The 113997-nt window shown below is 49.0% G+C and overlaps 2 protein-coding genes, 2 pseudogenes and 1 gene segment (V, D, J or C); 1 reads left to right on the top strand and 4 right to left on the bottom strand.

Annotated features, from left to right (window-relative positions):
* The first annotated feature begins 12787 nt into the window (after nucleotides 1–12787).
* Nucleotides 12788–42334, top strand: LOC149857697 (carbonic anhydrase 15-like). The gene is made up of 8 exons (XM_090062729.1): nucleotides 12788–13066; nucleotides 24515–24550; nucleotides 28532–28702; nucleotides 29221–29381; nucleotides 34948–35040; nucleotides 38353–38419; nucleotides 39204–39370; nucleotides 41282–42334. Exons 1-8 carry the CDS (start codon nucleotides 13000–13002, stop codon nucleotides 41498–41500), a joined length of 981 nt encoding a protein of 326 aa, XP_089918855.1. The 5' UTR covers nucleotides 12788–12999; the 3' UTR covers nucleotides 41501–42334.
* Nucleotides 42335–53004: 10670 nt separating this feature from the next.
* LOC149857696 (uncharacterized) lies at nucleotides 53005–54099 on the bottom strand. Its single transcript, XM_090063124.1, has one exon. It carries the CDS (start codon nucleotides 54097–54099, stop codon nucleotides 53005–53007), a length of 1095 nt encoding a protein of 364 aa, XP_089919250.1.
* Nucleotides 54100–98618: 44519 nt separating this feature from the next.
* On the bottom strand, nucleotides 98619–102347 carry LOC149857695 (immunoglobulin lambda constant 1 pseudogene; annotated as a pseudogene). The gene is made up of 3 exons (XR_016444344.1): nucleotides 102312–102347; nucleotides 101447–101546; nucleotides 98619–99179 (listed from the first exon to the last, which is right to left on the bottom strand). The product of XR_016444344.1 is annotated as an immunoglobulin lambda constant 1 pseudogene (transcript).
* Nucleotides 102348–105396: 3049 nt separating this feature from the next.
* Nucleotides 105397–112265, bottom strand: LOC149857694 (immunoglobulin lambda constant 1 pseudogene; annotated as a pseudogene). Its single transcript, XR_016444343.1, has 3 exons — nucleotides 112192–112265; nucleotides 108627–108727; nucleotides 105397–105882 (listed from the first exon to the last, which is right to left on the bottom strand). The product of XR_016444343.1 is annotated as an immunoglobulin lambda constant 1 pseudogene (transcript).
* Nucleotides 112266–112517: 252 nt separating this feature from the next.
* Nucleotides 112518–113108, bottom strand: LOC149857693 (immunoglobulin lambda constant 1-like; the record flags this gene model as incomplete). The annotated part of the segment is given in 1 exon segment: nucleotides 112518–113108. A coding segment is annotated over 1 exon segment (336 nt), but the record flags the coding sequence as incomplete, so codon positions are not given.
* Between the last annotated feature and the right edge of the window lie 889 nt (nucleotides 113109–113997).

The raw sequence follows: 113997 nt of genomic DNA, 5'->3' as shown, positions 1-113997 counted from the left end.
TCAAGGACTGGGAATACAGCCTTGGAAACGGCTTGGATACGTGGTGACAGGAATGAATTCCCCTGCACAGAAATTACAACAGAACGGATGGCCCCGATCTCCGTCAGCAGAGTCCGCAGAAACGAGATGTCTGTCTGGGAGGAGTTGAGGGGGGCCAGAAAGGAAGGACTGGGGGGGGCAGGGGTCCTCCCAACTGGTTAATTGGTTAAGGGAAGAACTCCAAGGAGGTTTGGATGGTGGGACGGCTGTGTGAAATGTCCTGACAAAGACATTGTAAGCTTGTCAGCAGTTAGGCCTACATTATTTGACTTAAGTTGCATGAGTCCTTCCATCGGGGATGGGCTGTTCAGACTAGTGCCATTTTAGGTGCTCTTTGGCCGGTGGCTTGAACCACACGAAAAAGGGTTTGATATAACAACTGCCTTGCAGGAAGCTTAAACAAGGGAGTGGGTAAGTGCTCCTCAGCTTGGTAAAACCAACATGCTAGAGATCACTGCTGAAAACTCATGGACCCCTGTGATAAGTAGGGATCTGGGTGTTCTGTTTGCCATGGAAAGACACAGATTTTTCTCCTTTTTAAAGGAGAAAAATGCAGGAAACTGCAGGCTTTTCCCTTGAAGGCTGGCAGACTTCCAGATTTCTGCACTGGCACAGTGGGCGTGGGGCTGCCACTGGGCTGGACCAGCTCCGGGCAGGCATGGGAGGGAGCATTGCACCACCGTGGCTGCCATGGCCGCTCTCCACTGCTGCCTGGTGCACGTGGCGCCCCCTGCAACCTGTTCCCCCAGCCCCAAGCAGTAGCAGGGGCACAACTGCTCGCCACCACTGCACGTCACCTTGGCGGTCCTGGCAGAGCAGCCGTCCCTCTTGCACTGGGTCCTGCCTGCTGGGCTGTAGGGGCAGCTCCTGCCTGGAGCTGGTCAGGCCCTGATACAGCCCCACGCCCCACTGCATGGGTGCAGAAAACTGCCTCCCCTGCCCCTCTGAAATGTTGCCTATGGCAGCCCCCCTTTCCCCACACACCCACCCCCTTCCTCATGCTGGGGGACTGGGGATAGGGGACTGGGTTAGGAGTGAGGGGCACCAGCAGTGGGGGGGGTGGGGGGGCTAGCCACAGCTGGTCTTGCATCCTGGTGAGTGAAGGGGGCAGGGGGAGCTCTGATTTCTTCATGATAAAAGACTAAAGTGAATGCCAAAATATATAGGTATTTAGAGTTTATTTCATTATAATGATTGAGATAGTGGTAGGTTTCCAAATTGCCTTAACATTGTAAATATATCAATAAAGCATTGTGTTCAACTGATACTTTATATATAGTGGCGTTTCATATTAATCATGGAAAAATGCCATTTTTCAGGTTTTTAATCGGAGACTTCGGGATTTTTAAACAGAGAAAACTATGATGAGGCTGAGCAGAAGCTGTACAAGGGGATTTCCCAGAAATGGATATGGCAGACCTACAGGCTAAAATAGTGACAAGGGGAGGCTGCGTTTGAAGGTGAGGAAAAACAGGGAAACATGCCGAAGAAGCGGGGCAGAAGCCAAGGAAGGACGTGGTCATGAAATAGCAGTGGGAACAGGGCCTGGAAAAAGTTGAGACGCTGCTCTGGGCTCAGGGGTAACTAGAAACGGATTTCGAACCTGCGAGCACAACGCCTGGTTCCTTCGGCATTCGGCGCAGTCGGACTTTGTGTGTTCTCTGTCAAAGAATGGGTTTTCCCAGAGGAAATGCGTGACTGTCACCAATTTCTTCTTCTAAAGGGGCTGATGCAAGGCTTCAAAGGGATGAGCCCTGGGAAGTGCCTCTGCACTTCATCTTGCTCCGTGCTCGCTCAGAGAGATATAGAGGCTCACTTCGACTCCCTGCTTCTTCCTGTTTGCTGCCGATATAGTGCGAGAGATGGAAGAGGCCTGTGTGTGCCCTAATGAATGAGTACAGCAGGACACATTAGTGAAGGCACTAATAATAGCCAGGCAGAAAACCCCAGCTTCCCAATCAATAGCAGCGGGATTTCAGAGCGGTGCTAAGAGGGAATTGTTCTCATCTCCTTTATCCTGCCTCACCCCTGTGCCCTGGAAACCTTATAGAAGGGGCTGAGATCTGAATATCCCGCCCATGCATCAAGATAAAGCATCACCCACCTCAGGTTGGGAAACTGAAAGAGCAAATGCTTCCAGTCTAAGAAGGGGCATCCCTTTTGGCTTCTATAAATGGCCTCTTCCCCTTGCCCAGGGGCTGCTCGGACCCCTCCTGCCCTGGGCCGATTGATTGCTGCATGCTGCTTGGGGGATGGTGGCGCCCGTCTGACCCTATCCCTTGTGTGCCCCTGCCACTGCAGGGCCTTTCCTCATATGATTCATGTCGTCTGAATGCACAGAAAGGAAGCTGCTGTCACCATAGAAAGCTTTGTCTGCCTAGGGAGCGAAACCCTCAATTAGCAGCAGGTGGGGGTAGGAGCGCTCACAGGCAGGCTGGCTTTGGCTCCTCTTTGTTGCTTGTGGGCTCTTTGCCAGGGGGAATGCCTTGCTTATTTAAGACGTTATTTAAAGCCCTAGCTAGACTGGTGCATCCCTGTCGGAGGATGGTTGGGGAGCGATGAATGCCAGAGCAGGGTGTGTGGGGCCAGTGGCTGAGGAAGTGCAGAGGAGGTGGCTCATGACTGAAAACACACCTGGGTCTCCTGTAAGCAGAGTTGCATTTGCAGGATGGGCTGAAGCTGCCAGTCCCTAGGCCGTGCGTGTCGCCGACTTGGGCGATGTCTGCGAGTGTCAATAGCGACTGTGGCCAGAAGGTAACAGGCTGACAAGCCTCTGGCCAGCTTGTGCTGTTTTATAGGAAGAGCAAAAGGCATGCACGCACCTGGGAGGGACCTGCTGTGCCGCCCGGATTGCTCCACCTGCCAGTGGGGAGGGGACTGCGAGCTGGCCCCAGGCAGTGTCTGATGGCCAGCCTGTTTCTGCCTGGTCTCTGGGAGCCCCCAGACGCCAGCAGTTTAATCAAGTAGCAGCAGCTCAACTGAGAGGTCCCCATCCCAGGAAGGCGGGAGACCTGAGCTGGGCGCTGTTGGTGTCACAGGGCCAAGTCCTGTTGAGGCAGTGTCTGCTATGGGGCACTGCACACATCCTCTGAACGGCAGCCTGTGCTGCTGGAGGCCCAAAGAACCAGGACAGCTGTTCAGATGCTGAATACCCCTCTGCTGGGGGGGAAAGCTGTCCTGTTAACCCCTTCCCTGCTGTTGCTGGTCTCTACATGTGTCCCGTCAGCGGAGTGAAACCAAATAGCTGATGAACCAGGCCACAGGACAATTCATATACCCAGTGCAGTCCCAGCTGTGTTTATTCAGCTGCAGGAGTGGGCTCCGCAACCCCGAAGCGGGCCACTTCTTAAATTGCCAGATTTTCCCTCTTTGCAGGGGACTCAATCGCTGGTGGGTGGTGAGTGGCATGTGGGGATCGGCTTCAGCTCAGAGCAGAAGAGACGGTTGTGCTAGCTGTACTGCTGAGACAATTAAACCTTCCTTCCTTTCTTTCTCCCTTTGACAGCCAGAGGCAAAAACAAAAGCAAGCAAGAGACAGCAGCCCTGGGTGAGCTGTCTCAATCCTGGCCTATAAAGGGAACCGCAGTGCTTGCCTTTCCCAGGCTGTTCCATGCTGGCATCGTACCATCGCTTTTCATCCTCTCCACAGCGAGCTGCCGCTGGCTTAAACTGCAGAGATGCTTCCTGAATTGATAAAGGAAGCACGAGGCTTTGACACGGGCAAGGTGAGCTGCTTAGAGATGGCAGTCATGGCATGGACTCTCTCGCTGGGGATTTCTGAATGGAAGCAGTGTAGCCCAGGTGCCAGGAGACGGGGAAGGGTCAGCACTTGGGTCAAGGGCAGATTGGCTGCTGAATTTTGATGTATGCATGCGAGAGAGAGCAGGGGCTGTCTTCTGAAGAGCAGCCTGTTGCTGTGGCTCAAAGCAAATAAACCTGCTCTATTTGAAGGAAATAATAATAATACCCTGCCTGCTTTCCCTTTTAAGCTGGGAGGAAAGCACAGAGGGGAGCAGTCCTGTTTTAACTTTCTTGCCTACCGGATCATGCACTTTTGGCCATCGTGCCACCTGCGCTGTGCTAACTGTTGAATTGTAGGCCTGTGCAAAGTGGCTAGTATTAGCTTCAGATTTGGATTTGGGGACAGTGATTCAATTCAGTGATTCGAATCGCTGTCCTGAATTGATTCAGAGATTTGGCTGCTGCCAAATCAGCCAGGCCAGGCCCACCCCCCGCCTGCTTTCCCAACCCGGCAGTGGCTGCCCTGCCTGCCCCAGCTTGTTTAAAAAAACAAAAACAAAAAAAAGCCCCGACTCAGTGGGTGGTGCTGGGCAGGGGGGTGATCCCCACCGCTCCCCCACACTGTCCCAGCCCCAACATCATGGCTGCCCCACCAGCCCCAGCTCTTTAAGGAAAAAAACCCAAGAAACCCCCCACACTTGCTGTCGATCCCCGCTACCCCCTGCTGCCCAGCCCCACATGGGGAGCTCTGCATGAGCTCCCCAAAGCCCCAAGGCCACTGCAGGAGCTGGTGTCTTGGGGTTTTTTTCTTAAAGGGCCGGAGCTGGGGTGGGTGCATGGGACAGCCATGGCAGGGGGTGGGGGGGGCTTGTGCAGAGCCCCCCACACAGCATGGGGCAGTGGGGAGCAGCAGGGGTCACCCCACTACCAGGCAGCACCTGGTGAATGTCTTTTTTTTTTAAAGCACTGGCAGCTGGGGTAGGCAGAGCAGCCATGGTGGGGCTGGGGGGCAGGCAGGAGTTGGAGCTGGTAAGTAGGGGGCTGGGGGAGGGGACCATGAGGGGACCCCTGCCAGCCCCTCCAAGTCCAGCTCCCTGCTGCAGCAGGTGGGGACTGTCTGAATCATCGAAGGTTTCCAAATCTTTTTCCAAAGATTCGGAGAGCTACGAATCAATTCGGACTCTTTTTGATTGATCCCGATTCAATTCGGATTCAGAGATTCAGCTACCAAATCGGGTCAAATCTCCTCTGAATCAAATAAGCACCCAAAGCTTTGCAAAGTCCTACTGAATTGCCCTCTGCTCTTAGGCTCGATTATATGCACCCTTCAGCCCCAGTAGAGCTTGCCTTTTTATAAATACTTCTTTTTTTCATAAATGGTTTGGGCAAAGCTTTTGGCAAGGCAGTTCAGGTATGGAGGGAGAGAAAGAACAGCACGATTCAGCCTTGCCCCTACCTCCTCTCTCCCAAGCCCAGTGGTCAGGGCCCTCACTTGGCTCAGGGGAGACTAGGGCCTGCCTAAGGGCAGGGAGGGATAGGTCTCTACCGATGTCTACACCACTCTATGGGATTGTTGGGGGAGGGACACTCATGAGCACATGCGGTCCCCCACATGCTTCTGCTCATGTGCACCAGACACCGAAACATGGCGGAGAAGCTGCTCAAGAGGCAGCTATAGGGGAATGTGCCCGGAGCAGATCTGCTGCATCACTGGGTCTAGTGTGCATGTGCCGGAGAAGGTCGGGCAGGGCCTGCTCCGGGACATCTCTTCTTTATAGTAGCTCCACTCTGGGTTGTGTTCTTGTTCCTACTCGTATAGGAAACCAATGGCAGAACCTGGGATTTCTCCTGAAGCAGCATGCTATTCTCCAGCGGAGCCCCAGCCTGAGGCACCGAGTTTCTGGCAGGGCAGAAACAGCAACATGGAAACGCATGTGGGTTTGGGTCCTAGAGACCTGAGGCTGTTCAGCTAGGCAGGTAAGTCATTTGTGTGCAATTGGGTGGGACCTATTTCTGGGGGCAGTGGGGCAGTCATGGAAGATGTCCCACTCTCGCTGACTCCTGGTGAGAGGCAGGAGGCTTTGGGACAGTTGTATGGTTGGAGTCTGTCCTTGGTGCCCAGCAGCATGCCTAGCCTGGAGCTGCAGGCTGGGCGCTCGCTTTTGTATGAGAGCAATTCAATAAGGCTGATGACGCTGCTGGAACAGCTCCGGTCATGAAGCTCAGAGCTGAGGTGAGACTGACTCCTCCAGCTCAGTAGTGCCAAGAGGTTGGCGGCAGCAGCAATAGTGGGCATGCAGAGGCTTTGGCACTCAGGTTAACCCCCACTAGGGCTGGGGAGGTAATGCTTTAGGCTTTCATGCTTTCCTGCCCTCAAAGGGTTTTGTAGCCACAGGCTTCTCCCCAGGGGCTCTCGGGAGTTAAGTCCAGGACTGAAGTAGCTGGAACTGGCTTGTTTCCTTCTGCCCCAGAGACCCTCCTCCCCTCTGGAAGTTAGCTCCGGTTTGCCCCATAGGATTTTCAACCTGTGTCCTGCAGACCCCTGAGGGTCCTCAGACTTCGTCCAAGGGGTCGGCAAAAGATGACTATGATCAAGCAAAAGGTATGTGAATACCCACACTCTCACGTTTTAAAGGGATCTGCACCTTCACTGACATTTCTCAGGGGTCTGCAAAGCACTGTTGAAAGCCACTGCCACAGGGAACCAACTGAGAGCACTTCACCTGGTTTGGCTTGACTGAAGTGTGGAGAAACCACAGAGACCATGCCCTGGGAGCAATGCAGCCTGTGGTATTTTGAGTGTTTCCTGCATTCCCCAAAGTGGAGGCCTTCCCATGCGGTGCATGGCTTGGCCACTGCAGTAAAGAACACCTCGGTTTCTGAGAGCACTCAGGCTGTGGGGAATGGCGGGATCTTTAATTATCAGGAGCAACTGGGAAAAGTGGAGGATAAAAAAAAAAATCCCATTTTCTTGTCACCAAACATCTATTTTTAGCCACTAGCAGCAGACCTCTTCTGCTCTCCCAGCCTGACAGGATGTGCCAAGCCCTCCATCGTGGCTACGCCAAGGAAGATGTTCTGAGCCATCTCCGCGCAGCAGCATGAGTCAGCTCCATCCTTGACTCAGTGCTCAAGGCTCTTACAGCCTTTCTTTGCTGCAGTCCCTGCTGTGCCTGCAACTCTCACAGCTTTACAGGAGCTGGCTCTGGTCGTGCCAGCACTGTCTCTGCTGCAGCACCAGGCTGCAGAACCCACTTAAGGAGCTGGGTGAAGAGTCAGGTTGTTCTTCTGCTACCTTGGGGTCATCTTCTCGCATCTCTACACATTTAACAGTGCATATTTCCTGCGTGGAAATGCCTTTACTATAGATGGACAGATGCTCATGTGCTGAGGGTTAAACAAGCCAGGCATGTCTGACAGGCTAGAAAGAAACCCCCCTCAGCTCCCCATCACTCAGCGAGCTCACTGGGAGTATTTGCTGGCCTCACTGTGTAGTGAGCCTTCCCCATGGTAGTTGTGCCTTGTCACATTGAAGTCATACACAGGAATTGGCAAACAAGTGGTTTTCAAAAGAAATGGGTCCCTATGTCTGCTAAGCAGACCTGTCTCTGTTCAGTGCAAGCATCTCTTCCTGGCTGAGCTTCTCCAAGATAGTCCTGGTAAGGCTTCCTCACCCCCATTCTCAGTGGATTTGAGTGGCATGTGCTGTGCATGTGTGCACAGCCACAGCTACCTGCATGTACATGGGCCCATCCACCTCTGCACACATGTGCAATGACAACACAACAATAAATGGGCCACAGTGTTATATTACCAGGTGTTCACACAGGTTGCACAACTGGACACTTCAGCTGTGGTTGTAGTAGAGAAAAATGGCTACAGCTGGGCAGAGAAAAATGCCCTGCTTCTCAGAGGCCACTGCTCTTTCAAAATTTGGATCCATTCCAATCTGGAACAAAATGGAGGGGAGATAAAGGAAAATTAACAATTTTCTGTGAGCAGGGTTGGGGCCCTGGCCTAGATCTCCCTGCTCTGGGGCTGTGTCCCTGATGGTCTCCAGTAGAGCCTGGGAGCCCAGCAGGTGAGCTGCTGGGGAGCTGGGCATGTGAACTGGAGGGTTTTTGCTGTCCTGTCCACACCCAACAGGAGCACCATAAAATCCAAAAGGGAAAATGGCTTCTTTGCAGTTTTTCTGACTAGCTCTGTCTGTGACCCAGGTTCCACTCTCTGTGCCTTGAATAGTCCCTCTGGACTCATCCCTCACCTAAAGTAGGTGGTGGTGGTTTTGGAGGGGGCAGAGGGGTTTGAATTTGGCTTGTGATTGTTGGAGTTAACGGTCAAATGCAGGCAAGCGACACAAAGTTATGGTGCAGAGGCAAATGCGTACATGGGGAGCACAGCGCTTTGCACATATACCCGTGCGTGCAGAAGCATGCAGCCCAAGAGATGCATATACCTACAATGCACACAGCATTGATCGAAAGAACAAGATTTGCCTGGAAATTGTTTAGGAAACAGCATACTGTACACAGAGCATTTCTTACTGCTGTGCGCAGGGTTATCTTCCTCAGCTGCAGTGCTACTGAATCAATATACACATGCAGTGTAAAACCCTGTGGCCTTCGCCAAGCCAGTCATTGGCTTCTTTGCATAGGCCTGTAGAACAGGGGCTGAGGGAGAGTTTCTAGGGCACAGGTTAGAAATGCACTTCACGTTTTAGCTGTGGATGAGTGTGGCTGCTCACTCTTGAGTCTAGCTGCAGGTTGGATTTTGGCAAGGGTGGACTGACCAGTTTCCAGCGTAGCTCATTAAGCGGAAATGGCAGATGCCAGCTGCTTCGTCCCTGTTAAGCCGGGTGATCACTTTGCACATTCCTTAGACACAGGCAGATTTTCAGACAGGACAATTGTTTTACTTACCAGGTTTCTCCTATGCCAGGCTGAAATCAGGCTGTCCAGATTTGTGTGGGAGTCTTTGGTACAGCTGAAGAAGCCTCTATCTACCCCAGCCCACAATTGTTGTGAAGCTTGATTTGGGGAGTCCTCCACCCCACCTGATTTTGGTATGATCTACCCAAGACTCCTGATGGGCTTCTGTGGGAGCAGGCCTTTATTATCATGCAGTGGAGAGAGGATCAATAAAGTTAATAGCTCCTCTTCCTCCATCCAGTCTTGGGTTAGTACCATTGCAGCAAATGAAGCTCCAAGGATTTGCCCCAGGAGAGGATCTGACCCTGAGCCCTGTAATTTAAGATGATCTTGGGATGGCTGCCTGCACTTATGCCAGCTGCAGCTTGGCATCAGAGCTCAAGAGCTTCTGAGAGGAGCTCTTTCCCAGGCTCCCTTGGTACGAGCATCATATCAAAACTACCTTAGATGGGCTGCTATCAGTGATCTTACAGCACACAGCAGGGCAGTGGGGAGCTACAGCAACCCCAGTAATCTCCTTCACTGATGAGGGTACCCCACTCTAACCTGACATTATGGCCTCTGCCATTGTGGAAGTTCATGACCAGGAGACTGGAACAGATGAAGAGTTGCACCTGATCTCACCACCATCCTCCAGCGCAGCATGTAGAGAGACAGCTTTTCCAAGGGAAGACCACGACCTGCCCCATATGCTTGCGTTCCCTCCCCACAAGTGTGATGAAGGGCAGGCAGGGGAAGCAGCCCTTTGCCTTCTGCTGCCAAGGTGAAGGTTGCTGTTCTGCTGGCTGTGACGCCCTGTGCTGCCAACAGCCTCCCAGCACCGCTCAGCAGCGCTCTCCGTACAGTGACCCCAGAGCTTTGTGCACATGTGGCTTCATTCTCAAGCACATCCAGCCCCATCTTGCAGAGGGGGAAACTGAGGATGCAGGGACTTGTCCCTGGCCAAGCGGTGGCAGGGCTAGAACCAGCATTTATTGCCTGCTTCCCAGGTTCATGGTCTGACTGCTGGTTTGCATTGCCTCCTGGGTGTTGTGGGGCTGCCTCCTGGACTCAAACTTGCCACTGGTTCCAGTCTGGGCCCTTGGCCTGCAAGTGCTGGAGTGAGCTGGGCTTGTTTGCATCTCTCCCAGCTCAGTTCTAGTCAGTCAGTGGCTTGGCATCGTGGGCCAGGGTGTCCCTAAGGACTCCGCTTTCTGGTGTGTACCGATTCTCTGCCTTTTATTTTTGGCTTTTTTTGTGCCTTGGAACATTAAAAATATCATCTGCTAAAGGTTCTGTGAATGAGCAGAAACCGGCTGTTTCTTTAGCAGTGAAGTAAACACAAAAGCTTGAAGAAAACCTAATTTATGGATTGTGTTTTGTGTTCCCACAGAGCTCAGCCCCCAGCTTCCCTGCCCTCCCCCCCGCACCCAAGAAGCTAAATCCCACACTGCTGCTATGTCTGACCAAGAAATGACCTGCAGACTGTGAATGGGGAGCCACAAGAATGGCGGTGAGGCTGTAATTGACACGGCCGTGCCAGCGGGTGATCTCCATTCAGACTCCACAAGGGGCTGGCTAGCCTCTGGGGTTGGAAAGAGCTATAGATCCTTTGTTGGTGGTATAGGGCGGGCTCCCTTCGGGAATGAGCTAGGCAAACTCTTACTCCCTGGGCAGATTTGTTGTGCTCTAATCCTCCCGTCAAAGGGACAGAGAGGAGCTGGTGCCACAGACCAATTAGCACAGGGGTTTTCAACCTTTTTAAATAAGTGTACCCATTCTGACTCAATTTCAGCTCCTGTACCCCCTTATATTTTTGTTCATGTTTTTAAGGGGGGAAGGCAGATTGAGGCCCCTGCAGTGAGGGAGGGAGTGGGGTTGAGGCAGGTGCTGCACAGCTGGGGTGCGGATCTGGACGGAGCCACGAGCAGCTGGGGTGGGGGGCAGCTCCTGCTGCTGTGCAGGGCATGGGGGGGCATGTGCCCCAAGGTCTGTGGGTGGGCTGGGTTGCTCCAGGAGTGGGGCTGCAGCAGGGGCCAGGGCAGGGGCTGCCCAGCCAGGGCAGGATGTGGGACTGAGCCATTTGTGGGGAGTGGCTCCTGCTGCTACATGCATCCCTGGGAGGGCATGGGGGGTGACCCTGGATCTGTGCATGGGGCAGGGTGGGCTGTGGCCAGAGTGGCATTGGGCTCTTCCTGACGGGGTCTGGTCTGGACTGTGCTCGGGGCAGGCAGTGGTGGCACTAGGATGGGGGTTGAGGGGGCTATGGCAAATTCTGGAGTGGCTGCACCCCCTTCATAGTCTGCATGTGGGGCCATGGGAGGGGTGGGGGGTGGATCCTGCTGCTGTGTGCAGCCAGAGAGGGTATGGAGGGCAGCATGTGCCCCTGGATCTGCGTGTGGGGTTGACTAAGGCCGGAGAAGCTCTGGGCTCTTCCTGGTGGACGTGTGGGAAGAACAGGGGCTGGGCTGAGCTGTGCTCAGGGTGGGCAGTGGAGGCTACAGGAGGGGCTGCAGTCACTCCAGAATTTGTCATAGTCCCCCCCAACCCCGCTTCTTTTTGATGCTAGACCCCATGTCCAGGTCCTGGTACAGCCGCACACCCCCAGAGCCAGCCCCCACCCCACACATGTCCTTACCCACTTATTAACCCAACTCCACTCTGCAGCCAGCCTGTCTTCCCCCTTGTACATGGCCCCATAGCTCCCCTCCTAGGGATGCCTGACCTGACATCCCACAGCATGCAGGCATGGTCCTACAGCCTCCCTCCAAGCCCACGTGCAACCCCACGGTGCACCTCCCTCATGGGCCTTTTTCCTGGTACACTAAAGAACTAGCTCTGAACATGCTGGCTCCAGGATGGCAGCAACATAGCTGCATCCATATAGCACTGCTTCAAGGGTAATTAGCCTGCCTGCACTGCTGCACTATGGTGACTCTGCTCTCTGAGGTCTGAGGCAGCATGTGCAGAACGACCCAGTGTCCCATCATGGAGTTGCCTGGTGAGGTGGGAAGGGAATGGGCTCACCATAGCCCACTTGTGGGGAGGCCCTGCTCTGGCATACTCGGCACATCTTGCTGAGAAAGGAGCCATTCCTTGGCATGCCAGTTGGTAATTAATGTGAGGGACTCTGCCAAAGGCAGCTGTAGATACTGCTGCAACCTCAAACATGCTCAAACTAATGATGCTGCTGCTTGGCATGTCCAAGGGGCGTTTCATCCCAGGGCTGGAAAGTACTTCAGAAGCAGCTTTTTAATTAAACCTCACACACCCCTGTGAGAGAGGTGAATGAAGCTGGCACTTGCTGAGAGATGACGCAGCTTCCCTGAAGCCCCTGAGCAGAGCTGGGGGAGGCAGAGCTGAGAGTGGGAACCCAAGTGTCCTGCCTGTGGGAAGGAGACCGACATGGAGTAGAAAAGCAGGGAGATGGGCTGCGTGACCCTTGTTCCTCCATGTCCCTTGCCTGACATGGAAGTGCCTCTGTACCCAGGGTGTGCTGAGTATATGACAGAGGTGGCTCCAGCCTCAGAACGGGGCTGTGGGTCTAGATTTCAAGCAGCCCAGGTCCAGGCGCTTTGGTTCAGGCCTGTCTCTGTGCTAGTCACTCAGGGGGGCAGAGGCTGGCTGGGCAGGCGGGTGGGCCTGCGGGCTTCTTCCCCAGCTGGAGCTGCTAGCCACTCCTGGTGGTGTTCACTGCTGGATAGAAATGTTCCCTTCTGTGCTAATCCTGCCGGCTTGTGGCTGGTGCTTCTTCAAAATGCATCGTCTCCTGCGTGGAGGACCGAGCTGTGCAGTGTCCCTGGGGCTTCACGAGCCGTTCCAGCCCCTTCTGCCAGCTGCCTTAGACTCTGTGGTCCTTGGGGGCTGAGAACAGCCGGTCTTACCCGTGCCCTCTCAACCTCTCCTGCCATGTAGCTCTGTGCAAGAGCTGGGCAGGTGGCCTGGCATGTGGCAGCATGGGCCGTGCTGTCTGAGGGCTGGCACTTGCGCTCCTGTCTAGGAGGCAAGGAGTTAAAATTCAGCCCCAGTCTCCTTGTGATGAATATTTAACAGCAGTGCACAGGCAGGAGCTCAGGCTTTCTTTTGCTGTCTTGACGGCTGTGGCTGGTAAAAAGCCTCCTCGTGTTGGAGCAGAGCAGCACAGCCCTGGGGCTCGCTGCAGAGGAGGAGGAGGAGGAAGGTCGGCTTTGGAGAAGCAGAGCGGTGCTCCCTGGGGGAAGTGGTGGCAGAGGGAAGCTGAAGACACGCGTGCCTGGGGCCATCTGTCCAGCCCCGCTCTTCTCCCTGGCACTGGCCGTCCTGTCTGGCCAGCATGAGAACGCAAGGACTCGGGCTAACTTTTATTACTTTGCCTCTTGTCATCCGCGCAGCCACGGGAGGTGAGCTGGCAAACGTGCCATTTCTCTTCTCTCCCCCTTGGGTGTGGGCTTTGCCCTGCACACAGCCTGCCTGAGACGCAGGCGAGGTTGGGACCCCCGCACCCCGGGCCGTCCCCACTGGTGTTGGGGGGGTGGCTGTTTCTGCGGCAGAGCGGAGATGACACGGGGATTTCCTTCTCGGGGCTGCACTGGAAACCTGTTATCTGGTCCATGCCAAGTCTCAGACTCCTCCAACCCTCCTCTTCTCGCTCCTCCAGGCTGGGGCAGGCAGTTCTTCACCTTGCTCTCGCGGCCTGTCTGCCACCTCCCTCTCCTTTGACCCATCTCTGTGCATCTGTTGTGAGCCCACTCCTTATGTGGGGCCAGACCCGGCTGTGGTGCGCTGTGCTGGGCGTCCAGGCAGACTTGGGAAAACTCTCCCTGTTTAACACCCGCATAACTGGTCAGGGGATCTACCCATCAGATCTCACCCTGGCAAAACTCTCCCTGAAGTCCCACGCAGGTCAGTCAGCAGGATGGGCTATGGGCCAGCAGTCAGTGGGAGCCTTGCCAGGGTAAGAACTGAACAAGGAGTTGCAGAGCTGGCTCTCCTTCCTCCCAGGTGCTTGTGATCGAGTCCCTCGGGGAGATCTCCTTAACCCACAGCAGGTCTGGGAGTGATCCAGAGGCCTGGCTGGGTGCTGCCTCGTGGGAACTTTCCTTCTGCCTGACAGGCAGCTCCTCGCAGGCTCTGCACTTTCCGTATCCCTGGCCCCGTGTGCTGCTGTTTCCCCTCCTCTTCTTTTGGCTTCCGACTTGGAGGGCTCTAAAGCTGAGGGGCGAGGGGCTGCAACATGGCTCTTCTCCATTGCAGTGTGTGTGGTGTGGGGCAATGGGAGCAGGGAGAGATTTGAAATCTGCAGGACTGGCTGTCCTCTTCTCTGTCATTGTGGCAAGCTGCCACCCGTGTCCCCTGTGAGGGGGCCTGGCTGTGAGGTTCGGGAGCCTTCCTCTTGAAGGTGTCGGCTCCTAGCTCCTCCTCCTGCTCATTGCAAGAGCTCAGGACAGTGGTCCCCCTTCATGGGGCATCCTTGCCTCAACATGTCCTGCCTTTCCTGAACCTCCCTGACCAAGGGGAGGACACGGCTCACATCCCAAGCACCCACCACCCCGGAGACCCGCTGAGGGTGCCTGGAAGTGCTGTGCTGGCAGATGGTGGCTGGCACTAGATAATGTGAATGAGATGCGGGGAGCAAGAGCATGTTCCTGCAAAGTTGCCTCTGGTTTATGGCACAGGCTGTTTTCTGCCAAACATGGGGAAAGGCTGGAACTGTGTCTAGAGCTTTATTCTAAGTCTGTTGAAAGTGGCCAAATTCTGCTCTTGTGGCCAGCGGCATAAATGCAGAGGCACTGTGTTGCAGTTGGTGAGGATTCACCTGCAATGAGGCATTCAGGGGTTTGGCTCATTCTCACAGTGGGTAGTGCTGGCTGGGTTTCCTCTGGAGTTGCACGTCAAGGGGAAACGGGATGGATTTGCAGGAGGCTCTCTGCTGTTCTACCTTCTTCAGCGAGGTCTGTTCTTGGCAGTCACAAGCCCTAGCACCCTCCTGGCCATTTGCTCTGGGGAAAGATGCTCCTCTAGCCAAGGCAGAGACCTCGCTTTTGCTCTAGGTCTGCTGCCAACTACTTATCTGGGGTTAATCACTGAGGACCCAGATGCTGCGTAGAGCTCTGATCCCATCTCTCCTCCCTCTTCCCGAGCTCCTGGAGAGCAGGATCCCCTTGCCTCTAGGGCTGCTCCTGCCAGTTTGGGCCCAAGGCTTTGTGAACTGTGTGCAAGGTGATGGCTTCACAGGACACTGGGCCCAAGTCCAGCGCAGGCAGCACTGTTGTGAGCTCCTCCCAGTGTCCCCCCAGTGTGCTGCTGGCTGGGGGGTGGGGGAAGGTAGGGTAGCTCTGTCACTGGAGCCCACCCATGGCTTATCTACTGGTACTGCCAATGGGGTTGAGCTGACAGAGGTTACAGGGGCTTCCCTTTACTAGGGCCAGCTACGCTGAGACCTCCAGCTTGTTCTGTTTAAGCTGATGGCTGGTAACAGCCCACGTATGGCCCTGCCAACCTGTATGGAATTGAACCAGTGGGCTAGGGTCGAAAGGAGCCATATCCTATTACAAAGCCTCTGAGCCATTCAGCAGTGTCAGTTCTCTTTATTGCACGTGCGACTGCTATCTGAATGGTGCAGCAATGGGGTTTGCTCTCTGGCCAATTGGCCTGAAAACCTGCAAACCTCAAGGTAATGCACCAGAACTCACATTGTTGTTGGGACTGTGGGATGCAGGGACCTTGTGAGCCAGTTGCTGACCCTTGGCAGGGCTGCTGGACCATGGCAAGGAGGTCCAAGAGGCCTGGAGATTCTACTTTGTGCCTTTTTGCTTCCTAGTGACCCATCCTAGGTGGTTCATGGTGTGGGCCTGCACTGCTGCTAGTCATGAAACAGGTACAGCAAGACTAACAGATAACTCCAGAGCCTGCTGGAACTGGCGTGGTGCATTCCCTCTAGCAGTGCCAGCAGCCACCCACCCACTTGCTGCTTGCAAGTTGCCCCCTGCAATGTGCTCATGGTGAAAATAGTTTAATAGGGCCCATGGTGCAGTGCTGCAGTTTTCAGAGCAAAACTGAGGCCATCCAAAGCTCAGGAAGCATCTATGCTGAGCTTTCGTGCTTAGATTTGAGAATGAAAATCACCACTGGGGGACTCCACAGAAGAACCTTTCCTAGAGAGAGATGTTCTCACCCCAACAAAGCAGCAGCAAGAATGCGACTCTCTGGTAGCATGCCAGACAGATCCTAGGGGGACTCAATTTCCTAGGTTTCGGCTTACCTGATCTGCACGTGCAAATGAACATTTACTTTGCCTACCTGCAGGTCTTGTCGCATGCAAATGCACATGTCTAGAAGTGCTGCAAGAGCATGAATGGAGATGGATTCAGGCCAGGGTTATCTATAGTGCACCTCAGGGTAGTTCCCAGAGGGACCTGACTGGCTTTCGTGACCTGTGAAGATCTGTAGGAAACCAGGAGCCAGTCAGAAGGAGGGCCTGGTTCTGGCCAGGGCAGGTGAGATTTGACTGTGCATGTGCCAGGTGGGTAGAGGGAATTAATTCTTATGGCATCCCAGGTAGAACAGCTTGAAGCCTACGGCAGCAGTGCCTAGAAGCCGTGTTGGGTGGTGCTTTGGATTCCTGTCTAGACCGGCCAGCACAACATACTCGCTCAGCAGGTGGAAAGTATCACGCTCATCTTCTGTCCCTAAATCAGAAAGACAGCATCCTCACCCAAAGCAACCCAAGACAGATGACAGTGGGGGGGATCCCAAGGGCCTCTCTGCTTTAACTGGGTCAGGTGTGAGTCATGGGGGCTGGGCACATTCCCATCTCTGTCTTGGTGCTAGGAGCAGGACTTAGCCCACAGTTTGTGTTTTTAGATAAGGCAGGGTTGGTGTAGGCTACCTCTGTGCATCACTTCAGTCTCTGTGAGCACAGCTACATGAGAGAGGGCCTGTCAGTACTGTGCTGATGCACAATATGCAAGCAAATCCAAGGTCCTGTGATATACATGTCTAGGGATGGGGCTTCTAATTAGTGACATGGCAGATTTATAACAATGTTGCAATCACTCAAGGGAGGGCTTCATGTTCCCTCTCACCCTGACCCTTATCTTGTCCCTCCTTCCTCATGTACCATCCTAGTGCTCCCTGACCAGGCTGTGCCTACTTCTGTCTGTCTTTCTTGCATGCAATGGCTCCCCAAGTGTCGCATCATTGGACCATATCTAGACCTATGCCCAAGCAGAGAAAGCCGGGAGTGGGAGGTCAGTACTCTGAGGCCTGGGGATGCTGGAGGAGGGATGGGGGAAGGGCATTGCTGACTTATTCTGCATTCCTGCATTGTGAAGGGCTGTGTTCCCTTGTCACACCGAGGTCAGGCATTAAACGAAGCCCCTGTTAATTGCTCCACTTTGCAAGGCTCAACTTGTTAGCAAAGGGAGCAATTACAGCTGTGCCTGTGGGGGTTTTGCAGCTTCATTGCAGCTGGCTCAGGGCTTACGGGAGGGGGTTATGATATTAAGGGCAGATGGCAGGGGGTGTAGTGCATTGGTTGGGGCCACCAGGTGCCCTCTGTATGGGGGCTGCCCTAAGTGGCCTTGGGCGTGTTCACATTGCGTGTCTCTGCCCTACCTGTTTTCTTGTGGAAATCCAATACAGCGCGTGACTATGGGGAGAGGGTGGGAGGTGGATTTTGACAGCACTGCATCCAGCAGTTGATGAATTTTTTGGAGTGTAGGTGGGGCAGGGGGAAGGTCTGGGGGCATAAATGTTCGTGGCTCCAGGCTACAGCAGGGGAGATGTGAACCCTACTGTGTGGAGCAGGAGGCTGTGACCCCAGAAGGTCCTGACCACTCAGACTTGGAGCACTAGTTGCTGCTGGTGGGGGATGCTAGAGGAGGCGGAGATGTTCGAGGAGGCGCAGGGCTGCATGGTGGTAATGTCGTGGTGAGAGGTGAAGGACAGCTGGCTCCAGAGGCTGTTCAGTGGGAGTCCTAGGTGTGAGTAAGGGCTCCCAAGCACAGGGTGATCATGTCTCTCTCCCCTGTGGTCTTACCTCCTTGTGGCTCTTGTACTCAGGATGGTCAGTTCTAGCTGTGGTGACACTGAGGGGGGCAGAGGAAAGGGATTTATAATCTGTTATCCTCTGCAGGGTACTACCATCTCTGAAGACAGCAAAGTGTCCAATGAGTTTGGCCTCACGGCCCTGTGCTGAAGTAAGTGAAAACTTGTTATCCTTGCCTGACAAATGGGGAAACCGAGGCACACAGTAGGGAAAGATCACGCATAAGCTCTAACTATATGTCCGCAACTCCTTGGGTTTTGACGCTATCTTCTGTAAATGTGTTCCTGAGTGTCCTGTTGAAGATTGCATGGCAAGCCAGCAGCAGATGGGAGCGGTACAGAAGGGTTTGACTCCCAGGACTGACAACAAACCAATGCTGCTTCTTTCACCAAGACAGTGTTTGCTTACTACTGCAGTGGGTAGAGCTTCCCCTCCAAAGGGATTGCCTCTGAGTGGAGGGGAGGGGGAAGGGCAGCTGCATCTCGCTGGGGATGGGTAGAAGCAGGTGTGTAGTTGTTTGGTTTTGGATATGGTCAGACTCCAAACCTGTATGTGCAGATGCAAAGAACTCAGATGTCAGCATTTCTCCCAAGCCGCTGGACTCTTCACTGTACCAACAGAAATCCACTCCCACACCTGGCTCAGGAGCCATCACATGGGTGAACACCTGAGGGTGTGACTGTATTTGAAGAGTAGCTATCAGTGGTTTGCTGTCAGACTGGAAAGGGGTATCAAGTGGGGTCTGTCCTGGGCCCAGTTCAATTGAATATCTTCATTAATGACTCAGATGATGGAGGACAGGAGGAAAATGTGAAACAATCTCTAGGCAAACTGGAGAAATGGTCTGAAGTAAATAGGCTGCAATTCAACAAGGTTATGTGCAAAGAACAACACAGGGGAAGGAATAATCCACTGCATACATCCATAATGGGGAACAACTGGCGAGGCAGTAGTTTTGTGGAAAAGGATCCGGGAGCTATAATGGATCCCAAACTGAACATAACTCAACAGTAGTGTACTGTTGCCAAAAAAGAGCCGATGTTTAATTGGGTTGTATTGACAGGAGGGTTGTTTGTAAGACCTGCAGAGTAATTCTTCCCTGGTACTCAGCCCTGGTAAGGCCTCAGATGAAGTGCTGCTTCCAGACATGGGCACCCCACTTTAAGAAAGATGTGGAGCAGTTGGAGAGAATCGAATGAAAAGCACTAAAACTGAATTGTTTAAGAAACTATGGGGAAAGAACTGGAGAGATTTGATAACAGTCTTCAAATGTGTGAAAGATTACTGCAAAGAAGAACATTATCAACTCTTTTCCATGTCGATTGGGCATAGGACAAGAAGTAGTGGGCTTAAATTCCAACAAGGGAAAATCAGTTAGGCTTTAGGCAATCATGTCCAACCATGAGGTTAGTGAAGCAATGGGATAGATTGCCTGGGGAGTCTATGCAATCTCAATCATGAGGTTTTTAACCTCTGTTGGGAAAGGTTTAGGCCTAATTGACTCAGCCTTGCAGCATGGGGTTGGACTAGAAGACTTATCCAAGTCCCTTCCAGCCCTGTTTGCTGCGATGCTGTATGTGGGAAGCTGGAGAATTACTGTGCTGTAGAAGTTTGTGTAGGGCCTCAGAGCTTTGCGCAGAAACAAATCAGCGGGAGCAACTAATTGGGGGAAAGACACTGCAGCCTTGGGGACTGAGTTACAGTTTAGCTGTAGTAAATTAAAAAATGATGAATATGGAGCTGTGCACTGCCTGCCACCCAGCCTGGCAGGTTTTGAAAAGGGAGTGAACAAATAAAAGGCATATTTCCTTGGAGAGAGTCTGCTGGGGAAGAGAACAGCGAGAAACAACAATGGCCAGGACAAAAGCATGTGAAACACAATCCCCCGATTGCATGTTTCATGGGAAATGCTGGTGCAGACCACAGGCAGCTGGTTTTCAGGCCCCCCCCCCCCCCCCCAAAGCTCTGGTGTGGTAAGGAGGATGGGAGCCTAATGAACAGCTTTGGCCTCCCACCTTCCCAACTGCACTGGAGTCCCTTTCTCATATTACCTTCATGGAACAGTCCAAAGTTAGCTCACCGTGTGTTAGATAGCACTCGTTGGAAAAGGCCAACTTCACTGCACTAGGATGGCACATAGCCTGTGGTTTACTGCTTAAATGCTTGGACACTAGCATGGTAAGTGCAGTTAGCCTGTGCTAAGTATAACAACCCTTGTGAAGAATAGCAAGGCTCGCAGGGTCTCGCGTCATGAATGGAGCTGAGATGAAAGGCTGGATGGAAGAATGTGGCCAAGGCTGGCCAGCTGGTGCATGGTGAGTGCTGATTACGGTGCTTGTCATGATCATCCCCTAGTGATCATGGGCAGCTCCATCCTGTCTGTCTGTAGTTTCTCATGCTGCGAGCTGCTTGGGGCAGAAATGTTCAGTGTATGTGTGTGTAGGCATATAAATAGCTAGAACACTGAGACCTGATAAGGTCCTTTGCAGTCCATCCCTGGAGAGTGCTAAGTGTGAAACTCTTCTGAAGAAACGAGAAGGATACTGTGGATTCTGTGTCTGGAAATGTGATGGGGAAATATGTTGAAAGAAGCCAGGAGAGTACTTTTGCTGAGCTTCATCTCTGTTAAATCCACAGTAAATGCACAGAAGGGCAGGGGAGGCCAATCCGGTTAAGTAGAGATGGAAAGAGTAGGATAAGTAAGACTGAGGAGGTTAAAAACATAATAAATCTAGCGAAGGAGAGGACTGCGAGAACTGGGAAAGTAAATAATCAGGTTACAGGGATAATTAGAGGAGCAAATGCAAATATTGAATGCTGAATTGCAGAGAACATTTCAGCCTGCAGTGAAGGGCTCCTTGGATGTATTATTAATAGGCACAAGATAAAGGAAAGAATGGACTGGTAAAAAGGAAAGAGGGGATTAAAGACCAGCCAGAGAGAGGTAGGTTTTACAAGAGCTTGGTGCTGGCTTTATTGGGCTGGAAGAGGGACAGGGAAATACCTCAGAGGGGAATGGTGTTTATTGTAGCAGGATGGGAAGGTGTCACCTTCCTCCTACCATGTCTTCCACTTGTCACCCTTCACTGCCTGTCCCTGTCATCTGCCGTCTTCCACATGCAGCCTGACCCCACAGACCCTCTTCTCGTGCTTCTCCACAGCCTGTCTTCCTCCCCTCTGCCTGTCCCCTCAAAGCTGGCTCCCATCTCATCCTTAAATGCCTTTTGTTTCCCTAGCCCCTAGTGTAAGATGATTTCCCAGCCCCTGCAGCCCCGAACGCAGCACTTGAGCATTTATCCCGCTGCTGTCACCTGTCTGCCCTGGGCTGACCACATGCTCCCCAGGGTTACTCAAGCAGGGGGGCGGGGTGTCAGATTATGACCCCTGCACCATCCTCTGCAACCTCTTAATACTCCCTGGTCTGGCTGGAACAAGACGTCACAAAGGGTGGCAGAGAGGTCTGTAGGTCTGTGAGAAGTCAACCCTGGAAGGGAGCTGGGCAGAGCATTAGTTTTGACAGTCTTGAGGCCTGTCCAAGATACAGCAGCCTGGATGTGGGCTGTGACCCCCCCTGAACATGTCCCTACTGTCCAAATCTGGGTTTGGCATGTTATGAAGCACGTGGATACCACATCTCGGGAAATCCTGAGCTTTGAATGAATTGAAATGGCAGTGGGCAGCAGCAGTGGCACGTGGATTAACTGTTGGTGAAATGACTATAAACAAGGGGCTGTGTGGCCTGGTAGAGCAGTAATGAATGGCAGTCTCTAAGGCTGGTGGGAGATATCTAACTGGCTATTGCAGGAGCTGGGGTGAGGGGCGTAGGTTGGCTCAACAGCCTCTAGCAAGGTGAGGCAGAGTGGGGCAAAAGCATGTGGATGAAAATTGCAGCCAGTGATTGAGAAAAATTGCATTTGCCAGCGTGGAAAATGATAAGGGTTAGGTGGGGGGGTCATCCTGGAGCCTGGTATTTCAGAACCAATGGTATTTTAATCCATATCTCCCCTTTGAGAGCACATACAGTCAGGGAAATACAGAGCACATTTGCTAGCCAGTGACAGGTAAATGTAGGGAAGTAGCAAGCTGTGAAAGAGCAAGTTTGTCTCTGGGCTAACTTTAAATTAACCACTTTAAACAGCTCCAGTTTTCTTTATGGGAGACACTGACATTTTCAGCTGTGTGCTGTATTTTTCTTTTTGAATCCTTCAATGTCTGGTGGTTCCAGCAGGCTTTTGGGGGATGTAATCCAAACCTGAAGACCTGAGTACTGGGTCTCTGGTCATTTAGCCTTTCAACAATGCCATCTGGCAAAAAATCAATGGCATCTCCATGATTGAAATGAATTGTTTTGTTCCAATAAGCTGGGAAACTTCCCTGACCTGGCGCTTTGCTGTTAGCCTGTGTTTCCCCAGCCTGTCTGAAACTCTCTGTTGTCTCTCATTCTGCACTTAAATGGGTCAGACCAAACTTTCATGATGCATGTTTTTAGCGCCAGGCCCAAGGAATCCCTACCCTGACTGGTGCCTCTAGGCTCTACAGCCATAATACAGTGCCAGACGTGTGCTGACTGTAGCCTGGTGATGGAGCCCCTATCTTTCCTGTCCAAGAAGATGCTCAGTCAAAGAAATTTTAATAGTTTCATGTCCTGTATGCCCCTGGCATTACACCCCACTCTCTTTTGTGGAGTGCGTTGTTTACTGAACAGCTGGGTTGTACCCTGCAAGCTGGGAGCAGGCTCAGGGGTTGGACTCGCTCCTCACCACATGACCAGTATAAGGACTATGATCTGCACAAGCCCATGGTTTTATGCTGCTTCTGACCAGTGCAGGTAGATGCTTTGTGCTAGCTCTCTGCATCCAGGCAAAGTCTGTCCTTGGTGTGTTTGGAAAGGCCAGGGAGGGGGGTGAAACCTCTCCGGAGAGCTGCAACTCAGGCACGCGATTTCCTCTTGTTAACAATCACCAAGTGTATTCAAACGGCCCCTGTGCTGACATGATCGCTGCTGCTGCTTGCTCCAAACTGCCTGTGCAGCCTCCTGCTCCACCCTCCCTGATCCCATTCTCCCAAGTTGCTCATCTAATTTACCTGCTCTGGCCTTCAGCCCACAAGCTTTTCAGGGCCAGGACTGTCAATTACTATTTGTCTTGTACCACACCTAATACACCAAGGCCTCCACATGCTTGAGTCCTCTAGGGGTGACTGTAAAGTTAAGATTAAAATATAACAAAGCACCAAGCAAAATATCAACATTATTATTTAACTCATACTATGGCCATATCTAGAGGCCTAAGCAGGGACAGGTCCCCTTTGTGCTAGGGGCTGCACAGACATAATAAACGTTCAAGCGATTTAATATGACAAATGCTCTTACCAGCAGCAGAAGAGGACTGATGATGTGGCTGGATATGCAACAGTTAGTTGCTGGTTTTAGTGTCTGTTTTTCCCTTTAGCAAATATTTTGGGCACACGCAGAGCCTGCAGTACAAATGCAGCCGTTCCAGCACTATTCATAGTAATGACAGCATGTGGCATATGTTCTGTGCGAACAGAGTGATAGCGTGCATCCATGGGACACTGGATTTAATGTGTTCTGGGCTGGTTTTCAACACTCTTCCTTTTCAATTTCCTTCTCTGCTGTCGTAGGCCACCGGAGGAAGGGGCCAGGTATGTTCTTGCATGTTAGCTTTTGGGGCTATTGGAGTGGAGTGTTTTGGGGAAGTGATGGGATTGGGATGGATGGTCTCCATAGCCGTGACATACTTGGGCAAACTGGTACCAGCAGCCCTGGTATTGCTCTGGGTGCTGGGGCTTCCAACCACCTATGTAACCAGCAGGCACTTACCCAGCTAACGGTACAATGCAGTATAATGCTCACAGGACAAACCTTTGCCACGTGTAGGCCCTGTGCTTTCCTTTCCATGAGTGTTTCAATTTAAATTGATGGGCTGGCTCACACTTGTCAAGGTGAAGCACAGGTGTGTTTGCAGATCAAGGCCACACTGTCATTAGCAAGCCTCCAACTGGGGATCTCCAGCAAAAAGCCACATGTTTCACCCACAGGAGCTGCTGCTGCTCTGAGATTCGTACTTTTATCATTCTGGGTGGGACCAGCTACATGATCTCATTCACCTAAGCTCTTTGGTGTCATTTCACATGGAATGATTTATGGGAGAGGCATGGAGTTAGTGACAAAGCTGGCTTGTTGGTCTAAACATGCCACCACCACTGCTGCGCAACACTAGCATCGTCCCCCAAAGGGTCAAATATCAACAATATGGTGGTCGACTGCTGCAGAAAGGACCAGCGATGCATTTCAGTAATGGCATAAAGCAAGCAGCAATGGCTAGCAGTTAATCGGCTGAACACAAACAAGAATCCATGTTGGATAATTCCTCTGATCTCCGTCCCTGCCCTCCATCTCTGATACGTTTTGTCACAGCCATTTTGGGAAGCCCGAGTGACATCTGGGTTGGATGGTGATCCCTGTAGGGTTCTATATGAGATCCAATCTTGTTCTGGCTCTGGAGCAATTCCACTAAGATGCTTGGAGAACTGCAGGCCAGGACATGTTGCTCCTCAGTGGGCTGTCTCTTAGCATCAGGGGCATTTCCAGGCCTTTGTGTCTGATGCACATTCTTCTGCAACCACAACACTGTTGCATAGTATGATGGGGTCAGGAAAAGTTAGGCTCCAGGATCTCTTTCCCCTTACAAAAAATAAAATACAATAAAATAAAAATGGGGATTTTTCCCTGTCCTTTTTCATTCCTCCCATTCCTGAATTCTGCTCTCTTCCACAGGTCAGTGGTGCTACGATTCTCAGGATCCTAAATGCGGTGAGTCCTGAAATGGTTTACAAGCACTTGAGAGTGTGGGAGCAGTACATGTCTGAGGGCAGTGTGAGCACACAGGTTGCGTGTTCAAGGTGGGGGGATGGTGTGGATGAAGATGGTGCCACCTTTGCATGCACATGTGTAGTTGTGGAAGGCAATGGGAGTGTGACTGTGTCATAAGTGGATGAGGCGGCTGAATCTAATGTAGCTTCTCTTAGAGTGGTGCTGGGCAAATGTCAGTACATATGCTTGGGGCGTTGAGCTTAGGGTGGGCTCTCAGTACTGCTCCAAGGACAGTGACATGTTTTTTGGAGTGCAGCGAGGACATGCTGGGCTGCACCACAGTCCTCCCTAGTGCAGCTGAGAGTTGGTGTGGGCATGACTAAAAGCTTCAATCCTTTGGGGGCCACCCTCTCCCTTTAGGGGCAGGATTTTGTTGTCTAGTGTTAGCAATCTGTGGGTGCTCTGTGGGGCAGGGAAGATGCCAGGAGAGTTTCCCTGGGCAGCTGGGGACATGCATTTGAATTGGGCTTCCCTCTGCAGACAACTGTGCCTTGCAGGGGAGGGGTTCATTTGAATTGAATTGAATTCCTCTGTTTTGCTGACTAAAAGATTCAATTTAAAACATAGGAAAAGCCTACGGAGCAGCAGCATATGTCCTGTCAGTCTCTCAGCAGAGCCTGGAAGTCAGCAGCATTCTCCAGTATCCTGCTACCGGGAATGCCGATGTGGCCTGCTGAGCGCACGCTCCTCAGGCCAGCCTGTGCTCCAAAGAGCAGGTGCACATGCAAATGGGGGGTGGATAGTCATATTTTAACTGCCCAAACTACCCATATTTTTGTCACCGGAAAAAAATAACCAGTTGTTTCACCTGCACTTAAATATAGGCATGCGTATGGGTAACACCTTTCAGTAAAGGTGCATTGATAAATAGTTTATAAAGGGTTGATAAATGATTAATAACTAGTATAATGAATGGCTAATTCACTGTCAGAATCCAACAGATCCACAGGGCGTTTATAGCCATGGCTTATCACTGTTAACAATGCATCAGAATAATGCATTGGTAAGCACTGATAGCTGATGCATTGATAAAGGGTACTGAGACATGCTCCTGAGGTGGGTTGATTAGTTATTAATCCTTTATAAGGCATGTATAAAGCCTCACCTCAGTATGCATTTAATCAATTTAAGTTCCAACAGTGAGAGAGAGTTTATATCCAGTATTCAGCTTATACAGGTGGCTGACATTTCTGAGGCCTTACAAAGGCATTCTGTTCCTAATATACTTCCAAGGTATTTTGTCTCATGTATGGGTGCTACTGAAAAACCCACTACTGTATTTGAAGCTCGCAGTTCGGATGTGGAACTTGGCTGCTGGAAGGAATTGCTTGAAGGGCGCATGAGGGAGCCAGCCTATGTACACCTGGCTAGAAAGCTGGTCGCAGCTTACTAAATAAAGAGCCAGCTTAATTTTACAAGCATGGAATCCATTCACACTACTTATGCCTGCTGGCTAATAAAACATGGTGTCAGTGGTTCATTTATTGAGACCTGCAGCAAGGGTTGGAGTGTGATTAACAAGCAAAGAAACAGAGCAAGTAAGCAGGCTGGAGGGAGCCAGACCACGTGGAATGAAGGACTTCCAGATGAAAAGCCTTCCAAAAGCGTGGACGTGCTGACAGCAAGAATGGAGAACAATGCAGAACAAATGATGAAAGATAAAAGCAAGATGCTGAAGGCAGTTATTTTTCCTTTTTCACTGGGGAAAGAAGGATGAGAACTGAGTGTGAGGACCTATTGCCAAGAATAAAGATCTGAACACTGAAACTACCCAGAGTGGTGTTCGAGTGCTGTGCTCCTAGAGAGGGTAAGACTCTGGACAGCGACTTTTTTCAGAACTCTGGAACCCGCCCGCTGCTGCGGAGCCGCGCTGGTAGGACACGCGCAGAGCCGGCCTCAGGGGTGGGTGATGGGGGTGACCGCCCAGGGCCCTGTGGTCAGAGGGTGCCACATACAGACACGTGCACACACAGCAGCTCCCAGCCCCCAAGCCAGTGGTGGTGCTGCGGGCAGAGGCATGGGGCACAGTTTGGCAGGGAAGCAGTGCCCAGCCCACCCCCTGCTTCCAGCTGCTTTTCAGGAGGAGCTGGGGTGGGCAGTGTGGGCTTCTGCCTCCTCACCAGACTGCGCTGTGTGCCCCTGCCCGTCTGCCTCTGCTTGCAGCAATGCCACTGACTTGGGGGGGGGAAAGGGCAGGGGGGCACCAAAGTACAAGTTTGCTCGGGCACGATTTTCCCTTAGGCTGGCTCTGGATACATGATTGCAGCTGACCAGACAGTTGCGAGAAGAAAGATCTGACCTTAGAGAAATGCCTCCAAATAGCAAGGCCAGCTGAGCTGGGCAGGGAAAGGATGCAAATAATACTGATGACTAGTGTGGGATAAATACACGGGCTCCAAATAAGGGGACCCAAGAAGCAAGACAGAATTTCTGAGGACTCGGGCATCGCGGTCTAATGTATATGTTGCGGAAAGCAGCATGAAAGGCAGAAAGAAACATGTCTGTCTATGAACAGCAGTGCAAGTTCACGAAGGAGAACCACTTTGGCCCCAGTGCTGTGGAAAAGCATAGCAGTGTAGGTAGGTGCTGAGGATTGTGATGGGAGGGCATCAACCCCACATAGGCATAGAAAGGAGTAAAGGGACCCTGGGGACTAGATTAACTTCAGCTGGAAAGGGGGTATGGCCAAGTTGAAGCAACAATTCAAAAGCACGGGTGCAGTGCAGGCAGAGGAAGGGTGGAAGTTGTCTCCTGGGAGGAAGTGCTAGACAAGGAGAGGAGGACAGTGGCACAGTGAGAAAGAGAAGAGGAAGCCGCCAGCCCAGCAGTGTGGGAGGGCTTGGTCCAAAACTCTGTGTGTTGGAGGTGGGGACTGAGAGGAAGTCCCAGAGGGGCTGAAGACTTTGTGTTTGCATCCGTTTTGATGTGAGAGAAGCACGCTGTTTGGAACCGGGACGATGCCCGTACCCTGGGGGTGGCAGGACACTAAGGGGGGCGATAGCAGGGGCAGGCTCTGTATGCAGGAGACTGAGAAAGCACCATTCCCTGTGGGGAAACATTCCTCTTTCTCTAGGGCACCTCAGAAACCAATCCCATGGGGTGCCAGGTGGGCTCTGGGAAAGAAACAGGCCCAATGGTGGACTGGAAACCTGTACAGGACACTGCGCAAGGGGAGGCTTGCAGGGATTTGAGTCAAATGCCCGGCAGGGGGAAAGCCCTTCTGCGATGAGGGAGAGGAGTGCTGCAGGGAGAGATGGAGGCAGCCCAGGAGTTTTGAAAGCCTGAGGATGAGGGCAGGTGGGAGAGCACTGCTTCTCCACGGGACGCATGGGGAGTGGAGGGAGAACAAGAAACCCGGCTTTGAGAGCAGAAACTTGGAGTGCAAGCAGAGCCTGTCCTTCAGAGGTGATTATGCTAGCAAGGAAAGAGGGACCTGCCTGTCAGGCTAAATATAGGTCCTATCCCTGGGAGGGAATCCTACTGAATTATGAATGAGGCTTGAAAAAGCCCCTGCTCATCAATATTAAGGACGGTTGGCTGAGCACGAGGGCATCTCCTGTTAGGAAGGGGAGCGTGGCAGAAGCGGTGTGGGAAAGCTAATGAAAGTGTTGGCATGAGCTGCATCCTTTTGTGGCCAGAGAGAGCTTTGCAGAGAGCCGCGGGACTGTCTGTGATGTGCAAGTCCTGGCAGAGGTGCAGCTCGGACCCTCGTTGGCTTGTGTAAATCGGGGAAGTGAGGAGCCCCTGGCAGTGCGCAAACCAAGCTCTGTTTAAATGTGTGTGTGAATGCAGCACTCCACTGGTCCTTCTGAGGAGGGCCTCTCCAGGGAGGTGAATGGCACCTTTTGGAGCTTGTCCCCCTGTGCACAGTGGGAAGGAGATCCTAGGCACTCACCACCCCCTCCCTCCGTCTGTCTGCAGGCCCCGGCCACTGGAAAGATTTCAAAGCGACCTGTGGGGGAGATAACCAGTCACCCATTAACATCGACAGGCGCAGGCTCCTGAGAGACAGCAACCTAGGAGATATCCTCTTTGAGGGCTATGACCAGGCCCCTCCAGGCAAGTGGAGGCTCACGAACGACGGACACACAGGTGGGCAAGGGTGCCAGGGCCCTCGTCTCTCTTCCTCTTCTGCTCTTATGTCTCTGTTTTTAAGTGGACATACACTGGGCTTGGTTAATCGGCTTCTCTCCTCTTTGTTTTCGCTCAGTGGTGATGCCGACGATGACTTATCGTTGGTACTGCTCCTGCGGTTAGGGGGCACCCATCCTGGGCTCAGACCCCATGTGCTAGGGGTGTACTGAGTTAGAGCAAAAGGATGCCTCCTATGCCAAGGAGCTGACAGACTTGCATTTGGCTCTGTTACTGGCAATGGGTTATGGTCGAAGAAACAGTCTAGTGGTTTCCCTAGAAATATGTCGAGTGTAGAGACATGAGCTGGGTGGGCCTGCCTCTTTCTTACAAGCTTGTCCATGGTCGTATGCTCATTTCTGTGTGCCTCCGGTCACCTGTTTTGCCTACGCAGGAGGCATCTGATGCCTTTTGGGAGGCTTGCAGGGAGATGGGGAGTATGGACCCCTCTGTGACCCTGTGCTTTGATCTGTTTGCAGTGATGATGATCCTGGAAGGAGAATCCATGATGGAACATATCAATATCACCAGTGGGGGCTTGCCTGACAAGTACCGAGCCCTGCAGTTCCACTTCCACTGGGGAAGCCTCATGGGGAACGGCTCAGAGCACACCATCGATGGACACCAGTACCCCATGGAGGTACATGCATGAAGTGACCCCGCTTCTACTTCCATAGCAGGGAATGGGGATGGTGCCTTGAATAATTATTTGTTAAGATTATGATCATAAGAACTCAGAGAAATGGGTGCGTATGTTGGAATCAGGCTACAATAGTTTGAACTAGGGCTGTCACTTAATCGTGATTAATGCTTGCAATTAACATGTTAATTTGATTCTGTATTAATTTTTTTAACATGGGTTAATTGTTGTTGGTGATGGGGGTGGGGGGAAGATGCTCCCACTGCTTTCCCCTTGCTGCTGAGTGCTTGCCTGAGCTGCTGGGGGAAAAACGTCCTCTCTCCCCGGCCCCGCGTGCGCACACACACGTGCACACAGTCAAGCAGGGTCCTGGGAGCAGACTTAGCAGCTGGATGCATGTAAGTGTATGGGGAGGACAGGGGTTGGAGGGCCAGGTCTTGGGGACTGTCTAGGGTTTGTGTACATCCAAAAATATTTATAAGAAATTGAGATTCTATTATTGTTAAACTGCACAATGAAAATTGCGATTAATCTCAACTTTTTTAAAATCTCGCGATTATGATTTAATTTTATTAATCGTTTGACAGCCCTAGTTTGAACTCAAATATCTGCATATTTTTGCATGCAAGTTCATGAGAGCTAGTGAGAGAGCATTTTCTTTTCTCTTGGAAGAAAAATTTGATGAAAATGGAAGAAAGAAATTAGCTTCAACTTTTCAGTGGAATAACCAGAAACTAAATATTTTTCTTTCGAAATGCTGCCACCATGACTCCTGGGAAGGGTAGTTTGGATGCCCTGTGTTCCTGTTCTCCTTGAGAGACTGGGCTTTTTGCTTACACTGCAATTCCCATGGTGCAACATGGTGTCCCCTCTTGGCAAAGAGATACCTGGTATCACAGTAGAAGCCTGGCTGCAGTGCATTGTGGGATATGCAGGCCGGCTGGGGAGAGCAGAAATTGGTTGCACCTTCTGTACGTGTTGTTTGTATATGGAGGCAAATGTAGCGCAAAGTGAAATGCAGCATGAACAAACCAACCTGGGGGGACCATGCAAAGAGGAGATATTTTTCCAGGTACTCACATACCAACGTTGGCAGTCTGGCAGCAAGCAAAAAGAAAAGGAGGCTCTCACTGATGAAAAGCAGTTCAATATAGTTGGCATTACTGAAGCAGTGTGGTCAGTATGATGTGCATTTTTGTAATGTTGAAGTTTCTGGTTATAACTAGCTTAGGAAGAACAGCATGGCTAAAAGCTTTTGGGGGAAGAGCACTCTACATTAAACACAGTGAGACCTATATTCAAGTTACCAATAAATCAGAACCACGCATTCATGAATGCATATGAATCTATGGGCTAACCAGCAAAGCCCTGGAGGGGACTACAGGTAGGGGATCTATTACAGACTAGTGAATCAAAGCAGAGAATTTGCTTCTTAAGCACCAGTCTGTAATGTATGGAAAGAAAAATAGTGGTGTTATGGGGGATGTTAATTTGGGAGACATCTGCTGAGGGTGTTGTGCATCATGCAGTAAAACACCATTAGAGCTAAAAATTATGGATGATAATTTTCTTGCACAAAATGTATTGCAGCCACTTGTAGGTAACACTGTTTTGGACCTCATTATGAGGACTAAATATGAATTTATCACTGAACTAGTTGGCTAGGGACTAATGATTATGACCTGATTACAATCAATATAGGCAAGCAGTTCCAATCAGAATTTATATGTCTGGTGCTTCAAATGGGCTAATTTCTCAAAATGAAGGAAAATTTATGAGCTAAAATGAAGAGGCAACATTTGGACAAAAAACTATGAAAACTTCAACGTTCTTTAAGAAGAGTTTATTAGCTGGCCAAAAACCTCAGGTCCACGAACAAGAAAAAAGACAAGTCTGGCAAATAAATAAATATGTATATATAATGTGTGTATGTATCTATGCATGCATGTATGTATGTGTGTGTGCGTGCATGTGTATATGTATGTATAACAAATGTAATACAAGGGGAAATATAAATGGGAAATTTTTGAACTGTAGAAAACTGATAAGGGAAGCTAAAGGTGCCAGGGGAAACCATGGTTGGCGGGACTAAGGATAATAAAGAGATTTTAAGAAACAAAACAACTTTTAACAGTGACATAGGATGATTACTAGAAGAAGAAGATTCAATTGCTAATGATGATGCAGAAGAGTCTGTCTGGTTCTAGCCCGACTTAGCCAAGCTAATTAGCTTGCATCTAGTGCTGTGCTTGGAAGGCTATACTGCTTTTGTAGCCCATCCAGAGTTAGCTTGAATAACTCTGCATGGTGTTGACAAAGTCTTCATATGGCTACGTAGTGCAGGCAATGCCGATCAGAGTTACCCGAGCTAGCTCTACATATGCTGCCTCCTAAACCAGAAGCAACATAGCCATATTAGCACAGGGCCAGCAACATACTACTAGGCTCTGGTTCTCAGCAAAGAAAGCAGAGCAGCTGTACGGTAGTAGTTCTAGTTTTGTTTCAGAGCTAGCATGTCTCAAAAGGGTGCTGCAGGAAAAACTGTGGGCATCTAAGGCCCTAGCCCCTCCTGCACCTGTCCTTGGTAACTAGTAGGGTTTCACCTGGATCAGTATAAGGTCAGATACTGTTCAACATTTTCATCAGTGGCTGAAGAATCCCTGCAAATGACCCAAGGATATGTGGACTAGTGTTAAGGGACTGTATCCTGGGAAGCTGTGACTGAAAAGGATTTGGGGGTCAGAGTATCCATGAAGCTTCCCAGGGGCTCTTAGTGGGATGCTGTAGTATAAAGGGAAGTGTAAAAAGGGGAGTGGATCAGGGGCAGATCTGCAATGCTAGTAATACTGATACTGCCCATGTTTTCAAGGGATGGTGAAAAATTGGAGAGGATGAGGAAAAGAAGCACAAAAAAAGTTTGAGGAGAATATGCCATACAGTGAAAGACTTGGATAGCTCCACCTGTTCATCTCGGGGGTGATGCAGCTATGAAGGATAAGCAGCGTCACAAGGAGAAAACATGACATAACTCTTAAATCTGGCAAAGGAAGGAATAGCTCTCAATGTCTTTTATTGACAGCTGGATGGCTTTCTGGGGGCTGAGCATAGCCAAACATAAGCTGTGGGGCTCTGCACAGGTAAGATGTAGAGGTAAGATGCTCTGCCTAACATTGGAGGTCAGACTAGCTGATTCAGTGGTCTTTCACTTGGTCCGAAGCTTCCTGATTCAGGGAATTGCAGCATATCCATTGGGATATGCTGCTTCCTGCCAGAACCTGTATTCTGAATGGGCACCTGGCCACGCTGCTAGGAGTATGGTTCATGTGAGCATTCAGAATATTTTAAAATCGTGCTCTTTTTAAGAACTATGACTTTTTAGCTCACCTCGTAGTTCTGAATAGGGAAAAGCCATCAGATGACAAATGTTCCACCCACGCAGTGATTTGTCTGACTTCTTCCTAAGGCTTTAGCATATGGGAATGTCTGAGTTTATGCTCATCACTTTTCAGCGAGTGACTTGACTATTTAGCTTCCCGAGACCTGCAGATCTGAGTCTGGCATAGTCCAGCTAGCTTTTTGTCTGTTGATGATGGTGCTGCAAAGGTGCGTTGGGAAACAGAGCACTGCTTATGTGTAATGGGTTTGATGGCACTGCTGCCCATGTGTGCTGGTGACAAGCAGAATACCAGTTACGAAGTAAAGGACATTGGAGTTGGCCTTCCAAGCCAGTGGTCCCATCTCTTAGTCGTTGCAGAGGTATTGACATCTCAGTAGAATAAAGGATTCCCCCCATATTCTTGGTTCCAAATTGCTGCACACCAGGTGTGCTGTCTATATGGAAAGCATCTGCATTTCCACACCCTGCATGGCACATGCGCGTGTATATGTATACGTATATATGTGTGTGTGTGTGTGTATATATATATATATATGTATGTATTTTGCCACATGCTTTGAGATCTTCCTAGATCAGAGGTTGTCGTACCCCAGGGGGTACTTGAGAAGGCCCTAGGGCAGGGGCGGGCAGTTATTTTGGGTGGGGGGCTGCTTACTGAGTTTTGGCAAGCCATTGAGGGCTGCATGACAGGCAGATTAATATTAATTTTCTAAATTTTTTTAGGGGGCTGCAGGCTGGATAGAATGGCTTGGTGGGCCACATCTGGCCCACGGGCCATGTTTTGCCCACCCTACCCTACGGGGCACGTGCAGGTGGGTGGGGTGGAGCACTGCCGCACACCATCCCGCGCTGCCTGCCTGGCCATTGCAGGAGGCAGGGGAAACTTGCACACGGTGGCTGCCACTGCTCCACATTTGGCCTCATGCCACCCCTCCCCCCCACGTCCAGCCGCCAGGAGTACACTGATCCAAAAAGGTTGAAAACCCCTGTCCTCGATGAAAGCCATTTCAAGTGCATTTAAAATATTTATTATGTTGCAGACAGCATGGTGCAAAAGAGGTTGACTGTGCATAGCAGCATTGTGGTAGCAGATGCTAACACATAGTATCAGTATTTGAAACTGAGATTGCTCACCCACTTTTCTCTCCTTCTGTTCTTCAAAGGACGCTCTTTTTGGGCAGCACTTTGGGTTCTCCCAAGCTGCAGATTTAGATGTCTTGGGCTTGGGCCCCAGGGAATACAATTTAGCCTGATTGGCCTTCTACAAACCACCAGGGATCCAGTGGATTACTTAGAAGGAGGGTATTTGTGTTCTGGATATGGGTATTCATCTCAGGTGGCCAGGCTGTGTCTATGACTGTGTGTGGGTATGTATTGGTAGAGTATGTAACCAGGGAGGGTAGATACCTACCATATATTTACTTGCATGATAGCCATGCTTGCTCATGTTCTAGTCACACCCAAATAACTTACCAAATTTCTAAAGAACAGATTCAAAAGACAGATCTTGAATCTGTTCTTTAGAAATTTGGTAAGTTATTTGGGGAAATCCATGCCGCAGGGCGCAATTAGCGTCACTCTTCATTCAGTCTTGCTTGTGAGATTGAGCAAGATGGAGAGGTACAGGTGGCTGTTGGAACAGAGAATTACAACTATCTTTGGGTGCCTATGCTTCCTCAGTCTCATTTCAGCGTGACTGCATGCTAGCTTTTAGTGGCAACCTTTCAGGAAATAAAAACCGTAGCTATTAAGTGAGTAAATATGATGTCTAGTGTCTGAGAGGTTTGCCATAGTCTCTGCCTGTTTTCAGAAGAAGTGCAATTTTAATGGAGTCTTAAAATACCCTAACATGCTTTTACACCCCTCTGGCATTGTACAGAAACCTCACTGTGAGTGTAACTGTAATATATACCCTGGTAATGCCCTGTTGTGCACCTGAGTAGGGCACAGGCCCCTTGTGTAAGTAAGAATCAGGCCCATGAGTGTCAGGCACATGCAGAGAATCCCACTAACATTGAGGAGCTATGTGCCGTCCTCCAGAAATTGCCCTGGAAACAGAGCTGCAGGTCTGCTCACCACTAGCACAGCTGATGGCTAATTCTCGCAGCCAGTCTTGGCAGTGGTCCCCGAGGCAGGTTTCACCATTGTTATGTGTTTCTTCCTCTCTAGATGCACATTGTCCACATGAATGTCAAATACAAATCTATCACTGAAGCAAAGGGGCACCCGAATGGGCTGGCTGTTCTGAGCTTTTTGTTCAAGGTAAGTCACACGATGGTTCTGCCATGGGTTTGTTTGCTCTTTCACTGCATGCCAGCTTCCCTTTTGGGGGTTTGACCTGGAGCCTCAAGTCTTTTGAGTAATCCCATGGATGTGCTGGAGGGTTATCTGTAAGCAAAGCCCTTCAAAAGCAGAAAATCCTCCCTTGAGATCCCACCTACTTTTGTATTTCAGGGCACCATGTTAGCAACATCATGGTCATCAGTCTAGACTGAGCTCCTCTACAACCACTAGAGACAGACTGCTGAGCAGTGCAGGGCACTACTGGGGCAGCATAAGAAAATTTGGGTTGCCATTACCTAGATGGCATCTGTTCTGGGTCTCTGTGGTGCTGCCAGTCCATCATTCTAAACAGCAAGAGCTTTACTCTCAAAGGGAAAAGGGACCTACAGAAATAACATTGGTCTTTGTCTCTGGTGCCCATGTGGACATTTGCAGCCTAGCTGCTGTGGTGTCAGTTCAGGTGTCCTGGGAGTTCCCAGATCACAGACCATGTTGCCTCAAGACCCAAGAAACATCTATATGGTCTGTTAACTCTTTGCTTAATTTTAATCATGATTAATGGTCTAATCTCTGCTTAACATGTCAGCTCACCATGTGACAGCACAGAAGCAGAGCAAAATAGAGCCACAATCTCTCTGCCAATAGTTACTTTGGTCCCTCTGCTTCCCTGAAAGGATTACATTACATGAAGCTGTAACTAATTTTTTTTTTTAGTTGCATAAACACACATTTCTTGAGAAGGACCCTGGAGTCCCTTTTATTCTTAACTCTACAGCCTGTACCCTCCCTGCTGTTCCTCCATCTTGATGCTACTATCATGCCACTGTCTGATCTAAATGTAGCCAAGTTTTCATTTCACTTAGGCTAGGAGCAGACGTTGAATTTATTCCTGGATATGTTGTCCCAGAACTAATGTATCCTAGGACTGGCATGTCCATGCATCACTCTTCTAATTAGGGTTTAGCAGGGGGCTAAATGCAGTGCCGCTTTTCTGCCATTGAGTTGATGATGCAATCCTGGGATAACAATAAAGATGTACTTTGCAGTATCCCAGGTTAAACTGTTACTACATCTAATCTGGGAAACTTTTTTAGGATTTTATCCCTGGACAATGGGGTTGGATGTCTGTGTAACTGCACTGTGTCCCAGGATGAAATGGTTTATCCTGGGATAAATGCAATGTCTGCGTGCAGCTTTAGATGTCAGCCTTTCCTGAGGGCTACTCTCTTATGCATTCCAGTGGCCAGGGCAGTGGCTGTGTGGGGAGTTGGAGATTTCCAGTCCCTTTCTGGCTGGCATTGCAGCTCCAAAGAGCCACTTGCTCTTTGCTTTTTGAAGTGCTTGAAATGGGAAAAAACCGTAGAAATTCAGAAAGTAGAATGAGGTCATGGTGCTAGAGGACCCCTACTTATGATTTTCTTCTGGAAAGAATAGATGTGAACCACTCGCTTCTTCAGGCTCTGGAGTGCCTGAGGACATTTTGGGAGCTTGCTTATCTGAGTGCTGACCTTACTGAGTTCAGGACCATTAACTGCATATGTTTTATTTTTCCACATACAGAGAGTAACAACCTATGTGCAGCCTGAATGCCTAATGCTTAAACCTGCATTTCTATAATGCTTTCTATCCAAGGGTGTCAAAGTACTTGCAAATGCTAGTTCAACAAAACCCCTGCCCTGTGATGAAGGGGGATTATTTTCCAGTTTTCCAGACTATTTTCCAGTCAGGTAAAATTGGAGGCAAAAATGTGGGTTGGGATTTGCCCAGGGTCCCCTAATTAATCAGTGGCAGAGCCAGAAATAGGGCTAGACTCATCATAAAACCATGAGACCCATCCTTCCCCCCAGGCTTGCTGGCTTAGCTGTGAGCCCAAGGCATTTGCCTGGGGAGCATGTTGATTTGAAAGAGAAGCGGTTAGTGTGGTCCAGCCAGCCCTTCCTCTCACAACACTGCTAACCCATGAGCCAGGCAGGCAACACAGTGCAGCATGTCAGCATGAGGACTGTCCCTAGACATTTCAAAGAAGTTTACTGAGAGAGGATGGTGACTTGGATACTCCCTTGCATGTGAGGGCAAGACTGCCCCTCCTAGCCCCCAAGGAACGTCTTGACACCCTGAGGTTACTAAGGGGCTCCTAATCCCATTGTCGCCTTGCCTGCACTCCAGCACAATGCACCGAAACTGGAATTTTCCCGCGTTAAGCTGTCACGCTAAAGCAAATCAACTCTCTGAGATTTAAAGGGAAAAAAAAATTCTGCTATTCCCTGGGGGTAGCACAGGGCAGTTTTGATTGGCAGCTTAAGTAAATGGCATTCAGCACAGTTTTAGAAATGAAATTGCCAACCTGGCTTTGAATAGCACCTCTTTCCCTTGCAGAATAGCAGCTTGGCATTCACCTCTTTTGAGAGAACAGAAGCAAAACTCACAATAGACTTGTAAGGACAGTGTTAATGTGGCCTAACCTAAGCACTGAGTGTCATTGCTCATCAAGGAGCTCCAGGCTTTTTAAATAAGGGCTGGGATGTTCATTCAATGCCCAGCCAAAGTCCCAACTCTGGAGGTACATTCTGTCTCTTAAAAGTGCCTGTAGTGTCAGTGGGACGTGCTATTCACTGCTGTGCAGTGCAGGTATATGTTGCTGAGTGGTGGGCACATTCACCCAATGGGAGGCTGCATTTCAGTGATGGGTGAACATATTTCACTCATGATGCACTGGCCAGGAACTTTTTGGTAATTTGCCATTGAGAATTTAAAATATTATTCAAAATAATGATTTGCCATTGAGAACTTACGATAAGTTACAGTGAGACTTTCCATGCGAATGTTCCAGCTTTGATGCAATGTTAGTTGGGAAAGAGTCAGAGAGAGAGAAAAAACATAGCCAATAACCAGGTGCTCAAGGGGCTCACTTATGTCTTCTACACCTAGGATGACTGCCTAGGTGGGACTTGTAGCTATTCTGTGATCTCTCTTGAAAAGGTCTTAATTTTTTTTCCCCAGTGAAAAATACCCAAGACTGCATGGACATCTCAGACCATTTTGCAGGGTGGGTAAACCATCCCCACGGGACTTGGGGACCCTTTGGGATTCTCTCTATAAAAGTCTTTGTCATTGCTTGAAGTGAAGCAGCAGAGCTTGTGCAGAGGCTTCCTGCCACCCAGCACTCTCTAAAAGAGCTGCAGATGCTTTGGGAGTCAGGGCTGTGCCCTCTCCTGTTCTTGGACCACGGTGACAGGGTCCTGGAGACTCATCCTGCCTGCTCACTCGCTTTCCCTCTTTAATGCTTGGCAGGCATCGGACACTGATAACTCCAATTACAACACAATTGTGGCTGGCCTGAAGAACATTTCTCGTGAAGGTGAGCACTCCTGCCAAGGCAAGTTGAACAGAGATTGGGAGGGGAGCCCAGATGCAGGAGAAGATGAGGAGCAGCAGGATCACTGATTTCTGATTTTAAGGACTTTCAGTTGGGTTCTGCGTGCCAGTGGAAGTGGGTAATTCCCGTGGGATCAGCACAGCATGGGACACAGGCATGGTAGAAACATCAAGCTATCTGGCCTGCTCCCTGCCCAATGCAAAAACAGTCTGCTGTGTACGGCTGTTGTCGTGAGCTAGTGGCACTGGGCTCCCTTGTGCAGCCTCCAGAGGCACCTTGGGACTGTCTGTGTCCGATATGTGGCCATTGGACATTGTGTACGTGTCCTCAGGCTAGGGAGAGGGGATTAGTAAAGTGTGTTGGCTGAGAGGCCCTGTCCTGCTGCACGTTTTGCTGGATCTGTTGACTGGCTGACAGTACGGGCTGTTGGCCTGGGCAGAGCCAGTTGGAGCTGAGGTGCTGCGGTTGCACTTCATACTCTACTGGCAGATGGGGTGGGAGAGGATCGGGGGGTGGGGGGTGTTGTAGGGCAGTGCCTTCCATAACATCAAAAATGTCAGGCCAGGACTTCAGGGAATCGGCTGTTTTCAGTCTAATGTTTGCTTACTGTGAAGTGTTCTTTAAAGCAGTGCTGAAGCAGTGAAACAAGGGGCACCCGGGAACTGTGTGGTGGAGGTGGTGTAATGAGTGGGTCCCTCCTGTCAGCTGGGAGTCCCCCAGGGAGCCCACGTATATTTATGATGACTGTGCCTTTCTGTCTCTCAAGGGGATTTTGTGGACTTGTCATCTACGTTTTGCTTGGATAACCTTCTCCCCGACACAGCCCAGCTCTCCAAGTACTACCGCTACAAGGGCTCCCTGACCACACCTGACTGCTCTGAAGTTGTCATCTGGACGGTGTTTGAGGAGCCCATCCTTATCAGCCAGTCTCAGGTAAGGGTTCAGATCAGCTCTGCTTCCTGAGACTGCACCCCTCTACCCTTGCCTGGGTGAGTCTTGAAGGTCTTCTGTATCCAGAAGCCTAGCTCACAGCAGCAAGTTCAGGGAGCAGATGATCCTGTGCAAATAGTCTCTTCTTTAGGCAGGACTGCCCAGTCCTATCCAGGAGCAGCCACTAGAAGGTGCCCTGGGCATGCCAAGTGAGCCCGGAAAATAGTGTCAGGTAGACATGCTCCAAAGGGCAACAGCCAGCATCCAAACCCCAGGGGCTGTGCAAGTCTGCTTTGGTGGGTCGCATCTTGCCACGCTCTGTTCTAGACCTGGACTGAGGGAAATAGGAGCCCTCAGCTCTGGGAATATTTTGAGTATAAAAATACCAAGCTTTCCCTGCTTTGATTAGTAAACAAGCATCATTTGTAGTTCAGTGAGCATTGGGCACTCACCAGGTGCATGTTGTGCCTCCCTCAGTACCTGACCTAGAGGAGATGACTCTCAGCTAGAGCCTTTGGTAGATGCTGTTGCTTGAGCCTCTACAGCTTGAGGTTTCTTGGTAGACCCTCGGTGTTGGCCAAAATGGCAGTTGCCACCCTGTTCCCTATGGATGTGTTTTCAAAGAAGGTAAACTGGAGCTGAGTTCTCCTTCTGCTTCTACGGACCTCCGTTGGAGCTCGCCCCCCGCTAGAGCTCTGTCTGCTACGCGCCAGGCCAGGCTTAGCAGAACCCAGCTGCCCAAACCGAGTGTAAAGTGGAGCGGGTCCTGGAGATGCCATTACTCTCGCAGCTGTGTTAGTCACAACAGGAGTGGAAACAATCTCCTGTGACTCAGGCAACTCATTTTCTTTTTGTTTTATTTCTTTAGACTTTAATAATAGTGTAACAGATATCACCTGAAGAAAAAGCCCTAGGCATACTGACTATTAACTACTTTTGCAGCAATTAAATAATGAAACCGTGACCACCTGGCATCAATAAGGGCTCATATATGCAATGTGTACATGCGCTCTTACCCAGAGCCTGCTGGCAGCATTCAGCAATCAGAAGCAGCAGCAAATTAACTCAGTAAATCAAAACGGCAGAGAAACTCCTCTGTGTTGGCACATTCCCTCCAGGAGTTTTCCTTCAGCCTTTTTTACACTCTCAAGTCATATCTAGTAACTTGGGGATCCGCTAGTGGGCAGTTCCTGGAAAGAGGCAGCATTTGCCAACGGTGTTGTTCGGAAACAAGAGCTCCTCCGCTTCTGCCCTGCATGTACTGTTGTGCTGCACAAAGGCAGCATCTCCCATGGTTTCCATGTACACAGCTGGTTCCTGATTGCAGGAGGACAGTGCACAGGCGGGTGGAGTCCTCTTCCCCCCGCTCAGAGCTGCCGAGTAAAGTCTGCTTCGTTGAGGGAATCCCAGCTTGGCCGGCCGTCAGCGTTCAAAAAATAGTCAGCTCTCGAAAAAATTATTCAATTGGCTTTAAAATAATAGAATTGTTCCAAAAAAAAAAAAGGTGGCCTTTTTTGTTGTTGTCTGGCTTCTGAATATCCATGGGCCTTTGAGGTCGGTTTCCAAGCTTTACTGTACTATGGTGAGGGCTACTGAGGTGAAACTTTCTATGTTGTTTTAATGGAAGCTGAGGTTCTCACATCATCCCTGTGGTGAAAATCTGGCAACACCAAGTCATGGGGAATGCCTGGGATGGGTGTCTGTGTTCACATACATGTGTTCACATAGGCCTCATTTCAGCAGAGGGGTTCAGCCAGTCCTTAATGTTAAGCCCATCTCTGTTTTGGAAAGTGTTGTGCGTCTAATGAAGAGCAAGAGCTTAAGATCTTGGCTAAGTCAGGGTTCTGAAATGTGTTTTTGACGGAGCATAAATCAGTGACTTGAGATCTCTTCCTCTCTCTTTCTTGGCTGCAGCTAAATGCATTTGTGACCACAGTTCACTTCCCGGCCACTGGCTCAACTCTCCTGAAAATGACCAACAACTTCCGATCCCCACAGCCGCTCAAGAATCGCAAAGTCTACGCATCCAGAGACGCCACAATCAGCCACAGTCCCAAGTGCAGTCCCAGCATCCATTTTCTCCTCCCTCCACTCTTGGCTCTTCTGATTGACCAATTCTCAGGCCCCTCCTAAACTCGACCTCTTCTTGCTCCCAACCCGTTGCCCTTTGCCACCAGTGATTCACGATAATTTTATTATGTCTTCATACCAGTGCTGCTACACAGTCGTCATTTTTTAGCCACAGACCTGAAAACAATGATGTAATTAGGGATAAATTAGCAAGGTGAAGGAAGAGAAATGCTCATTGCTAGTTAAAATCTAAAACATTAAAACATACAAGACTTCCCTCCCTGCTTCATTTGAAACCCGTAGACTCCTCACGTGCTTAAAGTTAAGCATGTGCTTTGCAGAATTGGAGCCTAAAAACAAATCACAGGATAGTTAGAAAGGGGACCTCCTTGGTTTTACCAGCTGCAGTGTATTTGGGATGACTGACAGTATGACATGGAGCACTTTCTATCTGAATGCAAGTTAGCCATGTCTAAATTATGTATGAATGAAACTGTAATAAATCCAGGGTTCTTACATTTTGGATGTGAATCCTCTGCCTTTTTGTTTCTATTTCTTTTTAATATTGTGCTTGTATCTATGGCATTTTGCAAAGGGGATAAAAATGGATGTTTGCCCTTTTGGTCTCAATGGTTAGGAGACATCCAGGAGTTTGCAGGGTTGCATCCATTAGGATGAGGAGTCAGTTACATGAATTGGGTATACACCTGGTGTCATCTTGTTATTTCCAGATAATGTGCCCAAAGCCCAGTTTCTGTGAAGACTGGAGAAAGCTGCTTGCAGTGAGCTCTGTGCCCAAGCATCTCTGATTATCTGCTTTCTCACAGAATCATGCTCACAACTGCTTCTTCCCAGCTGTCACACACAGGCAGCAAACCCAATAAACTTATGTGTGTAACCAGGGAAAATCTTTGCCACTCCTTTGCTCTGGTCGTCTGTATTTTTTCTAGGTTGGTTGGTGGGCTTGTTTCCCCCTCATTAACTTCACTCTTTCTAGCCTAGACTCTATTGATTTATCTAGTCTGGATGTGGGCCACTTAGGGAACTAGAGAAATTATCCACCTCAGCTGCATGAAACTGTCCCAATTTCAAGACATGGAGTGGAGGGTTATCTGCTCCTGGTTATTCCTTTTTGAAAGGCATCTTATAATGAGAACGTAACATTGGTGGAACTGAGAAGTTTCTCGCAGGACAGGATTGAAGAAAAGTGTGTGTGTGGGGGGGGCGGGTCTGCAGCTTCTTTACATTGTTCCACTATGGGGTTCGTACTGGCTGTGTAACTACCCCGTGCTGGCTGGGCTAAATGCTCATTTTGGGTGATAAAAGAACAGGCTCTGTGTTTTAGAGGCTGGCTTCCCTTCCTGTTTACACCAACTCCATTGATTTTCTTAAAGTCGCTCCTGGTTTATAAAAACGTGAGGGGCAGGAGAACCAAACCTTTTAGTGTCCCATAAAGGCACTGCTGGTCGGATAAGCATGTTGTCCATTCAGCCTCCTCCTTGTCTTTACCTTCTTCTGAGGACTTTAGGGATAACATTGCTACAGAGTGAATGATTTGTTGGGTCAGAAGAGCGCTAATAAATTGATGGCTCTTTAAAGAGAACTAATTTTAGGCTGAAAGTGACTGAAATGCAATAAAACAGTGACTGCAAAAATAGATCTTGCTGCTAGATCTATTCTTTCCTCCCCTGCCATCCTTTATCTCTGAGAGCAAGGAAGGGGCAAAGCCAAGGTGAAGGCAAATGGGATTGTTCATAATTGATGTGCTGAAGTTTCGGGCTCTCTTCCAGCAGCTTCCTGAGAAGGGGAGCAATGAAAAGGAAAAGAGGAATGAATGGCTATCCTGTTGATTTCTTCATTTCTTCTGCTCAGTGATCATGTCGTAGTGTTGCAAGCTGCCTAACAGCTGCTGAGCTTCACCCCAGAGGTGGCTGTATGTACCTCCGACACAGTTCATAGATCAATTTGTTGGCTTTCCAGAAGTGTCTTGAGGATCCGTTAGGATGGAAGGGGCCAAGAGAGATTTCTAAAGGTCCCTAAGGGTTCCCAAAAATTTTCATTGGGCTTCTAAATCCCTGAACCTCTTCTCAAAGGCACAGCCACTAAACATCAGACGATCAATGTTCCTGGGGCTCTTGATATTCTCAAGATCCTCGTCTTTCATGTCCCCCCTAAAATGTAAATGTCAGTTGTGTTTGAGCAGGAGCACACTGCTGAGTTAAAAACCCTTCGTTCCTTGAACGTCGCATGGGGAGAGGGATGTGGGGGCAGGACCCACGCTGCCGAGGTGCTGAGCTCTTTTGCAAAGAGCAAACCTGATCCTGGGAAACAGAGCGTTTCCTTTTTGTTTGAGTAATTACAGGTTTAAATTTAGAACTGGAAAAAAATTAATGGAGACTAAAGTTAGCTCTGAAAAAGGCCAGGCAATTGCAGTGCATGGATCCCAGCCCCTTCCACCTACACAGCCCTCGCAAACGAGCCCTTTGCTTCGGAGCTGGGGTTCTCTCTGCCTCCTTGCCTCTCAGCTGCAGGCACGTCTGCTGGCTTTCACTGTTTATGTGGGGGCAGGCACCAGCAACAAAATGGCAAGTTTTCAGAGAAATGCTTCATCGCTTTAATGTGTGAATCATCGAGTTCCCCAAAGCTCTTGGCCTGCAGTTTGTTGGCCCAACTCGTTTCAGTTTCTTCTTCGCCTTCCATGGTTGGGATCCAGACCTTACTTAAATCATGGTGGAAGGAGCATGTAGGCCTCATCCAACCCACCAGACCTTTAGCTGCACAATAACCAGGCACCAGGTTTATTAATGAATGAAGGAAGGAAGGACACTTTGAGATCCTCCCGTGCATCATGCTGGAAGTACCAGCAACCACAGTCAAGGCTAAGAGCTGCACGCTCAGTTGACTGATGCTTTGTCCATAGTTGGACCTGTAAATAAGTGGCCTTTTTTGCACTGATGCTGAGCATCCACAGAACAGTAGGGACTTCTGAACGTTGGTGCACTTAGTTGCCTATGTACATGTGTAGGCAGGAGTCTTACTTCAGCTGCTGTTCAACATTTGGGCCATTGTTTACGCATTGGCTAAAGAAGCAGATTTTGAGGTAGCGAGAGGACACTGCCCCTTCAGAAGTCCCCTCCTGAAAACCCAGCTTAGAGCCTGCGCTCTTCAGAGTAGATGCAGGAGGGGATTGTTCTTGCACTGTGATGTCCTCCTTACTCAGAGAACCTGAGGCCTCGAGAGAGAAGTCCTGTCAGCCTCTTTCGACCCCCCACTCTCTTACACACCCCAGCTAATCCTTCGAACAACTCTGGGCTGCTTTGCAGGGGCTCTGATAAAAGGGAAGGATTACATCTCTTGGGAGGTTTCCTTCATCCACCAAGGGGATGCTTGGATTTAAGTAGCTTGGGCAGGGGTCTGCCAATGATGCCTTTTTATTGGAAAGCCCTTTCATCAAGTCTTACGCAGTCCCCTGTGGGTCTTTCTTTCCAACCCATTAATTGCCCAGCAGGCCAGAGGGGCAGCCCTCTACCCAGTCAGTAGAACCATCTTGCAGAAAAACCATCTTGGTTTCCAGACTGTAAAGCCCAGGATCCCATTTTCCATTCCTATGAGGGGAAACTAAAGAATAAGCCCGGATGAAGAGCTTTCTGTCCTCAGGGAACCTTTCCCATGCAGCCTCTGTGGAGGGTCATCACCCTGCTGGATTTCATGAGAAATGTAAGCAAAAACCCGTCCAGCTTTGATGCACATGTCCAGTCGCATCACCCGCTGGATCTTCCCGGTGCTCCTGTTGGAACTGATACGGGCTCTTGTAGCACGTGTATCATCAGAGGTGCAGTTTTGGGCAGGGGTGGTACATTGGGCGGCAACAGCTGCTGGCCTGATGGTGGTAGCAGCTGCTATTTTTGTGCTCCCTCCAACTTGGTTCACTGCTCACCCCCCTTAGCTATATTGCTGCTCATCACGGCGGTGTCTGAGCACCTACGAGCAGCCATTTGCCAGCGTGAGCAGATCTCACCGGGGAGAGCGGCTTTCCTGTGACAGTTCGGGCAAGTGAAGTTCTTTGCCACCAGGACAGGTTCGGCAAGGGCGGGAGCAGTGCTGAGCTTTGCAGCTCTGCATTTGACCTCCAGACAGCAGTGACCCCATGTGAGGATGGGAGCAGAATCCGTTTTCCACGGATGGTGCCAGCTGCCTCACGCTGCTGGGATTTCAGCAGGGGGTCATACATGCCGGAGGACCTGGCCTGAGGCCAGCAACTTGATTCATGCAGCCAGTAAACATGCACCAGAGGATGCTAACTCTCAGCAGTTCCTTGCTGCGATTGCATTTGATTCAGTGACGGAGAGGAGAAAGGCCCTAATACTCTGCTCCATCCAGTCTCCCTCCATGACTGTTTCACTGGGATAGATGTGAGTGCTGAGATGGCAGATTCATGTGACTCTACACCTGCTTATACCACCTACTCTCAATGACTTCTCTGGGCTTTAGACGGGTCTCATTTGTGGCTATGCCGTTCTTTCCACTTCTACAGAACCAGAAATTCTCCACAGGCCCCGCTGTACTCGCACCTGCTTAGGCCTGCAAAGCTGTTACCGGTTTATAAGCATTTAAAGGTCCTCTTGGGGTTACTCTTTCTCTCTCTGACAGTCTGGAAAACTACTAAGCCATAAGACTGCAGGATTATTCCACCTGCAACAATAGGTATGCACATTATGTACTAACGACAGTGCAGGCAGGAGCTGGAGCACAGTCTGAGGCCAGCAAAGGTTCAGTAAATGTTTTCTGTTCAGAATGACCTGGGAGGGGAAGCCAGGAATCAGCCTCAAGTGTGGTGAGAGCTACTGCTCAAGATTAATCCTTCACTTACTTTCCAGCAACAACCCTGCCTGTAGATTGGGTCGATTGTGGCCTACATCTTTTCACAGCTTTTTGCATGCAGTGGAGGAGAAATATATCTAGATTTCCCTGTTAAATTTCATAGACATTAGGGCTGGAAGGGACCTTGGGAGATCATCGATCTGGAATGTATTGGTAAATCTGATACCTTGTATTAGACCAACTCAAATAGTTGGAAAAATTCTTCTTTTATTAGACCAACTATTTGAGTTGGTCTAATAAAAGATATCCGATTTACCCAAAGGGCCTTGTCTGCTGATGTCCTTAGACCAACATGGCTACAACCTACACCCCTCGAATGTATTGGTAATTATAAAACTGCTTTGGTGGAGCGTGCTTGTCTGAGCATCTCTGTGAGGGAAGGCAACAGCTGTAGTGTCTATGCAGCCAATGCACGGTGCCCAGGAGCAATGCTGTGCGGTAAGCTTTCACCAGGCCCACGTGCTCCCGCTCTGCCTTTACCAGCTCTCCAGAAGGAGGCAGTGTTGGCATCCTAAAACCGCCCTTCGGCTGTCTGTCTTGGAGGCACCGGCTGGTGCGTTCTCAGGCTGCTGTATTACCTTGTTTCCAGGAGCTGGCAGGTGCAGACCAAGAGAGAGTGGCTGGCGTATGTATCACAGTAGAAGTTTTGGGTCTGGCACGGTGGTGGTGCCCTGCACATGCCAGGGGCAGACAGATTGGATTGGAAGATATGTCAGATTGCCATGGTATGTCAAAGAGCAGCCATGGTGCGATGTCAGGAAAAATGCTCATCGTCTACAACGATGCTGGAGGTTATTCCTAATGATGCCACCTATCTGCACAGTAAAGCAAACAAGGCCCTGGTGTGAGAGAGAGCTGTGGTAATGTCAGAGAGTGCTGGGATTCCCTCACAAGGACAAGTACGTGTGGATTACAGCTCTAAGGTGTCTGTAGCATACAGTTTGCCTGTGTTGGGAACAGCTGTATTTTGCCTAAGAGCTCCCTTCTACAGGCATCCCCACAGGGACTTGCACAAGACACTGAATGAGAGGCTGCAGAAGATCGATAATGCTGGGGAACACCGGGGACCTGTGAGCCCCTCCTGTGCCTCTGATAAAACAATTACAGCTCATTAATAATTGGGAAAGAGAAAACTGGTAATTGTGGAGCAGAACATGGGGATCATAGACTTCTGCTGGGAGTCAGGAGGCTTTGCTTTGTGACTCCCAGGGCTGATGACTTTATTCCACAAGTACAGCTCTTTTACTTAATCAAAAGCATTGTTTTTATAGGTATTGGTTCAAGCTATCACTTTGTGAGCACCTGAAATAAATTCTACTTTTTTCCTCCACTTCTGTATTTTTAACATTGAAACAACTATGTTCTCGAGGAGGCTGATTCTAATAATTTCTGATGCCAAATCCTATGGGGTGTGCTACGCAGGAGTGAGATCAGTAGGCTAAGGCAAAGGTAAGAGTGGCCCCGCTCACCTGTGACTCATTAGCCACTGCTCAGCCGGCCTACTGGGGGACAGCTGGGCCCTATAAAAGGCCAAGGGAAAGTAGCGGGGAGCTCCTAACAGCAGGACTAATTCTAAGTGGAGGCCTGTGTCTGGAAGAGACGGGACCAGAGGAAGAGGGCAGGCCCTTTCTGGGGCTCCTGAGAGAGCTGAGAACAATGGGCACCGAGGGGGTAAGAGTCTGACCAAAATGCAACCAGCCCAGGTAAGTGAAGAGCTTAGTTTATTGGCAGGGCTGGATGCATGGGCTGTGGCCTGGGTGAAATGCTTTTCTGTTTGTTTTGGGAATCTGATATAAAGGCCCAGTGGGCTTGGCTGTGTTGTTATAACGCTTGGGGGAATGGTGCTTGGAAGAGAGTGGGTAGGTCTGATTTGTCTGTTGGGGAAGAAAGGACTGCTTAGGAAGTACTAGTTTTGTTACTGAGATTAACTGCTTGCATGCCTCTACTTGTTAGGTGTGTGTATTTAAGGACCCTGCCATCATGTGCCTATTTCTGCGAGTGTAGTTTATAATTTCTTGTGAAAACTTCAGCTTTTACCATTTTATCCCTGCCAGGTATAAGCGTATGTAAAGTATTGGCTGGTGGGGCAAAGAGTAGTTAGTACTGCAGGGTGAACTGCAGTCTTGATGCTGTTGCTCTAATAGTGATTCATAAACTCGGCCCAGCAGCCTAGAGGTCTGCACTCAGTGCTGCAGGTTGCCTGTTGCTGGAGCTGAGTAATTTTTTGCACTGAATTACTGAGGGTCTCGGTGCATAGATTTTTTTCATGGGCACTTTGCTGTCAATATCTCAAATTCAACACATGTTTGCTTGCATGGTTTGGATGCATAGGCCTCCTATTGTTATGTCTTTCTCTTGGTTGGCTAAGTGTAACAATTAGGTTCAGGATTCCAGTGCAAATGTTTCACTGCTGAGCTTGAAATCTGCTTGCTGTTAATATCTTCAAGTGCTTGCGCAACTTGCTGTATTCTGTGACTATGTTCGCTGTTGAATGTGTGTAACTAGAATATTGGTGCAAAGGGGGGGGGGGAATCTCACCAGCGTGAACAGCTGTTGTGAGGTCAACCTCTTTATTGGAATGAGTAACAAAAAACAAGGTTTTTGGGGTCAGCTCTACCAGTTCCGCATTTGATTTCCAGGTCCTTGGTTTTGCTCTTTAAGTGGTAAGGGTTGAGGAGGGTGGTAATGACCCAAAGGGCTTGCTCCAGATCCAACTGGAGTTTATCCTGGGTATCGTGCCTTCAGCTATTGTGTGTATGTTCCCTCTCTATAATGAAATGGAGAAGGGAGGCCTACAGCAAAGCAGTGGGGTCAAGTTTTTTTTTAAAAAAAAGATACATAGATATAGCATCTGAGACTAGGCAGTCAAAAAAAAAAAAAATCAATATATATATATTTTTTTGACTGCCTAACCTCAGATGCTCCAAAGGGGCCTGTCTGTTTCCTGCCATACCCTGCTCTCCCCCGACCCCTTCTCTCCCAAGATCAGATGGCTCAATATTTCCCTACTTTTTGGGCTTTTCTAAGGGTGGGGGGGAGGGAGTTGGTGGAAATCCCAATTGTACTTGTGGTGCAATGTGTTATTGACAGTGACTTGGGAAGAAAACTAGCCTTTTTTTTTTTTTTTTTTGCCTCTCTGTGCTGCTTTGCCTTGGTGAAGGATGGAAGAAGGGAGGCCATTCTGTGATCAGGCATTTGCTACCCCTTTGTTACTTGGTTTAGGAAGTAATGGAGTGGTAAGAATGAGCAATGCAGGTGTAGTTATTTAAAAAAAAACAAAACCCACAAAACAAAACCCCCAAACCCCATGCACTTGAGACGGTATGGATCAGGGATGTGTCAGTAAAGGAAGGGGCTGATTATAAATATTGGTTTCCTTAATGAAAGCCTAGAGTGAGGAGACTCTGAGCAGTAGGATCCCAGACCCAGAGACAGCCTGCCTGATTTATAGGGCTGCACAAAGCATTCTGTCAAAGATGTCAGAAATTCCCCTGTGATCATTTATTTGCCAGACAGAGCTCCTGTTCTCCCTGTTGTAATAGAAACATATCGATGCTGACAGGGGGAGATAATTAAATGCTCTCTACAAGGACTGCAGCACTAAAATTCCCTGCTTGGTGCCAAGTGCTAGATCAGTGCCTGGAGAGGAAAAACTTAGTTTACTATGAGCCCTGGCCTTCATACGCTCACCAGTGTGGTGATGCCCCTTGTACAGTTATGGTGAGGTCAAGTGGACTCTACTTGACAAATGCTTGACTTCTGGGTAAGGTGCCTTCAGCAACAGGAAAAAAAATCCAGTGGAGACTGGCTTTTGATCAGAGCACACCAAGGCAATCAAAGCCAATGGAAAAGATGTTGGTTTTTTTTGTTTTTTTGTTTTTTTTTCAAAAGGCTCTGTATTGGGCCCTTTCAAGAGCAGGCACAGCACTAGAATGAGGCTTTGCCTGCCACATACACGAGTTGGTATGCAGAAGAGCCGTGCACTTGCAGCACCAGAGTTGTCAGGCTTAGGGCCCTAGAGCAGTGGTCTCCAAAGTGGGGTGCGCAAGACGATCCATTGGGGTGTGGGAAGAAAATACTAGAACTTCTATTTATATTTATATAAATATACATATATTGGGGGTGTGTGCTCAAAAATTTTTTACTAATAGGGGTGCGTGATCAAAAAAAGTTTGGAGACCACTGCTCTAGAGGCTGCTTATAAAGATTAGTCCTGAATAGAGTGAGATAGCAATGGTCTTTGGCTTACAGTCATTAATGTGATCCTCTGCCTTCACTTACCTTCCTTTCTCATGTCCACAGGCTATAGCTGTATGAAATGCTTGGGTAGGGGCAGGGGCACATGTAATCTGACTGTGAGATGGGGAGCAGCCATGACTGCCTGAGGTCACTGGGAGCTGTGGATAACATGCACCTCTGAGAGCTGGGCTTTCAGTAATTTCCCTCCCCCTTCCCATGTGGCCTTCAGGCTTGTTTGACCCTCTCTGATGGCTTCATGATCATGCTGCTTCAACTAACTCCTCAAAATGGCTCAGTCCTTGGCTATGCTGCCTTGGGCCAAAGCCCCCCAGCTGTTCCCAAACAGCTCAGATAACCCACTTGCTGGCAGTTGTCCCTCTGTGCTTGTCCTGCACTGGGACAGATGACTCCTGGTCTCTGGTAAGGCAAGCCAAGGATTTTGGGTGGTGTCATAGGGCAGCAAGTGCAATGGGGTTAGACCAGGCAAAGGCATATCATTAAAGGGTCACTTGTCAGAGGTGAAATGAAAGGCAAGTTCCCATGCAGTTCTCCGTGTGCAACATAAAACTACAAGTCTAGGAAGGGTCTGCACATGGGATTGTATTGTATCCAAAGCAAGTGGTTTATTAATAAATGTTACAGAGCATGGTGCCTGCCTAGTCAGAAAGGACTTGTGGAGTGTTTCACAACTAAAGAGGATGGCTTACCCTCACCCCTCATAGCTGAGCTGGAGTTCTTCCTGCCTTACTGCTTGTCTTTAAGATGTCTGAAACCCCTCTACTGCTTTCCCTTATAACCATGGGCCAGGTATATCTGCCCCTGATCCGCAGCCACCAAAGCATTCTACCCTCTAAGATGCAGCGACTCAGTGCCCTGAAATCAGGCTATCCCTGAGCACGTTATTCATGCCAGAACACTGCTGCTCAGCAGCTCCCTTCCCTGGTAACGCCACATGCATGTGATTAACAATATACACTGAGGATGGGCTAGGATTCAAACCTTGTAGCCATGTCTGGATTCCAGATGTTCCCAGAGTATGGATCAATCTATCCCCCGGGGACCTCAGCATGGTTCTGATCGGGCCTTTTATTGGGTTTGACCAATCCAGGATTTGGCCCATTAATGAGGCAACGTCAGATCTGGACTGTGTCCTGCACTCCAAATGGATGCTACAATCTGAGGGTTTGGGTCTCCACTCACCTGCCGCCAAGCAGGTGGATGGATACCTGTTCTGTTGCCTCAAAACCTTCCCTTGGCAGTGAGAGTCTCTTCTTAGCGACTGCAAGGCTTGTGGCTTAAAAATCACTTCTTGGTTTAGCATCTTTCATTTTAAACGCAATGCTAGCTTTGTGACTTGAGAATCTACCAGGCAAGCATAGGCTTCATTTACACAACCTTCTGGTGGTCCTGGTGTAGTGCGATGCAGCGCTGTGTGTGCTACAGGTGTACATGTGAGCCCTTGCCTTTCAGGAATTTGACCGCAAGGGGGGCCTGGAAGCTACTGTAGTAATGAAGTATATTTACAGATGAGATATCGGCACTATGCTGTCCCTGTAACGCCTGGCAATGTGCCATGTCCTTACTGTGCATTGAACAGCTATTGCAGCCTCAGCTTGTCTTTACTGAAAGGTGTTTAAGTTTCAGGTGCTACTTAACAAATACACAGTACATATTTATACATCAAACTATCTAGAGAAGGAAGCAGAGATGCCACTGCTTTGCCCAAAAAAATCAGGCTGACCGGAGTCATTACTTACTGCCATGCCAGAGAAAGCAGCCCTTGAAGCTACAGCATTTCTTGTTCTGGCAGCGGTAAATCTGTCTGAACTACAACCAGACGCAAAGCAGCCGTGACCAAATCCTGTGAGACTTGTCTCTCCAAATTGCCATGCTGTGCTGGCGTCCTCGAGATCGTGCCCATTCTCCTGCTGCCCGAGTTCTGGCTCTGCAGCGGTCGTGGCAGTCAGGGAGACAGCATGCACAAGTATGTAAGTGGGGTGCGAGTGGTACGTGTGTTTCCAGACGGCTCTGCAGGTACGTGCGTTTGAGCAGAGCTTGCTCCACACTCATGCCAGAAGTTGTCCTAGTTGACCTAGCTGTAAATAGGCACCTGGCTGTTCGGGCTGGGGAGTCAGTCTAATGTGGAGTGAGCCACAACACCCCCTCCTGTGCTGTGCTGGCTGAGGAAACAGGTGCATCTTAGCTCTGCTGGCCTGGTGAGCCTCAGCTTTTGCATCCGTGTTGTGTAGGATGCTGCTGTGTTCCCATTAGGACAGTGCCTGGGAGACCTCCCCCTCCCGACCACTCCAGTTAGTCAGGATTTGGGGGGTGCTTTGTAAGCAGGCTGTCAGTCTCTCCAGGAAAAGAGAAGTTCACTGACGGGGTATCATTCCTAGTGCTCTTGCTTCAGTCTCCCTTGGTGGGTGAGAGCCTGGCCGTCTGGTTCCTCAGTGCGGATTGCCATTAGTGTGAAGTGGTGGGTGAGGGGTCACCATCCTGGCAGTCATCTTGTTACCACGTTTCTCGTTCTCCTGATGGCTCCTGGCCCCTGAAGGTGTCATGACCTTCTTTGGGTGCTGCTTGAGTGTGGGCTTGAGGTTTGCTGGGGGCAGAACAGTGGGGGGTTTTATCGGCAGCGCCTCCACAGGGTCGGAGTTGGATCTGGGCCCTAAGGTGCCAGTCAGGGCATTTTTAGCTGTAATTGTGGTCATTGCTCGGAGCAGGGCTTGGTTTTGGCTGGGCCCAGGCAGTGGGTGGAGGGAGGGCACCGAGCGGGACTTGTACTTCTCCTCCAAAGTGGCTGGGAGCTTGACTCCGAGCTTTTCCCTCTGCCTGACCCTGTAGCGAGGGCTCTTCAGAGGGTCAGACGTGGTCTCATCCTGCTCTTCCAGTGGGCTCAGCTCTGAGGTCTGCAGCACAGGATGCTCACTGGAGGCTTGCAGGACCTCACGCAGGCTGTTCAGCTCCTCAACCATGGCCTTCCTCATGGCCTCAATGCTGGCGGTCACCTCTTCCCTTAGTGCAGTCAGCTCTTTGTGCAGCTTCTTCTCTAGCTCTGAAGGGACCCCATTGGTGCAGCCCCCCGGGGTGCTGTGTTGCCCGCATGTGGCACAGATGCTGCCCGCTGTACTTCCAGGGTCACCGCTGCCATCTTCAGGCACCTCTCCATTTTCTGCCTCCCCATGAATGACTTTCTCCACCAGCTCAATTATCCGGCTGCCAGGGCTGTGGTCTTCCTGCTGCTCCCTGGACAGCTGGGCTTGCAGCTGGCTTCGGAGATGAGCTAGGCGCTCCTGGCCTACGCTGTCTTCCCCAGAGTCTTCAGGTGTAGGGGCCTCCTCTTGGTGCTCGCCTTCATTGCCCTGGGCTTCCCCTGTGTCTGGGATCACAGAGACAGTCTCCTTTGGCTTTCTGTGTTGCTTTCTCTCTCTCTTGTGAGTCGAGGCAGCATGGGGCATGGCCTCTCCCCCCTTCCGTAGGGTCTCGGTGGCCGTGTAGAGGAGCCGAGCATTGCTCCATGCTCTGTGGGACTCTGAGGCCATGCTTGGGCTCTTTGCTTGCCGAAAGCACGGTGTTTGCTTGCATGTGCCTGGGCATCTGAGTGTTTGAGAGCAGGCAGCTGATCGTTGGTGTTAACGAAGGGTGAGATGTTGTCAGCAGGGGGATCCCATAGGGAGGAGGAGGAGAATGGGGAGGTGCTATGAGGCCAGTGCTATAGCTACTGTTGAGTAGATGGTAACAAACTCCATCCTAGTGCTGTAGAAGAGATGAAAGGTTTGGCCTGGGGAGTTCCTTTCTCCCTACCTTATGCCCTAAGATTTTCCACCAGTGCAGACGGGGAGCCACTGTTTGGAAACAATCCCTTTTCCTGCCCTGCATTGTGATTCTTGGCAGAATAGTGACCTGAAAATCTGGAGACTGGCATCTGATACATAGCCATGGCGGGCGCACAATAGCACTAGTAGGTTCTTTTCTACGGTGTCCTGGGAAGAAGCAGCCCCCTTTTGTACCAAAAAGGGCTGTAGACCTGCCTGAAGAGGTGGTGTCAGCTTTCACGAGACTTGGCGTTTCCTGGGTCGGGATGTTGGAGAACTTGGCTAGACTTCACACCAGTGGGGTTTGAAGTGGAACGCACACAGCCTGTATCCCAGCAGCCAGACGCTTGCCTTTTTTTCCAGAGGGTCTGTTAAGAGCTACAGTCCAAACCTTCCAGGTATCCTGGTGCTTAAGCAGCCTTCTTAACATCTTAATGGAGGGTCTTCATCATGTCCCCTGTGCATGTCATTCTGGTCTGCCTGCCCCAGCTCATAAGGACTGGGGATAGGCCGGTGCTCCTGCAGCCTTCAGTGGCACAGCAGGACACCCCCAGTCTGGCATGAGGGAACATGCTTCTCAGGTGCTGCAAGTACAGGGCTGCGAGGAACCATTGTGGAGCCCCTTGGAAAGCTGCTGAGTTTGGCCCTTGCAGAGCAAGCCATGGGCCTAGTGGCCAACCTCTTCTTCCTCTTAACTCCTGTACTAGCTGGAGAGGGTTTTCTGCTCTGTGCCAGGCACATAGGTTCAGACCTGGTGTATGCCATGGAGCTATGACTGCCAGTTCTCCAGCTGCCTTTGTGTTGTGCTCCATCAAAGGCTTTGCCATCCCTAAATGGCAGGTGGGGACTGATCTCCAGTGATGCCTGCTCCTGGCTATGGTGTTGCCTTCGCATCTCTTCTGGCAGCATGACCTGCAGAACAGCGTCTCAGCCCTGAGCGAGGGGACAGACCCCTATGTGAGGAGTTGATTCAGTCTCACTTCTGGCTTGACTGAGACCTACCCACTCCCCACCTAGGCGGCTGTGCTTCAGGGCTGACTTTTCCACACTGCGAGAGCCAAAAAAGACTGGAGTCTGTTCCAGGATGCCCTGGAGGGACCTCTATGCCCCTGGAGAGCAGGGGCCTGTCAAATTGCAGCCTCTGTTGTGGCTGAACACAAAATCATTACCTGCTCTGTCAGGTGTTTGTACTTGAGGTATAGGCCATTAATTGGGAGCTTTGGAGCTGTTTTCCCTCCTTGCCCTCATGCGGGCTCATTAAGAGCCCCATGGCAAACTCCCCCAGGGCATCACTGTTGCTTCAGTTCATACAAATAAATACCAGAAATAAATCCCGTCTGATGGTGGAATTACAGTCAAGCATCCCCTGGCCCAGGAGTTCTTGGGCGCTGTGAGGGACATGCAACCAAGAACATCCTTCCCTGGTAGCACCTGTCCAGCTATGCAGCTGTTGTGCTGTATTGGGGCCGGGTGACACTAGCTCCTCTGCAGCCCAGCCTCCAAAAGCCAACGGGGATAGTAGCAGTAAGCTGTGTCCTACAAATCCAAATGTCAGATTGGCTTGAGTCTTGAGAGTAAGCTGCCCTTTCTGTTTGCATTTTATCTTTATAATCTCTGTAGCCACGAATGAAGGAAATGCCCAGCAGGTGAGGATGGATTGTAGGGAGGCAGCAGTTCGCCTGCAATAGATGATGCTTTGTGGGCTGTTAGAGTAGTTAAACCCCATGAGTGGCTGCAGCAGTGACTGGGATGAAGGAGTGGGCAGTGCACACACGATATTACAGTTCAGGTGTTCTCCCTGGGTGCTGCTGTTTTAGAGCTGTGTGGGGTAGGCATTGCTCACACCACAGTGCTCTGCTCAGCACATCTGCAGCCTGGCTTTTGATATGCTGGCTTGCAAATCAGGCAGTTGTTCTCTGACAAACTCTGCTAGTTGATCAGGTGTGGCTCGCACCTTGTCAGGCCTGTCTCTGGCCGGCTGAGCAGCTGCAAGTTTCAGATCGTGCATAGAGTGAGCCTCGAATGATTCTGCAACTTTCCTCGGTCTGTTTGGGTTTTTTAGTGCTTCTCTCAGGGAGGAGGGAGGCAGGCATTGGCACCATTTTGCTTGTGACCAGTAGGACAGCTGGCTGCCTCGGGGTTCCCGCTGCTGTCAGCTGTGCTAGAAAGTTGGTTGCAATGTAATATCCACCCAGTCTGGAGCACACTAGGGAGTTTATCTGAATTGATTTTTAAATCAGATTAGATCCGTTGTGATGGACCCTTCTTGAAAGTGGCCTTTATTCAACCTGGTTTGCTTAAGAAAGGGAAAGGAACTAACTTGAAATAAGGCTGCATTTAATTCTGAATAAGTGTCCACATGGTTTTTAATGCCATCTAGCTCATCCACTCAGTGTTCACGCTCTCAGTTAATTTGGATTGACTTTACTAAGTGACCCCAGGCAGACAAGCCCTTATAGGTCTTTGTCTGCTGTAGCGAGCCCCAGGCAAAGTGCAGTCCTGATGAACGAGATACAAAGCTGGGACTCTAGCTTCACCATGCCTGACTGTCTCTCTAGGTCTAAGTGTCCCTTTAGTCTGTGTTTTGGGGTTAGGTGGTATATAACCTTTGCAGAGAGATGAATGTCACCTTTCTTCTAGTAGATGGGCTGTTGGGATACTGGGCAGCACGGGCGAAGCATCAGGGTCTTCTTGCGTGGGCCTGTCTGAGGGGGTCATTGAACGTGGAGAGCTGCTGAGGCTGTTTGAACTCGGGTTTGCATGAAGCTTGGGTCCAGGACAGTGGATCAAGATCTCTTGTTGCTGAAGAAACCAGCATTGCCTTATTAGCAGCACTGTGGGGTGTCATGAAAGAGCAGCCCTGCAAAGTGAGTAAAGTCAAGCTGCTCTGAAGCCCCTTGGAGAATTAGAAAGGAGGAGTTAGACGTGGGGAGACTGTAAAGACTGAAATGCGCCAGGCTCCGCAGTGTCACCCCTGCTGTTTCATAGGTGGCTTAAGCCTCTAGCATGCTCATGACTCCCTGTTCAGTACCCAGGACCTTGCCAGCCCCCAGACTGAGCAGCAGCAATGCCACCTGGTGCCATGAATAAGGCAGCGGGGCATTCGGCTCCCCTCTCGCAACAGAGCCTGCAGAACGTGGGCTCGTGCTGAGTCACTGGCTGCTGGAGATGACTCGCAGTTATGCCAGTAATATTGTTCCCCTTGAGTGTTAATTACGGTGGCTGCTTTATTCCCAGCTTAATCATAATTAAAAAAATTCCCACTAATAAAATAAGTTTTTTTTTTTCCTTAATTGGTGTAAACACTTCTCTGAACCAGGAGCAGTGTTTGCTAGCTTGTTAGCAAAATGGCTGTCTGCCCAGAGGGGGGAGGAAGGGAGGTAACAGGGGCTGGGGCAGAAACGGTGGCAGCGGAGCCAGGGATGGGGGCAGGAGTTGCTGCTTCTGGGGGTGCAGCTAAGGGACAGCATGAGTGCAGAAACCTGTTGAGTGTGAGCCTGTTGACACTTGTAAGCAATGGTAAACGGTTGATCTGATGCAGTGGGAGCAGGGTCATGCCCTAAATGCCTGGGGATTCTCTCTGGATCCTTTTCACAGGGGACAGGAGGAGGCCTGTGGCAGCTGGGTGTTGCTGAGCTGTGTGCTGCTCACTGTCAGCACCAGAGGCTGGACCAGACTGGTTTCTTGAGACTAGGGATGAAAAAAGGGATGACCAACAAAACCCACCCATCTCTAATTGGGTGGGACAGTCCCGAAATGGGGATCAGTCCCGTTCTCAGGCTGCATGTTTCTGAGACAACATTTGTCTCCGATTCCCAGTATCATTCAGGGATCCAGGTTTTCTGTTCACTGTAAAAAAAAATTGTGAGAAATGGAGGATTTCCCTTTGCAGGCTGGCATAGTTCCAGGTTTCAAGGGGCTGCTTGGGGCTGGGGGGAGTGGGATGCAAGGGGTGCCATGTGCATGTGTGTGCATGCACACATGCGCATGGCTGTGGATACAGTCAGTCAGTGTGGAGAGCAACTCCCTGCAAGTAAGTCTATGGGGAAGGAGGGTGCATGGCAGGGCGGTAGGTTGGGGATGGTGGGGAAAAAGTGGCAGATTGAGGCCCCCATGGTGAGGGAAGGAGTGAGGCAGGGTTGGCAGATGGGGCTGGGGTTGCTGCTCAGCTGAGACAGTGTGCGGGGGTGGGAATGTATGGCAATGGGACTCTACCGGGGAGCAGACCAGTTGCAGGATAGCTCGTCTGGGGTGGGGGCTCCCTCTGTTCTGACTCCCTGCTGCTGTGCATACTCCTAGGGAGGGGAGTCTTGTGGGGGGGGGGCAAATGCCTCCCCAGACTTGCACAGGGCAGATGTGGGTTGCCTACTGTGGGCTCTGTGCCCTGCTGTCTTCCCCATGGGGCCTCTATGGCTCAGTGGGCGGGATCCGGTGTGGAAGGACAGACAGGCTCAGCGCTGCTGCTGCTAGGAGCCCTACGCTGGCTGAGCCACCATGGTGAGGTGTCTCCTGCCCTCTTAGCAGCAGTGGGGGCCATTGTGTCCTCCACTACTGCTGGGTAGGCAGGGAGCCCCTTGCCCTGGCAGTGTGAGGTTCCTGGGGAGAGGGCAGCAGGATTGGGGAGCCCTGAGCCTGCAGCGGGCAGCCCACACCCTCCCCTGCCCCCCATGGGCTGGGCTTGGCTCTGCTCTGGTCCATGCTGCTGGGAGATGGGGCGGGGTGGGCAGGCTTGTGTCCTGCCTTTCCAGTTTAGAAAGGTGGTTGGTTACCCTATAAAGGGGTAAGATCAGAGCCCAGCCTCTGCTAGGACAGAGGCTACTGGCTGTTGCTCTGGCTTGGCAGTGGGAGAAAATCCCTGCTTTGGTGACACAGGGACCAGGGGCTGCTCATTTTCTAGTATCTTGTCCTTGACAAATTTGCTTTAGACGTTGCCAAGAGCAGGGGACCCTCAGCCCTGCATGAGCACATGTGCCTCTGTGGAGAGAGGCCTCTTTGTTCATTCTGCCACTAACATCCAGACTTGAACCCTGGCCCCATTAGGGGCAGCTCAACTGTTATCAACACCTGCTTTCACCTTAGTCTCTGGGATGGGGTAGCTCCTCAGCCCCTCCAGAAAGGAGGCTTGGCATTATCCTGAACTGAGAGTGACATGTTTTTTCCTTGTGCTAGGGACTGAGTTGAGAGCCATTCAACTTTGGCCCAGCTCCCCAGATTCAGCGCTTGAGTTCTGTTGTGTCACTCCCCGAGTGTGCCTGGGAAGCTGGCTTTTGTTATAAGGTGATGTAAAAGGTGGATCCACTGAGCTAATAGTTGCGTGTGGTGCCGAGGGTTAAGCATTGGAAGGACAGGCTATAATCAATGCTGGCCTCTGGGGAATGACAGCGTTTTCCCTATACTTGGTTAACAGACCATTGATGGAATAGCGTGCCTTTCATTAAGGCCTTTCTTTCAGCCAAGGTAGCTGAACCTATGAATTATTTGAGATTATCTGATGCCTTCAAAACAATGGGTTATGGCAAAATTCTACTACTGCTGTTTCTCCTAGAGAGGGTAGAGGGTAAAGGAGTTGTTTCTTGAAGGCTTTGAAGGTAATGGTTGGTGATAACTAGGGTGACTGTAAGGACATCTGGGACACTGCCCCCCCATAGCCCTTTGCCTGCAGCAGTGCTGCAGGCAGTGGCAGAGGTGTGGGCACAGACCATTCTACCTCCTTGCTGGGCTGTGCCCTGGACCCCTGTGATTCTGGGACTCTCATTTTAATTTTCTTCCTTTAGGAAGTGCTTTGTGATACCAGGAAGCTGTGTGCTGTATTGGTGCAGAACGTATTAGTGTTCTGTGCCCAAAAGTCTTTGGGTTTTCTGAGTTCTCATTGAACTCCTTGGAGTGCTGCTTACAGAAGGCCTGAGTAGAACAAGTGTGAGGCCTTTGAGTGTTAGCTTATTGCCTATGGGGTAAGCTATGGGTTGGCTTATTGCTCACTGTTAAAACCTGGTGGCTCCCCAGAGGAACAACAGGAGAATGGGGCCACCCACAAGGAGGATTTGTGCTTTCTCAGCAACTGTGCCTACACCACTTAGTGGTATACCTACTCTCCATGAGCTATGATGCTGTGGACTGCCTTGGGCCACAGCTGCTACAGGGAGTATCTGGAGAGGACTTTATGGGAATGACCACACAAGAAAACCCTCCTCCCACCCCAACAAATGGTTAATTGTACCTCCTTAGAGAGTGATAAAAAGTCCCTCAAAGGGACTGGCTGACTAGAACCAGCTATCCAGAGCTGGTTTGGACAAGACTGACTTGGCAATACTCTTGTTCAGAGCTGGAGAAGGATAAACCAAGAGCATTTGAAGGCCACTCTGTTCATTTAATCCCAGCTTCTTTCACTTTTCACTGTGTAAGTAAACAAGCCGTTCTAGTGTCTGGATTGAAGCACTCCTTACGATGTCCTTGTGAGGGGCTAGCACTGGCCTTGTTCCAGTTAGGACAGACCCATCTCTTCCCTTGGAAGGTTCTTGGGTAGCAAGATATCTGATGATGGAGGCAAGGAAGCACTCCTTTTTGGTCAAGTTGTGTGAGGCTTCATCATTAAAATCAAAAGCCAGATAAAATGACTATCCTTCCATTCTTGGAAGGTGCTCTAATGCTATGGTGATGGACATATGATTAGTACATGAATGATATAGAAACAGGCCAGTACTCTGGTTTAATTTGAGTATTTTGGGGTTTATGTGAGATATACAAACCTTCAAGATCACCGGGATCATCATATTCAAGAAAGCCATGGGGTTTTACCTTCACAACCCTGGTGGTCTCCATCCCCTTTGGAACCTATCTTGTAGTTTGTCCCTCCTAGCTGTAATCATCTCAAGTGAAAGCTAGGAAGACTCCCCTAATATAAAGCTGTTTCCAAGAATCTCTAGACCCTACTTTTTTCAAAGGGCAGCTTTAGTCAGGTGCATGGTGTAAAGAGGGATTTCGTGAGATTTGCTTTAGCCATATTTGAAGTGCTCAGTTGCTGTGATGCCATGTACTCCAGAGAAGATGATGATAAAGAAACATTTTCTAGGACCTGGGTCTTGTCTGGCTGGACTGTTCTCATGAGATATTTGCTTCTTGGAAAGCCCACATGAAACCTGACTGCTCTGACCTATTAGATGCTAATGTGAGGTGGCTGCTGAGTCTTTCTCTGCTCAGTGCTGAGTGGGTGATGCTGATATTTAGTGGAAATGAGGGGAGGGGAAGGGGGTGGCTATAGGTAGGGTCAGCCAGATGGATCGATGACTCTCCTTTCCTGATCGCACTTATTTCACCCCTCCTCCCAGTGTCCTGTTTGGGAGGGGGACGGGCATCTGAGTCTGATGCTGCTTTTAAGGGCTTTGGCTTCAGACAAGGAACCAAAGGGTAGGAGCAGCAACGGGCTGGAGCAAGGTGGTTTCTAGAGGCTAGGGCAGAGAGCTCGTTGTGGGTTCTCCGTTTTCTCGCGTCTGCTCTGTCCGTGCAACTGGTTACCATGTCTTATTCTCTCTCCTCAGAGGCCTTTCAGAGAATACATAGGGGGCAGGTCCCTTGCCTTCTGCCTTTGGGAAGATCTGCCTCCTCTGGCAGCTCCTTATAGAAAGCCGGGGACAAGGTGAACGCTGATCATAGAGGGCCCTAGGGTTTGTTAGCAGCTTCATTTGTTGTTATAACCCTTGCCTTTGTCTTCATCCCATGGGCAGGAAGCTCAATGCACGCACATGTTTGCTTTGTTATTATCCTTGGGGCAGAGTGGGACTGTGCACACAGGTGTTATGTCAGGCTGGGGTGAAGGTTTCTTTGATCATCCCTGTCTGAGAGTGACAGACGATCCTTCTTTTAATTGTTGCCATTTTCCCACTGCGAGAGCCCCCAAACTTTGCCCAGCTGGCAGCCATGCTTATACCTCCAAGGGATGTGCACTGTGTGCACTGAAATGCAGCAGTTCTCTGCCGTCTCCTCTCCAGGGACCCAAGAGAGGGACTGCTCACTTGAAAGCTCTTATTTTAGTAGACCTATCCTTTTGCATCATGGATGAATGCATCCACAGGCCCCCCTGGCATCCCTGATTTACAGGCTGCAGGCAGCTACTTGGTAAAGGTTACAATAATACACTGTAAGGGGTGGTCTGTGAAACCTTGTCCCCCTGCCCCTTCGCTCCCCCAGGCTGGGTGTTGATAATTACTTAGCTGAGTAATGGACCTCTGGTTGCTGCTTCTAAAAGTGACCTTGCTTGGGGGGGATTTGCATGCTTGGCCTTTCTTTAATTATGTCATTAGAGCAGGTAATGAACTTTGCCCTGTTCATGTTCATTCTTTAATGCTGTAGTTTGGAAAACAGTCCATTACACAAAGGGTCATGTAGGGCACAGGCTCCTGAGGAGGTCTTGGTGTGCATTGTTGGCTGGAGCTTTCTTGGGCACTCCCTTGATGTGAAACGGGATGAAGAGACCACTCTGCGAGCCAGTTCAGGCTAGCAGTCTTGTATTCCTTGGTTCTGTGCAGAGACTTCCCTTTGCATCCCTCCTTTTTATGGAGGAGGCCAGCAAGGTGAGGCGGGGGAATGCCCAGGTTACAGCGTGCCCCTCTCCAGGGTGAAGCAAGTCCCGGGGCCTTGGCTACTACCTGAAGAGTTTGGCCTGTAAACACATGAGCCGGTAGCAGGCCTACTCTGTGCTTGACTTGTGTTTTCAGCTGGTTATTTTTTTATTTATTTATTTTTAGATGGTTCCCCGCCCCCCCTGCAGCTGAAGGCCTGGTCTGGGAAAGCACAGAAATAACGCACACAACAGTAAGGAGCGAGCCAGGGAGGGAATGTGAAGGCAACTGAAGTACCAAGGAGCAGAGATGCAGGAGGATTAAGGGGTGCTGAGTAATGGCCCTGGAATCAGTGAAGTACCTGAGATTTATCTAAGCCTAGAAAGCGATGGGCGTCACAGAGACACCGAGTCACCCGAGTGCTGCGTCCGCTCCCTGAGGAGGATGGCACAGCTGGAACGCACTGAGCCGTTCTGCAAACAATACGAGCTTTGGCCATTCCTTCACTAGACAGCTGGCCCCGCGGCTACTGGCAGGTTCACCGTGGGGTTGTGGGATGCCTGACAGACCTGCAGAGCAGCTTTCTTGCAGCTCCAGGGAAACTCATTCAGGTGCAAATGGCTCTTTTTCCAGGCACAGCTTGGCTCTTTGGCCTCTGGAGAGAAACAAAGCCTCTGTTGCTTCGGCAGGGAGGGCTCCCAGCTGCTGTGTTGGGGGAGGACTGTTAAACTGTCTGAAATGCCGTGGCTTACTGCAGCCATTGATAGCAGTAACCCAGCCTAGCCTGGGCGAAGGCTGCTGCTCCTGCATTTACATGGTCTATGCTGAACTGCTTGGTGGTATCTGACCTTTTTCTCCTTGGGGTGCAGCCTGGGCTTGTGCCTGGTTAGTGATGACGTGGGGTGTTGCTCCTTTGGGGATTCCTGCTGCCTGGACCCCTCTTCTTGTTTTCCTTCCACATATTGCAAGAGGAGAGGTAAGACTCCAGGCCCCCCAGGCCCTATATGGTAGGCACCCTGCTCCAGTCTCTCTGTACTGGACAGCTTTAAAGCGACAACTGAACCTGCTCCCAGTTCCCCACCAGTGACCTACCTGGGCTGTGTAAGTCTGTGTGCAGGGCTTCCTCATCATTCAGAAGGACTTTGCAGAAGCCAGGCCTGGCTTGACCAGGCAGAGCTGCTTTCTCATTCTGGGGTAGATTCCTTCAAGCAGGGGAATTCCTCAGTCTTCCCATCACTTGTATGATGTTCTGGACTTGCGGCCGAGTGGTGACAGCTGCTGAAGGACTCCTAGCCAACACTGAATATGACTGACACTTCAAATTGCTGTGTAGCATGAAGCACAAGGAGGTGGTGGTGAGTCCATCCTGTTCCTCACTCCCCCTGAACGTCAAGGCTCTTGGGTCTCATCTCATAGCAGATATGCAATATGTGGCCTATTCCAGTCTGACGTTGCATCCAAGTTCAGGTACCACAGAACAAAACCTTGGTGCTAGTGAGTGGTGTCAGAGCCACACTGGAGTTCGTGCTGAGCAGATAGCCCTCAGCCCATCTGGAGAGAGGGAGGGAGATGCAAATAGCATGCTATATGCATAGAGAGAACCAAGATTTTGGTTTGTATTTCTGCAAGATTAGGAAAGGCAACTTTTTTTGGCCTGAGAGATTTGTGAATCATTTTAAAGACCCTGTTCCTGGCAGCTGGAGGCACAGAGGAGTGTGTTAGTGGCTGTTCAGAGGACTGAGGTATGTTTATACAGAGCAGGGTTTGGTCAGGAAGGCCAGAAGGGAGCACCTCGGAGGCCCCTTCTGTCGTTCACTAAAAACAGCAGCATGCAGTTTTCTCTGGTGCCAGTGTTGCGTTCGGGGGATCGAGTCCTGGCTACCATGCTCTGGGACTTGCTAAGCATTGCTAGGTACATGTTATCTGAGGTTGGTCAGAGCAGCACAGCTTTATCTGCTGTCACATGTTTGCTGTGGGGGAAGAAGACCCAGCAGCCATCTCTGCAGGCAGAAGGGGCTCGATAGCAGACTCCCAGGGCTGCCCTGAATGGAATCCGTGCTTCCAGGAGCTTCACGTGGGCCTTGAACCGTCTGACCCATGCCGTTGAGATGAGTGCCTGGAGTAAGGCTTGTGGACCAGGAACTAGTGCAGACCGTTTGACTTTCAGGCGTTCCTGTCTTGCTGTGTTCATGCTGGAGCTCGAGCCAAGGCTCTCAAGGATCTCAGCCAAGAGAGGAAGGGACAGACACGTGTCGCTGCGTGTCCAGCATGCTGCATGGAAAAACCCAGCCTCCTGGACCCCGGCCTGCTTCAGAGCTCTGCTGGAGGCGGCCTGTGCTCCAACTTCTACACAAGCCACTTATGGAGATGAGATGGGACTGGAGGCTCAGCAATGCCCGCTGGAACATGAGTTTATTGGCCTTGAAACGTGAACTGTTTTGGTTATGGAGGCAGCTCTCAAGGGGGCTGACTTTTTCCATCACAGCCTTATAGTCGGGTAAATAAGGCCAAGGTTTACCTCGCACGTGTCTATCCATCTCTGGTCTGAATCCTTTGCCAACATGTCTTGCTCTTCAAACTGTTCCTTTCTGCTTGTAGGGTAGCTGCGTTTGTGTGGTGTTGAGGTGACTCCAGTCACAGCAAGAACAGTCAGGGGTGGAGGAATCGTAGAGACATTCCTGAGAGCCGCTCCTTCCTCCTGCTTTCACCTCTTGTTCCTTTGGCCCGGTGCATGGCCCTTCAGGACCGAAGCCCACTGAGATCAACAGGAGTCTTTCTGCTTGCTTTGTATACTTTGGGCCTGACCCACAGCTATGGAGGTACGGGGAAGACCTGCTTGGGAGGCACTGCTGCTTGTTGAGAGGATGGCTGAGCGCTGAGGATCACGTCTGTCGCAGGCTGCAGCGAGGAGGTTGTCAGACCTAGCTGTGAAGGAGCTGATTTGGGTGTTGGATGCAGTCTGGCTGTGATGGTGCAGAGCTCAACATGGGCTAATTTATGCTCCAAAGGGTAAATAAGCCCCAGCGGAGTCCCGTTTAGCAGTACTTAGTCTGCTTTTGGTGTGGAGGCCAGCCCAGCTGTCTGTTCGATGCTGCTGCCCGCAGACATAACCAGAAGTGGGTGGCTTTTCCCTGTGAAACAGTCCTGTGCTAAAGGCTCGTCTGCCTAGGGAATGACCTTCTCATAAGCCAGCTCCCTTCTCTAATATGCCTGACAGGAAGCACAAGAGTTGGCGAAGAGCCCCGTATGCATGAAGCCAATTCCATTTCTCTCGGCTGTCAGAATGTGAAAATTGCCTCGTCTAAAACCTAACAGGGGAGATCAGGGAAAAATCCACCTTTATTACAAGGGAAGCTCCTGGGGAGATGAACTCTGGCCTTCTCGCATTTACCTCAGATGTGAGGTTATTAGCCTATAAAGTGCCAGGACGGGCCGCTCCATTTGGGCTATGATAACAGGTTGTTAATGAAGTCTCACTGAGCTCTAGAGACTCAATTTATGAGCTTGGTGCATCAGATGCTAAACAAGCCAGTTCTCGTGTGTTCGTAGTGAGAGCTGGGCCAAACCCAAGACTCCCTGCACTTCGGAGGAGGCCGAAGGGGCAAGAGCAGGTTCTTGGGGGCAAACCCCTCGCTTATCTGGGCTGCTGGAAATGTGCTAGGTCTGGGTACTGTACCTCTGGGGAAACTGGCTCTGGTGCCTTTGGGGGTCAGTGTTCGATGCTAGGGTGATCCCAGCAGGGGCTGCTTTTGGGGCAGTATCTCACAGTGGTGGTGGGCTCTGGAACAGCTCCTACCAATCCAGGGGGAAGCTGAGCAGCGTATAATCCCCACCTACCTTGGATCTCTGAACATGCATGTAAGGAGATGGGTGAGCAGAGCCATTCATTCTCAAGCCTTCCTTTCCAGCAAATTGGTACAAAGGCTGGTCAAACCCATGTTTACTTTCCTCTGTCTTGAAGAGAAGGGAACATAAACGGACCATACTTGGCCCTCACGAGGATGAAAGAGATGCGGTTTCCCATGGGAGAAGGGGGACTTTCCCTCCACTTCTGTGTTTGGGATTTATCAGAGATGTAACCTGTACGCTCATCTCTTGTAATGCGTCTTCATCCAGCTCTTCCTCCTTCCTCTATGAGCAGAACGTCCTATCTGGGGTACGGAGGCGCAGTTCTAATTTTTCCAAAACCAACAGAATAAAAACAGCGTTTGCAGCTGTTGGTGAGCTTACAGCTCGCCCTAATCTTGCTGATGCCTCCCATCACCTAGGGTCACTTCTGAATGGGAGCTTTGCCCTTGACTTTTTCTTCCATAGTAAATCCTGTTCTTTCCAAATGGGGCAAACTGTTGATCCCTTCCAGGCCCTTAGTTTTTTTCATAATGGGTTTTCTTGTTAAAGATGTGTCTTGCTTTCCTGAGGTGTGATGCCACCATCTTCTGGTTAAAACCAGTAATGTCTCCACCCTGTTTCTTTAACTAGGGGCTCTTTGTCCGTTGTGGATGTAAAACCAGATGCATAAATCAATGTATGATACTGTCATCTACCAAATACAACTGGGCATGGAGACTGGTCTTCAAAAATGTAATTTGTACCATGTGGGGCATGCCTTCTTCCTAATCCTTTCTTTAAACACCTGAGTATTACAATGACACCTTTTGGATACCAATCATGGGTGGGGACCTCATTGGGCAAGACATTGAATACCCCCAGTCTGCCCAAAATGACACTGTTTTCAATATAAGACCCCAGTACTCTTTCCTGCCATGGCGGGGGGTCGGACTAGATGATCTGCTCAGGTCCCTTCCGACCCTAGAAACTATGAAACTGTAAGTAACTATTTAGCTATTTTCCATCTGCTGAAGGAAGAAAGCAACTATAGAGAACCTGTGCACTGCAGCTTCTTCTGCGTTTGTCTTCCACCATCCAGATCTAGGCACTTATAACACTTGCAAGTAAGCTCCTTCGTATCCAGGAAGGAACTGTTTTAGCAAGGCAGTCAACTTTCTGTTGACTGCAGAGTGGGAAAAATGGGCTTTTAATAAAACTAAATTCATGACTGAGCCTTCCTGAAGTATTCTCCATTGAAAACTAAAACTTTCCCCGGTCTCTTTGGCTAATTGATTATCTAGTTTCTGCCTGAAAAACTTAGGTTTTACCCCCTTCTCTGTTCCCTTCTCCCTTCATAATTGTGGAAATAAAACCCACAAATCTGGAAGGGAAACCCAGGAAATGTGTGAAGGTATAGTAAGGCTATGGAAGTTGCCCTCTTACTGTCTACTTTCCTGAAAATCCCTGTCCTCCCTGATGAGTTAATAGAGCTGGTTAGGAAATGAAATTTTTCTGCAAAACATTGTCTTGGAAACATTTGCTTTAAAGTAGATTGAAAAGTCAGATAAATACATGTTTTCCTGTGTGTGTGGGGGGGATCTCAAATTCTACTTTTTTTGAAAAACAAAATGAAACTTTTTCAGCTTGCCCATGACCATCAGTTCCCCAGGCCGCCTGTGTGCTGGACAGCAGGGGGAGACAGGAGCCTAGGGAATCTGGGCTTGCAGGAAGCAAGTAGGTAAGCCTCTGGCTATCTAGCTTGCCTGTCTTCCCTTGCATTGGCCTTTTTTCTAGTACAAAAGCATTTCTTTGATAACTTCTGAGCAGTGGCCAGTTGCTGTTCTCATTGATTGCTTTTCTATATTCTTTTTCAAGATGAGTGAAGAAAGGGAGATAGAGAAGTGTATATTTTGGCTCGCTAAAGACCCTGGAAAACCCCAAAGTGCCCCAAAGAAGAGTAGAGAGGGGTCATAAGCTGTGTCCATCAGAAGTCAGGCATAAGGCAGGGTAGGGTAGCACCTTAGACTAACTGGCTTAGACCAGCATGAGGTGCCATAGGAAACATCCTACTTCATCAGGTGCTAAAGAAGAGTAGAGTTTACTTTCCTCAGTCAGTCTGAGCTCCAGCACTAGAGCTTTCTGTCAGGGGCTTATTTCCATGTGGTCTGATAGAAAAGTTTCAGGGAGAGAACGGAGCAGTGAGAGTTCTCGTTCTGAGTGTGCACTAACCTCAGTGACTAGTCAAGCAGCAACCTTTGTCATAATGAGACAACGGAAAAACCACAAAGGAGAGCCAGCTGTGGACGCTGTCAGGGCTGGGTGAGCCTTAGGCTAATTTGAAGTATTGTCTGATCCTCCTGGGTACCGCAGGTGGCCTTCAGGCTAACGGACCCGAATGGGAGATGCTGGAGGTCCATCCCTGCTTCCCTTAGGAGTTGGCCGTTACAACGCTCTACAGCTTTTCCAATGCAGTGGTTTGAGACCATCTGTTAGCTGCTCTCACCACCATTACTGGCAATGTGACCATTGAAAACCTTTGTCGAAAAGTAGTGTAAAGGTGTTGAATAGTAGTATTTTCAGCAGAGTTTGCGTCTCTGTAAATACAATTTCCCCAGTATCTCCTGGGCTTGGTTTTAATGTAGGTCTCTGGATGAGGCCAGTGCCTTGAGCCACGGTTGCACCATACTGGGAATCTCGCAAACATACTAGTGCTTTGTAAAACTTGTCCATTGGATTCTGTTTGCCAGGTCCATCTTGCTTTGGGCAATTCTTTTGGGGCCTATAACTTGAGTATTTGCTTTTTGTTATGAGCAGACTCAGACATGCATCCTCTGGCCCTTTCTTTCCCTTTTTGCCCATTGGTGTGTTAGGTGACAGCCTGGACAGGGTAAGTCCTGTTGGGCAGGACTCAAGAGCATGTTTTCTCATCTTGGTCAGTGCTTGGAAGTTCTTATTGCTACAGATTATCACTGAGCTGCCACTGATAGCGAGGAAGGCCTTGCAGCCCATGTCCTGTGCCGCCTCTAGGGGAGGAATGGCTGGGAAGAAATACTGCTGACATCTTAAAAAAAATAGGGCTAGGTTCCCAAAGATGTGGTTCTTGTTCCTCTCTTCCTTGTGCTTTATTTTATTGCTCGATGGTTAGGTCACTGCATTTCAGGGTATGGGAGAGAAGGAATCGGGTAACTCTTTGGCTCTGTCAATCCTATCCTTCTCCGGTGGGCGCTCTAACCACCACGCTCTAAGGTGTTTGGGGGCTCTTGGCACCCTCCTGTCTGATTCTCTTTGTAGCAAGACTAGTTACTGGAGCAAAGATACTGGCAGGCAGGTGTCTCAGCACTGAGGTAAGTACTAATCGCCAGGCTTAAAGCATCATTCTCTTTAGATCCATGAATATTGAAGCTTCCTGTATAAAGTCAGTCTCCACAGGGGAGAGAGAAAATACCCTATTCCCTGGTGGTCAGGGCAATTCCCTGAGCTCTGTGGGGTATGTAGGTTTAAATCCTCTCAAGTAAAGTGCAGACTTGAACTCTGGTCACCTACTGGTCTTTTCTTGGTTAACATGTAAAGAAGGACAGGCCAGAATGAGCTGTACTTGTCATGAATGCTTCATTTTCTTAAAAAGAAAGTGTTCATTTTGGGTGAAAAAAGTGTCTTTTTTTTTTTTTTTTCAACATGACAATCTTTGTGGAGACTTTTTTGAGCAACTGAAATGTCTCCATTTTTGGTGCAACCTATATCCAGTTATCTTTGCATTTTGCCAGTCCAACTGAGGGTCACTTGTTCTCCTAATCCTACTATAATAGTATTATCAGCTCTGTAGGCCATCTTGTCCTCTTCCTTTCCTGTGTCTAATCTTCGTGTAAACTTCTAATGGATTTCTTCTTTCCTTGTTTGGCCTCCTCATGTCATTTCTCATCCTTCAACTGCCTCATTTCTATACTTTGATCTTTTATCTTTTCATTGGCAAGCTGTTTTATTTCTGCGGTCATGTTAAAACTCTGAATAATGCTAAATCATGAAGTGACCACAAGATGTCTCTGTAACCTAAAAGTTCAGAGTTTTACTCTGGAGTTAGAAGCTGAGCAAGAAACAAAATAGGAGAATATTTTAATAAAGTAGGTTGCCCCATGGGACCTCTCTACCTGGGCTAATATAGAAGTATGGAAACTGTTGTTCCTACCCCTTTTTTTATACCCTTTCTGCAGGCCTTGTTACACAAATGGAAGTTAACCCCGCACTCCATGGGGGAGTCTGTTGTGTGTGAGAGTTATCTCTATTTTTCCAAATATAAGTATAATTGTAGGTTGGAGTCAATATACTTTTATAATCAGCCTTTCCACTTTGATTTTGGAAGCTGTGGACCATCGCCATAGGGTAAATATGCATCATGATTTTCACCTCCAGGAAAAGTTAGGCTGAACCAGGCCTGAAAATCGTGGTAATGAGCTCCCAGGAGAGTGACTAGTATCACTTGTCATTGCGTGCAGTGCTTGGCAACAGTCCCTTAAGCTCCCAGACCTGCAAAAACTTGTACAGAATGAATGAACAAGAGACTTCCTTCTGGAAACATTTCTTCTATCCCAAAGTATTAAGGGCAGGCTTCATTTCAGCATTGATTTAGAAATGTCAGCCTGGTTCATTAGCTTTTGTAGTGCCTATCATTACTGAGGGTAGATGGCTTCATTAAAAGAGAAAAAACAAACTCCAGTCTGGAAGGGAAGCAGCTTGGTTGAAAATCAGCCCTTCTTTTAATAGTGCAACTATACCAGGAGCAGTGGAAAGAAAAACAGCTCTGTCATGATGTATTAGCTAACCAACACAAGTGCACAAAAGTTGTGTTTGGTTTAGATGATATTTCCTGAGTGAGGTTTTTCATCCCCAGCTGGATGAGAACATTACCTGCTGGTAATTCCTTATATCCAAAATCAGTGTTCGAAAGGCTGTTGTTTGAGCGTAGCAGTGCAAGGCCGAGGGATTGTATGCAACCTGTGCAATAAGGACCCTAAAATGTCGACAGCTGCTGCCTGTCACTTCTCTGAGGACATCTCACAGGGTGAACATCTGTCCGTCCCCCTCTGAGGAGCAGAAGCAGCCTGTTTTGTGTAAGGTTATGAACAGTCTGTGCATGGGGACCACATGGCCAATCCCATCTTGGAGCGCAGCCTTCTACATTGGCCTTAAACTTGAGGTGCATTAGCTCTGTGCTGACAGTAGAAAGGTGTTGTGTTCGGTGTCACCCTATTAAAATGTCATTGTCCAGAACAACATGCTTCTTTCCCTTCTGGAGGATTAGTGCCTCGGGCTTGCGGATCCCGCTTGGCAATGATGTGGCAATTATCCTGATCTGGAAGCAACTTGGGAAGTCACATGATGAAGATGAAGGTTATAAAGGAGCAGGAGCTGAGCAGTCCGTTGCCTAATGTTGTATTCAGCATCCTAGAGCAAGGAGAGTTGCTCATGTCGGGGACCCCCATGAAATATAGGGGAAAATTCCCTCCCAGCTTACAAGGCCATCCAGGATAAGGGGAACTAGGAGTTAAGCAGAGGTGGGGGGAGTGTTTCCTTTCTCTCCATTTTGCAGTCAAACAAGGGTGTGCTCAGATATTCCACGCAGCCTTTTTGTACCTGCTTATACCTCGTGTGGACTTCCAGGGGAGTTGCGTTTTACCCCAGAAAGCTCAGAGCTTTGGCCGTCTGAGAGAGGAGGTGCATAAGCAAAAGTGGGAGCTGAAGAGACCTGGACTGGGCCAAGGGAAAGAAGTGCTTCGGTTGGGAAATCTGCCTTGGGAAGGGCCTACACTAAGTCTCTGCAGTCTAAAACATTTGACTTCCTGCCTATGGTGGGGGAGCTGGACTCAATCTCGCAAGGTCCCTTCCAGCCCCTAATGTCTATGAAATATGAAGTTTGTGGTGCCTGAGGGTGCTGCAGGTGCCCCTTGTCTGGGAAGCTGTTATCGGAGGCCAAATCTTTTCACACACGCTTCTCTGGCCATTCCTTTGCTATCTCTGCAAAACACCCCCAAATTACTACTGCTGCCTGTGTGTGGATCCATGTGCAGCTCAGTGTCTAACTGGGTATTTTCTGTTGGGGAGGATCAAATATGGCACCCATAAAAATTCAAAAGCAACCTCTATCTTTGCCAAATGAAACAGATTTGCCATTTGAAATTACTGCTGCTGCAATTAAGAATAAACCCAGGGCCCTTGCACTTCTCTTAAACTGAGTAGGCGATTTGTCTTTCATGAGTTTTGAGTGAAACTAGAATAAGGGCCTTCCATTGATTTTTAATGGGAGTTTGGGACTTGTGCCAATAAAGGGCTTGCGCAAAATCCTATCTTATGCATCCTGTGGTAGTATTCAGACCCCTACATTAGGCTCCCTCCCAAGTGTAAGCCCTTCATATACTTTAGCTGAAGAACCAGAGCCCTGCTCCCCCTTCTGAGGTTAAGTACTTCTTCGGCAATTCCTTGCAGTCGAAGATAATGGGGCAATTGCAGAAGACAATCTGTGGATCCGAATATGCCTGCCATGGCTGATGTGGGATCAACAGAGCCTGTTGCAACACGGGCACGTATTTCCAGCGCCACCCACCCCACATTGATCCTTGATTCGGTCCACAACGTGCCGTTTCAACCACTCCCACGTTTTTTGTCTCCTGTTGTTGTGAGGTTTCAAGGGACTGGGATCCTTGCAGTGGACTCTTCCTCTGTTTGGGGTGGGCCTGGATGATAGTCTCCCATGAGTTGATGTTGCATTTTTTTCAAGTGGGCTTTGAGGATGTCCTTGAAGCACTTCCTCTGTCTCCTCTTGAGCGTATGCCTTGACTGAGCTGGGAGAATTGAACTTGTTTTGGGAAGGTAACAAGCACTTGCCTTGTGTTTGAAAAAGCTGGGCAGGGCAGTCTCTTCATGCCGGTCGAGCACAGCGCTCAGTATGTGGGTGTGCAGAATTGGAGCAGAGCCACAAGGGGGCTGTGTAACCCAGAAGAGTACCGCTTGCCATCAGGTTCAACGCACCGCAGGGCAGCGTGTGGAGATCTCCCTCTAAGTGAGGAGATGCTGCTTATTGCCTCTTCTATCTCCAGCCCACAAACCAGCTCAAAGATTCAAACAGTTTTGCACCTTTCCCTTTTAACATGGCTATTCTTGTACTCCAAACTCACCTGCTTGCAGCATTTGAGTGGATCAGATGGGACTAAATTGTTATGAAGAGGGGGAAGATGGTCTGTTCATCACAGACCTGTTTGCTATGGCACCAATGCTGATAAGTGCTAACCGTAGAAATAGATCACCATGTGATCTCAACCTGCTTTTCATCTGTTTCCAAAAATGTGTAAGTTGGTTGCAGCAGGAGTCATCTTGTCTGGATTTGGGCAGTGCCTACTGCAGTGGGGTCCTGGGCCATGACTGGGACTCTGTGGTGCTACCGAAGTACAAAGGGGGCTAATAAACCTTGGAATTGATCTGATGGTGACTAAGGAAGCTCCCATCCCTGAGGTTTCATCTTTTGTGTGCCTTGTGTTGGAAAGAGCAGTAATCTATGCCTCTCATGTGGATTAGGGTTGGAAAAAACAGACTGAGCAGCAATAAAAATGTCCTTTCCCCAGGTTTCATTGGAGCATCTTGGTGACTCCAGGCTGAGACTCAAAGCAGAAAAGTTAACCTATAACAAGAAAAGCCAGTCCTGGCCTGTTTGTCCAGTAGCACCACATAGCTAAAATCTCGCAGATATCCCAGGCATAAGGGTAAAGACTCAGTAATTTCAAATAATTGAGATGCACCTACACCTCCGGCTTCTTAGCCAAACTAAACGGGAAAGCCAAACCTTTTCCGGTCAGCATCACCAAAAGCTTTGGAGTCTCCTTTGGGTGGCTTATGCGTGGTTAAGAATTGCAGGTGCTTGTGTTTGTCTGGAAAACAATGCTAGTTTGAGCCAGACAGGAGGAAAACCTGGTATAGTGAATGGCAGAGGGGTGTGTGTGTGTGTGTGTGTGTGTGTGTGTGTGTGTGTGTTTGGGGGGGTGTGTGTGTGTGTGTGTTTGGGGGGGAGAATTAAACACTGATGGGCGAGAGAAGAGGCAGGATCTGAAGTGGTACTAGGTTGCCAGGGTCAGGCTTTTTGGCATTGTAGGGCACAACTAATATAGAGCAGATAGATATTTGTTTGTTTTACAGATATTCATGATCCCTCTCATCTACAATGCTCCTGCTCAATCCAGGAGGGGTAGAGTTTCCCTTTAACCACTATTTAACATCACCTCAAAACCCCATCTAAATGCACTTGTTCAAGAGTTTCCAAGAGTAGCAGGAGAGATCCTTGTTCTTAAGGAGAGCTGAATTCATGAAAGTGTCCCCTGACGGGTCCCAGGGGAGAGGGCTTTAGCGGAGTCTTTCAGTGGCATCTGAGGATCAGAATTGCTATGACTCACATTAGTTACTACTAGGATTAAATGCCCTTAGAAGTATGTCAGCTGGGTGTAGGAATGGATGTACAGAGAGTCATTAATACTGAATGCATGGGTTACTTTGCTGATATCTATGCTGGGCAGTGCTCCACCTCGGAAAACCCATGCGCTCATCTGGTAGGAAGTAGCATAGTGGCGTAGTTCGTGAGCATCTCCAAACAGAGGAGAACAGCAGCTGATGCTGCAGGTTGGGACTGAAGTCCCTTCTCAGTGCTGTGCGTGGGCCCTGGCCTCAAGCAGTTGGGGATATGGATCTGGGACTGGACTAGATTTGCTAAAGAGCTTCTCTTTCCCAGGCAAGTGGGGCCGAATGCACCCGAATGGCTCTGGTACTGGGGCTGAGTGCTTGCGCGTGCTCTCCAGAGAGCTGCTCAAATGACTTTGGCAACCTCCTTGCTAGCGGCAGCGAGTGAAAGAAAAATTCCTTGGGGAAAAGGTCTGCCTGAGCGGTACGTGGTGCCTGGAGTCGGAGAGACAAAGCCAAGGCTAGTTACCTTTACCAGAGCTGTTTGTTACAGGTCTGAGCTCGTAGGAGACTGGCTCTGAATTCCTTGGGTCTGCTCGTTTGCTGGCAATACAAGAGTCTGGGCTCTGGGCCTCTGGCCTCTGTTTACTGTTTCTTTTGAAGCCTTTCAGCCACCCGTGGAGAGAGTATATTTCCATGAGTGATACAGGGATTATTTATTGATTGGGAGCCAGTCTCCCCCTTTGCCTTGTGCTCTGGCTCTGAAAATTTGATGTTTGCCGATCAAGATCATTGCTGATTCCTGTAGTTTCCCCTTTTTGAATTTGTCTTACTTCTGAGTTAGTTACAGCTGCATTTATCACCCAACTGCTATCGACCCCCTGTAATTTATTTGTTATTCAGTGCCCTGAAGGTCAGTGCTGGCACATTTGCTCTGAGAGAGTGTTTATTAGCAAACTGTGGGGAAGAAATGTAAAGATAGTCTCATGGAGGCTCCTACATCTAGATATTCAGATGAGATATGAAAACAAGACCCTGGGTATTCAGGATTACTGTAGAGTTTATGGCAGTAAGTTGGAGATGATGGAAGCCCTGTTTTGACTCCAGCCTTTGACGGCATCCCATCTTTTCAGACTCCTTTTGCAAGTCTTTTGTAATAAAAATACTTTGCTTTTTTACCTCATTATCAGCCATAGGATCTATGCCATCCAAACACAACACCTTTTGCAGCGTGCACTCACTTTGGGGCCATGGCTGCAAACCTTCAAAATCCAGAGTGCCCAACAACTAGCAATGAAAAGACTGTATCAGAGGCTGCAACTTTAGAAGAGAAAAAGGAACATGGAGTTGTTTTAAGTGACAGAGACACCTTCACGCATACATTACCCCCCCCCCCCAATTGTCCTGCAGCATGGCTGGGTCAGTCTCCATTTTGTTTCATGTTTTAGCCCAGGTTGATTGCAATGCAAGGGGACAAGGGGTATGCAGCAGCAGAGAATGAGCCCCATTATTTGCAGTTTAGAGACTGTCTCCTATGCCACCCAGAAGTGGCTGCATTGTAGTGATGGGCTGAAATGATCCTGGGGTCTGTATGGGGCCTTGTCCTTGCAAAGCACGACTTGCCCAGAAGTTTGCAGGATCCAACTCGCATATCATTTAATTGCTAAAGTGTGTTGGAGGAAAAAGGTGTGGGTAAGGAGCTCTGGGGAGAGCTTGGACAGGGTAGTTGCCACGTACTCTACAGTGGTTGTCACTAAAGCAGCCCGATGCTTTTGTCACAAAGATAATGACCATAAGGCGTTGAAGGAGCAGGTTCTGAAAGCTGAATTGAAGCAGGGCCCTTCTGTGACCGCTCTCGGCACTGGGCTCCGAGGCGGGTAGGGATAGGCACTGCTGCCCAGCGCCACGTTCTTTGCCCCTGGACGGAGAACTTGTTGACACACAATCATCGGCTCTGTGGAAACAAGGGCTCGCTGGCTTATTTTTAGAGCCCAGCTGGTGTTCGCCCAAGCTACCCTTTTGTTTCCTGCTGGGATGTAATTATAGCAAAGATAAGGTGTTTGAAAACAACCCTGAGGGCCATTTTGAATTGTGGTTGGAACATCTGTACTACGCGATAAGGGTGAAAGCAAGATGTTTGTGACTTCAGTTGAGCATGGCAGGGTCTTTGGGTGGATTCAAGCCAATGAAGCCCTCCAGTACTGTGCTGGAACTGGGCCGGGCTCACGTTGGGTCAGGGGGAAGTGGGGTCCCCTGTAGTTCTGACAGATGAATTTCATCTCTGGTTTGTTCTCCTGCAGGGCACCTATCCCTGACTTATTTGTGAGACCATCTGTTAACCAGGCTGACAGCACTGTATGCCCTTCTGTCTAGGCAAGGTGATATTTTTCAGGATTGAAAACATGCTCTAAAATATCAAAACATATTTTACTTCATTTAAATGCACACTTAAATGATGATTTTTAGGGAACCCACTGCACTGCCAGATAGCGCACAGCTACCATAGGAATTCATTAGTTCCTGCTTCTTGTGTAATTTAAATGCACGCGGTGTTCTGAGTAACTAGGAATAAATGAGACTGTTGCTTCGGTGCCTGCAAATACTGTAACAATGAGATATTGCTCTTTCTAGATTTGTTAAAAGCTGGTGACACTATACTCTGAACCCCTGCAAGGATGTCACCTTTGAGGGTGACGCTTTTTTGAATGTCAGTGTCCTTAAATCCACTTGTTTGGTTCTTGGTATATTGCTGCTACAATGTACCATGTACAATGGATTATCCCAGTCCTATGGGGACTTTACATTCATGGCTTGTTAAACTCGCGCTGTATTTCAGCTACATTGTGATGATATTCTTTGTGGCACCAAAGAGCATAGTTTTATGGTGAAAAACTCCATACTGAACTACCACCTCATTTCTTGCTCTACTAGAATAAAATCAAGGAGTTAAAAGTAATTTGCTGTACTTTTCTTAATGATTGGTCATTGATTAGTGGTGTATCTATCAGGATGCTGAGTTTGTCCATAATCTACTGCAGGCTGCTTTATTGTCAAAAGGCTGAAATACCTTTAAGAAAGAAAGAAAGGTCTTCCTCATTTATCACATCTTCCTTTTGTTCTCATTTCTCCTACAAAGTGCCAGGCAAGTGCAAAATTGAGCAGTCCACCAGATTTTCAGGGGAAACATTTCTTTAATGGCTGTTGGTGAGTTTAACAAGCAGGGGTGTTTGGACTATGTCACTTGCCATGTTTTCTAATGTAACATACTCTGAAGATTTCTCCGTGTCTAAACTGGCAGCAGATTCTCAGTAACGTGATCCCTTGTGAGTAGTTCTACTAAGTAAGGTATGGGGCTGTGATTTTAGGTTTGTTACGCTGGCTGAACTTGAACAAATATTATGTTGAATGAACAAATAAAGTTGTTGAGCATATCGGATATTCTTAGGAACAGGTAGAAGAGTTGAGCCGCGAGTGCGTATTCAGCTGAGCAGTACTGCTTGCTTGAGTAAGAATTATTTACACAACTAAAGATTTGCAGCATTTGTCTGAAAATAGCTGCTCAAAGACTATAGTTGTTGTTCTGTGTTTGCTGGTACCTCGGTGTTCAGAAGGAATCTGTCCTTTACCATACACCTGCCATTTAGCATTCGGTCGTTAACCCCTGGGCCTGAGAGTTCAACAGGTCTTAAAGAAGCTGGGACTTGACTCCAGAATTTTAGGACCTAAATCCTTTAGGCACCACTTCAAAACCCTTATGTTTAGGGTCTCCATAGCGGCAATGGCAGAGCGGTCCTTGATAGGTTCGGCAATGCCCCGTGTTGGTTGTTGTAGTTCAGCTACAGCAGATGATGGCTGAGCAGAGACAGCTTTTATTTCTAAAGAAATGTCATATGGAAAAAGAGACTCTCAGAAAATTGCAGGCAAAGGCTGGCCTAGAAATTGGTGGGAATTCTTCCATTTCTCTTCAATACTAGGACAGTCCTGGATGGGGATGAAGTTGGGCTGAGAGCCCTTCAGGCTGAACTGGACAAGTCTTTTGCCTTTCTTGTGGGCCCTAAATGTGTTGGGAAGTCATAAAACCTTGAAGGTTTACTAGCAGGGAACTCAAGAGCCCAGGGTACTAGCTGGCAGAGTAAATGGCTTTCTTAAAGCTCTGCGAAGACGTATCTGGAATGGATCAGCTCTGTAATGGATAGTGCCAGATTCTCCCTTTTCATGTGTGGCGCTGAAACGGGCAGGGAGAGTACAACTCCAAAATGTGGACCTTGCTCTAGTAGTTCATACAGGTCTTTCATGTGAATTTGAGAAAGCTGGGACACTCCAGAGCCAGAGGGGAGGGGATACTTGCAGAGTGGAGAAGGCCTGCTGTAATGTGCTGTCCTCTTCCATGAATGTGGGACATTGCCAGAGCGGCCAGATTTGCCAAAGGGCAAGTGCCAACTTCTGCAATAGCAAGTGTTCCTGGAGGAAACTGTAGTGCCAGGTGCCCAAGAACTGCCTTTTGCTAGGAGGACCAAAGCTAGCTCTACACCACATAGCTGGATGGAGGGGGAGAATTGTACAGGCGACTAGGTGCATTAACAAAGGTGCCTCCTTGCTGCAGCCTCTGCTGATGAGGTGGCCATGGAGCAGGCTTTTGTGTATGGTAATACCCCACGTGGATATGATCACCATGGAGCCTACCTATGTATGCTATGGAGTAAGCTGCGCTCCAAGCTGGCCTTGACAAACTTTTTTTGTGATGCACTTAGTCCTGCTGCCTGCAGGTATGCCCGTAGGTTTGTAGGATTATGTTCTTATTTTGCTCTGTTGCTTGCCTTGCCTGCACTGGACCTATTCAGCAGTCTCTGGAGGATATGTTTGCCATCCCAGTCCCTAGAGTAGCTCTCAAACAGTCACCATTTTGATTATAAAGAAACCATCACAAACTGTCTTTCCTTTCCACCCCACAACCTTTCACTGAACCTGGCCACAGGCAAGAGAGATCAGGTGAAAACAGCCATTACCGAGCCCGGTCTGAACCTGTGATCTTCCAGCAAGAAGCAGGGTTTAATGATGTAGGACAACTCTCATCACTAGCCCTGACAAGCCACTCACTGTGTCATACCTGGATTTGTACAACCAATTTTTCTCTCTCCTTCACAAGCAAAGCAAGGCCCATGGCACTAAGACACCTCAGCTTTGCAGGTGGAAGGGGAGAAAATACCGACACATGCTCCAGAACTACCTGTGAAGGCCTGAACATGATGCTCATTGAATGGGACTGCAGGACATGACCTCTACTTGACTCTATATGTCTGTAATTTCAGCATTGTGAATTAACTTTTGCTAAAATGCTGACCTGGGCTCCAATCTTCACCCTCTTATTTATTCCTTTCTCATTTTTTAGCTTAATTCTTTATCAGTGACATTTTCTAGCTAAGAGACTCTTCATATTTTGCAAAAACTATTCTTGTGCTTTAAACTCTGAGACAACAGTCTGTGTTTATATGGCTAAAACACTAAACCTTTTTCTCAGAAGAGAGAGGATAATCAACTCAAAGAGAGAATTTCTTTCTGTATTTGGATATTTGCACTGCAAAGAAGTGAACTTGGTTTCTTTTATGCTACCACTCTTGTTTCCATAGCAGAAACAAATAGTTTTCTAATTGCCTGAGGAGACATGAACCAAAATTAAGATTGATTTTTTTTTCCTGTTGATGGTGGTGTTTGTGCTATAAAATGAAAAGGTTATTTTGCTTGAATTGAATCAGTTTATCTATAACTTGTTTACAACTTTCAGCCTTTGTGTTCCATGCCGCTGTGTACATGTGCGTGGCCGTATTTAATTTATTTATGTATTTGCACGCCACTTGTAATTACTCGCAAATAATTTATTCTGTGGCTTCACTCTGTTAGTATGTTTCAGCTCTTCGACTCTGAAACTACTCAGTTGCAATTCTGAACACGTTATGCAAATCTACATTTTTTTCTGCAAACGTGTGCTATATTGGTCAATTAAGTGCACTCATGTTAAACATTTATTTATTTCACTTAATTCTCTTGCTTTGTCCTGCACAATAAAAACAATGCTATTCTCACTACTTTAGATTCTGTGCATCATATACTTAGCTTTCATTTCATGCATCTGCCCTGGCCTTGTTTGTTTGCTTAGTTTTAATTTTGGGAACCTTTATCTCTTGTACTTACTTCTGATTCAGCCAGACTCGGCTTTCTGGTACTTATTTTCTAGACCAAATGAAACAGAATTTTACCAATTACTTGGGCTGAGTGAAGTCCTGCCACAAGAAAAGTACATTAAAATGACTTAGTTTAATGAAGATTTAATTTTTGCTTTTCCTACATGGTCAGACCTGCTGGTGTGAGGTGCTGAGACCCACCCATTCCTGTTGACATCCGCCTGGGACTGAACAGGAATACATTTGTGAATCCTAATTTTTCCAAACACTATTTGGAAGAGGTAGGATTTACAAATTTATTCCTATGCAGCAAGACCTGAAGCATTTACTTAAATGGCCTATTAGATCGACACTTTGTGAAGGCTTTGTCTTAGCTCTGTGTCCAGGGGCAAATTTTATCAACAGCACTGCACTGGATTTATCATTTTAAAAATCAAGGTTTCATTATAAGAGGCAAATCTCATTTCTCAGGCCCAAGTAACAACTTCCCTGTAAGTTTAAATAAAATAACCCCCCGCCCCAGAAAATTTTTTTTTCTCTCTGTGTTGGACCTGAAAGTACATTTTCTATTACACTCCAAAATTGCATGCATTGCTACGGATAACTCCCTTGTATACTTGTATGTTGTGTTATATCACAATAAAATGGTTCATGTGGTAACATGGGAGCTACTATTTATATACATGACCAGAATGCTGTACTACCAAATTAGCTTGAGTACAAAATGACAGTTGAAGCATTATTTTGTAATGTTCAATAAAAGTGAAGTCATCTATTCATAGGACATGAATTCTTCAGTCTGTTTGACGTACATCAAGAAATCTTTTGGCTTTCAATGGAGCCTACACCAAAGGTAGTTGTATACTCTACAGTATTTTGATCTGGCTACTAACATATGGGTCGGTATATGTATTTCACTGCTATTTAACCTACAAAAGGTAGTGGAGATTGAAGCCCTCCTGATCCAAAATGGAAATCTTTTCACTGATTTCAGTGGGCTTTGACCTAGTCTGTATATTGTGATCTCCTTTGGGTAGGCAGACTCAGGCTGCCAGGGGGAAAAAACTGACCCCAGAGTAAGTCCTACAGGATTTGGTTTAAAGTGATCACTTATTAGGCACCGTGCCTAAGGACCACCAAAGTCTGGAGAGAGACTTGCAATGACTTCAGTGACCTTGGGATCAAGCCCTGCATTTGTAAATATAAGACTGTTTACCAACATTTCATGTGCAGGGAAAGGTTAAGTATTGGCTGCAGATGCTGCTGTATTACGCTGCTGCTTTCTCGCATGGAGAAAACACCAGCTTCAGGGCAATGTGGGGTCCAGACGTGCTTGGGGTTGAGCTGAGCTAAAGTGCCGAGTGCTGAGGTCTGCTGAAGTGTATGGGAATTGAGGGCAGAGTCTCTAGCTGGAGGGGAGCAGCAGCCCCTGGCTAGGTCAGGCCCTCAATCTAGCTCAGACAGCCTGAATTGAGTGCTGGACAAGTTTCAATTTTCCTTAGCAGCAAAATAACCTATCTGGGCAATTATCTTGTATGTGAAGGAGTGCTTTTAACCAAGAACAGCCTAAAAAGTGTAACTTCTTTATAAGAAACGCTGAGTGCATTTCCATTACCTTCTTGCCTCAGGTCCCTCTCACACTTAACTCATTATTGATAAGGTTGATGGGCCAAGTCCTCAGCTAACATAAATCCACATTTCTCCATTTGAAGTCCATAAAGTTACCTGAGTTGATGCTTACTGGGGTTGTTTCATTAATGTTTTCAGTGACTCTTCCTCCTCAGAAGTTGATGAAAGGGAAAAAGGCAAGCAGGTCTGGCTTCCCAGGGAGGGTTTGAAGCTTTCCCCAGCTCTCTAAGGCTCATGAACCAGGGGCAAGTCCAGGGAAACAATTTGCCTTAGATCTGATAGACTTGGAATATGAATGCAGGGGGAAAGTCTCCTTCTGGATCTGACAGTTCATAGGCACGTTAAAGGATTTCCTTGGTAATTTTCTGAGAATGGGAACTCTTCCATTAATGAATCGGGTGTTGCTATGAGTTTAGCTTCATCTTGAAGACTTTAAACCACCTGGTAATTGTGGTTCCCTGGCAGGCAAAGGCCTTGATGGTTAAAATGGCTGCATAGAAATGCAGTGGCTCTCAAGCCTCCCTGTTCGCAGCGTCCGCCCCATGGAGAACACTTTTACAGAGTGAAGCCTCAGCCCCTGGATGGACCCTAACCCCAGCCGCAGTGCCCTCATGCTTAGGAGCACACTCTGCACCGGGGGGCCTGTTTGCTTGCTCTTAGAGGGCACAAGTGTTGTGGGAGGGGGACCTTGGGCTTACAGCACTGGGACTTGGGATATGTGGGGTAATTGCACTCCCTGTTTCACCCTGAGCAAGTTGCCTACTCGCTGACAGTACTTTACTTCAGGTTTCTCCCCTTTTGTAAATGGGAATAATAATACTTTACTGCTCCTACTGTTTCTGAGGTTGTTCAGGGCAGTACAGTTAATGACCCTACAGGTACTTACCAGAGATTAAAGAGTATACACCAGTGGTGTGTGTATATACCAAAAGAAGTGTGTAGTTTCTGACATGTATGCTAGCTACATCCTCCTAGGCCTCCATCACAGTAATGCCTAAGTGCCAGTAATATTTACCACATAATCACTTGCAAGCTGGGTATCCTGCCTCCAGCACCAATAACATGTGTATTTGCTCCCGCTGGTTTGCTGCAGTCCCTTCTGCAACACTGTTGTCACAGAGAAGAGAGGGGTATTAATCAGATCACCCCGGTTTGATTTTTTGCCTGGTCCAGTGGTTCCAAGATGCCACACAAGTGGGATACAACCCCTTAGTACTCGTTTCTGCACTGTCCTAATCCACTGTCCAGGGCCTCCAGTAAGAAGAGTGCTTTTTCATCCCTAGAGACATTCCTCAATGTGAATAAACCCCTGCATCCCATCCTCCCAGGGGCCAGATCTTCAGCTGATCCAGATGGGAGCAGCATTGAAGTCCATGCAATTGAATGCATTTCCACTTGCTGAGAATCTGGCCCAAGCAGTGTGTTTCCCAGTCGTTATTGATGATGCATTCTCAATTCAGTTGCCTGTCTCAAAGCACTAGCAGTGGTGCTTCTGATTGATTTCAAGCTGCACACTGCCATTAATTGAGAGCACACATCATTTATGTCATTTGCACCACGACATCGTGAAGAAGGGGCTTTAAAGTGACTGTAGAGGAGACTTCCTTTTAGGCCCCATAGATTGTTTAATCCATCAAATTGGCAAATACGAATTTTGACCAACTCAGAAATGAAAGGCGTGTGTTTTTGGCTGTGCTACGTGGCAGCTTGTTTGTGTTTCTCTCTTTCACGTGTCACTGGCCTCTGGAGATGGTTTCACTTCCCTTTTTTGGAGTTCTTGGGCAGGCGTGTTCTAGTTTCTGATTGGTCATTTAGGACAGAAAGGGGTTAATTTTAGAGCGGGGAGTCCCCTGCGGCAGGGCAGCTGCACAGTGACGCCCAGGTGTGGGGAGCGTGCTGGGGCTGGGTTTTTCTTTCTCCACTCTGTTGCTACAGATCTTAATCATGGAACTATAGTCCTACGTGTTCCTGAAAATTCGAATAGGCCTGAACTCCAGTATGTTGCCTATGTACCAGTCACTTGAACTGCATGTGTTAATGCCTTTTTGCTTGCAGTTGTGATTGGAAAAAATAATCAATAGTATGAACATTTATAGTAGAAACTTCCCTGGAAAAAAAACTCCATAGGGTTGCATTCAAATGTGTGGAACTTATCCCCCGTTGTGTCTGATGGGCCCAATCCCAATGCTTTCATGGCAGCAACAATCCCATTGCTAACTGGAAGAGTTTTGCTTTAATGTGGAGAAAAGGATTTGGGCCAGAAATGTTAATGTCTGGTAATCAAAAGTCAGAAGAGAGCCCCTGGCATGTTAACGTTCGTGCTGTGGAAGGCAAACCAGGGGAAGGTGTTTGCTTGAGGAATGCTGCTTGGGAATTGGTGTCAGGATGACCTTTGCGAGGGGCTGCCTTTGTCTTGTGAAGCAGCGCACATATGTGTATGCATCTAGTAAAGCCTTGATTGATTGATTTTTTTTTTTTAAATCTGAGGGTCAATGACAACAGGCCCTGGCACCTGCGGGGAGTCTCAAGGAAACCCCTTAGGCTTGCAGGGGTGTGTGCTGGTGGTTCCATTGCAAGGCCAAGGTCTGACTATGGTAAGGAGGCCACCAGAGATGTCTCTCGTCTGCTTCTAACAGCAGCAGGTGTGGCAGAGGTATTGGGTGTTGCCTAGTCTTCCTTGAGATCATTGCAGGATCCTGGTGCAAGATGGTGTGTGTGTGTTAACGTTGATAATGCATCTTGCAAAACATCATTGGCCATTTGTTCTTTAAAAACCACCATATACTTCCACAGGGCATTTTTCTCTGCCTGTGCTCCTGTGAAGTGATATCTTACCACTTTCTGTGTCTCACTGATTTATACTGGGATTCTTTATGGACCAAGCATGGTAGAGCTGACCAGTAATGATGATTCCTGAGCTATGCAGTGATTGTGAGCCAGGCTTTCAGTGGGGCCTGCAGAGATGAGTGAAATATCTTGCAAGTGTCTACACTCAGCACGTGCAAAGTCTTGCATTTGCCCGCATCAGTGAGCACTGGGGCAGGAAATTCTGCTGCTGCCTGTATTACTTATGTCTCTAAGAGTGAATTCCTCCCCTTGATGCCAGTGGTAAAGCCTCAGTTGCAGCATTGTGTTCAGTTTTGGGCACCATGATCCTAGAAGGATGTGAACCAGTTGAAGAGAGTCCAGAGGAGAACAGAAACCCTCCCATTTATTTAGGAGGAAAATGGCAAAATGGGTTTCTTCAGTTTAAAGAGCAGACTGAGGGTAAATGTAAGTTGTCATGTATGTAAAATGGTTATAAACTGGTCTCTGTCAGTTGGTCATAAGGCAAAAAATAATGGGCTTAAATTGAATCGAGGGAAGTTTTAGTTTAGGTACCAGGAAAAGCTTTCCCCCATCAGGACAGTTGAGCACTGGAATAGGTTACCCAGTGAGGCTGAGGAATAGTCATCATTGGAGTAGATTAGACAAAGATCTGCCAGGAATGGTTTAGGCTTAGTTGAGCCTGGCCTGGGGCAGGGGTTTGAACTAGGTGGCCTTGTGGCATCCCTTCTAGCTCTGTTTGTTTTCTGTGCTTCTGTGATTTGAAGTAGTGCTTATGAGTCTCAGCCCTGGGTCAGGACCTCATTGTGCCAGGAGCTGTACAAAAAGAGAACAACAGGATGCTCCTTGCCTTAAGGAGCTTACAGCCTATGTGTTGTCTTATGCCTTTTATTCCCCTGTTGTCTATTTCTGCTGTTTTTGTAGTATTTTGGGTGTGTGGGTAGCCAGGTAGAACTAACAGTAGCAGAAGTAAGTGGACACCAGTTTAAGTAACCTGAAGAATTAATTCATCCTCCCCACCAGAAATTAAATGGGAACACACAACCATCCCCAAGTAAGGCCACAGTCTGTATTAACAGATGGACTTTGCCCTGGATGCCCATCAGGTTTGGATACTGTTGAACCAGTGGAAGAAGACATGCCAGAGTCAAGGGTGCATGAGAAGGCATGGGCAGTACTCATCTCAGCCTGAGGACTTAACTTGTCCTGATCTCTCCTGGGAGCTTGTAGGAAGAGGGGGTTTCTCAGTGAATTGGTATCTGGAAGGATATAGGCAGCAGTATTGTATTATACTCTCCAGGCTAATGCAGTTAAGAGACCTGTGTGCCATCTTCTGCACCAGCTTCAGCTCTGGACTTTCCTTTGATGGTAACTCTATGGAGACACAGCTCTGCCAGTCCAATTTGGAGGTTGAAAACCACCTGTGTGAGTTTGTTCTGCCACTACTGCTGGTCCTTGGCACATGTGAGCAGCTCATTATTGAAAAGCCTTTGCATAGTTGGCCCTTAGTGATTTGCTAGAGTGAACTATTGTTGTGTGTGTTTTCCAGCATCCCTTTTTAAGGCACTATGAGGACCTGCCAAATAAACACTTATGACCATGACCACTATACGGGACAGGACATGGGAATGAATCGGACATTAGCCAGTTCTCACAGTCACTCTGCCTGATTATAATTGGGAATAAGGTGGAGGAGAATGGAAGTTGGACTTTCTCCTCGTCGTTCCCTGATGTAGTTGTTGCATGGAGAAGGTGGGAGGACTTTTTGTGACTATAAAACTTGCCTCAGTTCCTCTGTTGCAGGGTGGGGCAGGCGATGGAAGGGTCTGTGGCCTTTCCTGCAATAGAAAGGCCTGGCCATGATAGCTGTACAGGCAGCCCCAGGTGATAGTGGTGCAGCTCGTATCTGTACAGCTGATCCCTAATCCCAGACAGAATAAGCTGCATCAGCCAAAAGAAGTCTTTTTGTTGCCTCCATGCCAGTGCCTCTGCCAGCACAGCTAGGTTGGAGAGGACTAGGGGAGGGGGATGAGGTTGGACTCCAAACCTACAAAGCAAAACTTTGAAGTGCAGCCCAGGCTTGAGGATCAAAGCTGCCCCATCATGCAGCACCGCTGGTGCAGGATGTGCCTCTTCTCAATGGATTCCCATGCACTATCTCCAGACCAGAAGTGCATAGAGGGCTGCAGCAGGGAGGCCTGGATGGAGAGCGCATAGGTTGATCAGTAGAAAGTGGCAGGGATTCTTGAAGACATTTAAGATGGTAGAGGTATTTTGCCCCTACCTAATTTTTTGTGGCCCATTGGACTTGCAGTCCCCCATGCCTGTTCCTCATTCTCCAACTGTGTCGTGACTGTATGACTTTTAGACCAAATTTAAATTAATCTCTGTGCAACTGGCTTCACAAGGCCTATGTCCAAACCCAATCCTGCTTGTCTCCTTCTAGGCCTTGTGCAGTGGGGGGCAGTTTTACCTTTGGATAACAACTATGGTTATGTTACAGAAAGGAGCAATCCCTGAAAGTGATGGATTGGGGCCTGCTTGGTTTCTGTGTCAGCACCTGGCGCGTAAAACTATTTGCACTGATGCCTGTGTTGGCCTTCCCAGAATAGCCTTGCACCATCTGCCACAAGACGAAGATGAGGTGGACCTCACCAAGCTGGGGACCCTACCCTCCCTGTTTCTTTTTGCTTGCCTTGCACCTGGCGTTTCTGGTTCCTCAGTGTATCTCGTTCTGTTAACTGTTAGACCCCTCCTGGCCACGTCTCCTGGCTGTCAATGGCTGGAGCTATTCTTAGGACCCAGGCTTTGCTTTCGAATTTCAGCCCCACTGCCTCCAGGAAATTAAGAGCTATTTTCTGTGCTTTACAGCTGCCACTGGAAACCCCCTTTCCGTTAGCCAACGTAGACGATACTTTCCGACCGGGCCAGGAACGCTTCATCAGCCTCTCCTCACTGTACTTTCTGTTACCTCCGACAGCCACGTCGCTGTGCTTCATTTGTCCACATCAGCATTACAGGCTTGTTCCTAGAAGAGACTCAGAGATAAATTTTATATACAGAAATCAGATCCATATCTACAGAAACTGCAAGGGGGACCATATTACTAACACATAGGAACCAAAGCTGGTAACAGCCATACTGACTTGGGGCTGGACTCTACCAGCTTGTACCTGAGCACCACCTCGCTCTGCAAGGAGCCCTAACCATTAGAGTGGGTCTTCTCAGGGTTTGTGGTGCTGTCCAACCTGGTGTTTGGTGGCAGCCCTTGAAGGGAGAGGTTTAGGGCTAGGGTGTGCCTCCCTTGCACTGAGTAGTGTCTCATGAGTCATTTCACTGAAGTGAAAAGGCCTGCTTACAGAGTTGGGGTGTTCTCAGCTTGATTATTTAGAGTCAGGTTTGGGCTCGCTTCATGGTATTTACTCGCTCGCTGGGAGTGGGATGCTCAGAAGTCAGGCATCCCTGGAATAGATATGAGGATATAACCTCCTGAGGCCTTTCTGCTTCTGCTACTCTGGCCTTGAACATGAGTATTAAGCATGATTATATTTGCTGTTATGATAGTCCAAGCCACACCAGCTACTGCTCAAAGGGCAGTTAGTGTGGATTTTAGGGTCATTATGGAAGTCTACTGTCCTTTTTTTTTAAACATGAGCACATCACCTACATGTGGTCTTGTTCCTGTAATCATATCCATGAAATCTATGTACACGGGCCCTTTTCCCCATGAGAAGTGCCATTGACTTGAATGGGACTCTTCACAGGGCCTTGTGCGGTTCTCATTGACACAATCAAATACATTGCAGCACCATGCTTGAGGAGCTCAGCATGTGGGGTGCATTTTGGGCAATGGGAAATCTGGAATAGGAGCATATTTCAGCCCTGAAGAGCATCCAGTGTGTGAAACTGCACAGTAGAGCCTAAGTCACTGTTCCCTCTTCCCCTTCAATATGACTCTCTTGATCTGGATTAATGTGTAGGGATGGTGTGGGGTTTGGGGTTGTCACAGGACATGTGCTTTTGTTTTGTTTCTTAATTGCTTTTTGAGCCTATTGGCCCTGCAAAGCACAACCAGCCATGACAAGAGCGGCATTCCCATCCTCCTGGGGCATCAGCAGCAGTCCCAGTTGATCACACCTGTGCTCTGAAGGCCGAGAGACTGCACAGGACATAATGGGAAGATGGTGGAGCTGAGCAGGTGTTCTTGTGGAGATAACAGGGCTGCTTGGATGTCTCTGAGGGCTGTGTTTGACCTGCAAAAACTTTATTGTTTCTGGTGGTGTGTAAAAGAGAAATAACCCAGCTTCACCCTGAGGGTCAGTTTTTCAAGTAGCCCAGTGTGTTGGGCTTTGGAAAAACCTGTCTGGAAGTGACACAAAGGACTTGAGAAATTGTGAAAACTTGGCTCCATGCCTTGGTCCCAATCCCTTTTAAAAAATCTAGCTGAGTGGGTCCTGGCTGAACTCACAAGCCTGGCACCCCCAAATACATCTGGTTACTTCTCCAAGGAGTCCTGGAGATGCAACAAACATGGCATCTTGTGAGATGTTTTTATAAAGCAGATTTGCAGAATAGAAAGGTCTGGATGTGTGTTTCCATACTTGTTTTTACCAGGATCTGTAGACCAGGAGCCAGCCTTTTATCAGTGAGACCACCCAGCATCACAACCACTGAGAAGCCCTAGAAGGTCACCAGGCTTCCCTTGTGCATGCAGTTTGTAGTCTGTGTAGCACAACGATTCCCAAAGTCCTTTCTGATGTCAGATTTCTGAAGGAACTGGATTCTGATTGCTTCCCGAAGTGGCTTGGTTGAATCACTTAACGGGTGTAGGTGTTACAGCCATTCAGCTCTGATGTACTCGGGCAGGTAACTGCTGGCCATGTAGAGGTGGTCACGGTGTTTGAATGGCTCCATCATTTCTGTTCCACTTGATCTGTGTGCTGTCTGCTTTCCACACGACGTGGACTGAACTGTGTAAAATCTCCCCGTGACCACGCTGGTTTAGTTTTGATCCCTGTGGGCTTCTCATCTGTCAATGGAGAGAAGTTCTCCTGAAGGAGAGACTACCTTGAAGGGGTTGAAAGAGAGAGAGAATGAATGCAATTTGGGGTGCGACTGGCTATGTGTGAATATTTGTCTTGGCTGCTGGTTACGAGACAGTAGTGGCTGGACCGTGGCTTTGCAAGCCATCCTGCAGGGTGCTGGGAACCTTTTCACATGCACCAAATGGAAGGAAGGGCTGGAACAGGCCTCCTGGGCCACTGCGTCGCCTCCCTGCCTTTGCAGGTATTCATTAGCTCAAGAACTTCCCAGAGCTGCCACCTCCAGCCCTCACCCACAACTACTGAAATGCCAGGAAGACCTTCTAGCGTGCTATAGACAAACACAAGTGAGCTGAAGTACTGGCACTGCCCCGTCAAGGAAGTGGTTGGTTAACATGTTTTCAGAATACCTTGGAAAAGTACCATGCCCTGTGGTGCCCAAGGGAGGGAAAAACCCCACCGTTCAGGCCCATCAGACCCAGGAGAAATTCCTTTCTGACCCCAGACTTGGTGATCAGTGTGACCCTGAGCAGAAGAGCAAGGAGCCTCTGGACTTCCTGAATACTGGCCAGAACATCAACACACACCAGTCAGAAATGCTTGAGCTTTAAATAGATGCTCTATGTCAGTCCTCTCCAACATGGGTTTCTTCTGGAAATGGAAGACCCTGGCATAGATCCATCACCCCCAAGCAGATCCTGTTTTGGGTACTGGCAGCAGGAGTGCCCTAGAGGAGGAGAGATTTGCTATTCCACCAGAAACAGCAGTGGCCAGGGTCTAGTTTTAGCCTGTGTAGATTGATGTTTGAAAATGGAAATCAAGATTTTTTTTTTTTTTTTTTTTTTTTTTAAGTGTTTTCCCCAAAGCCCTTGTCTACCCCACTGTCCATACACTGCTGTTGCTGGGACACTGATGGGTGGGCTCAGCCTGCTCCAGGGTTTCTGCTCCAGTCCAAAGCCGGTTCTAATAGTTGTGCCTGCAATTTTGTATGTCTGGTTATTTGTGACTGCAAGAGAGAAGCTGCATGCACTGGCTGGGTGGGGGAGTTAGATGACTAACCGCCTGCTTTGTGCGGACACCCATGCTATTTGTAGACAGGGCTTCAAGTTGCTTTCTGAGAGTGCCTTGCCTCTGTGTGCTGTGAGAGACACGAGCGAAGAGAAGACAGTTTCGAAAGTCTGGCCAGAATGTGCGGTTCTCTCTGAAATACCCACAGTTACAGTTGCAGGACTCCTTGGTGAACCGCACGCGCAGCTTATGTGAAACCTGACTTTTAAAGCAGTCTTGCAAATTAGTACCAGACCCTCAGGAGGCATTAATTAGCAACCATCTATTGCCTTCAGGGGAGCTGGCCCAGCTAACAGCAGCCAGTCCAACACAGTAAGAAGCCAACTGCCCCCTCCTCTGTATGTTCAGGTTGGTCTTTGACCTGGTGGGGGCTCTGACTGGGGACCATTGGGCTGCCTATGCATATGCCTGGGGTTGGAGGGTACATTTTAATTAGTGGTTCCTGGACAGTGGCTCTAATTAAAATGGCTCACTGTCGCATTTATTAAGCCCCCGAGCACTTCAAAATGGCCTCGGGATGCTTTATCTAAAGCTTATTCAATGAAATTTAGATAAAGTGCCCCTGTGGCCATTTTGAAATGCTTGGGGGCTTAATACATGCAATGGTGAGGTGACACTGGAGTGGTGTAATTGGAACGCAAACGAGCACATATCTATAGGCATCTTGATTTCCAAGTGTGATATGGGCATGGAGCATCACGTGCAAACAGGAGCAGACAGCGGCACTTCCCAGCTCTGCCTTCCACACCAGCTGCTTCCTCCTTTCCTCTGCCTTGTCTGTGTATGGTTCCCGACTCCCTCTTCTCCTTTATGCTCTCTTATACCTTTTTAAACTTTTGTGCTCTCCAGTCACGTGTCTTCTGCTACTGAAGTTGTCCTGCCTCCATTCAGGTGTGGTGTGTAGTTCAGAAAAGTCCTCTAGGCTTATTCTGGTATTTCAGCCATGTTCACCTTTGCTTTAGCCCCCAGTTCTGAATAAAAACAAAGTACAGCATCAGGTAGGAGTTGAAGGACACACAGGAAGAGGTTAGCTGAAGCCCAGTGCTAGGAGCTTGGGGAATTCAGGGTTAAAGTTGACTTTAATGGCCTGTTGGACTTCAGGCACTGTGGAAACGGCCTTGCTCTTCTGCAGCTCTTTGTCATTTGAAATACTTAAAGCTGAAGTTGATAGGGCCTGGGTGGGTTTATGGATCATGAAAGCATGGTAGGAGGTGGAGGGGCACATGGTGGGGGATGGTGAAAGAGCCATTTTTAGGGATCTGGGAAGCTTACAGACAGGAGGGTCTGCCATGCATTACACCAAAAAAGCATGAAGCCAGGAAATGCTGCTCTTTGGGTTTCTATCTTCACAGTTCATACGAGAACAGGAAATCCCCAGTTAGTCATATGTTTCTCCTGCACCATTCTCCTTCCTCATCACCTCTGTGAGTACATCAGTGCTCAACAACTTCTATGTGGGGCCGTGATCAGCCCCTATATACGCCGTGAGGACTGGACCTGATGAACTCCTACTCCCACAAAAAGCCCAGCTGAACTTGGTGGGACTGCGTGCATGCGTTACAACTTGCAAAAACAGGCCTTTATGTTGTGCAGCTGAATTCCTCGCTCCCTGTCTGAGTGCTGCCCGGTCTCCTCTGAGGGCAGCCCACCTCCTGGGTAGCTTTCTAGTGGCTGTTTTGATTCAGAGGTGGTGCTGGTGCTGCCAAGATGGCAGTCTCCTGCTTCCCTGGATGTGGTGTCACCATGGGAGCAGCTCAGGACAGTGATCTCTGGGAGCTGAGTCACTGGGTGTGAAAACACCAGTTGTCTTTAGGGTGACCATCATATAGGGCATTCAGGTTTTCTGCTACTCTGTCCTCTATTGATACGAAGCCCGATGCCTTAATGTCCTATTTTTCTCTTGAAGACATAAAGGCATCGGTATCAATAAAGGACAGAGGACAACCGAACCGTCCTCTATAATGGCCACCCCAGTTGTCTTGTATAGGGGAACTGGACCAGGAAGCTTTTAAAACTGTGTCCAGCCATTTTGTTTTCAGTCCTGGCTGGCCATTCACCACTTGCAAATACTTCAGAGTTAATATTTCTCCCCCTTCCTTTGCACAATGAGCATCGGGGCATAGAGGATTTACAGGCCAAGGCAAATAAAAAGCAGTGCCTATGGATGCTTTAATTTCCCTTATAAAGAGAGGGCTCCAGGGCTTGACCTCACACGGCGTGATGTATTATCTATGTTGGCAGTTAGTTTAACCATTACTGAGTTGTACGAATCACCTGTTCAAGCTGAAATTATTTCAAACCAATAAAACTATTAGAAAAAACTGATATTAAAAAGAAAACAAAGAAGAAACCATGTCTGCTAAAAAGTAATTTTACTAGGAAATATGCTTACTGAGAATTCAACCACCCAGTGAGGAGAACACAGAAATTAAGCTCTACAGAGTCACAATGAGAGAGCTGAATGTTTCTGGTTTTATAAACGTTGTACCAAGGCTGCATCAGAGGCAGCCTTCAGCCAAGACTGCACATCTCCGTACCTACGAGACTCAAGCCACTTCTCACCCAGGGCCAAAACTTGTAGGACATTTGTAGGGAATGCAAAAAAGAGACCATAGAGGGTACATGAGGACAAAGGTGGGGATCAAAGGCATTTGAAAAACTCCTCCAGATAAAGCAGGGAGCAGTGTTTCTGGACATGGGTGTTATGATGACATCACAAAACAATCATGATTCCTTTTTCCTTTCTTGGTGGCTAAGAATACTCTGATCTCCAGGATTTTGACTTGATTATTTCCTTTCAAATTGTTGTGTATGGACATTTGCAGTTAGTGACTTAATCTTCTCAAAAGAAACTAGAACTTTCTGATTAAGAATTTAGCTTCTCTGCACCTTTTTGAAGATGCCCCAAGTGCAACAGGACTGTTAGATGGTAGTGTATTATGTGTGCCAGTGAGGCAGGAACTTGAATGGGGAGTCCAGCACACTTATTGGGCTGGAGTTGGTGTAAGAATTTGAAACCACATTTTCTAAGGGGGACACTGATTTTTGGATGGCCATTTTTTATAGCCCAGACAGCTTAGTAGTCTGGGCTAAAAAAAATAAAAAAATAAAGCTAGCAGTTTTTTTTTTTTATAGTACAGGCAGCTTAGTTCTGACTTCTAGGGGTGTGGGACACCTGAAACTCAAGTCTTAGGACTTAGGACTCCACAACTGAAAATCAGGGCATTTAGTCAGGGGGTTCCTGACGCTCCAAATCACTGACTGTATTTGAAGCATTTGGCCATAGTATATAAACAATGCAGTAAATGATGAATTTGGGATTCCTCTTTTTCAGTTATTTAGGAGGAGTTGACTTCCAAATTGTAGGATCCAGCCATATCCTACAATCTGGTTCATATTTTGGGATAATTGACAGTAATTTCCCCATAACTAATATAAAAAAGTTCTGGATGTTTACCAAACAGATTCTGGAAAGAATCCAAAGGTGTTTTGGAAGACCCCAGACCAATCCTAGCTTACCTGCACCTTCTAGTATTATTTAATAGAGCAAAACAGCACTGTCTCTGAACACTTTACCTGTGAAAAAGCATCTGCCCTGAATAACAGAAGATTGGAAATGGCTTGGAAGGAAAACTTATCCCACTGGAAATGAGGACATTATTTACTAACAGAAGACATATTACTTACAGAGGATGGTCAGCTGGGTTCCTCCCCTGAAGTCCAGCACTGTGATACATGGCTGTGCAAAAACCTTGCACTGGGGAAAAGGAGGATTCCACATGGGTGATCGTTCTGTCCTGGAGAGCCCCCTCGGGGATTATTTCATTGAGGCTGAAGACCTGGATGAGGTTTCCTCTTTCTGAAGGAGCTGTTGGCACAATGGGTGACATTCAAGTTTAATGGGAGCAAGCCCAGTGGAGTGATCCTAGCCCAGTGGGGTGATCCTACTTAGTACCAGAGATGGGCAAGGTGGTTTGAATAAAATACGCCCCCCCCTACCTCCACCCTTTGCCCATTTATAGAACTGAATTCAAACTAAGCATGTTTAGGGGGCTGGGGGCTCCAGGTCTGCCCCATTTCCCTGACCTGGCTGTGACCAGTTGGTCACAGAGAATGCAACAGAAAGACTCATAATGGCTTGTATGGAGTTTGGATCAGGCTGGGAATCATGGAACGGAGTGGCTCCTTGATGCCCCTGATCCCACTCCCTTGTCACCCTGAACTTTTGTTGGCCCCAGATACAGACCCTGTGGGGGGTCCGGTTAGGAAGGTCAAACTTGCCAGGAAACCAGTGATGTTTCTGCACGGATGCAGTTCTGGGGAGCCGGGGCATGATCGTGCACCCAACTAAAATGAAAAGCACAGCTCCCATTGACTTGGATAGGGCAGGATTGGGAATCTCAGTGCTTGCTGCCCTTCAGGAAATTTGGCCAGGACCTGTCTTCACCTTTCTGCAGTTGAATGACTGGGCCTGGCTATGCTGTCTGCTTTTATCTTGTTCAGATGAAGCCACCTTTTTCTTGGGATACCTCGTTGGCAGTAGGGGATGGTCCTGATTTGAGTAGGGGGTTGGACAACATGACCTCCTCAAATCCCTTCCAACCCTAATTTTCTATGATTCTAACTCATAGCTCATGTTATAACTTGGTTCTGCCCTAATCCAAGTGTGGAAACTCTTGAAAACTTCAATTTTTTTAGCATTCTTCTTTTCAGTCTTTTAGGCCAATTATTTTTGTCTTGACTTCAGCCAAGACTGCACTTCTCAGCACCTTTGAGACTCAAGTGACTTACTAGGGCTAAAACCTGTTGACTCAGTCTTTAGTTGTACTGATCCAGCCTCTTTTCTGAAATCTTCCCTTCATCCAAAAGACGGCTCTAACACTAGCTACTGCTCAACTTCCTTCCCCACACTTGCCTCCAAGTCTGATTTAATGTAAGGCCAATTCTAGAGTGAAAAGTTGCTGTAGTTTGGTGCATCTGTGTCCATACTGATTCATGGCCTTTTTGCTGTAATGGCAAATCATGAGTCTATCTGGGGTAGTATCTGTGTTATGTGGAAACCTTATTTATCCACCATGAGCTGTGTGAGCTTCACTTCACCTTTTTATGCAGTTATTCTAGTTCTTAAGGGAGGGTGGTAAGGTAGGAAGCCAAGAGAGAGGTGCCAGTGATGGCAACATGGATCACTGACTTGTATAACTTTAGAAAGATGAAATTTTCATGGCCTGAGTCCCCTGGTTTTCACTGGTGTAAAGTAGGGGACATGGCAGCGGAGTCTAACTTAGCTGGTGTCACTGGGAGAACTGGGCTGCCTTTCTCTAAGGGTATGTGGTGTTGGTGCTGTGAACTCAGCGTAGAGGTACAAAGCTGAGAGCAGAAGTAATATCTCCTACCTTACAACCATTGACAGGAGGTCAGTGGTGGGGCATTATATGGGGTAGTGTAGGTCTAGGTCTCTGAACTTCAGGATGTTTGAAATCTAGAACAGGCCTGGTGGGAATAAGGTGCTGGGGTCCACCTCATATTTCAGTGCAGGTGAAGCAATATTATAACAAAAATAAATGTGTCCAGCTTTGTTCTAAGAAATAAACATCTTAAAATATTCGGGCACACTCCTTGGCTCTTCTGACAGCTCTGTTTCTCCTTCCACCCTCCCAGTACACACCAGTGTCCACTGAATGCATCTGGTAAGTGCACTAAGGGGAGAGGTAATGATTGAAGAAACTCTTATCCCTAAATCCCTTCATGATCAGATGGGGGAATATAACTTCTCCTCCAGGGAGGTGCCTCCTAAGGGCTGATATTAGAACAGGGCACTAATAAATCCCCAAAAACTGTTATAGGCTCAAGCCCATTCATTACCTTGAGCTCCTCAATGTATTTTATAATGTACATCACCATGTAAGTCACCACTTGAATAGTTATCCCCTCATCTGGATCCAACTCAGGACCTTGGAGACCTTGATAAAGTGTCTGTAGGAATCTAATTCCTGGCTGTCAACAAATGTGATGAGCTCTGTTGTGTTGTATGTCTAGGTATCATAACACCTTCATTGATTCATTTCTCAACAAGGGTTATATGCACTTTTAGTGGAAGACTAGACAGTTTTTCTGAACCCCCTTCCCGCCCCCCAACAGTGTAGCTGGACTCTTCAGAAATAAGTGACTGAGAGGTACAAACATTAGATGATTTAAACAGATGATGATGTTATAGATTTTGTTTGTGTTGTGCAATCGGGTACATGCAGAGGTTTGTTCTCCTACCCTTGCTTGTGTGGAGGAGGTGACCGCTCCCTTGGGGCTTAGTTTCTTCAACCTCAGCAATATGATGAAGAAGAGCAAAATTTGGTTTTGGGCAGTTAAGCAATAGTACTTTTTGGCGGGTAGTGTAACTAGGAGGATATTAAAAAGCTAGGTCTGGATTCAGTCTCAGTTCAGTTCAATGTTGGCTCCTGTATGCCTTGCAAAGAATGATATCCCCATGCAATGGTTTATGATTCTTATAGAATTACTTTTGTTGAATAGCTAAGAGAGTAATGCAGAGATTTGTGTGCAAACTGATGAAGCCTTGGAAGGTAAAAGTATGTTTTATTGGTAGGTAATGTAAGTAGCTAAAATAAAGTCACTCCTGGTAAAAGGGACAGAAGAAATTCAACTCTTTATAGACACTGTAATATTTAACAGCTTCTGGTTTTATTAATATTGTACCAAGTCTGCATCAGAGACTAAAACAAGAAAAGTATTTGCAGGGAATGTGGAGTGGGGAGAGCAGTGGATACAAAGCAGGGATCAGAGACATCTACAAAGCAGCCCCAAATAAAACAGGAAGGGGATTTGCTGAAAATCAGCATTAGGACGTTCCCAGAGGATCCCAACTCTCCACTGGCTGAGACGGGAACCGGCCGAGCCCTCTGGGGCTGCGGGTTAAGAGCACTCCGATCTCTTCAGGGTCTTGTCCGTGCTCTTCCCGTCGTGCGTCACCAGACAGGTGTAGCTCTCGTGGCTCTTCCACTCGGAGGCGCTCAGCTTCAGGTAGCTGCTGGCCATGTACTGGTTGTTGCTCTGTTTGGCCGGCTTGGTGGTCTCCACTCCACTGGTGATGGGGGCGCCATCAGCTTTCCAGGTGACCTGGACCGAGCCGGGGTAAAAGTTGTCCATCAGACACACCAGCGTGGCCTTGCTCTGGCTGCTGAGCTCTTCCGAGGATGGAGGGAAGAGGTGGACGGTAGGAGAGGCCTTTGGCTGTCCTGCAAGGGCACAAGGGGGTCCAGAGTTAGGTTAAGTACAAATTAAAGAGGATTCAAATTCAGAACAAACCATCAAACCCCATGCAGAATATGTCTGTGTAAAGAGTCAGATGTATTTCTGACACACAAAGCCCGCCCAAAGCGATGTCTCCTAGACTATGAGAGAGACAGTCTTGTGTGATGTTAGGGTTTCATGGAGAGGCTGCAGGTCTTCCCGTGAAGAGCTCTGAGTGGGTGCAGAGCAGGTCCAGGCATTGCTATTGCACAGAGTCAACCTTTGGGCACAAAGTCCTGAGCATTAGGACGCTTTGGATCTGTTCCCACTCTGTCCCACACCTCCTTTATGACCCTTGCTAAGATGTGAAGATCTAATACAGGTCATTCAACAGTGAAGTGTTTCTACATGAACACTCACAAGAAGAACTCGTCTTCCCTCTGCCCCTTCCTCTGTCCCCCCGCCACCACATCAACACCCAGGGCAAGCTGCATACACATGATGAAGGACAGTGGTAGCATATTTTGCGAAGTACTTCATTTAGAAATGGGAAAGCTGCTGCTGCAGCATTTTTTCTTGGACAATATATTGCTCATTCTTTTGGAGAAATTTTAAAGGGCCAAGACTGTACTTGTAGACATCCAAGTGTGTTTGGGACACTTGGAATCATATCGGTGGATCTACAGAAACACTGAAGGAAAGCTTTTCCTCAGTGAAAGATCCTATGAAAGGGGGCTCTAACCACGCGTATAAGGTTTATTAAATATACTGTAGAAGTTTCTACAGAAAGAGAATTGAGGGCTTTTAAATTTATCATTCTGTAGCTGGGACTAGAGCCCTATTAAAGTCTGCCTGGTGGGTTCTAAAGTAATGAGACAATGGAAATGCCTCAACAACACTCAGACTTTTCTGCTAACCGTTAACTCTGATGGTTAGCACCTGGCTAAGAAACCGGCTTGTTCAGCAGCGTGAGTAAGGAACCGCCTGGTCCCCTGCCCTTGGCTGTGCCAAGAGTCTGAGCGACGCAGAAGGGCTGTGTGACTCCAGCAGGTCACACACTGGCTAGTCCGGTCTGTAGCAGAGTCCTGCCGGCCGGGACACAATTGGTGCAGCCTGCCCAGCGCTTTTCCTCGGTTCTCAAAACTGACATTTTCCCTGGGTTTTGGGACTCAATCCCTTGCTCCTTCCTCAAGTCAGGTGAAATCCCTGACAACTGGGAGGTTCTGTGGGAGAGATCTCCAGGGTCCTGAGAAAACCCATTGCTACAGTCACTCTCAAGCAAAGGAAGGGTAAAATAGTGGTATTCTGTTACTGTCATGAGAGCTACACCTGTTAACACCACAGGAGAACCCAGCTCTGGATTTTAACTGGAAGAACATTATTACTCTTATTACTTAGTCATATAAGCAATATTTCAAATCCTGTTTTCCCTTTAATCCCTGTTCACAGAAGATCTGGTATTTAGCTAAATGCGATTTGGTCAGATAAAGGGTCAGTTTTTCATGGAAGTGTTAGTTCTGGTAATAAAGCCCAAAGGAAAAGCTTCAGTTAAAAGTTTCCAAAAATCCTGACGTTTTACCTGCTTGAAATTTGGCTACCAGCGTGCTCACGGTCAATAGATAATAGGGTTCTGTTTATAGGGCAAGCCAGCATTTTTGGCAGTATTTTTCTGCAAAATTATGGACATTACCAATAATTTTGGAGAAAAATATTATTTGGGACAAGCTCTCAGAGAAGGGTCTTTTCACACTGTCTCTAAGAAATCAGATTTGAAGTCACCAAGGATGGATTATGCTTTGTGTCCCATTACATCTGCAGGGATCATGCTCCCGTAGTACAGGAGGTTTGGATGAGATTTGGGGCAGCTTGGGAGAAGACGACAAAGTCCTGTCACTTCACTGCGTGACTGAGACTCCAGCTCTTGAGTTCTCTCAGTAGCACAAAGTGTGGCACCACTGGATACCATATTTTCATTCAGGGTCTAATTCTGGGTTCTTATAATGAGGATATGGGGAAAGAATTGGGATCAATCTCTTGGAACAAAATCAAGAAATTATTCTGCGTCCCCTCAAAAATAAAATCCATCCTGGCCCATGAATACCCTGCTCTGACCATCCAGCAGTCAAACATTTTTCATAGCACGGTGTTAAGAGTCATATATGAAAGGAAAGGAGACCCCAGAGTGAAGACGGAGAAAGACAGGAAAAATAACATAAAAATCTCACAGTAAGGTGATGGAGAAGGAATGGCTGAGAGTAATTCAGTGACTTACCGAGGACAGTCAGCTGGGTTCCTCTTCCGAAGACATACCACAGTGACACATGGCTGTACAAAAACCAGTCCCAGCTCGATGGCAGGACAGGGCACTGCCACTGCACGCACAAGAAGAAAGCTGGAGCGCGGTAGCTTCCGGTGTCTCCTCCGAGGGCATCAGTTGATTGTTGTGGAGCAATGCTTCATAGGAGCGGCCAGTCAGCTGCTCAGATCCTCCAAGGATAGAGGCTGCAGAAGGACCTGGAGAGCCGTGTGCTCTGCAGCGACGTCTGCGTGGGGTCCCACTGTTTTTGCATCCTCAACACATGCATGACCCACATGTGCTACAGTAGATGAAGCTCATGGAGAACCAGAACCAGTGGTGGTGGGTAGTGGGTACAGCTGGGCTGTCTGCATGGTGGTTCACCACTGCTTGTTGCTCAGCTACACCCAACTGGGGGTGGTGGGTGGCAGTTTTAGGGAATCTGAGTTTTGGTGCCCTGTGAGATTAAATACACCCATATGTAACGCTGGTGGAATTACCCCAGGAAGAGTTCCCTGTCCTATGTCACAACTGACCATGCTCAATAGCCTATTCAATGTAGCTGAAAGCCATATTTCTATACGCCCAAAGCCCACGCCTCTGGAAATGCTAAGCTCAGTAAAAGACATATGTAATGTAAAAATGATGTCATGTTGGCTAACAAATGTGAGCAAAGAGCCATATCTAGAACTGATCAAGACAATGTGCTGCTGTGGCAGTATGGAGCTGCCTTCTCTCCCTAGGTATGGCAAGCTTAGGCTGGCCCTCGCTCGCTCGCTCCCTTATTTTACCTGAGCCAGAGCAGCAGAGGGTCAGGGAGGCGGTGGTTCCTCAGGGTTACCGTGCACCTGGTAGATGTTGTATCATGGCCTCCCATGTTTGCGTGAACTTGACTCATGCAGCATAGGACTCAATGTTAGGTTGTCAGTGGAACAGTTCATCGGTGTCCACGTGCCATGACCCGAATTGCTGTCACGCTCTATCTGTGCCTTGGTGGAGGAATGTCTTGCAGGTGAGCCTACAGGTACTCCAGGAACTAAGAGCCCATCCAGGGTCTTGAACTCTCGGTGCTTTGCCTGTGCATCACACGGGTTGTCTGTATCAAGAAATGCTGCAACCCCAGGTGGTAGCGATATGTCACAGAGGTACCAAGACCAGGCATATTTGCTCTGCCAGCATCTAGAAGACCTCCAGGGGGGTCTGTCAACAGCACTAAGATATTAGCCCCTGCCATCCAGCACGCTCACTGAATACATTGCATTTCCGAGCTCTTTCCAAGACTTGACCCAGAGCTGTCTGCCTGAGCCGCGGTGCATGACAGGCCCGCCACTACTGTCTTCTGCAGATCAGGGAAGCAGCTCGTTGCCTGAGTCCCAGCAAAGCATGGACCTGTAAGAAAGCTGGCAGCAAAGGCATCCCCAGTAAAGATCTGGGCTGTGAGGTCTCTCCAGGCTCAGCTGCTTGCTTATAGATGAAGCTTGAGCACTGGACCATCTCCCTGAGTATAAATAGGAACTGGTCTTAGGAGCTCCTGGGGTTTCTCATCTCAGCAGGCTGAACAGATTAATTGTAGCAGGTGAATTTCCAAATGGGGGGCAGTAATTGGAGCCCAGGCTCAGGTGCTGTGTTTTAGGGCTGATTCCTGCTCTGACTGAAGTCCTAGGAAGGCCCCATGAGTCCAGTGGTGCAGGGTCAGACCACTGTGGAAGAGCATTGACATGTTAGAGCCAACATCCAGGCACGTGCTAACACACAGACCCACACACAACTGTCAGGGCCCTCTTAGGAAATTCCAGTCCAAACCAGAAATGCAGGAGGTGATAAATCTCTTGTGTCTGGACTTTCAAGGTGAGCGCAGTGCTCAGTCTCGTGGACTGTGAGAGTTTTGAACCAGAGTGAAGCAGGACTGGCAAGCACCTCCGGAGGTCATCTAGTCCAACCTCCTGCCTAAGGCAGGACCATCCCTGTCCAAACCATGGTATACAAATCCATTGATTGGGGTTGGGCACCTTATGTGCCTGGCTTTGAAGCTCCCAGTTTCTCTTATTTACCCCTCTTCCATGTGCACAGATTCAATGGACAGCACAAGCTTAGAACAACGCGCCCTGTTTATAACATGCCCCAGCTCTCAGTCTGCTCAGTGGGAGCCAAATTATTCATTATTACCAGATAAGAAATGGAGGAACCAAACTGTGACACCCTCTCGCCATGAACTCCCCCTCTCAGCTCTATGGGGTTCAGCGTCATGAGGCTGTACTGGGGATGAGCAACACAACTCCTCCTGGGCAACGATTAGCTGTCAAATGGCAGTCAAGCCTCAGCACTTAGGTGGATGCTGTGCTGGGAATGCTGTTCCTACTGAGAGGCCTTATTTCATGGCACGCACCCTAGGAAATCTTTGGATTCAGCATCATTAAGCCACTAATCTGGACAAAACAGCTCTTTCAACCCATGAGGGTTCCCTCAGTGTCTGTGCACCCAGTCTGAGATCCTGCTTTCCCAGGGCCACTCCTGGGGCAGGACAACCCTCCCTTTCGTCCCTGACATTGTGTGGAGGCACAGACTAGAACTGAATGACTTTGCATCAGAAGTAATGTGCCCAAAAGCCAGCTGGGGCCATGGCCTAGGTCTGCAGTGACTGGCTCAGTGTTAGCTCACAGAGAGTAGAAATGGGAGAGGCTGAAAACGCGCCCCCCCCTCCTGCCTTCTGTCCCCATTGCCAACAAGGCTGGCTCAGGGCACAAAACGAGTCATGGAGGAAACATCAGGGCCTGGGCTAGAACTGGGTGTTGAACTAGGACAAGGGGCCTACGTGTGATGTCAGCCACTGGTTTCCTGCAGCGGGATGGATGGATGGCCCCATGTTGCCCTGATAAATGGGCTTGACTTGAATTCCTGCCTCCCTGGTGCTTTTTTCTTTCTGGGTGCAACTCCAGGCTCCTGCCCAAGGCCTGTGCAGTGCTGACACCCTGCACCATACGTGGCTCCTGGCTTCATGTGACCAGCGTGCCCACGGGGACGTCCTCCCCGAGGAGTCCCACTGCTGGCTGAACACCTTCCCCTTGTGTGTGGGGGCTGCGGGGGTTGGACCCTAAGGAAGTGGAAGACTGCCCTGTCCTGTCGGCTGACCCTGCAGCACAAGCAGTGACACCTCATGAGCCAAGGGCCACGGGGCTGTGCATTAGTCTCTTTTTTCATAGGTCCATGGACTCGTGGATCTTAGGAGCATAGTTAGGGCTAAAACTGCATGTTGGTCTCCCCTTTTAGCTGTACTGGATGTCTAGGCTTGTGAGGGCTGAGGGAATCAGTTATGATCCATTCCCTCTTGCGCTGGGTGAGCAGGGTTTCTGCTGAGATGTGCCTGTGGGATGAGGCTTGGGACACATGGACCTGGACTCCAGATCTCACAATAAGCAACTCCATTACACGAGTCTCCCACCTGATGACAGCTGCTTCCCCAGAGGGAAACCCAGGGCTGTTTGGGACAAGACAGGACCCTGCATCCCCTGTGCTCCCTGCTCCGAGTCTCAGCTGATGGGCAAAGACCTCAGGAGAGTTGCAGTTAATTCCCCCAGCTGAGGATCTGGCTCCTGGTTTGAAAATGTGGATCTGGTGTTCCTCACAGGCTCCTACACTGCACGTATGGCTGGAAAGAATCCGTGAAACCAAAACCTGGTGGTAATCTGTTTGAGATTTGGCTCTTAGAAAACAGGCTCCTGGCTAAATCAGCGTCCATCATTTATTGTAAGAACATGGAAACTTGGACAGCTCTTACAAAAGTTCGCAAGGGTCAGAGATGTTCATACAGACACAGGGAGAGTTGAATGTTTCTGATTTTATTAATATATAACAAGGCTGCATGAGAGACTAAAACAGGAATGACATGTGCGGGGAATGCAGAGAGGTGAGGCTAGGGGGTGGATACATGGGAACAGTGACGGGGATTGGCTAAGGTCGCCACATGAAATAAGAAATACAGTTGCTGGAAATCAGCATTCAGGCGATACTACAGAAGGGTCCCAACTCCTCAGGGATCCCAGCTCTCTACTGGCTGAGACGGGGACCGGCCGAGCCCTCTGGGGCTGCGGGTTAAGAGCACTCCGATCTCTTCAGGGTCTTGTCCGTGCTCTTCCCGTCGTGCGTCACCAGACAGGTGTAGCTCTCGTGGCTCTTCCACTCGGAGGCGCTCAGCTTCAGGTAGCTGCTGGCCATGTACTGGTTGTTGCTCTGTTTGGCCGGCTTGGTGGTCTCTACTCCACTGGTGATGGGGGCGCCATCAGCTTTCCAGGTGACCTGGACCGAGCCGGGGTAAAAGTTGTCCATCAGACACACCAGCGTGGCCTTGCTCTGGCTGCTGAGCTCTTCCGAGGACGGAGGGAAGAGGTGGACGGTAGGAGAGGCCTTTGGCTGTCCTGCAAGAGAACAAGGGGGTCCAGAGTTAGGTTAAGTACAAATTAAAGAGGATTGAAATTCAGAACAAACCATCAAACCCCATGCAGAATATGTCTGTGTAAAGAGTCAGATGTATTTCTGACACACACAGCCCGCCCAATGCGATGTCTCCTAGACTATGAGAAAGACAGTCTTGTGTGATGTTAGGGTTTCACAGAGAGGCTGCAGGTCTTCCCGTGAAGAGCTCTGAGTGGGTGCAGAACAGGTCCAGGCATTGCTATTACACAGAGTCAACCTTTGGGCACAAAGTCCTGAGCATTAGGACGCTTTGCATCTGTTCCCACTCTGTCCCACACCTCCTTTATGACCCTTGCTAAGATGTGAAGATCTAATACAGGTCATTCAACAGTGAAGTGTTTCTGCATGAACACTCACAAGAACAACTCGTCTTCCCTCTGCCCCTTCCTCTGTCCCCCGCCACCACATCAACACCCAGGGCAAGCCGCATACACATACACACAAGTAATGAGACACTGACTAACCAAAGGACGGGGCAGCTTGTTCTTCCTGGCGCTATTATTAGAACCTGGAAAGCATCTTTAAACTTTGTTAAGTAGAGTATGTTTGGGCCATTGGATTTGGAAATTTCCTTAAAGCCTAAGCTGTACTTTTGGAGTTTCAAATATGTGCCCAGGGCACTGAGAGCCATGCCAATGATATCAGAGAGATGTGAGGAACCTCTTTTTTAGATAGAAAGTAACATTAAATGCAGTTGTAGGGAACAGAAGGGATAGTAGACACATCTGTTTTTGGACATTTATAAGCCTTTGTAGAAAAATTCAGTGTCTCTATAGAAATGAAAGAGACTTTTTTCATAGTAGTTAAAAAAAAAAAAATGTATAGCAAAGATAAATTCTCCATTCTACAAGGTAGGTAAAATTTACTGTAGCATTAGCATTGTCCAGTAACCTCTTAATTTCTGAGAATCGTTAACTCTAGTGACTAGCACCTGGCTAAGGAATCAACTTCTACGACGCCCTGCTTCTCATTCTGTGCGCTGAATAGTTCATCTCCCACCCCTTCCCCATGCTCTGAGCTTCTCAGACCCTCAGCGGAGTCATTCAGCATGTACAGACTGGCTGCCCAGGACCCTCTGCCTGGGACCCCACACTTAAGCAGCACCATTACTGCAGCCTCTGCCCAACGGAGTCTTTCAGCAGATTTCCCTATCCCTACTCCTGACCAACACGCTCCTGCGTGTCCTGCAAGGGAACAAGGGGGTTCAGTGTTAGGCAAAGTGAAATGCTAAAGAGGTTTGAGAAACAGAACAAACAAACTACCAGGCCCCATGAGAAATATGCCTGATCAGAGCTATATCTATTTCTGATGAGCGCAGTGCACCCAGTGCCATTTCTCACAGTCCGGGACTTGAGCAGTCTTATATGATGTCAGGTTTTCATGGGTAGGCTGCGGATACTCCTGCATAGAGCTCTGGATGGGGACCGAGCTGGAGACCTGATTTCTGCTTGTCTCTGCCCCGGGATAGCTGCATTTTTCATTTCTGCATCGCCACAATACAGAGGGTGTGACCAACTGCCTGTATAATGGCTTTTTTTTCAGGCCACTGAGGAAAAGTGCAGAACAGATTCAGGCACCTGGGCTTTTCTGACCCCATCCTCAGTCCCTGCTCCATGACACGGGAGGAAGGTTTGCCTGAGTAGACAGGGGAGGATTGACAGCATCAGGAAACATGCTCCAAAAAGGAGCTAGACTGCTTTGAAAACCTGAGTATCTGGCGCTCTGTTTTTCAAATGAAATGAGTATCTTGAACAACTCAACTTAGCAACAGATTCAAGAAACCAGTGTATTAATGACAATCCCAGGTGCATTAAAGATGAGTTTCCCAAGGAATAAGTCCTTGGGACGAAAGGTCTGGTTTTTCTAAAGAGGGAGGTTTATTTTTTTTCATTAGAAAACCAAACCCCTCCAAACATGACAATTTTCAGCTGAAACCCTGAACTGATGCTTCTTCCCCTCTGATTTACCACATCTTACCTGTAATTTTGTACATTCAGACTGCAAGTTGGATAGGTTTTGGACCTGGCGTTCTTTCAAATCAAAATCTCAAAAAATTTGAGAAACATTGATTTAACCCTCCCCACCTTTTATCTGTCATTTTACTCCTTTTAGTAAGACCCTATTTTCTGATCAATCCTATTCCTTTATATTTCCTTCAAAATACCTACAATAGACCATAACAGCAATTTAGATCTGATGAGCTACTACTCGTCCCGTACTTATGGGGGAGAAATGCGGTGGGATATCTTTGCGAACAGTGGAGTAAGTCTAATTTACAATGGCTCAGAAACTAGCACTTGGTTTCAGTCGCCTACTAACAAAATCTCAGTGTGATGAGAACTTTGCAATCCTTTGCAGGAAGGGGAACTGGACAGGTACGGATAAAGGACTAATGGGGGACCCTTAATAAACCTGGGCTGGGGGCAGACTGGGGGTTAGTTTCAGGGAGGAAAAAAAATACCAAAACTGTTAGTTGGTAAAACAAAATAAAGTTGAACCACAGCATATATCGAACTGGCTCTGACTAGCTAGTGAGATTAAACGTTGCAGATGGACAGCAATTATGAATGGAGGAAGAGAAATCCCAAGCCTAAAACAGAGATGGTGAAAAAGAGGAAAAAAGATGATGACAATCTCACGTTAATGCGGTGGAGAAGAAATGCTGGAGAGAAATTCAGGGACTTACCAAGGACGGTCAGCTGGGTTCCTGCTCCGAACACCCACCACAGTGATGCATGGCTGTACAAAAACCAGTCCCAGCTCGATGGCAGGGAGAGGGCACTGCCACTGCACATGCCAAGCAACACAAGGTGCAGGACAGCGTCAGGTGGCCCCCATTAAACGATGGTTGATCCATGTGGAGAAGCTCAAGTAGAGGAGGCTGAGTGAAGATCCACTGGGACGTGAGAGGAAGGAGTGCTCCTGGCCTCGCAACCGCCGACACGAGGCGGGAAATGATGGTCCCTCTTGGAAGGCTGTGGGTCACGATGTGTGCTGATTCCTGGGTCCTCCACAATCCTCTTTAGTGACCTTGTGCATGTGACTTGAGGTCTCTGCCTCGGGCCCCCATCTGTAGCATGGGGCTGCTCTGCCCGCCTCCCACCATTGCTGTAAGGATGAACTCCTTGGTGCCTGTGAGCTGCTCTGGTGCTCCAGGGAGAGGGGGCATAGAAACACCAAGAAGGCTGTGGGCCCTGCACCTGCTTCCAAATGGGAATGTCCCTGTCCCTGTGCCCCCAGTGCACCCACAGCCTGTGGGTCTGCATGTCCTGCCATGGGCAGCATTGGCTTGTGGGGCCGTGTTGTGGGGGCTGTGCGGAGCGGGGCTGCTTGCCTGGTGGTTTTCTACTGTCCGCGGGTCAGTCCTGCCTCTGATCAGAGCAGTGGTTGGGGGTTGGCTCGGGGGCACAATAGTTTCTCTCCTCATTGATGCACTTATCCTGCAAGACCAACTTAATCCCCAAATTAATTCTAGCTCTGTCGACACCATTAGCCAGGACACGCTGGGGCCCGGAGGCTGTCAGAACTGGATGCCTTGAGTGGTTGACATGGCATACCCGAGGAACATGGATAAATACCCTCCATACTGTATATCCCTTCATTTCTGGGAAAAGTACAAAGCATCTGTCTGAATGCCCCTGTGCTCCAGTTCATACCCCACCAACACGTGTGTACAGACTGCCAGGTCTGATGAGTCGGGCCCTGCAGGTGTCTAGATCAGGTATGATCAGAGCCATATGCTACCATAGTCGATTGGTGGGATACTGGTACTATTTCTGCCACTGTTAATGAAAAGGTATGTCCTCTCCTTGGTCACTTGGTCTTACCTCGTTTGGAGGGTCAGAAGTTATCAGGAGTGAGGTGGTTCCTCAGAGTCGCAAGGCACAGCTGTCCCTGCACAGGCTGTATTGTGGTGTCCTGCGCTCCAAATAGCTGGCCCTGTGTGCAGTGCAAAGCTCCTCACTGGAAATTTCAGTGGAACAGTTCGATGGTGTTCAAGGTCCATGAGGCATGACACCATGTGCCATGACACTCCCCTTGGGCCCCGGTGGTAGATGTGCGGCAGGTGAGACTGTGGAAGACGGGAGTCCATCCAGGTGCTCAGGATGACCGGTCCTTGCCATCATGCTAGTGGTTCTCGGCAGTCAGTGCTGATGCCCCTGTTGGTAGCAACAAAACGCAGCGGCGTTATCAATATGCAGCACAGCCAGCATCCAGCATCTTGGAGAGAGGAAGGCTTTCTTCCAGGAGCAGGACAGCAGCATTTGGCCTGGCCATTGAATGCGTAGTACCCAGCTCTGTTCAACACTCAGTCTGGTTTTCCCTCTCTCAGCTCAGGGCAGCAGCTCTGTTGTCTGGAGCCGAGCCTGGTGTGGACATGTGAGAAACCCACCAGCAAAGGCATCCCCAAGAAAGCTTAAGGTTGTGATCTCCATCCAGGCTGAGCTGCTTGGTTACACATGAAGCCTGAGCACTGGACCATCTCCCTGAGTATAAAGAGGAACTTCCATCATGAGCTTCTGGGGCCTCCTGTCTCAGCAGGGCCAAGAAGTGAATTGTGAGAGGGAATGAAGTTCCTAAGCCAGGGCAGTAACTGGAGCCCAGGATGAGGTGCTGTGCTCTGGGGCGAGGTTCCCGCTTTGGCTGAAGTCCTGGAAGGGCTCCCATGAAGGGAGTGGCTCAGGGTGAGACCTTAATTGAAATAGTGACATGTTAGAGTAGATGTCTAGGTGTGTGCTCACGCTCATGCACATGTTTGCAAGAGGAATGGGAGGGATGCTATGGAGCTTATTTCACTTATTTGCCCTGCGTTTTTCTTAGTGTCCTGTGGCCTCAGCCCTAGGCATGGGTGGGGGGAAGAAGTCACCTGGAAATGGGGTTGGAGGGTGGTGAATGGATGGATCGGTCAGGGAGTAAAAGGCAAAACAGTCTGGATGGGAGCAGTGGGTGCATCTGGAGGAACATCCCTGTGCGTGCGTGTCTGAGGGACAGAAGTGGACAGAAGTGCCCCAAAGACCGTTAGGCCTAGACTGTGAGTGCCACCAGTGGGTGAGCAGCATCCTGCCCCACAGCTGCACGAGGGCTCCTCACAGCCCACGTCCCTGCAGCCAGGAGAGCACTTCTTACTGCTCCTCGCATCGGTGCCCCAGTGTATGACATGGTGAGTGTGAGGGTGCAGGCAGGGATCTGGACCACACCTCACCGTGCATCAGCTCACGGGGTGGAAGGTAGGGGCATCTTAATGGAAGTCACAGGTGTCCTGAGCTTCAGTGGTCAGCCCCAAGACGGACCAGGCCTGTGGGAGATGCCAGCTGCAGGCTCTGCTTCCGAGGTGGGGCAGCCCCATGGAGCACCTTCTCCCCTTTGACCTCTGGGAAGGCACAGCCTGGACTTGAATGACCTGTTCTCAGACTCGGTGTGGTTCCTGGCAAGGCAAGGCCATAGCTGAGGTTCCCAGTGGCTGACTGAGCCTCGGTGGGCAAGGGACAGGAAAGCGAGAGCAGTTGCGGCAGGTTCAGATGGACGGGACGCAGCAGCACTGCTGGAGCCAGGCTTCAGCAAAGCATTGTGCTCCTGTGCAGGCTGCCTCCCGCAGCTTCCCTTTGCCTCCTGCGGGCCACGGGGGCTGGGGCCTCGGTACCGTGCTGGCTCAGGAGTGCCACAGCAAGCTGAGGCATGAGTCCCGGAGAAAGCCTCAGGGCCTGGAGTAGAACTGGGCACTGAATCGGGATGAGGGGCTATGCTTGAGCTCAGCCACTGCTTTGCATGGAGCAGGACACCACCGTGTAGCCTGAGATACTGAGACCTTGGACATTGCTGGAGCCAGACGACCACTGGGCCTTGGCGCAGGCTGCTGGAACCCAGAGCTCACCGCGAGATGCGGGGTTACAAGCTCCTCCTGCCATCTGAGAGCCTGTTAGCATAGGCTCCCCCCCACCGGGAGCTGAGGGCTCCTTCCCCTGAGAGAGGACAGTGCTCTCTGGTGTAAGGCAGGAACCGGCATCCCCCTGTGTTTGCTGCTGCGCTTGTGATGCGTACGTAGACGTGGACACCAGCAGCCTGAGAGCCTCAGCTGACTGTCGGGGCCGCGGTGCTCTGCCGCCCGTCCGGAGTCGGACGTTCCCATTCCCAGTGTGGCCTCAGGCTAAGGATGATAACTCCTGTGGTGCCCAGGGTCAGCCAAGAGCCAGGGGTGCCAATGGATTCAGGACTGCCCGAGTGGGATTGGGGCTGCACGTGGCTTTGCTCACCCTTTGTACGTGGGGCTGGCTAGGAGAACGCAGGCAGTGGGTGCCACCGTAGTGCTACTGCCCCGGCAGCTCATCGCACACTCAGCGTAACCCCGGTCCTGCCTGCTGCTGGCGTTTGGTACTTGGTGTATGACGAGACCCACCAACTCTTAAACCATATCGTGGATGGAAATCCTTTCTGAAATCATAACCTGAGGGGAATTGGTTTGGTGTTTGGCAACAAGGCTGAAGGCTGATCATTGTGCATCTTTTATTGCAGGACCATGGAACATTAGACCGTTTTTATAAATGTTTTAAAGGAGTAGAGAGGTTCATAAAGACACAGGGAGAGTTGAATGTTTCTGATTTTATTAATATCATACCAAGGCGGCATGGATGAGTAAAGCAGGACCGACACGTGCAGGAAATGCAGTGAGATAAGGGCATGGGATGGATACACGGGAATAAAGAGGTTTATAAAGGCATCCACAGAGGAAGGATTTCAGGAGAAATTGGACACTACAGAAGGATCCCAACTCCTCGGGGATCCCAGCTCTCTACTGGCTGAGACGGGGACCGGCCGAGCCCTCTGGGGCTGCGGGTTAAGAGCACTCCGATCTCTTCAGGGTCTTGTCCGTGCTCTTCCCGTCGTGCGTCACCAGACAGGTGTAGCTCTCGTGGCTCTTCCACTCGGAGGCGCTCAGCTTCAGGTAGCTGCTGGCCATGTACTGGTTGTTGCTCTGTTTGGCCGGCTTGGTGGTCTCCACTCCACTGGTGATGGGGGCGCCATCAGCTTTCCAGGTGACCTGGACCGAGCCGGGGTAAAAGTTGTCCATCAGACACACCAGCGTGGCCTTGCTCTGGCTGCTGAGCTCTTCCGAGGATGGAGGGAAGAGGTGGACGGTAGGAGAGGCCTTTGGCTGTCCTGCAAGAGAACAAGGGGGTCCAGAGTTAGGTTAAGTACAAATTAAAGAGGATTCAAATTCAGAACAAACCATCAAACCCCATGCAGAATATGTCTGTGTAAAGAGTCAGATGTATTTCTGACACACACAGCCCGCCCAATGCGATGTCTCCTAGACTATGAGAAAGACAGTCTTGTGTGATGTTAGGGTTTCACGGAGAGGCTGCAGGTCTTCCCGTGAAGAGCTCTGAGTGGGTGCAGAACAGGTCCAGGCATTGCTATTACACAGAGTCAACCTTTGGGGACAAAGTCCTGAGCATTAGGTCGCTTTGGATCTGTTCCCACTCTATCCCACACCTCCTTTATGACCCTTGCTAAGATGTGAAGATCTAATACAGGTCATTCAACAGTGAAGTGTTTCTACATGAACACTCACAAGAACAACTCGTCTTCCCTCTGCCCCTTCCTCTGTCCCCCCGCCACCACATCAACACCCAGGGCAAGCCGCATACACATACACACAAGTAATGAGACACTGACTAACCAAAGGACGGGGCAGCTTGTTCTTCCTGGCGCTATTATTAGAACCTGGAAAGCATCTTTAAACTTTGTTAAGTAGACAATATTTGGGCCATTGGATTTGGAAATTTCCTTAAAGCCTAAGCTGTACTTTTGGAGTTTCAAATATGTGCCCAGGGCACTGAGAGCCATGCCAATGATATCAGAGGGATGTGAGGAACCTCTTTTTTAGATAGAAAGTAACATTAAATGCAGTTGTAGGGAACAGAAGGGATAGTAGACACATCTGTTTTTGGACATTTATAAGCCTTTGTAGAAAGATTCAGTGTCTCTATGGAAATGAAAGAGACTTTTTTTTTTTTTTTTTTTTAGCTACTATGAAAATCTATAGCAAAGATAAATTC

This window comes from Crocodylus siamensis, chromosome 9 (genome assembly GCF_052110815.1).
Source record: "Crocodylus siamensis isolate JL-2025a chromosome 9, ASM5211081v1, whole genome shotgun sequence".
Taxonomy (NCBI): Eukaryota; Metazoa; Chordata; order Crocodylia; family Crocodylidae; genus Crocodylus; species Crocodylus siamensis.
This window is presented reverse-complemented; position numbering and strand designations above follow the sequence as displayed.

Coding starts and splice junctions, on each gene's coding strand:
- LOC149857697 (XM_090062729.1), top strand. CDS start 13,000: ATGAGAACGCAAGGACTCGGGCTAACTTTTATTACTTTGCCTCTTGTC. Junction 28,703..29,220: donor CACGAACGACGGACACACAG/GTGGGCAAGGGT, acceptor ATCTGTTTGCAG/TGATGATGATCCTGGAAGGA. Junction 29,382..34,947: donor GACACCAGTACCCCATGGAG/GTACATGCATGA, acceptor CTTCCTCTCTAG/ATGCACATTGTCCACATGAA.
- LOC149857696 (XM_090063124.1), bottom strand. CDS start 54,099: ATGGCCTCAGAGTCCCACAGAGCATGGAGCAATGCTCGGCTCCTCTAC.